The 144,179-nt window shown below is 38.1% G+C and overlaps 3 protein-coding genes and 2 non-coding genes across 8 annotated transcripts in view; 2 read left to right on the forward strand and 3 right to left on the reverse strand.

Moving 5' to 3' along the window:
* Positions 1–9,266, reverse strand: part of LOC134796723 (probable methylmalonate-semialdehyde/malonate-semialdehyde dehydrogenase [acylating], mitochondrial) — an 11,466-nt gene extending 2,200 nt beyond the window's left edge. The window contains exons 1-8 of one of the 2 annotated variants that reach the window (XM_063768916.1): positions 9,178–9,266; positions 7,378–7,514; positions 5,713–5,823; positions 4,760–4,866; positions 4,506–4,619; positions 2,919–3,085; positions 2,121–2,241; positions 1,460–1,609 (exon numbers count right to left, since the gene is read on the reverse strand). In XM_063768916.1, coding sequence (XP_063624986.1) covers positions 1,460–1,609; positions 2,121–2,241; positions 2,919–3,085; positions 4,506–4,619; positions 4,760–4,866; positions 5,713–5,738 — 685 coding nt within the window. In that variant the 5' untranslated portion in view covers positions 5,739–5,823; positions 7,378–7,514; positions 9,178–9,266. Of the gene's footprint in view, positions 1–1,459; positions 1,610–2,120; positions 2,242–2,918; positions 3,086–4,505; positions 4,620–4,759; positions 4,867–5,712; positions 5,824–7,377; positions 7,515–9,040 lie in introns of both variants that reach the window. The other variant, XM_063768915.1, reaches the window with a different exon arrangement.
* Positions 9,267–18,182: 8,916 nt separating this feature from the next.
* Positions 18,183–22,862, forward strand: LOC134796953 (uncharacterized). The gene is made up of 4 exons (XM_063769147.1): positions 18,183–18,518; positions 18,820–19,695; positions 19,788–19,975; positions 21,775–22,862. Exons 1-4 carry the CDS (start codon positions 18,428–18,430, stop codon positions 22,789–22,791), a joined length of 2,172 nt encoding a protein of 723 aa, XP_063625217.1. The 5' UTR covers positions 18,183–18,427; the 3' UTR covers positions 22,792–22,862.
* A 30,750-nt stretch (positions 22,863–53,612) lies between these two features.
* Positions 53,613–97,524, reverse strand: LOC134796763 (protein TIS11). Of its 3 annotated transcripts, XM_063768978.1 has the most exons (4): positions 96,903–97,524; positions 79,118–79,153; positions 66,166–66,210; positions 53,613–55,871 (listed from the first exon to the last, which is right to left on the reverse strand). In XM_063768978.1, the coding sequence occupies exons 1-4, from the start codon at positions 96,960–96,962 to the stop codon at positions 55,167–55,169; spliced, it is 846 nt and encodes a 281-aa protein (XP_063625048.1). In that variant the 5' UTR covers positions 96,963–97,524; the 3' UTR covers positions 53,613–55,166. The 3 variants fall into 3 exon arrangements, with proteins under 3 accessions (XP_063625048.1, XP_063625049.1, XP_063625050.1); XM_063768979.1 differs by lacking the exon at positions 79,118–79,153; XM_063768980.1 differs by lacking the exons at positions 66,166–66,210; positions 79,118–79,153 and having other exon boundaries at positions 96,903–97,521.
* Positions 58,901–58,980, reverse strand: Trnal-uag (transfer RNA leucine (anticodon UAG)). Its single transcript has one exon. It is a non-coding gene; the product is annotated as a tRNA-Leu (tRNA).
* A 24,505-nt stretch (positions 97,525–122,029) lies between the features above and the next one.
* On the forward strand, positions 122,030–122,148 carry LOC134797187 (5S ribosomal RNA). Its single transcript, XR_010145047.1, has one exon. It is a non-coding gene; the product is annotated as a 5S ribosomal RNA (ribosomal RNA).
* The last annotated feature ends 22,031 nt before the right edge of the window (positions 122,149–144,179 follow it).

Consider the following 144,179-nt stretch of genomic DNA (forward strand, 5'->3'; position numbering starts at 1 on the left):
TGGGAGTCCGTTTAATTGAATCCGAAGCCAGCAAGTAGCCTTCCAGCCGAGTCATATATAGTGCTTTTCTCAAAAATGGTGCGAGAAATATACATATTTTAGAAATATTTTACAGAAGCAACGTTCTTACGTATATATTTTCACAGAAAAAAGTAGAAACAATTGAAAAAATTAGCTTTGCCGCCTTTTTATTTTTTTAATAAAAAAATAGAAGAGCCGAAAATACGCCAACCTATTTGAGACAGCTAAATAGTCGCGGTACTAATCATCTGTTTGGCTGTTTAATGGGCCTGTGCCTTCATTTGATATGGCCATTTCAACTTTTAAAAAGTTTGGAACTCGACAAATAATGGAATTTGTATGCAACATTGCAGTCCCAAAATCGAGACTGCAATGTTTTTAACTTTTTAATTTTTGACTGACCATAAACTACGCGCTTCGCGACCTATTTTTTAGACGTCAAAGTCGACTTTGCCGTCCATTTTTGAGAAAATAAATATAAAAGTCACAAATCATGTACTTAAACGAAAAATGTCAAGCAAGTATTACCACTGTATTACAAAGCTTAAAGTTACAATTTTACAGGTAATACAGCAATCTTGAGACACGTTCTTTGACCAATGACGTTAAGCCTATTGACCAGTGTTGCCTTCCGCTTGTAACTGTAACTATGTAGTAGCTTTATAGAATAGGGTTCCGTTTGTTGTGACTAAAACCAATGCGAATTGAATAAAATCTAAGAAAAAAACGTTCCCCTTATTTTGACAACCAAAACAGATGGCGCTGTACTGAGCTATATGTTTTGCGGTCACTGAATTGTCAAACGTCAACTTTTGTACAGCGCAATTTCGTTCAAATTCAAAGCACGAAATTGTCTTATATTTTACGAATCTTACTCAATCAATGTACATATCTTTGCTAAAACTAAACTTTTAAGATGGACATAGTTTAGTTTTAGTCACCTTAAAACAATTGACAATTTATTCCTCCTTTATTTTCTTCATAAAGGTCGAAAAGGGTCCATGCCTTAGGGTCCTCACCAGGGATGTTGTGGATGCAGATTTTTTGACATATGCGGATATTTAAAGCCTCACATCCGCGGATGCGGATGCGGATGTCAAGATTTGGTACTTAATAAACGTCAAATATTATATTTTTAGCATATTTTATTAAAAAAACGAAACGTTTAGTATTTGAGCAAGAATATAGGTGCGTTTTATTTAATAAACAGTAACTTGGCCGACTTTTCGGGATCTAGACGATTTCGTTATATATAATGACGAAATTACCTAGCACTTACGCCGCCGGCGCCGCCGCTAATACGTTCCTGTTACCAACTTGGTCGACATCCGCATCATGCGGATGCTCCGCATCGATTTTATGCGGATGCGGATGTTGAAAATAATGCGGATGTTCCGCGGATGCGGATGCGAATATTCGCAACATCCCTGGTACTCACCGACGAAGACGGCGGTGCTGAGCGCCATACAGCGCTGCCCGGCGGCGCCGAAGGCCGCGCCGGCGAGCTGGTTGAGCGTGTGCTCCTTGTTGGCGTCCGGCATGATCACGCCATGGTTCTTGGCTCCCATGTTGCTCTGCACTCGCTTGCCTGTAGACAAACATTTTACCATCATTTATATATAAAAAAAAGTTCGGACACTTTGTTTTTTTTTTTACTGTGAGTTGATAAACTCCTCCTTATATACATACACGGTGGCTAAAAAATAACTGCATTCCTGTTGCCAGAAAGGTGTTGGGATTATACTGAGCAACTTTTACTATGGGACCAACCCAGAAATCGCACAAAAAAAATTTTTAACCTCCCATAGAAAATGGAAATGTATGAAACAACCAAATTTTTTTTCGAGATTTCGGGGTTGGTCCCATAGTAAAAGTTGCTTAGTATAATCCCAAAACCTCCCTGGCAACGGGGATGCAGTTACTTTTAGCCACCCTGTATATATTTTGTGAAGATTATTTTTATTTGCCAAGCGGTCATAAAGTCCCACCTGTTACAAATGGGACGAAAACATTCCCACTTTTTCCACAATTGAAGTTTGCTTTTCGCCTGATAATGAGACAAATTATACAAATGAGCTAATAATAAGTGGGTAGCATACCGGCAGCAGAAGCCCTCGTATAGATGTGTTTGCCCGCGGCGTCTCCACCAACAAACGAGACAGCCTTGATGTCGGGGTGGTCGCAGAAGAAGTTCACAGTGTCGTGCGTGCCGTGGACAACCTGGAGACAAATAAAATAGGATTTTTAAAGGAGCAGATAGACGTGTCAGACTCTCCTGACCGATTAGCATGAGTTGCGTTTTCGTGCGGTGCGCGAGTCCATACTTGATGTCGCGCTAGATGTATGGATTCGCGTCCAGTCACCAGCAATAATATGTTACTCTTCGAAGGCCGCAAAAATATGTGACACGCTCTTATCGCTCTACAAATAAGATCGTGTCAGATATTTTTTCAGCCTTCGAAGAGTAACATATATTATTGCAGGTGACTGTCCAAAGGCTACGGTATCTGCAAACTATTAGGGGGGCTGAATGCTTGCTGTATTTGTACCTATACCATCTACGTGGCCACTAACAAACCAGGTACGTATAGTACAGGTATGTATTAGAAATAAAAAATAATTATTCTGTGACTATTAAACAAAATTCAAATTTCCCATCTTCATTATTGCATTGGGTAGGGTAGGATGATAATATTGAAAATCACTTACGTATTAGTATAAGTACTTATCACGCCTAAAAGTGAGTAAAACGTCATTTACACAAAATATTACAACAGGCACATGCACACCTATTTTCTCGTTATATTCAATAAAAAAAATTAAAAAATTTCAATTGTTTTCCAAACAAATTGATTCGACAGTATATTATTATTTCTTCTTAGTGGTATTCAACATACATTGACTACGCCAGGTGGTGCTCCAGCCTCAGTAAGCAGGTCCATCATAGCGAGGGTGGCTCCGGGGTCCTGCTCCGAAGGCTTGATCAGGCAGGTGTTGCCCGTCACCAGGGCAGCCGGGAACATCCACAGGGGGATCATTACGGGGAAGTTGAAGGCGGCCACTCCTGTCACCAAACAATATGGATATTACAAATATTGATAAAAAATATAATTGAGCTTTTTAAAGATTAAATGTGTCCTCGTACAAATGCGAATTTTATGAATATTTCGACTATTTATAGGAGTCAATGGTGAAATGTTTAGTGGAAGGTTTATTTCTGTCTAAACAGGTGCTTATGTGGAATTATGATGCTTTAGTTAGGCAGATAATTACTCTGTGACACATCACGTAAAAATACATGTGTTTACACATAAACACATAAACACATGTATTTTTACGTCAAAAATTTAAAGGAGGTTTTCATTCGATAAATGTGACAGTTAAAGGCCTAAGAAGGTGTCCTAGACAACAGATTATCCCCTTTCTATACTAGGTATCCTCCCACCCTTCCGTGAACAACACGTTCAATCCAACCCGCCATCTACTTTTCAGTCTGCTGCACCATCAAATACACTTAATACTACGGCCACACTATGCTGCTCGCGCTGCCGCGATGTTGCCCGCTCCGGACACACACTGCCCTACTCGCGCCATTAATCGCGACGCTCCATATCGCCGCTATACTTACTCAACCTCGTATCTGCAACACTCATTTGATGACAAAAACACCCGTATTCCGAATGAAAGAAAAGCGACATTTTCATCAAATGATTGTTGCAGATATGAGGTTGAGTAAGTATAGCGACAATATACTCACGCCAAAAAACGGACAAAATAGGGAGCGGTGGGCATTACAAGTAGCGCGGCCACACTACGTCTAGCCAACACGTCGTCTAGTGGGAAGTAGCGACTAGTACGGGAAGTAGTGTCATAAGGTGCAAATTTTGGTATCGGATGAATTCACTTAGCACAGATGTAATATACGTAAAGCTAAGCTAATTGAGCCCGGTAGACATCCGCCACCCAAATGTGCAAATTTCAACTTTCTAGCATTTGTAGTTTCGGCTGATAGTGATAATAGTAATAGTTGAATAAAAAAAATAGCAAACCGATTTTGATTTGAGCGTCAATATTTTTTTTTTTATATTAAACTGTACATTAAATGACTCAAAAATGAATTCCTCATGCCCGATTTATCTGGAAATGATACCAAACTCGAGGTGGTAGGTTAAATAGAAGCTGATAGAAGGCGTGAAACTTTGGATGCCCCCCTGCCTACCCACCAGGGGGTGGCGGATGGCTACCGGGCTGGATTGGCTTAGCTGTACGTATACTACATCTGTGCCAAGTGAATTCATCCGATACCAAAATTTGCACGTCCCATACACTGGGTGACACTACTTCCCTCACTAAACTTCCCATGCCACTTGTCGAGTATGTGGCTGGGGTATAAGAGAGTTAAGAGCAATGTGTATACGAAATTTTCATCATAAATGACTCATTTTGCTCTACATGGTGTATTACATGTCTATAAAAAGCCTTACCAGCCACAACACCGAGCGGCACCTTGTAGCTGTGCGTGTCCATGTCCTTGGCGATGTTCTGGATGCAATCGCCCAGCTGCAAGCTCGTGATGCTGCAGCAATGCTCCACCAGTTCTGAAAAATTATTAAGGTAATTGCAGATGTAGTGCATCATTGTTTTCCATCGTATTTTCACGGAAACGTAGTGAAACATGTGAAGTTACGAATTCCATGCCACAAATTATTTTTCGAGTTACCAAGTTATTTATACTTACGAATGCCGCGAAGTACGTCTCCTTCAGCGTCAGCCGTGGTCTTGCCTTGTTCCTCGGTGATCTTCGCGGCCAGCTTGCTCTGGTTCTCGCGGAGGAGGCGAGCGAATCTGTTCACAAATTCAACCAAATGGGTGGAGTTGGCTCGAAGCGGATTTCACTAGTCAAAGAAATTTGAACCTTATTTGTGTCATTAGTCTACAATCTCATTCATCTGGCTATACACATTCGCAAATTCCTAGGAGATTCCGCTAAGCAGTTTTGGCAAAAATGAGATGCTAATAAAGCTGAATTTCCTGACAATTTGCGAATATGTATGCCATATTATATTTAACTGGCAGTTTAAGTTTCGGGAAGTCCATTAAGTAGTAAGGTGCATTGGGATAAGTTCGAAACCGTGGTAATTTTGAAAACGGCGAATATCTAAATATACTGAAGAACTTTCTACTATAGCAACAGTAAGCAAGATGCCTTGGTAAGCGCTGCAGTAACATAAGTGCCGCTAAAGTATGAGGTGCTTTTGGTTTTATAGATTTTAGCCATTTTCAAAATTACCCCGAAATCATTTTTGTTTCTTTCTTTTATGAATAAAAATTAGAAAAGCTGTAAAACTGAAACTTCTTACTTAGACACAAGGTTGATTTAGAAGCGAATTATTTTATTCGTTGTAAGTATCCTTTTTAATAACAATGTTGTTTACATTTTAAGCCCCACTTTCCTATTGAAGAAAACTTACAAAAATATTCCAAACTATCTCCATAATAAATTCATTCGAAATAGCATTCGATAAGATCGGCCTGATTTAAGAATACCGTTAGTTATTCAGACGTCCGAGTTAGTCCGAAATTCCCAGAAATACATTGCAGAATTTGGCCTAATAAAATAATGTAGAATATTGTGGCATTTCGCACCCAATAGTCTAAGATATAAGGCGCATTTTCAAGAATAAGACATACTTGAACATAAGCTGCTGGCGAGTCATAATAGTGCTTTGGCTCCATGATTTATAGGCTTTCTTCGCTGCTTCCAATGCAGAGTTTAATTCCTCCTTTGTTGTCTCTGGAACTCTGAAATTAAATAATAAAAATATAAATAAGTACCAACATGAAAGAAATAAATTAAAAAATATTATCTTTAATAGAATCTATGGTTCGACATAAGGCATAAATGGAATTAGAAGGGTCCGTGGACTATGATACAAATAGCAAAGATTCATTTTTTATACCACGTCGGTGGCAAACAAGCATACGGTCCGCCTGATGGTAATCAATCACCGTAGCCTATGGACGCCTGCAACTCCAGAGGTGTAGGTACACTCCCTAAAAACCTGTACACTCCTTACTAACTCACTCTTTGATTGTAAGGTAAGGTGGGTTAAGACTATCACTTGTATGGAATCCTCATACTGTTTATCTTGTCCCGAGCAAAATAAACTATGTTAGTCTTACCTTTATACCTTATAATAAAATGAGTAAATTGTAAGAAAAAAGCGTCCCCCCGACCTGAGTTTGACAACTATTAAGAAGATGGCGCTGTACTGCGACATGTTTTGCGTCATCTACCCTCGTAAGACCCAAGCCAATTTTTGCGCTTTTGAATTTGGAACTTTCTTTGATTTCTATAAGAGTTCCTAACTCGAATTTAATTTGTACTTGCACACGTACGCAGGGGCTTTCGAGGCTTAAGTAGCTGTTAAATTCTAAACAAAAAAAAATCTTAGGCTACAATTAATGTGTCTTTGCAAATTGTAAGTGTCATTTCGCTATGGTACCTGCTTACCATCAGGTGGGCTATACGAGTATACGCTTGTATACCACCAACTTGGTATGTACCATAATCAGGGTAGTTAAATCTATCATGCAAATTAACAAGTTTTAAACCATGAAACTATCATCTCACATATAATATTAAACAACTCAAATCTTAAATAAACATGTTGTTAATGTTTCCTAGTAAATGATAAAAGTGTTATGCAAATTGAAGATAACAATCCACATGGTTATAAGATATGAAACTGAGTGATATTGTTGAACAGATTTGCCGAAACACTGATAACACACATTAAATGGCAAAGACTAAATTATTGTACCAGCCCCTTTTGAAACCCGTGATTAGAACTATATCTCTGGTAAACTTTATGATAATGATAACCTACATATGTTCTTATGTAACAATCATCTAATTAAATACATATTTAGGTACTATTATATCCATACAGAATTAAAAAATGTTGATATTGGACAGGTGGAACACCACCCTAAGCCACATGAGCATTGGTGCTCAAAACTAGTGAGAAACACCTTAACTTCTCATAAGTGGTCATATCCAGAGTATCAAATAATAAGTAGCAAGCACCCCATTTCCAATACGAAATGAACATGTTATGTGTTAATTCGATTTCTTACACACAGTTTAGAAAAAAACATACATATATATACCTAATTGGCAAACCCAAGAGGACAAAAAAAGTATTTCAAAAGCAGGTAAACTATTATCATTAAGTTTTTATTTTAAGTTCACATTTTCTTTTCAGTTTATGTTACAAATTCCACCAAAACTTGCTTTTTTAATATTGCATATTTTTCTCATAAATCTAGGAAGTGATATTAACTTCATATTACCTTCCAATAACTTCATTTGTGGCTGGGTTGGTTAGTTCAATCCAGTTGGTGGTCTTGGAGTCCACATACTGGCCATCAATGAACAGCTTAGTTGTGGGAGCGGAGCTACTATAGTTTCTTCGCAGCAGGACTTGAGACTGAAAATATTAGGAAAGTTTTCAATAATAAAATAGTGACGATGTGTTTCTTGATTTCTACAATCATTTGTATTATCTATATCTGTTTAATTATTGCCTACTGTTTCTACATAATCTACAGAAGTAAATAATATGAATAGATATATACATGGTAAACAAAATAGCACATAAAGATGTTCTAATAACGTCAGAAATGAACCTTTTCAATGCAAATTAAAACTGTATGCAAGGAGTTAGTTTAAATTAACATAGTAAATAGATAATTACTAATAAATACAGTGACTTTTACTTCCACAATGACTTTTATCTTTGAATAGATGCTATTACAACATATGGAAAATAAAGAAATGTTACGCTTCTTATCCTTACTTATGTATCTTCTATTTGTATTGAAAACTTGACAGGTTTTTCAACATAATTTATCATGTTTGATTTATCTTCATAGATAAGTACTGCAAAAATAATATATCCTAAGATAAAATATTCCTTGCCATAGATGATTATGCTTTTAGTCCTAGAATAGAATATTTTAAATTTAATCATATCTTAACATGGTGTAATTAATAAAAAGCGAGGCAGATTGGACATTTAAATTCTAAGATTGCCCCGTAATTTAAAGTATTTACCCACTGAATATTAAGTACACCATTTATACCATTTTTGGACACATTCATCAAAATGTGTTAGTATTTTGAGAAGAAACTCAATTCCACACTAACTGAAGTAAACATTGAACATTTCATTTCTGTTTTTTAAACTGTAGATAAATTATTTATATCACAACACCAAGCCACCTCTGTATAATACTGAATATAAAATCAGACTGTGATGAAACTCTGAGACAAATACTGAAATGAGCCGCAAACAACACCGCGGCCCAGTATGAATTATGTAGCGAGTTTAAATACCAAATCGCGTGAATGATGTATTAAGAACTCCTTTGTTTGTCCACAACCATGCTACTCTCGAGTGATGGAAGAGGGAAGAAATTGTTAAAAAATATGTATCATAAAGTGGCAAAAATATTTGTTACTTTCATGGCTTTGAAATGTAGAGAGAGTGAGGACATGAACCTAATCAATTTTATTAAAAACTATATTTCGATAGTGGTTATTTACCAAGCCACAGCTAAGTTTTGTGAAGCACCATTAATTTGATGAAAAGCTATTCCAATACATAATTATTAGCTCTACTAATTGAGACAAACATAGTATTGCATGGAAGCACTAACCACATGGCTTTATTTAAGTTCAATCCATCTAAGATAAGAAACAAAGAATAAGCATAATGGACGAAGATGTAATAATACACCAAGCTTTCTAGTTAATTAAATATAAATGAAGGCGTGGTTGGTGTTAATTTTACAGCTACTGCTTTCAAGGTAAAATATTTAGTAAAGTTCAAAGTCAAGGCTCACATTGAATTTGGTGATTCGAGTACTTTTAAAACAAATACGCAGTAGATTCACACTCCAGAGTTGCTCCAGAGAAACGATTCCAATAAAACATTACACAAACAAAACTCACTTCAGATTTTAACAGCTTCAGCATAGCAGAGGCCATGATTATTTGAATATATTTTTAAAATTATGACGACCACACTATCTATAATCAGAGCGGCTGTTGGGGGCCTACTGACTGATTAAAATACAAAATGTTCTGACCTTGAATTGATAAAGTTATTTATTCCAATTGTTGGCTTTCGTAGTCAGGCGAGGATACATTATTTTGAATTTGATTAAGAAAACGTTTCGTTCGCAAAACTGAAACTGTCAAAAACAATTATTCTAATATCTCGAAATTACTTTTATTTAAAAATAAATATTTGTCAGACATAATTTACGCAAAATTAGTAAATTTAATTATACCCATATAAAAAACACTTTTAATTGAATATAAGTAACATAGTAGCGTGCTATCTTGAAATGGAATTGATAACAAAATAAAACGGAACGTTATAAACTAAACTGACATTAAACTGACGTATATAATGGAGCTATTGGAAGTGACACTGACACTTTTTGAGGTGTTACCAGGATAAGTTGCGGAATCCCCATATTTTGAAGCAACTTTGTTAGGGGGTTATTAGATCTATCTAGTTGTTGGGTAGTTTATGATATTACAGAAAATGTAATAATAATTGCTAAATGCATGTTATGGCACTTATAGCTCTAAAAAAGCTTTAAGTAAAAAAAATTCAAAGTCTAGTTACTACCTATGTCAAGTAAGTTATTCTAAAACATTTTTTTTAACAAACATTGCCGAAATTAGTTTGTAATTGCCGCCTTTGCGTGTATAACAAGTGTATAGGGAACATCCGTAAACTATTGGGGGCAGCACAGGAGCCCCCCCGTTTATTGGCGCGAAGTGTAAATGTTCAAGCTTATAATGAAGCCCACAAGATGGCAGGATCTACAATGCAAATATACCTTATAGAAGGCAGCACAGCTTTGGCGTGAAGTGTGAATGTACAGTTCATGTTTCCAATTCAGGTCACAAGATGGCAGATCTGATCCTCCAACGCGCTCGGCCCCTATTTATTATTCTTGAAATTTCCCTAAAAAATACCTTCTTACACATAAAAAAAGTTGTAATCGGTTCACATGACAAAGAATCACTTATCCCTGAAAAATAAACAAAATATAACATAGGTACATATTTATACATTAGGTCGCGCAAATTATTAGTAACAAACAGTGTTGCAGTATTGTCGCTGCCTCAATACAAGCATCCGGCAGGGTTGGAAATGTTGCCAGTGACACCAACAAAGACCCTTTCAGTGGATAGATAAGCAACACTTGATCAAACAACGCACATACCTCCCTTAATCACACTTCAACATTGCTACTTTGTGATAGCTATGCTGGAATAAGCTTACGTCTCATGAAAACTTAGATAACTGCCTGCATTGAGATATCAAGGCTTATTTGTATGTACGATAAGCACGTGTGTTAAAGTACCTACCTACAATGAAGTTATTTCTTAAAACCATCACCCAGGGATCGGAACCGGTTTTTTGCAAAAACTTCGAAATAACCATAGTTTTCGAATTATTTTGTACTCGAAATGTAGGACTCGGTAGTTAACGACTTCGTATTATTAGATTGCCCAATTAGAAATGAAAATATTAACAATAAGAACGATAAAATACTGTTTTCGTTCCCATACAAAAAATATCGGTATCATACGCTCTGTGCATGACAGTGGCTGGCAGTTATGCGTGTCCATAGGCGACGGTTAACGCTTACCTCAGGCGATTCGTGTTCTCGTTTGCCTTCTATATTGTGACGTTTATACAATAAAAGTGCAATGCGAACTACCTGCAAGTCGACATTCTGTTGTCAACTGTCATGGCGTACAGGCGGGTCGCGGAGCACACCTGACTGACCAACTGAGTTTTATTTATCACCTTGTAATACAACAGAATCTAGACGTCACAATGGCGACGAGGATAAAGAACGTAAGAAAAAACAAAAAAATCGATGTAGTTGCTAAATAACCGACAAAAAGTTATCAGTTTGAAATTATTTTTTCAATAAAAGGGAGGGAGACGAATGACCCAAATAGCACAGGTATGATGGACCCATTGTGGACTTAATTTATAGCTCTGAGCACATAAACATCTTTATAAGGTACACTTCTGGTATTTAAACTATATTTTGATCGAGAAAAGAACTATTTTTACGCTAATAATATTACTATAGGGCACATTTCAACGTCTTATTCAGTTTAAATACCATTTAATGCTTTTACCTTTCCAAAAACGGGTCGGTGAACAGAAATTAAGCCAAATACAGTAAAATAAGTTATTATAAAATAGAAATAAAACTTTTATAGCGACTGTGTATTTAAGGAAGCGTGTAAAACTATAATTAAGTTATACGTATAATAAATAAACTGTCGCGCATATTGCTGTGTAGTGCTGAATATGTCTGTTCACCGGTAATTTACTACAGGTAACTAAGTATACCAACGTGGTGCTGTCTGCGTTAACGGTTGTTGAAACAATATCTGGGTGCGCTGTAGTTTATTATTAGCTCACAAATGTATCAAATTAACGACAAATGCTTAATAATAGTTCACATAATAGGGTTAACACTTTTAACCAGAAGTTATCTACCTAAATAAATAATAAGTGTACGCTTTATTTAGCGTCAGACTCAATAAAAATCAACAGATCATCTGCGATACAACATGGTGCTACTTAGCTTACGTGTGCTAGTTAGATATGCATTTAAATTATTTAACCAAATCAGCATAATATTATCTGGGTCTTGTTTCTATATTGCAAAAGGAAAAATAAGTAAACAAACTGATACTGTCGGTGAAATTTGTCGTAAAGCTTAAGCTTAATACGAGTATTCTCCAAAAATGGAATACTTTTATGGTTGTAAATGTTGTTGTGTTAATATTGCACTCACCCTCCTGGGGCCCAGCCATACAAGGAAAAGTCTGAAATTTGCTATTGAAATTTGAATCTATAGTGTAGGATTCAGGGTTGATTTTGTTTTGTTTAAAATGAAACGAAGCAAAACAGATGCAACTCTGCTTCAATTAAACATTAGGTGGTGTCGCTAAGGAGCAAAATGTCATGGTTACGGCGACGGCGAACATTGAATCCTGAACGAAGCGAGGTATTAAAATGGAATACTGAGCGTAGTGAGGGATTCAAGTGTTAACGCCCAAAGTGAAAATAATTTTGCTACCATGTGACCCATACTGCTTTTCACATCACATAATATATGTATAAGGAAATAAAAAATAAAAATAAGTTAGATCAAAGAACCTAAAGTCTTAAGAGTTTAAACCTAAAGAGTCTTAAGAGTTTAAAGAGTTAAAGAGTGAAAAGAGTCTGAAAAGTCTAAAGAGTTAAAAGAGTAGAGTCTAAAGAGTCTAAAGAGTCTAAAGAGTCTAAAGAGTCTAAAGAGTCTAAAGAGTCTAAAGAGTCTAAAGAGTCTAAAGAGTCTAAAGAGTCTAAAGAGTCTAAAGAGTCTAAAGAGTCTAAAGAGTCTAAAGAGTCTAAATAGTCTAAAGAGTCTAAAGCGTTTAAAGAGTCTAAATAGTCTAAAGAGTCTAAGGAGTAAATAGTCTGAAGAGCCTAAAGAGACTAAATAGTCTAAATAGTCTAGAGTCTAAAGAGGCTCTAGTACACCCGCAGCCAGCATCCGACCAGGTTTCTCCCAGCCTCGACCAGCCCGGCCGCACCGCTTCGCCGCCACGAAGCGTGCCACCACCCGGAGTCGCCCTCGAGAGCCTCGGGGCTCTTAAGAAATCGGTACGGGTGCTTAAACACATTCCAAGGGGGGCGAGGAACCTGGCAGCAGAAAAATTATGCACCGTTATAAGTAAGTGTATTGAGACCAACGATACCGCTGATTGGTATGCTTTACTTACATTCGCGTATTCGGCTCTAAAAGCACCAGAAGTGCAGGCCTGCGGCAACCTGACCACTAAGGTGAAATCCAACATAGTCGCGGCCGATTGTTGGTCTAGTACAGTTGAGCTAGGCAGTGTCGGAGAGCCCGCCCCTAGGTCGCCCTCTGTCTTAAAGACGATAGAGTCCAAAGTTTATGAGGGCGATTTGAGAGGGGCCGTTCGCGTGCTGATGTCAGATGACTCAATAGCACCTCCGAGCCCTGAGACGCTTGCTTCCTTGCAAACGAAGCACCCGCCCCCGTCCCGCACGTTAACTTTCCCTCGGGAGCCGGATCGGTCTTTTCAAGCCACGACAGTAAGCGTTGAAGACGTGGTCCGGGCACTAGGGACGTTCCATAGCGGGTCAGCCGCGGGCTTAGATGGAATTCGTCCAGCTCATCTAAAGGAGTTGACCTCGAGTTCTGCGGGTGACAGCGGGCAGCGGCTGCTCGGGTCTCTGGTCAAATTGTGCAATTTTTTACTTAGTGGGCAGTTAAACCGTGAAGTTTGTCCATATTTGTACGGAGCGTCCCTGTGCGCTTTGACAAAAAAAGAGGGGGGTATACGGCCTATTGCCGTGGGTAGCACGTTTCGCCGTTTGGTGGCCAAGCTGGGGTGCTATGAGGTGAAGGAGCGCATGGCAAAGTTTCTTCAGCCACATCAGTTGGGGTTTGGCACACAAAGGGGGTGTGAAGCCGCAATTCATGCGACACGCACTTTTGTCATGGATCCCGAGAATGCAAACTGCGTCGTTTTGAAATTAGACCTTAAGAACGCTTTCAATACTGTGGAGAGAGATGTTCTGTTGGGCGCAGTGGAAAAATATATTCCTACCTTGTACCCTTTCTTGCACCAGGTGTATCATTCTCCATCTAACCTGGTTTATGATGATTCCCTAATTCTTTCGCAGGTGGGTGCACAGCAGGGAGATCCACTTGGGCCGCTTGCCTTCAGTCTTGCTATCCATGAGGCGGTGTCGTCTCTGAAAGCTCCTCTTAATACTTGGTATTTGGATGACGGCACTTTAGGGGGGGAGCCTGAAGTTGTAGAGCAGGACCTAGCTTTTCTTATCCCCCGCCTTAGGGATATGGGTCTGGAGGTAAATGCGGGGAAGTGTGAGGTTTACTGCTGTGGACCAACCTCTTCTTCTTCTTTCTCTTCCTTGAGGTCTTTGCTTCCTGGTCTTAAAGAGCTTTCAGACGAAACGTTTACCCTTCTGGGTTCCCCTATATTCCCGGAAGCCATTTCTAACGCCATAGAGACCAGGAAGCGTCTTCTTTTACTCGCCCAAGAACGCCTTAAATATATTAATGCCCATGTCGCCCTGACTCTGCTGCGTATGTGTTTCGCGGTTCCCAAAATTACATACCTGTTGAGAACCGCTCCAACATGGTTGTGTCCGGGTGATGTGTCTTCATTTGACGGTGCGCTGAGGGTTACGGCAGAGACTATCTTAAATGTGTCTTTTTCAGACGAACAATGGACTCAAGCGTCTTTGCCGATACGTCATGGTGGCCTCGGTTTGCGGTGTGCGGGGGATGTGGGCTTGCCGGCCTTCCTAGCGTCGGCACATGGAGTTGGTGACCTTGTCTTTAAAATTTTACATTGTCAGGGAGAGAGGGTTACCATTCCGTTTGTCGAGGATGCGCTGACAAGGTGGACGGCTCGTTACCCAACGGCGTCGCTGCCCGAGGCTCCGCAAGTACAGCGACTTTGGGACGATGTAGGAGCTGGGGATGCACTTGCACGGCTTATGGGGATGGCCACGGGGGTAAATTTGGCTAGGTTGAAGTCGGTGTCAAGAGTAGAAGCGGGAGCGTGGTTGCAAGCTTTGCCGGCTCCTCATCTGGGAACACTCCTGGACAACGACTCATTGCGGGTGGCAGTAGCTCTCCGCCTGGGCTGCGATGTTTGTGTGCCTCATAAATGCATCTGCGGCTCAATGGTGGAGGCGAATGGCCATCACGGTTTGAGTTGTTGTCGTTGTTCAGGAAGGTTTCCGCGTCACCACGCTCTCAATGACATCGTGAGGAGGGCTTTAATATCCGCCAACATTCCCTGTGTCCTGGAGCCTCCGGGCCTCTGCCGCACCGATGGTAAAAGGCCAGACGGCTTGACTTTGGTGCCGTGGCAGAGGGGTAAATGCCTGCTATGGGACGCTACGTGCGTTAGCACTTTCGCGGCCTCACACCTCGGCCGAACTGTGCGGGCGGCTGGTGCCGCCGCGGATTTTGCCGCGGCCAAGAAGCTGGAGAAATATGCGAACCTGGCCGGAAATTATTATTTTGTGCCCCTTGCGTTTGAGACAACCGGGTGCTGGGGGTCGGAGGCTACTGCCTTTATTAGGGAAGTGGGACGTCGAATGAGGGAGAAGGGATCTGACGCCCGCGCGGGTTCGTACCTGGTGCAAAGGTTGTCCATCGCCATTCAACGCGGTAACGCGGCTAGTGTGATGGGTACCTTTGCGCCAGGGACAACTCGGGGGGGACTTTTTGACTAAAGCTAGTCTTAAGTTTTAGTTTTAGTTTTTTTTTTTATATATATATATTGTTGTATTGACGATTATTGTCTAAAGAGTCTAAAGAGTCTAAAGAGTCTAAAGAGTCTAAATAGTCTAAAGAGTCTAAAGCGTTTAAAGAGTCTAAATAGTCTAAAAAGTCTAAAGAGTCTCAAGAGATTAAAGAGTAAGGAGTCTAAATAGTCTTAATAGTCTAAATAGTCTAAAGAGTCTTAAGGAGACTACAGAATCTAAGTTAGAGTCTAAAGATTGTAAGAGTTTAAATAGTCTAAAGAAGTCTAAAGGGTCTAAGAGTCTTGAGAGTCTGAAGAATCTAGAGGCGTACATGTGTGCAGTAAACAGATTTTGTTGAAAATAATTATAATAAAAAAAAACATTTTCCGAATAAATGTAAAAAATTCTTCCACCGAACTTAGAAAGTTCCTACTACAGCTGGTAGGACCGTGGGCCTTGGGAAGGTATGGCTATGCTTAATAATTCTGCCGCGCCAGCAATGATTGCGCGGTGATCGATTACATTTGGAAACTCATGAAATGCTTACCTTGTCCTCCTTAAATAAGTTCTTTATTTAATTATTTAAACGAGTTTTCAAATGCAAGTACCGCGGTTATGGTGGTGGGGCGGGGTTGCTGATGCCGACTATGGTGTATTTAAAATAACTAACTAGACATTGACACAACCTTGCCTATAAATATGAAAACTAGAAAAGTCGAGTTTCATAGGCTGAAAAGACAATGGTATTAATGTATAGTTTATGCAAGATACGAGTTCCGTATAAATAAATACCTACAATTGGAGTGAAGACTCCGTGAGTGGAACCTAAGTCCGAATAAGGAAATACCATTGGAGTGAAAACTCCGCGAGTGCTGCATGGGATATCGGCCCATGTAGTGCAAATGATAAGTTCTTCAGAATTAAAAATAAATATAGCTCAGGAAAAATTCCATTAAATTTAAATTGTTAGTAATATGTGACTATAATTAACGTTAAGGAGTGAAACTCAGGTTATTGTCACAAAGACTCGTTGAACTTTAATGTATGTCTTGGGGTCCAATCCTATGTATATGTGTCTACCTGTTCTGTTTGTTACACGTTAGGTTACTTCGATAACTCCTTAAGTACAGAAACTCGGTAGTTAGAAGGTACTTACCTAACGCACATGTTCCGTGCTTACTTACGGATAGTATTACAATAATGTCTTAATTGTCCGCTTTAGAATGTGCCTGAGTGTCGTGTGCCTGCTATCTGCGAGCACTCTTCCAAGTACGCACGTTTCAGAAGCTAGCGTAATGGACATTTTTAAAGTTGCTGTCGACAAATTATAAGAATACTTTTCGCAAAAACAGAGTTTGTATGAACGATTCGTGTTTCGACTGATGCAACAAGAATTGTACTTTGGAAATTTCTAATCTAATCTATTCCTAATGATTCTAAATGTGATTTCAATGCGGAAAATTGAGCCTCCGCCGATCTAAAGGAAAATATTGAATCTAGGGGTTTCAGTTACAATAAACAAGTGATTATGGGAACAAATTTGATAAAATGTTAGGAGGCAACTGAAAGAGTTTTTGGGCAAACATAACAAACAGGTAGACAGGATTGCGATAATGGCGCCGCCTTCCCCCTAAAAGATAAAATGTGCCGGCATGTGATAAATGTGCCTACAAAGGCCAATTCAAAATGCAAAGCTGCACTAGGACTAAATGAGTACCGATAAAAGTCGACGGGCCGACTAAATTAAAGTCCAAAAATAAATAAATTACCTAAAGCCAATCAACTAATTTTAGTGCCAAAAGAACACAATAGTAATTCTATAAATTTACAATCAGGTCAAAGGTCAATTTAAGGTAAATAAATAGACGCTGGGTCCGTCACAATGCCACACATTGTGTAGGTATCTAAAGTAAATGCTGAAAAAAATACAAAGTACCAATCAGTGACGATGCGTGAAACCTTGCACTCCCACTGCGCTACTTTATATATGACTTGTTCCTAATAGTGAAAACATACACATACGAACATAGTAACCAAATCCGTAAAATGGACGGCCAAGCGATGGCGTCAATATCGGACAGTTACCCAGATAGAGATGAGTTTTAATTAAGTGTAATAAAAAGGCACGTTAGTGGGAAATTTATACTGTGTACGTATAAAAACGTAAGGACCAGACGTGATCTTGATTGCACCAAATTGCAGTTTGCCTAATTGAGGTTGAAACTAACAAAATCAAACAAACCTTGTAAATTGAGGTTGCAGATCGAGCCTCTATATTTGCAAGAGTACATATATATTATCAAAGAGTTATTTACTTAAGTCGTTGTTTAATTATCGTACAGGTACTAAGTACCAAGTATGAACTAAAACCCAAAATGGCGTAGGGTTTTATTAAAGCAACGGAATAATAATAAAGTAAATCTTCGAACAATGTAGTCGGTGAAACCGTGTTCATGGTAATGAAATTCCATTGGTTCCTTGTAAAATATACATAATTAGAGTTAAACAATATATGCCACCATCAAAATGAACATACCTAGGTGCTAGTTTTGCTCTATAATAAATCTGTAAGTAATTGAACCTAAGGGAAGCAAAATGTCTTTAAAAAAAATTATTAATGTGACTGTAACTGTAAAATTAAGGCTGTGTATATTGTAGTCAAGGGCTATTGTAGACTATAGTCAAGGCTAAAATCAACTTCCAATTGTAAGCAGGGATTAAAGTTGTTTTCATAACATAAATTTTACTTCAATATTGCATCCTCCAGATTTAATTACCATGTAGTCCGTTTTTCGACATACTGCATCGTCACATAGTTTTAGAAATTAAAAAAGAAGACATTATGACCATTCGGTTACTCATTCATTCACCGACCGGTCAGTCGCAACCAATCTTGTTCATTCGTTTTTCGTGTGCAGCATCGTCAACATCGTATCCTGTTATAGTTGATCGTGAATTATAATTACACATTAAAAACTGTACGAAACATGGGAAAACGTAAACACAAACATAATGACAAGGATATTCGTCGCAAAATTCGACGTTTGGAGGATAAATTGCGATACAATAGGCGCAAAGGTAAAACTACCCGTTATTTTAACAATTTTATTGATTTGTTGTTTTTGTTACTTTTCCTGTGAATACGCTTCGTAAATTAAGTAATGTCTTGAAGTGGTAACACGAGATGTTATCCTGACAGATAATTATTTGTTTCTTGACGTGGTAATACGAGATATTGCCCTGAAACAATAACTTTTGTGCTCCTTAATGTGGTAATACGAGATATTGCCCTGGGCCAATTATTGTATGTACCTACTTTCTTAAAGTGATGATACTGTGATATCGTCCTGAAAGTAACAATGTATTATTATTATTTTAGATTTGGATCGAAGATCTGACTCCTCGATGTCAGGTTCATCACAAAGCTCTTACTATGATAGACAATCACCAGATGTCGAAGATGTTGAAGGCAGAAATAGCGAGTATGGCGAAGACGAGATGCTTCGTGAAGAAGCTTTTATGGAAGATGAGATTCATGATAGTACTCGCCGCTTGGCATCTCAAGTGCAGCCAGTGATGAACAGCCGCATAGCGAGCCCCTTGCCTCAGATCGCAGTGGCGCCAGCGCCAGCTCCAGCGACAGCGCCATCTTTGCCGCTAATACCTACCGTACCGCCGGAACATGCCGCCTCGGTCCAAACTAACCCCGCTCAGTCTGTACTACCCACAGAAATAGATAAATCTACAACCGTACTCCCGCAAGAGATCTTATGTATACTGGGAGAGGCAAAAAAGCTAGATGAACCACTCGGTGAGTGTATTCCTGATGAGCTCTCTGAACGCTGGGGGAAAATATTAACGGACGGGCTGGTCAAGGAAGTGAAGCAGTCTCTCGTGGATAAAATACTGATGCCTAGTAATTTTTTACTAGCCCGAGCGCCTAAGTTAAATCCGGAGGTGGCAGCAGTCATTAATGAATCAGCAAAAAATCGTGACATGCGTTTAGAAAAAGCTCAAAATCAACTGGGCCGGGGCATCGCTGGACTTGCAAATTTAGCAAATGATCTTATAAAATCAGAGTTGGATAAACTTGATATCATCAAGAAAATTTCGGAAGTTACCCAAGTCCTGCTAGACCTTCATTATGAAGAATCAATCAACAGGAACAAACTCCTAGTTCCATTGTTAGATAAGAAGTTCTGGAACACAATAAAAGGGGTTAAAAGAGACGAATATCTCTTTGGTGAAAAACTGGGTGATAAAATCAAAAACTCCAAAGATATAGAAAAGTCGGATCAACAGATTAAAAAATCCTTCACATTCAACCCGGCGTTCCAGAATCGTAAGCAAGCAGCGCAGCCGGGAAACGCGAGAGCTCCTCCTCGTCAATACAAGCCGAAAGCAACGCCAGCACCGACGACGGGCAGATACTACGAGCCTCAGTCCTCGACGTCGGCGAGGAGGACGACTTCGAGCCAGCGTCGCGGGCGTCACTACTCGAACAACAGGGCGAACGAGCGGAGCCGGCGTTAGAGGTACCACATGCCGGTCGCATACAATATTATTATAATAATTGGTTATTAGTCACCGACGATCCGTCGGTATTATCTATTGTACAAGGATATAAAATTCCAATTGCCTTGCCGATTTCACAAAGGACCGAACCCAATAACCCTCCCTTTTCAAAAAGGGAAATGGATTCAGCAATAGCTAAATTAATTGAATTAGGAGCCATTACGAAATGTAATGAAAATACCCCTGGTCAATTCATTTCGCCTATATTTTTGACTCCAAAACCTAACGGTGATTTTAGGTTTATCTTGAATTTGAAAACATTAAACAAGTCTGTTTATTCTCACCATTTCAAAATGGAAGATATTCGCACAGCTATTAAGTTAGTATCAAAAGGCGCCTACATGGCTACAGTTGACCTAAAGGACGCCTACTTTCTGGTCCCAATACATCCATCGTATAGAAAAATTTTAAGGTTTAGATATGAGCACCTATATGAATTCAATTGTTTGCCAAATGGGTTGACTTCAGCGCGCCTTGTCTTCACTAAGCTATTGAAACCGCTTCTATCCTTACTGAGAAGTCGGGGACATATATTAGTAGCTTACCTTGACGATATCTTGTGTATAGGAAATACTCGAGAAGCTTGCAAAGACACGGTACATGTTTTAATAGAAAATTTGGAGAAACTTGGTTTTGTTATCAATTTCGAAAAAAGTATTTTTACTCCTGCTCAAAAGTGTAAATTTTTAGGTTTAATAATAAATTTACAAGCCATGCAATTACAATTGCCTGATGATAAAATATTAAAAGTCTCAGAAATGGCAAAAAATATGCAAGCTAAAACTTATACAAGTATACGTGACTTTGCAAAGTTCGTAGGTACACTCACGGCCGCTTGTCCTGCAGTGGCGTATGGTTGGGCGCATACTAAGCTTTTTGAACGCGAGAAATTTTTAGCCCTTCAAAAATCTCACGACAATTACGATTCACAAATGATTCTCAAATCGTGTTTACTGGATGATTTTAAATGGTGGTCTAATATTGCGTCTAAATCTCAAAATAAGATGCAAAAAGATACTTATCATTTTGAAATCTTTACTGACTCATCTCTCACCGGCTGGGGAGCAGCTTGTAACGGCGAAATTACTAGGGGGCATTGGTCGGCTGTCGAAGCTCAAAATCATATTAATTATCTCGAGCTTTTGGCAGCCTTCTTAGGCTTACAATCATTTTGTAAATATAGTCGTGATTTAAATGTGTTACTCAGAATCGATAACACCACTGCTATATCCTATATTAATAGAATGGGGGGTATACAGTACCCCCATCTAAACAAAATCACAAGAACGATATGGGAGTGGTGCGAACAGAGACGTATATTTATTTTTGCGTCTTACATTAAGTCACGTGACAATACCGATGCCGACCAAGCCTCTAGACATACCAATATTGACACAGAATGGGAACTTAATTATAAAAGTTTTCAAATCATTCGTAATCACTTGGGAGAACCTGACATAGATCTATTTGCATCTCGTCTAAATAACAAATGTCGAAGATATGTTTCTTGGAAACGGGATCCCGGTGCTTACGAAATCGATGCGTTTACCTTTTCATGGCGCAATTACTTTTTTTACGCCTTCCCTCCATTTGCGCTTGTTCTAAAATGTCTTCGAAAAATAGTCGAAGATGGAGCAAGGGGTATCCTGGTTGTCCCTCATTGGCCGGGACAACCATGGTTTCCGTTGTTCCTGTCCCTAGTCAAATCAGAAATTATCTATCTGACACCTAATAAAAATCTTTTACTGTCACCTTACAGAGAGTGTCACCCCCTTTGGCGCAGCCTTACCCTGGCGTGCGCAGTGTTATACGACAAGCCTACGTAAAACGCGCCATACCGGATGATTGTATTGAAATAATGTTACAATCTTTATCAAAGAATACTCTTACTCAATATAATGTAGGGTTAAAACAATGGTTCGAGTTTTGTCAGGTGAATAATATTGATTTGTATAATGGTTCTGTTGCTGACATCTTAAAATTTCTTACAGAAAAGTACCATGCAAACGCCAGCTATGGCACATTAAATTCCTTTCGATCCAGCTTATCCTTGATTATGGATAAAGACCGATGTAATAATGATTGTGTTTCGAGGTTCCTAAAAGGCGTTTTCAAAAGTAAACCGTCCTTTCCTAAATATAATTATATATGGGACCCTAATTTAGTCTTAGATTACCTGTCTGGTTTCTTTCCTAATGAGTCGCTAACGATAGAAAATTTGACAAAGAAATTGGTAACTCTTCTCGCGTTGTCAACGGGACAACGTGTGCAGACGTTATCTTTAATAAATGTTGCAGATATCCAGATACAAGAGTCCCGTATTGTTATTGTCATTAATGAGATTATTAAAACATCTGCGCCTAACAGACATAATCCAAGACTGACTCTACCCTTTTTTAAGGAAAAAGCCACTATTTGTCCAGCATCAGCATTATCCTGTTACATAGAAAGAACATGTAATTTTAGATCCACTATAAACTCGAACAAATTGATCTTGACAATCAAAAAACCTATTCACAATGCTAGTCCCCAAACTATCAGCCGCTGGATAAAGCAAACGCTAAGTAACAGCGGAGTGGACACCAAGACGTTCACCGCTCATAGCACCCGGCACGCCTCGACGTCCGCAGCTAGCCGATCTGGTATTTCCACTGATATAATTCAAAGAACAGCGGGGTGGTCGGGAAATTCTCTTTGTTTTGCCCGCTTTTACAATCAACCACTAATAAATACACAGGAAGATTGTGTTTTTGCTCGAGCGGTATTAAATAGTTGAACTAGGTTCATTATGATAATTGATTAGTTGAATAATCTGTGATTATTATTAATATCTTGAATAATATTAATACATTATTTCTGATTAACTTTGTATACCTACAATTGCATAATAATAATAAACTTAAAATTATTAATTATTATGTTGCCTTTCATTCTGCAACCAGCGCTAAACATCTACATGGTAATTAAATCTGGAGGATGCAATATTGAAGTAAAATTTATGGTTAAAAGAACTTACCTAAGTGAATTTCAACCAAAATTTTACGAAATATTGCATCCGAGAGATTTAATATCCCGCCAACCCCAAATAATAAAGAACCCCATGATGCAGAATAAAAGTCTGGGTTAATAATTATAGCTCTAAAACAAATGAACAAGATTGGTTGCGACTGACCGGTCGGTGAATGAATGAGTAACCGAATGGTCATAATGTCTTCTTTTTTAATTTCTAAAACTATGTGACGATGCAGTATGTCGAAAAACGGACTACATGGTAATTAAATCTCTCGGATGCAATATTTCGTAAAATTTTGGTTGAAATTCACTTAGGTAAGTTCTTTTAACCATAAATAATATCATTCATTGTATAAGTAACATTAAGTTGCTAGATTAACAGTACAGTCGATATACCATACTTGAATATAATTGAGGTCAATACTGTATTCAGCAAGTATTATAATTAAAAAACGGTAATAAAATAATGTATCCAATGCAATTTATAATAATAACGGTCAAATATGTAGGTACCTACATCATTTTACCCGAGTAATAGAAATCTATTTGTATAGATCATGGTTTGCGTAAATAACATACCAGTACACAAGTAAAACTAAATAGGTTGTGATATCTGGTATGACTTTTTACCTTACTTAACATTGGACCATTTACGTATATTATAAATTGCATTATATCTATATATTATACTATATTACCTATCAAACAGCCAAGTAAAACTGAGGAAATCAGTTGTTGCCAATAAATAATGTACATGTACGAGATGTTATTGGAAAGCGACCTGTTTGTTACAATTTTATTGGAAATTCACGAAATAGGTATTAATTGTGTGAAACGTGTATATAGCTTGAACGCTAATGAAAATACCTAGAAAAGTGTAAGCATCCAAAGAAAATATGTATCAATTAAGGTTAAACTGGTAAGATATATAAACCTCGAGTTATTATCAATTTGAATAAAAGAAAGCAGACTCGAAATTCAAAACTGAAAAAAGGAGAAGGAGAGAGACTGACATTGTAAAAGTAAAACCATAATTGTATTAAAACACTTTATTACGCTAAACAAGTACATAACAATAAGAGAATAGAATAAATGTGTACAAAGGCGAACTCATCCCTTTAAAGGATCTCTTCCAGCTGACCGCTAAGCAACTGAGAGAGATACTAGGAATAGTGTAAATATTCCAAGGTTATATTGTTAAAAAATGTTTATTGTTGAACTGTTGAGAAATGAATATATCCACACCTCGCCGAGTTTCTTCCGCCGGTTCTTCTCGGGTCTGAGGTTAACGCTGTTTTCCGAACCGGTGGTAGTATGTCGGAATTAGAATCTAAATTAACCTAGCAGTTATAAGATAAACAGATGTGAGATGACTGAACTATTGTTGCATGGCTAACGCATAAAATAAAATAAATAAATCATTATAAAAAGGAAGAGATGTGACGTTTATACAATAAAAGTGCAATGCGAACTACCTGCAAGTCGACATTCTGTTGTCAACTGTCATGGCGTACAGGCGGGTCGCGGAGCACACCTGACTGACCAACTGAGTTTTATTTATCACCTTGTAATACAACAGAATCTAGACGTCACATATATCATAAAAGAATGGAACAAATGTGTTACCTATTATGAAAATGTTGTGATCCCGTTATCGGTATTGGTATTTTTACCATGCCGTATGTTGTTGTCGCTTATAAGGTTTAAGGTGCATCCACACCGCAGTTAGTTAGGTACTTTTTACTTTTTGAAATCAACGTTTTCAAGTGCTACGTACTGCTACATTAGGCAACTATATGTAACTATAAAAGTTACCTTATGTTACCGTGTTGCTACATAAAAAGCGGACTTATAGCGTTACTAGCTTCTACCCGCGACTTCGCCTAAGTGGGATGATCATGCTGATAATGATAATGATTGAAACTATCCTATGTACTTCGGTAGGACTCAAACTATGTTCCTCTCTACTTACCTAAAAAAATTACCCTCCCATAGAAAATAGACCAGCCAAAATGTATGAAACAGACAAATTTTTTTTCGCGATTTCGGGGTTCGTTGGTCCCATACATGAGAATCACGCCCACATCACACCTTGTCATCACCACTACTGCTACTCATTCATCATCACTACTGGATGAGAAGTGTTACATGGCTCTCAGATATATCGTACCTACTTCGGGCTATTACAGTAACTTACACATATATAAAACCCAGCTTCTAATGACAAAGTTATAAGTAGCAATTCTGAAAACATAGCTGCCTTGTGCAACGCCCGTACCTGATGATAAGGGTTCAATGGCCCCACTATCGGTCATACAACATACGATTACACACTATTGTGTTGAAGAAAATTAACCCATAAACTTTAAAGGATTTTCAATTTAACTCGGTTGTACGGAAAACGGTACATGAACATAATTGCCTTTCTGCAAAATGGCGGAAGCGTGGCGCAAGTTTGAAATGATCGACGTGGAATAAAAATTCAGTTGTAGTTTTTCATTGTGTGTCAATCATATGTTCAAAAGAAATTAACAATGTTTTAAGCAAACGGGACTTTTTTGCGTATTTATACAGTGTGGTAATTCAAAATTACATGAAGTAAATTGACGTTTGTGGGCTTATTTATATACAGACAGTTAACTGGTGACATCTCTATGTTTCTTTTAACCTAAGTGGTCATATAATTATCGTGCCACAATTTGTCATTAATTGCACTTCAATTGTAAGAGCGAGAGGGCGCTGAAATCAGTGAAATCTACTGAAATTTACAGTAGGTAAGGATCGGACGATTTGGGCGCTAGCGGCTAGTCGCGTAAGGGCTTGACACTCTTGGGGATCTGGGCCATAAATAACCGCGAAAATCGAAATCATTCTCTTTTACTCCAATGAAGGCGTAATTATGAGTGACAGAGAAAAATGCCCGCAATTTTCGTGGCAAGCTATGGCTTATGCTGCGTCTTACGTAAGCGAACAACTCGCGAACGCGATGCGGCGCGGCGGACCAAGGCGTTCGCGTTCGCAACGAGATCGCCCATGTAGGACACTTCTATAGGTATCAAAGGATTGATTTACCCCGCGCCGCATCGCTTCGCTTCGCGTTCGCGTGTTGTTCGCCTACGTAGTACTTAGGTTGCGTTAGGTAGTATATTACATATTATTACACGACCGACGAAACGAAACTGAGGCCTAGGTAGGTAGTACTTTTACTGTGTAAGTGGGCAAAAATAGGCCCAGCGCTAACCAAATGCGGACTGTGGACTTGGAAACCAATCTACCTAAACTTACAACTATGAATGAAATTATAAACTAAAAAATGTATATATCATACATTTAATTTACGTAGGTACTAAAGATAAAGTGACTAGAGTTAGACCAAGAAAAGTCTACAGGGATTTAGATTGCCCACGCAGTGCAAGTGTTATTTATACGTAATAATTTCATAGAAGTTTGACGTTTAAAATACAATTTTTTTTAAAATCAACTGGGATATTATCACAGACAGACTATCAACAATGCAATTTACACAATGTTATCACCCATTTCTATCGGATGTGTTGCAAACGCAATGATCGCAATAATGACCACATAACTTGACTGCCAGTTGCATGATCGTCATTATTACATCTGCAAAGACAAGTCAATAATAATTATTGCACATGTAGGCAAGTGGCGTGGATTTGTATGTGTATAGTGAGGTCCTCGCTTAGACTGCTTTTAACTGAGGCGAAGATGAAAGGCGACCTGCAGGAACTGGGATATTATCACAGTCTCTGTCAACATCAACAATGCAATTTACACAATGTTATCACCTATTTCTATCGGATGTGTTGCAAGCGCAATGATCGCAATGATGACCACATGACATGACTGCCAGTTGCATGATCGAGTGCATGATTTGCAAAGACAAGTCAATAATAATTATTGCAAATGTAGACAAGTGGCGTGGATTTGTATGTCGGCTCGATTCGGAAAATGAATTAGATTTCTACTAGACTTCAACAAGTTACGATACGGATAATTTAAAGATATTTGTAAGATAGATATGTCAAATTTGACGTTTCCGCGATTCTGGAGGTCCTCTTGAACGATTTCGACAAGTTATGACTTAGATATGCAAGTCACATCTAGTCGATATCTAATGTAGATCTAGTTGATCTCTAAATCGTCTCAAGATCTTGTGATTATCTCGAAATCCAAATAGGCCTGTGGTTTAGTGCGGTCCTCGCTTAGACTGCTTCTCATTGAGACGGTGATGAAAGGCGACGTGCAGGAACCGCTGGATTACAAAGTATTATAACCAATGCTATTGTTTAATTCCCACACTAATAGGTAACATTGCCTGCTAACAGTTAACTTATTCGCATGTCGTTGAGATTGCAAAGAAACCGTGTGTTGTGAGATGACCAGTATGAACACTTCAAGTTAACGTTTACGGCTATTACATAACATGGTCAGTATATTATTGTATGATGATTTGCAATCTTAATAATTTACTCGTCTCTGATCTATAGTACCTAATTGTTACGTACTGTACATCTAATGGAATCACGTCACATCTTTCGATGGGCCGGGTCGTTTAGATAACGGCTTCGTCTGTTAGTTGTCTAATTATAGATTTCTTTGTTACCTACAGCTGTTACCACAAAGGGTCTGCTAGCCTCACAAACCTCTTGTTAAGTACATAGTTATATCTGCTAAGAAATATTTACCACGAATTTAAGTCAACCACATTGAAACCACAGATTTCGGACAGGAATTTGATATATGATTTTGGATGACAAATATTTAATAACATTCATTTGGATTTGTTTTTCTTTGATATCTTACAGTTAATATTTTCTTCCGGTTGGTGTGATGAAAAATTTTGTGTTTCACTCGGGGGCAAATTTTGTTTAACCCTCGTGCTTTGAAACCCTCGCAACGCTCAAGATTCCATTTTTCGAACCACTCGCTACGCTCGTGGTTCAATTTTGGAATCTTTCGCTTGCTCGGGTATCAATACAGCAACATTGCCCCGTTGTAAAACAAATAACTATTATCGTTCTTTAATAGCAAAACGGGTTCTGTTCTACCGTCTTTACCATAAGGGCACATGGGGCCCGTGCCCAGGGCCCCCATCCTCAGGGGGCCCCGAAGGACAGACAGTAACTGTATATTTTATTACCTAGGTACCCATAATAAATAGAAGATCATAGTATAGAATAGAATAGAAAGTTCTTTATTGTTTATCATTTTTGTTAAGGTCAATGTGGCGAAGTCCGGCATACTTTATTTTTTTTTGACTTTGGAGTGATCTAGTTCCGTTCATTATTCACCTATGTCACTGCTTGTAATCGCATACGATGAAGAATTTAATAATTAATAGTTTAGCCTTAGTGACAGATCATTTCAAGCACAAATTAAGCAAAAACAATGGCATTTTTTAAAATTCGGCGAGTAGACGGACTTCCCGTGCAGTTTAAGGGAAGTCCGTCTAGTTATGATATCAGCCAACATATGGGTGCGTATATGTTCGTAGTCAAATTCCTAAAAAGAACGGATCAAGACAATGAAAAGTGTATTTTAAACTTGTTAATATACGGTTCAGATTCGAAATAAACACCATTTTTCGAAAACAAAGGCAAGTCCGGCATATACTACCAAAATGGGGTAGTAAACCTTTTTTGCAAATAATTAAACATAATATTTTTTTTTATTTCCGAAATAAAAGATCAATAGTAATTTTAAAATGAATTTTAATCGTTTCTTTTAATATACTGAGATCAAAATTTAATAAAGTAACATCATGCGCACAGTCTGGAGGATTTTTTGATACCTTATCAAATCGTTATAATATTAAAATCGCAAAAACAGTTGGTAATCTCTGATTTAACGAAATTCCGGCATATGACGGACTTGCCTTGAACATATAATAGACGGACTTTCCAACTTAGTCAAATTTTAATATGATAAATTGTGGAACGTATAATTACAAAACTAAGCTAATTTCTAATATTTTAAAAATAGAATAAAGACAGCTGGTTCTTATGCTACCTATGTAGTAACTTTCTAATGCACAATCTTTTCAAAAACTATTTTTAACAATTTTTTTTCGAACGGCTGTCGCACTATGACTTCGAGTTCAAAACACGAAATGAGTTATTGAGGCGGATTGCTCTGAAGTTGGTTGTCACAGCGCCATCTGTTTTACAGAGACGGAACTAGCGCGAAAAACTGGTTAATCGACTGGACTCCAAAGTCGCATACGCCTTCAAATTCAAAAGTTATAACGTGTTGACGGACTTGCCTTGTAGACGGACTTACCCACAGCATAAAGTAGTCTGTGCCCACAGTGACCTTACATACAATTATGTCCGCCAAAGGGGTGTGTTCTCAATGTAATATGTCTTAAAGATCTATACATTTATTTTATGTCATGTAAGATCATAGTAGAAAACTGTTAGTTTAGTTCGCTTTCTTTCCAAAAGGGCCCCAAATTCTTATGTTGGGCACATGGATACATTGGGCCCCAGCATAGCTTAAAACGGCCCTGGTTCTGTTGGTACTTTGGTAGCAAATGGCAATTAGAATGGTCCTCATTGACAACCTATAAATTGGTCCGACTGCCACTTTTGCATTCATCATACTATGTAGATAATTGACTAAATTGACTCTATTGAAGAGACGTTCCCTCGCTCGTGATTCAACAGTGTTGAATGAAGTAGAAATTATTAAAAAATTGGCCAAGTGCGAGTCGGACTCGCACACGAAGGGTTCCGTACCATTATCTATAAAAACGGTCACCCATCCAAGTACTGACCCCGCCCGACGTTGCTTAACTTCGGTCAAAAATCACGTTTTTTGTATGGGAACCCCACTTAAGTCTTTATTTTATTCTGTTTTTAGTATTTGTTGTTATAGCGGCAACGGAAATACATCATCTGTGAAAATTTCAGCTGTCTAGCTATCACAGATCACGAGATACAGCCTGGTGACAGACGGACGGACGGACGGACGGACGGACGGACGGACAGCGGAGTCTTAGTAATAGGGTCCCGTTTTACCCTTTGGGTACGGAACCCTAATTAGTAATAGGGTCCCGTTTTACCCTTTGGGTACGGAACCCTAATATACGATATTTGATATCGGTATGTACAAAATAAACTGTTTATCTCATGAATCTAAGATATAACTGGATCTGGCATGAGTGGTGGGGGTAACTGACAGAACGGGATAGTCTTATGTATCTTTCAGTAGGAGTAGCAGCAAAAGAGCTATTATTGTTTGTCCTTGTCACAGTCTCACATTTTATTTGTTCCCCACCTTTTTTTTAGTATGGACATGGATAATGGTGGGCAACAAAATGAATTCGACCAATCACAGTGTCGCATTTGCGTATGTTTTGTCCCTCACGGAGGCACGCGTATACTACTTCTATACGATCCTACCTTCAATGATTTATCTGGATCTTGAATCAGAAAAACACAAATTCACTTTATGTAAGTACATAAGGTAAGTACCTAAAGGCTAATGTTTGGATGTCTAATATTTGATATGTACAACTTGTACAAGCTTTAAAAAAAAACAATACTCATTTTTAATAACTAATTTTTCGGAGGTAACAACACAATATATATTCATAAAATAATATATGGAGTACCTATTATAGTTCTTAGAGAGTTGGTTAAAAATGGTACCTCGGAATTAATCCTAGTTAGAGTCGGTCTATAAAAAGTCTGCAGCGGATTTGATAGCCCACGCAGTGCAAGTGTCTTTTATGCGCCATAATTTCATAGAAATTTGACGTTTAAAATAACACGTGCACTGCGTGGGCTATCAAATCCGCTGCAGACTTTTCATGGGCTGACTTTATAATAGAGTGTAACTTATTGTTCAAATCTTTTGTATTTTGCAACATAGGTACTTATACACCAAATCAGCTGTGTTTGTTTTACAAGATAGCGGTGAGTCCAACGACTCCTGAAATGAGTCTAATTTTGTTTATTAGTCTTTCTTATCATAATTAGGTACTTTCGCGAAAATTTTCAATAAACAAGTGACTTACGAAACAAAATGGCAGATAAGATGGTTGACTGATTATCAGGAGGTGGACGATATATCATTTTGTGTAACATTTTAATGATATCCTTTATCCTCGAGTGATAAATGTGTGTTTAGTCACCACTCCCTTTTCAAACTGTTTAGACGACAACGGTTTCACTCACTTGAATTTTTAGTCGCTATTGGCGACATGTTTCGGGCCCGTCGGGGGTCCTTTCTCAGGCTCGGGCGAGCACTGAGCGACTAAAAATTCAAGTGAGTAAAACCGTTGTCATCTAAACAGTTTATAATATGTCGTTTGTTGACGATACTGACCTACTGTAGCCTATCCTTGTCTAACGATCTCGCATTGTTATATGTTAGAGCAGTCAAGAACCTATTCTTGGCACTCAATTTTCCGTCAAGAGAGAACCTAAAAATGTCCCGCAGCGGGACAGTGGCAGATGAGCCGATATTTCTTCCTGGCAGCAGCGGGAGAACGGCAGATGTCCAGAAGGCCTACCGCGAATCACGTTCGACGTGTTGCCTCTCTGTCGCACTTGTAAATTCGTACGTAAGTGTGACAGGGAGGCAACACGTCAAACGTAGTTCGCGGTAGGCCCTCAGATATGTGCAAAATGGCGTCTGGCAGACGAAGGATTAGAATATGTGCAATTTCTAGGCAAACGCTAGCCGTTTCCTAATTAAAAACTCGTAGTAATTAGCGCTAATATCTCCCATTTATCCCGTGGCAATCTACTAATTGCTGGCAGGCCGTATCTACGCACAATCTCGCTATACCAGGCCGGTCAACGGCCCGCGTATCGCGCATAGCTATAAACAACGTTTATCGAACAATACTACAAAAGACAATAAAACCAACTATGTACATGTTTTGCTGTGCACAGAAGCCGAAAGGTAGTGTGGGTGAGGTCGAGCCAATCGATTCATAAAAACAAAGTCAAGAAGTAGGTAACATCTCATAGTAGCTAATTTAATTGTTCAAAATTATAAATTAATTTTAATTCGGTATTTGTTTCGTACTTAGTTATTTACTTATTTAAAGAAGTACCAGATAAGTTATCAGCATCTTTACAAGCCAAAGTTCAAAAAATTTCTCTAAGAGACTGACAATAAAGTCGTGTAAATACATTTTACTAACTGTTTTAACAATTAAAATTTGATTAGTATGAAGGTTTCGTTTTTTCCTTGCAAGTGTGTTGAAAAACGTCGTATAAAACACGTGTGCATTGATCATACCATACACACATCGGCTCTCTTATTGCGCGCTCGCTTTCAGCTCGCGCGCACAATATCGCCTCCTGTGTGATGACTAACATAGCAGACTTGTATCATTAGTACTATTTTGGAAAGATTTGGCTTGTAAAAAAGATGTCGTGAACTCGAACATACCTCCCTCAAATACCTACAGCAGATTATTAATTTTCCGTCGCATTTTTCACAATATGAGTAAATAACTGATTAAATTGCCTGAGTAAATTCATTAAGTTCGAGAAGGTGAGTACAATTGTGGCCATTGTGGGTTCAACTGTTATGAGAATGCAAAGTATTCATAGGTCTGTCATTTGTTCTTTTGTTATTACTAAAGTTACTCATTTTTTTATAATTTTTCCTCATAAATAAAAGACGAACGAAAACGCACGGATATCACGACGATTACCAAAGCGATGGGCGGTTATCATAATATCGACATGTTTGTGTACTTATTATTAACATTATTGTGTATGTTTGCATGTATGTTACGTGCGTAGTGCATGGCAGGAAGCCTAAAAGCTATGATCATCACGCTCATGGCTTCCTATCCCACGAACGAAAAGGCGAACTTTCGTGGGATCAATGTAAAACCTATTTGACATTTGTCAATTTTCAAAATATATATCAATCTAGAGTCTGTGCGGAAAGAGAATTAAGAGCCGTAGAATGTATGGGGCCCAATACATTCCAGGACTCTTCTCTTTCCGAACAGACTCTATATATCTAGGCATCAGGCAAATGCCCACACCAAAGCCAAAAGATAGGCCTCTCTAAATTGAAGCGGAGGTGATATAGTTATCTATATCACTGTGAAATAGTTACAGTTAACTATGAAAGACCAGCATAATCCCGAATAGTTAAGTTCAAATTGCTCCACTATGGAGTCCGGACTAAAGTCTATTTAAGTATCAATGGTTTAAAAATTGACATCATAGTGCAGGGGTATCCAAGCCGTTTCTGGCCCGCTAGCCAGACGAACTCCGTGTAATCTGCCCCTCATAGAGACACCAAAGCCCTGTCTGTTTCCCCAGGGTCAAAAATGTTGAGACAACTGGTTAGTGTAAGGAGTTTCTGGCAACATTATTCTACAGCCAGGGAGGGCACCAACACCGAGTCAATATGCATGTGGCCAAATAAATAATAAGCCACTTGAGTAAATATCCGTTCAGGCTAAGTGTTGGTATTTGTTGTGTGGATTAGTAATACCTACGTGAACCACATGTTTTTAATACTTCAATGATGGAAAATACCTACGCGCACAGCCATAATATGAATAGTATAGGCGCTTTAGGTTTTAAGCAATTAATTAATACGCTTAACTCAGGTGGTTGTTTGGAAGTACCTATACCTATACATATAATGAGTGAATATGTTGGTTAATGCCTGATGGCATGGCTAAGAATGAAAGTTCGGTAAGTAAAAAGCAAATAGGTATTAAGTACTTAAACTAGACTTATTAGAAAACTACCGAGCAGCCTTATAAATCAATGACCGGTTGTGCTGTACAATCAATATTTAATGCTGTAATTCATTTTCCAAAATTTTCAAAAACCTTGGTTCTGATACATAGTTGCTATGTGACACAGGTGTCAGGGGGTTTACACACGCCTTAACCCATTCATGGCCACGAACCGCCGAGCGTACACAATACGCCCGGCCACCATACAAACCGTTTTTAGCTAAAACGTATGACTCAGCTTATGGGTCTCGAGCCTGGCGCGAACGGTAAATAAATCGCCGCTTATGAAGCCGGCCAGTTGGACTGCATTATGCAACATTTTTACTAACCACCGATTTTCTGTGCCTATCAAAAAAGAAACGAATTATTGCAGTTTGTAGGAGTGAATATTTTTACTTTCTACAAGCTTTTAATGTCTGACCAAGCTAAGTTGGCAGCAATTTTTATAGCTCAGCCTGTGCAAGTGTTAAGTTAAACGTCATAATTTCATATAAGTTTGACATTTAAATTACACTTAGGTACTCAGCCTGTGCTATCAAAATCGCTGCCAACTTAGCTTGGTCTGATTCTATTTAACTTGCCGTGTTTTTTGTTGTTGTTTTTTGGGGCAAATCTTGGAAGTTAAATTAGACCCGTTTCCCGATATCCCGATCCAGTTCATAGCACAGTCGGTCAGGTTAGGCGGGTTCAAATTCCGGTAATCCATAGCCATGGTCACAAAATACGAAATCACTAAACAGCACAGGAGGAGTATAAAGTCGCCAACGAATAAATCGTGACTAAATAATATTTTCCATGTTACTCCAAAATACATCTCTAATGGGGGATGGGATGAATCACATCTTGAACTCTTGTGACAAATACCACATGAAAGATAATACCGCCGCCGCCGCTCGGATGCATTCCTTGTTTATTGTCCAAGTGTGTCCGATAAGCTTACACCTGGTCGGTCATGTATCTTTGTTTTGGTAAACGCCATTATATTAGTAACAATAGACAACTTAAAATGTATTATAGTACTTACTTTCTAATCTGCCGTAGAAACCACGATGTTTGAAAAAACTTGTAAATATTTGTCACAAACTATTTGTAATACAATACATATTAGTTAGTGGTGACTGTTTCAACCGCCTTGTTCTATATTGAAACGAAAAAAAATTAACCTTAACATCATTGTTAGTAGGTAATTGCCTAAGATACAATACAACGATCACCAAATATTATGACATAAAAGTACAGTGGGAGAAAATCCTCGTTGCCTTACCCCTCATACAAAACAAAATATTATTATACTACGGCTTGGTTCCTACAAATTGTTGCTTACCATCATCCAAACAGTAATCAGTTGTAAAATGGTACAATATCAAACAGCTTCAACATGAAATAAGCTTTAAAACCAGCCAATAAAGTTTATTTTAGCCTGCTACGGAAACATTAGTAGTTTTTACAAGTAGCTCCAGGCCACGGTGACCCATACCTTGAGCCATGTCAATAACTTCTGAAATATATATATTTTTTGTATTTTTTAAATATAGATCTTTCTGTTTTCTTGCATCGCATTATGTATCTAGAATTTCAGTATATTTACTATATTGCACTGATAGTAAATCAAACTTGAATATTCGAGACCCTGTCTTCATTTAAAAAAACGTGTTTATAATTTTTTATCCTAATATGCCTTATAGAAATGGTTGTTAGCTTATATGATACTTACGTTATTACATCAAATTACGTTTCGTTTAAGTTTAAATCAGAATTTATTCAGGACTCACATGTGAGTCACTGGCCCTGCGGAACTGTTTGAGCATGACCCATACGCTGAGTCGCTGGCCCTGAATGGGTTAAGGATGACTTGCGTTAGACCGGGCCGGAGCTTCCGACGCATCGTTTTCTATGAAAAGCATCACGTGATCACCTGTCATGTCATAGAAAAGTAAGCGCCGGAAGCTCCGACCCGGACACGGCCCGGTCTAACGTGAGTCGTCCTTTAATGTAGAAGAGAACAGCCGGAGATACGGATGCATATTCGCTTCCATGACTTCCATCGGTCAAAAAATCTAAAACTTCTATTGTAACTTTAGGGCATCTCTGTAAATTACATAACATCTACATTCTTGACATCAAGTCTACTATCAAGGCTCACGAAATTAAACAATGCACCGGAACGTATTCTTTCTGGAAACGCATAGTGGCTTCCATGATAAAGTTACACAGATGTTGCGGTGCAATGTTTAATTTGTGCATTCCTCGCGTCGACACTTGTTTGCTCATTAGAAAACATTCATGATCCCCGTGAATTGTCATATCTTGAGTTGCGTCGATTGCCCTAGAGGTTACATTCTTTGGCGATTGGCTACCTCCAGTTTGGCACTGACATAAACGCTATAGAGAACGTAACTTACTTTCATCTCGCTCGTACTCGCATATTAGTGCGAGCGAGATATATAGAAAGTAAATTACGTAGACGTTAGCGTATTGTCAGTTTTGACACTGTCACTGACTTATGGTACGGGGACTGTACGTCTACCATCAGTTTTGACATTGACATATACGCTCACGTCTACGTAACTTACTTTCTATGCATCTCGCTCGTACTCGCATATGCGAGCAATAGTGCAAGCGAGATGTACAGAAAGTAAATTACGTAGACGTGAGCGTTATGTCAATGTTAAAACTGATGGTAGAGGCTCTAGAGTGTTAACGCGGGACCGGGCGCTAGGGTGTTTCTATTTTCCGAATTTTCGATTTTCATCTGACTTTGCTCGAATTCTTGTTCTAACTGATAAAAAAATATTATACGTTAAAAAAAAATTAAAATCGGTCAACATTTAGAGGTTGCACAACATCAACAAAGATTTTTCAAATAACCAACGACTCTACATCGGAGGGTAGAAAATGGTTTAAGCGGCTACCATCAAAACGGAGAGTAGTGTGATACTGAACCTTCTACATATAAATAAATTTTAAAATTAGTAGTAAACTTGGATTTTGGTTACTAGATAAATGTTCTAATTAAGATTTTTCAGTTTTTCCACCTGTTTCCAAAGGAAAAGTGCTTTTATCGTGTTTTAGACGCAAAATTCAGTTTTCTCATTCGATTTTAGTATCAGTTCATTATATTTTGTCATTTTAGAACATAGTTCATTTTCACGCAATGTATGGGGTTCTCACTCTACCTTTTCAACTTGTGCAACCTCTAAACGTTATTCGATTCTTTTGAAAATTGAAATAGATAGTTTTTAGTGTGGGGAGACTCCATTGGTGAGCAAAGTCAGGAAAAATATTACAACTTTTTTTTCTCCATACAAAAGTGAATCACCCTACCGGGCGCGGGCGTAGATGTATACTAAAGGTGACAGTCCATTTCCAACGACAGCAGCACTACCACTCATTTTACTATGGAAATTGACAAACCGGCGCGTTTGTACTAGTAGTGCAGCTGCGGTCAGAAATGGAATGTTACCCTTAGGCCAAGCGCGCACCACGACTTTTTGTCGCGCGATAATTTAGTCGCAGAAATGTAACGTATGTGTTTATATGGCAGTGCGCGCATATGCGACAAAAAAATCGCAGCGATTTTAAAATTGTGATTTGTCACATTTTTCCGCGACTACTCGCGACGCGATTGTCGCAAAGTGAATTGCAGCATACGGAGTTGTATGGCCCCGCGCGCACTGCGATAATAAAATCGCACCCGGACCTCAGTCGGCATTTCGCTCTTCGAGCGTCAACATATCGGAATGAGAAAATGAGACGCTAGATGTTGACCATTTAATTATGGAAATAGACGGGGATCACCTTTGTGTTATAAATGCTCAAAGTCATACAGCGATCGCATATTAAAGACACGTTTCATGACAACCGACTGGTACGAAATCCATGTAGAGAATGAACGAATCGTCGACTTTTTCATCGCAGTGCGCGCAGTGAATTTTCTGCGATATATTACAGCGCGATTCTAAAATCGTGTCGCAAAAATTTAAATCGTGGTGCGTGCTTGGCCTTAGGGCAGGTTGCACCAAACACAGTTGACGGACTGACTAACGTCACCCAGCAGTGAACTATGACTACTATGAGACTTCCCATACAATAAAATTTAGCGAACTCTTTAACGGTGACAGACCGTTTGGTGCAACTGACCCTTAATTAGTGATTATTAATCACTGTCAATCTCCTTAGTAAAATGAGTGACCGATTGACCGTGTTCTAATCGGGTCATACACATTCTATTAACGCTCAACTCGTTCCCGTCTTTCCTGATGTACACATCGCAAAGTTAAGAGAATCTAAAACTATTTTTTTATCTGCACAGGCGAGATACATTTATTCAATAGGTACTCTTAAAAATAACTAGGTAAGATTAATGTTTGTTGCAATAAAACGGATACATTATTACCTATCTACGAAGTAAAAAAGTAATGAGTATGTTTCTCAATTAACAACCAGGTAGGTAGACTAAAAAACAAAGATTAAACAATAACGCTGATATATTGATTGCTTAGTTAATTTAATTTCATAACGTTAACGTTAGTTGGCGTAGGTAAGGTACCTAATGGCATTTCGCAATAACAATTAAAATGGCTATCATTATGAGAAAGTAATGCTGATAGTAATACTTAATTTATTACTTTATTGTTGACATCGTTGGCCATGTTTGTTGGTAATGACATCTAGGGTGTCTTTATACAACATACATATAGGTAATTCCGCTTACAACGTACATAATGGTGCTACTTTACCGTCCTAGGGCGGGATTAAGGATAATACGTGCCTATGTCAAGAATTTAAAGGGTCGTATGTAATTATGTACTGTAAAACGTTGTACAATACACGTGCGAAAAGGGAATTCGCAACTCGTGTAGATTTAAAACACTCCCTTCGGTCGTGTTTCAATTTATCGCCACTCGTTGCGAATTTCCTACATTACGCACTTGTATCGTAATGTACTATTAGTTAATTGGGAATTTGGCACTATTCTCCACTCTTTATTAAATGTATCCTGAAATCTCATCTTTATTGAATGTATCTGTAGGTAAGATGTAAGAGTAATCTAAATACTTTTGTCCTTGATTTTAAAAATATTTGAAGAGCGAACGCTGTGTCAGGATCACAGTTAAGAGGAAATCCTTTACCCATAGGAAGTCATTTACCCCTACCCCTCCGGTAAACAGGTCTATATATGTATGTATATATGTATTTCATTTAAATACATTTGTAACGCGAAACATCGCGTGTACAGCGCCAGACTGGCTGAACCCCTGCGGTCTGCGGCAGAGAACTGGTCTGAACACCCATTACTTTACCCCAAACCGTAACGTCATATGAGCCGTGGATTTACGCACGTTCATAGTACGTTGTGGATTGGAAACTGGGAAGTTCCTTTATTTTTACACTTACAACGGCTTTACGCGGACGATAGCTGTAAAAGAGCGTTTTTAATTATTTAAAGTTTTACGAGTAAGTAAAAGGTTTGTAATTTGAGTGATCGAGTGTAATTGACAGCAGAAGAAATATTCTGATTGAAATAACAGGTTATACATTTGATCTGGATTTGTTAATGATCAGTCAGTGTCATTTAATTTGCAACGACAATGGCAAGTTATGATGGCAAGTTGCAATTCATGAGTGAAATATCAATTTCTAAATTCCACATTGTATAAATATTTACCGCTATGCGGGTAGTACGAAAGTATTTTAGTTTTAATATTAATATTTATATACCTATGCAGATTTATTCATGCTATATTTTACATACCTACAATGTACAGTCAAGTGTAAAAATATACAACTTACTCAAAAATATGTGAATATGTATGTGTGTATGTGTGATGTGTGTGTGTATGTGTAGTATGTGTGTGTGTATGTGTGCGTAATATGTGTGTAGTAGTAAGTATTCACTAATATAAGAGCTTTGAGACATATAATTATTTATGAGTATGATGAGTGCATCCATATTTTTACACTTGACTATACTATACGTGTCTCCTCCCCTCCGATAGACCTTCAGTGATATATATTCCTCCTCTAGATCCTCAGAAGTTAACCAATTCTGAGGGGCTACCGCGAAAACCGAAATTCGCAAATTGCGGGGATCTTACTCTTTTACTCCAATGAAGGCGTAATTAGAGTGACAGAGAAAAATGCCCGCAATTGACGATTTTCGGTATTGGCGGTAGCCCTACTGAGACCAAGGACGTTACACAAAGCAATTTTCGTATCGCAGTTTAAAATCGGCATTCACTTAGCCGGTGTAAGGTAAGAAGTAAATTTTGACAGTTTATGAATTGACCCTTAGGTGGCATAGGTATATGACACTGCAGTGCTATTAGTTAAACGGTAGGTCTTAGCTTCGTAAATATACGGGTCAATTTATAAGTGTCAAAATCAAGCAAAACTGGGGGCTATTGCGTAGATTCGTACCATCTCCAAAATTCGAAGTTTCTGTATTCCTGAGGGGTTACACAAACAATGTTTGTTTGTGTAATCTATAGATATCATAATATACATTATAATTTATTTCATAATATTGAGTGTCCATTTTGTTCAGTGTGGTTCCACTGCTTCCACTGGTTCCAGTATGTCTACGCAGTGGGAACTCGAGTAGGTACACGTAGGTACACTCTACGAGTATATTCTAAAGAGCAATTAACTACGTCACTTATCGACTAATCCGTAAACGTGGCGTGAATGCGAAAGTAAATATTATTCGATCTGTGTGATAATACTTACATAAATATCTTTAGTACTTAGGTACCTATAGCTGGGAGTCGAGAGACTTTTGCGAGTCATAACTGTTACGCACTACCAAAAGTGAGTTCACGAGACTTATCAGTTTAACAGTTGGGCTAATTTTTCGCCGAAGCCCTTGCAACAGGCACGGATCCGAGGACACACTTTGACAACAGTGGCTGTGCCTGTAGACTATCAAAGAGTGTCGTTACAGTCAGTTCAATAAATAGGGATTGTTTCATTATCACTTCACATATGTTTTAGAAAATTTAGCAAAACATGTGCTAAATTGCGTCGCAGAAGGTACCCAACGAATGCAGATGAGGACAAGTAATTATAGACATTTGTGGCCCAAAACATCTGTTGCTCGCAATGTGGTTTCGTAAAAAATGAAGTCTTAATTCGCCGAAAGACTGCTGTAACCCTTGCTGTGACTTGAAGGGTAATTTTGTCCTTTTGTTAATATCGGCTAAATATTTTGCTGCCATGACAGTTGTTGAGCGACCCAAGGATTGCTCATTACTTCTTTGTACAGCAGGTACAGTAGAGTCAACCTAATTTGACATTGGGACACTTTGAACCCTTCATTGTTAAAAAATAGGTCGGAGTTAAATTCGATTGAGTACCTAAGTAAAATCTAAATACCTATTTATAAAGTTAGACCTAAAAAATTCTGCAGCGATTTTGATAGCTCACGCAGTGCAACTGTTATTTATACGTCATAATTTTTACAGAAGTTTGACGTTTAATATAACATTTGCACTGCGTGGGCTATCAAAATCGCTGCAGACTTTGGTCTAATTCTAATAACATATGTAGCGTCGTGAAATATATGGGAACCAATACATTCCACGACTCTTCTCTTTCCGCACAGACTGTACCCAAGGATACCTACCTCGTATTTGTCTGTAGGTTTGGATATTTTCATGAACTTATTATTTGATGAACAAACCTACCAACCTACTTACTTAAAAGGTAATCAAGTAAATGAACTGAACTGACTAGAAAGTTCTCACAGAGTTTATATGACTTGGTTGGCTAACTTATCGAACATGCAGAGGCAGTTATCAACATAAATAAATACGACTCTTTCCCCAGTAAAAGTGGATAACACTTTTACCTCAATTAGGTATGTTATGAAGTATCAATCATACGACATTATCTCCACCAATCGAATCGATGGCTCTTGTGATAACCGCCAGACGTACCTATTTAGTGTGTTGTTGTCCGATAGACAATGCCCTTTGTGCCCTCGGTTCTTCGCGCATGATAAATAAAGACCTACCTTTTAAAAGCGTACTTATTTCGGCTATAGTTTGGCACGAATCGCTTGTCAGTGGAGCATACTTGACTATGATTCTCTCTGCCTATACACAAGTAATACCTACTTGGTGAATATTTGTGCATAGGCAGGGAGAATCATACTGTATTTTTCTTATGCTAATATTACCTACATTACAACCCTAAAATGAGGGATGGATATAGGTTTTTTACTGACAAAATTGGCTTACCAGACTATAGTTAGTCAGTTGGACTGAACACAGTAGGTAATTATAGTTCACCTGACATCGCAATAATAACAACATCGCAAAATTTACACATGGAAAATTTGGGAAACTTCTCATAAGTATTGAATGAAAGGCGAAATCTTCAACTTATAAAACTAAATTTTCATTTCTTTCCTGTGATATTTTCCTGAAATTTCCGAGATATTTTACAACTTTATCGAAATTTTCCTCAATTTTCACATCTGTAGGTTGAACCTACTGTGGACCGATTCAAACGTTCTCACCATAATCACAGAATAAGTAATAATAATACAACACACACAGTTTACAGTAGTATAATAGGGTTGCCCTGCGCAGGTTTTATCACCCCATCTGACAGGTCCAAGTATTTTGGGATTTCAATATGAGACCACATCATGTACGAAAGCTACGGTGGACAAAGACACCAGCGGCGGAGGTAGTGATCCAAAAGACTCGAGCCCGGTGAGCCTTTTTTTTATGTTAGTTCTTGATGCCTAAAAGGCTAAAAGCCTTTTTTATTTCATTAGTAAAATAGGCTTTTAGCCTTTTAGGCGTCAAGAGATGAGGCGAGCCCTAAAAATAGAGCTAACAGGGCTCGAGTCTTTTGGATCACTAGGCGGCGGGCGGGGCGTCAAATATAAAATATAACCTCGTATAGGGCAGTCAGTCGAAATCGATTTTAATAACGCTTCGCCACTGCACTTTATTTTAAGCATTCATAAGACACAGAATAAATATAATAGTGGCGTAATTATTTAATCAGCTGCAAAAAACTGTTTTGCATTCTTTATCTTGTTCGGCGAAATTAAAAAAAAAAGTTTGTTTATTTCGGTTATCACAAACGAAAGATAGGTACTATTACTCATAAGTATCAGATAAGAACATGAAAACAAAGTTTGTACCAACTTAGTACCTATATTTGATTACACAAACGGGTCTACCGCGATATAATTTGATACCCCCGACCCGTGACCGGTGGGGGTAGACCCGTTTGTGTAATCAAATATGTGTACAAAACGCGAGAGTTTAAAGTGTTATAACTTAGTACCTACTCATTAACATTTCCTTAAAAATTATGTTTATTTGGTTAGCTAACTAGGGCCTTATCTCTTCAGTCTAACCTCTAAGTCACCTAATATGTGAAAACCGTGTAAAATGTCTGGAATTACAATGACCTGCAACTAAATTGAATATCAAATCCACATGATTTACCGTCACCTTTATTTTTAAATCACTAAAAGATGACTCATGTTAGACCGAGCCGTGTCCTAGAGCTTCCGGCGCTTACTTTTCTATGACTTGACACTGACAGGTGATCACGTGATGCTTTCCATAGAAAACGATGCGCCGGAAGCTCCGGCCCGGTCTAACGTGAGTCATCCTTAAAGCCTGTCTGTCAGTTTGTTCGTTTTGTTTTTCAACGGGTTGTAGCTGTACCTATTTCATGAACTTAGGTAAGTACCTACTTATTTCATAGTGTGTTTAACTATAACAAACGTCGTATACTACGTCGCTATAAGTAAAAATATAATGCAATAAATGATTAAAGATAACTTACGAAACGAGATTTTTCGAACTTTCTTCGTATTGGATGAAGATATCGGGTAGATCCTTTCAATTTGCTTGGTCCGACAATTCCGACATGCTCTTGACCGGGTTGACTTTACAAAAGTTCAGTCGAAGACTGCAAGCCTAAAGTAATAATTTACATAACCTATCAGCTATAGTGCAAGGATCTGGCGGCAGTAGCGCAGGAGTTGCGTAAAACGTTGCCGTCTTTACGAGCCTTTGTGTCGGTTGCCGCGATCCGGGGTACTGTGGTCGACACAATACCTACTGAAAATAATAGTAGGTAGAGGTAGTAAGTATTTGCAGTTATGCCTGGAGTAAGTACTTCTGTCTCAGGCGAAGCCGCTTGGCGCGATTGGTCCTTGCCTCTTGCCTCATACTAAGCCTAATGCCCTAACCACGTAATGATTACTCTTTGGCTCATCATCATCAACAATATTTAAGAGCTATACTCTTGTCGGTGGAGTAATCGCCACTCTTCATTTTGCTGGGCCAGCCTTATAACTCCCTCGTACGACATGACAGAAACTGTATCTTTTATTTGGCTGAGATATGTGAGCCTGGGCCTTCCTCTGCGTCTTTTCTGTCGTGCCGTATAAGGTGGCCAACCATCTTGCCCCTTCTGTTAGCTATTGTGTCTAACAGGCTTTTCTTCTCTCCTGCCATGCTCAGTACCTCTTCGTTCGTTTTCCTTTCTGTCCAGCTAATACTTAGCGTCCTCCGCCAACACCACAGCTTGGCTTAATACCCCCAAAAAAGGGACGGGGAAAAGACGGCATTAGATTAACTTTGTATGGTCCAAGGAACAATCGTGGCAAGCGCCATCGCCTGAGACAAAAGTGCATACCCACTTCCCCCACTAAAAGTCGTAGGTAGAGTTGAAGTTGGAGTTTGTCGTAGCTCCGATGCAATATGGGAGACAAATTTGTTGGAATGGGGACCGCCAAACTTGGCGCAGAAACGTTGGGTGACTACCTGCAAGATGGACAGAGGATTTGGTGCGAACGACTGACAAGGATTGGATGCTAGAAATCTAAGACCGCCAAACTGAAAAAAAAAAAGGATAAGACGAGGTCAATTACCTATTAAATATATCTCTAAATAGATCAATAATTTAGTTCAATTATAATAATGATTTTTCTTTATTTATCTTTCTTCTCTTAAGTAAGCCATTTCAATCCCTACTAAAATTATTGATGTAAAAGTAACTGTCTGTCTGTTAAGGTGAGTTCGGCAAAGTTTCGGACGTTTTTAGGCGGGTTGAGATGATGTTAGATTTTTTTTTCTCTGCTTGTGGATAAGGTACGGACATGATTCAATTACAGAATTGATAATAATGAAATGCTCTATATAATTGATTTTTATTATGTTTCTAGACGCTATAATGAGCGTGTAATGAGTGTTTAAATATAGGAAACAAAATAAATTGACAACATTATTTTTTGACCGTGGTGTAAGAACGGACGGGCCTATTAAGTTCGGCCCTATTGACGGTACCAAAGAGTTTACTATTGCAAAATAACCGGTTTTACCCACTGATTAATATATAGAAGAATTGGCCTAGCAGTAATTCGGGCTATCATATCCGACCAAATTTTTATTTTTTTGCATTTTTTCCGTCCGATCTTACACCATATGCGCTCAATATTCAAGAAATTATGGTTGTCAAACTTTAGATGTGGGGTCAATGAACCCATGTAGGGTCCCATAAGCGTGGTAGGTTGAAAAAAGGTGATAAAAGAGAATTTGTGAAATGTTGTTGAAAGTGGAGGAATGAATACGACCATTTTTAATCAGTCTGCGTTTTTATTATTTATAAACATATTTGATTAAGTATAAGAGATTATTTAAGTATGTGGCGTTACTTAGTTAAGTGTAGAGATCAATACAAGATGATTTGGGAGCTTTATAGTGATTTAATATCTATTAATCACATTTACCTAATACCTAATTTAATTAGAAAAGTGGTAATACGAATAAAGTTTGAGCATCCCTGAGAATTTAAGATCGGATAATTAGCATCCGATCTTTTACCACTTCGGGTTAGACCGGATCTCGGCCTACAGGCATCGTATCAAAATTCCAAATATACAGATTTGTCACAAATTTAATAAAAATAACATGCAATCTGTAAAAGAAACAAATAACGTTTCAACTTGCCAGTTATTCAAGAAAAACTGGCGGAGGGTATTTCCGGACACAAAATAAAAACTCACTTTTTGGACGTTTGCACATATCTCGAGACTTGTTAGTCGGAGCGACAAGTGGGGCCTGAAGGGGGGTGCAGAACAAAATAGCGCATTGCAACACCTTGCTAGCTTTAAAAAAAGCCCCGCAAAAGGCGGAAATTTGAATCATACGATCTTACCCGGTGTCCGATCTTAGTCGAACTCACCTTACCTCTTCACGCTAATCACGCTTAAACCGATGAACTTTTAGATAGATACCGATTGAAAATTTAGATGAAATTTGGTTTTTATCAGTCATCATCATCTCTCAAGTAAAATACAAAAAGACGCCACTAATAAACATAAGAATGATTTCATTATTAGGGTCATTTTTAATCCTCTCAAGGAGAAATCCTTGTTAGCTTGTAGGGTCGGCAACGTCCGGGTAACTCCACTGGAGCCTACGAGGGCTGCGGTGGCTGCTTAAAATCAGGCGGGCAGGCTTGTTTGCGCGTCGAGGTATAAAAAATCGATAGCTTCAGTAGTTCTCGAGATATAGCAATGTGACAGACGGACGGACGGACAGACGGACAGAGTCGCACCCGCTAATAATTTTGTACCTTTTTGGTACGGAACCCTAAAAACGTTTACTTCTATACGGTTTGTGGGTGAATGTACCAGCGCCAACGCAATAGTAAATAGGTACGAGTATAATATAGGCAGGTATACAACGTATCGCTTACCCGGTAGCGGCGCGAATCGACTGCCTACACAGACTTTATGACGGCTTACACGGCTTACACCTATTCTAAGTGATTTCAATTTCCTTTTCGATTCATTGTGTACACATTTTACTGCAAATTAATTCATTGATTGGTTGTGACTTGTGACTAGACTAGTTTCTATTTGCAGTCACTTACCCGAACAACCATGTTCTAATTGTCCTTTTATTCGTGAAACATAAAACAAGGATACATGACATGTTGCCTACCTAGAGTGCTCCTCAATGTTAGGCCCAGAAAAGTAAGTACTAATATCGTTGGTATCGTTACACAGTGACATGTCCAACGTTCGATGATAAGAAACAAGAAACTAGAGCAAACACGGAAAGAGAGAGCAAGGCAAATATTTTTTAATACATAATACCTACTTCCCTGAGTGTACCCTTGAGCTCGCGAATTTCTCTGGTAAGTACTATTGAAATAACGTGATAGAGGAAGAATAAATAAATTATTGTTTGTGGTCCCCACTTGACGTCACGTGCATCCAGCTAGAGTCTGTGTGGAAAGAGAAGAGCCGTGGAATGTATTGGCCCCATACAGTCCTTCTCGCTTGTCTCTTTCCGCACAGTCTCTACTAGAGTTGGACCAAGCTAACTCCGCACATTTGCAATGACAAAGTCTGACAATGTCATCATTCATGTCAAATTTCTATGAAGATATCACGTTTATAATGACACTCCCTCACTTTGTTCTGTTCAAATCGGTGCAAAGTTATTTATTATTTATTTATTGCCCCAATCTTTCCAACTGATCTGTCAATTCGATACAAGATCAGAATGTGCCTAAAATGTTTATATTTTCGATTTATCCACTTCGTTCGGTTACTCTATCATGCGGATCATGCCACAACTAGCCACAGTAGCCACGTCAGAAACTTTTGTCCGAAGTAATTATATTGCTATTCGTACAGATATTCGAGATCTGAGCAAAAATCTGAAAAAAGTACCCCTCCTACACCCTCAGCACACCCCCACCCCCGAGGACTTTAAGTATGTTCATCTATCTGGACACCACGAAGTATTGTACTGTACCAATTTACAAAACTACACGAATTATTTCTCAAATTTTCTTGAACTAAACTCACTTTATGGTGTGTTTTCGGCTTGCGATAGTCGCATCACTTTCCCCAATCAAACGAATGTGACGCACCGCAACGCAATAACAAACCATAGCATAAGTTATACATTATAATATAACTGCGCAAAACGCGCGTTTAGTTTACTTAGCTGTCAATTTTGCCCCTACCATCGACGAAAGTAACTTTTTCGTAACTATATAGATATTTATAGTATATTTCGTTATCTAATCACTGTTAGCTGTACAAATATTAGATAATGGCCGCCCTTATCACTACATCCAGCAGCAATTATTATTATCGCTGAGCCAACAGTCTCGTATTTACTCTTGCTTGATATGTGCCGTCAGATATCCCAAACTGTGATTATTGTTGTTACATAACTTTAAAGGTTGGGTTAGGCGACCGAAATAGGTAGCCTCTATGTCACGTTTTCTGGCAAGCAGTACGGATATGATGGTCGTACTTGTCTATACGTGACAGCGTGATAAAACGGTGTCCGTCACTTTCTATCCCACGGTGTTAAAAAGGGACAGTTGTTTTATCACGTGGATAAAGCCATCCATAATACGCTTGCAGGATACCACCTCGTCAGTAGCACAGACATTATAATATTTTTCACATAGCTTGCGTACGGTGACAGTTATCATCTTCATACAATTTATAACCACAAATGTGGCACTCAATGTTGAGTGCCGCGAGTCCGCTCGGCCGGTTCTCTGTTCGTAGTCGGTTTTTCCTCTACAAAACGGGAAAACGCTGGGATCGGCTACGAGCGTAGCGCTACGAAAACGTTGGGAGTGACAGCTATCACCGTACTCAAGCTATATGAAAAATACTACCTCCTAAGTCCCTGCGTACAATTTTTTGTACATATTCCAAAATTTATTTTGAACTTTTATCGTGTAGCTAACTAAGGGTTCCAATTTCAAAAACAAAACAATTGTTTCTCGGTCTCAGGAGGTTAAAGCGACTTTGTTAGGTCTCGGCATAAGGGCCACAAGGAATACTATTACCTTTTAGTATTCCGTGAATAATACTGATGGTTGTGTAAGGCATAGATCAGTAAGGCATAAGTACAGTCACCTGCAATAATATGTTACTATTCGAAGGCCGCAAAAATATGTGACACGCTCTTATGGCTCTACTAATAAGATCGTGTCAGATATTTTTGCGTCCTTCGTTGTGTAACATATTATTGCAGGTGACTGTACAGTCTAGTAGGTTGACATCAACATGTTATTGTTATTAAAATTCATAATGCGCAATCGGCGCTTGATCATTTTAATATTATTATACCTACCTAATATGCTAATTGCTTTGTTGTCTTTGTTCCTAATTTGAGAAAAAACCTCCTTTGCGGATATTATGATGGTTGTTCTTGTCTACGTGACAGCGCGATAAAACGGTGTCCCCAGGGCCGTCTTAAGCTATGCTGGGGCCCCTGGGCACATAATCATTTGGGGCCCTTTTGGAAAGTAAAGAAAGCGAACTATACTAACAGTTTTCTACTATGATATTCTATTTATTATGGGTAATAAAATATACAGTTACTGTCTGTCCTTCGGGGCCCCCCGAGGATGGGGGCCCTGGGCACGGGCCCCGTGTGCCCTTATGGTAAAGACGGTACTGAGTGTCCGTCACTTTATATCCCGCGGTGTTAAAAAGTGACAGTTATTTCATCACGTGGATAAAACCATTCAGTCGTTCGTCCTGTCAATAAAGTTCACATGCTAAGTAATACTGCTTTCCGCCTGTCATGATAATAATCTCCATTAAGATTCTAAGCACGCCGCTGTACACGTTTTGCAAACAGAACTAACGCGAAATCAAACAAGGCTCTCACGTGGAGACCGCGATGCAATCGCCTTCCACACGTTTCTTAGGAGTTAGACCAAGAAAAGTCTGCAGCGATTTTGATAGCCCACGCACACGCAGTGCAAGTGTTATTTTAAACGTCAAACATCTATGAAATTATGACTTATGAATATAAATAACACTTGCACTGCGTGGGTTATCAAAATCGCTGCAGACTTTTCTTAGTCTAACTTCAGGTTCAATTGGATTTTTTCCCAAATTTATTAGAACTCACGTGTCTTATAAAATCATACCACGTCAATTCTTGGGATCAGACGCCATCGCCAGTTCTCAAGATTAGGCACAGATTCTTATTTGTCAAAACCATTTCATGACCTCCTTTAAGATACAACTGGGAAAGCGTTAAGCCAAGAGAATAAATATTTGTTAGGTACAACGATTTTATTATCAGGTTTCACAGTATAGTAGGAACTACTACTCTACTTCTAGCCAAACCAACATTATATTGACCGATCAATTAAATTCTTAAAACAATAAACCAAAATATTCTTACATGTCATCCGTTACAGACATAATAATATTAGTTTTAACATCCGTCTCACTGAACCATACCATACCATGCCATAACTGCGACCACTTTATCTTTGCGGCACTGAAAAAACTGGCCATGCGATTTGGGACTCCATAGCTTTGTGATAGAGATGTACGATGACCGGTTCAAGTTTTTCGACGTGTTTTAATCGGTTGTGGAAATGAGATGCCTTTTCAAGGCCAGGCCAGGCGTTATCTGGGTATTGGTTTACCAAAGTGGCCGACTGGGCTAGGAACGTGATGGCTGATCAAATTATAGCCAAAGAAAACTGTGCAAATTTATTTTAAACTGGACGCAACGAATACACATACACTAGAGTCCGATCACGCTAAATTTTGATGCCTAAAGGATGACTCACGCTAGACCGGGCCGGGGCCGGGCCTGAGCCTCCGGCGCTTCGTTTTCTATGGAAAGCACCACGTGATCACCGATCAGCCGTCATAGAAAATGACATGTCGGACGCTTTGGCCCGGGCACGGCGCAGTATAGCGTGAGTCATTTGGTGCTGAGGCCACAATAAGTTCGTTCTAGTTGTCAAGCCATTATAATACCAATATAGACCGTTATAGCGTGTCATCCTAAATGCTACGAGGTAGGTACAATTTCAGTTGTATCTGCTACAAGTTTTACCTAGGTCCCTAAAATAATCAACTGTTACGGTAATCAACTTTATATTCTAACCCCCCTAATAACATAAGTATTAGGGCCGATTCAGACGGACTGCAAACCCGACTGCAATTTGTATGGGAACTGCACGCTGACTGCAACGTCGGCCAAGTTCCAGTCCGTCTGTATTGGCCCTTAGCAAACATTTGTTAAATTTTGTCTCTTTATAACAAACACATACCTACTTATGTCAAAATGACAAACGATTATCAGGGGGGCTAGTTAGAGTTGACACTTGACAGACGTTTATGAATAACGCCATATACCTCCTGTACATATATGGGGCATTATCTATGAAAAGGGACCTTATTGTCGATGGCGGTTACGCAGCACAGAGGTGCGCGGCATTGTACTTATATCGGAGCATCGTGGCGTAAGTATATATGTACCATCGACAATAAGGTACCCTTTTCATAGAAAACGTCACATATATTTACTTACGTCGTGAAAAAGGTTGCTCAAATTGAAAAGCAATGGTCGTTGGCAATGTTTTTGTAGGTATCATCTTGTTGTTTTAGGGCAGGTTTTGGCATTTAATTGGTATGTAAAAAATTGTCTTGATTCATAGTATGTACTATTTCTATACTTACTTTATGACATATACTTACTCATCCGCCTCAAGTTTCTTAATATTGCTTCTATTCCGTGTTTTCTGCTACCTCTGTGCTGATGTGACTCTTCCTAGCCTACAAGCTTACCCCTGTTTCACCACGGACGGTGACCATTGTCACCTCTAACGAGTAAATATTGACGTCGTTACTTATCAATCCAAAAATGGACAGGATATTTTCAACGTCAGGTCTCAATTGGCAGCGTGGTGAAATAGGCCCCAGTCTACATTCAAGTCGTTATAATGACCTCCCGATCTTCCCCATTTCTTCTTGCAGTAAAGTCAAAAAGTTTAGTGAGATGAACATATAACAAAATCGAGAATATTAAGTACAAGATGTCATTAAAACACACTGTATTAACACATTAAGGTCCGGTCGCACCAACCACAATCGTAACTGGGCATGTCGTTATTCATAACGCGCTACAAGCCCCAATTAACTATTAATCGTTTGCCTCTGTTATTTTGACTTGTGTTTGTAAGAACGCGATAATAAATTAACTAGTTGAGCCTTGTAACGTTTTATGAATAAGGGGGATAATTTCAGCGAACGTAAAAAAATATGATTATAAAAGATTTGGTGCAACTGTCCCATAAGTACTATTACTTATTAGACAGCCACGAATTAAAATCGTCTGTTATAAAGAAATAAATATTGGGGACATCTTAGAGTGATCTTAGTTACACAGATCGACCTAACCCCAAACCAAGCATAGCTTGTACCTATTATGGGTACTAGGCGACGATATAAAAATTCTAATAATAAATATAAAAACACCCATGACTCAGGAACAAATATCAGTGTTCATCACACAAATAAATGCCCGGGATTCGAACCCCATTGGCTTCATAGGCAGGGTCACTACCCACTAGGCCAGGGGGCCGATTTTTGAATTTCGACAGCTCGATTTTGTGTACCTATTTCGTTCAATAATATCTCCACTACTAGGCATTAAAATTCTACTGATAGTATTGAAAACGAGTGGTCAATACCACTCGATTCCAAATTTCTATCGCTCGTATTTCAAAAATTTGCATTTCTCCGTTTTCCACCGATTTTCGAGTGACGAAATCGAGCGATCGAAATTCAAAAAACGCCCCCCAGACTGATCGTCAATAATGAGGAAGTTATTAATTCTATTCGTGGTAGTTTTCGGAAACGTTTTTTATTTTCACTGACAGTGATTTAATATTGTTATAAGATATGTATATAAAACAATTTAATTTATTATATACCGTGTGTTGGTAATGTGTAATTCATACATTGGCGTTAATAGTCCTTTGCAGTACTAACGGTATAAACAGTTTTAAATTGTTTTATTTACCAATATTTAACAGAATGCTGGACACTACGCCAGACACAATAGGATTACGCCTATATAGGAGTCTAGTGTCCACCAAGGTGTTAATAAGAATTAAATGCTTGTTTTAAAGATTCTCTTGCAGTTTTTGTTTGTTATTTTTGGGAACACCCACTGGGAATGGTAAATATATTTTTATATACTAACTCCTAAAGGCTCCGTCACACAGGCGCGTTTTGCGGACGGCGCGTGAGCGGGGCGCGCCGCTTTTACATATAAAACGCTCACGCCCGCCCGGAAAACGCGGCTGTGTGACGGAGCCTTAAGATCAAAACGCATGCATGACACCTATATACTTATTATGCAAAAAAATAAAACGTATAGGTACCTACACCAAAGGAAAACAACAGGAATAAAGCAAAATAAAATACAGATTTGAACATATTTTTACTATAATTCAATAAAAATGCAGATGGAAATAAGGAAAACTTACAAGAAAAAAAATGTCATAAACAAGCTTTAGCCTTAAGTTTGTTGTCTAAAAGAGAATACGTAGTCAATTTTTGGATGGTTAAGATTAAACTTAAATACAATGGAATTAAATAAAAAAATTAAATACTTAATTACAACTGACATAGGTAGGTACTAGAGTTTAAACCTAATGCCTGTTTATATTAAATGACTCATGATATATTACTAACATTAAGTTATGTAAACTTAGTACATAAATGTCTGTTTAAATACAAAAGAAATTAAATAAATCAGCTTTAATGGTTTATAATTCGTAATGAACTGATAATAAATAATATTCGCGATCTTTATGAAAAACGCTTACAACTAACTTATGATTAGGTACAAAATTATTATCTTTACGTGGTCACCATGCAACGAATCGCTAAATACGGAGAAAAACTGAAACTAATAAACTATAGGAAAACAAAAATACCACCATCTCGGTCTATCATGAATATGATAATTAAACGCAAAACCAAGAACGGTCAACATGTTCGTTTATTGATCATACAAAATCGTAGATCTGACAAGTATAACAAAATATGTAGTATTCATAAGTGGCGAGAGTACAGTCTCTTGGTAAGATTCGAAAGCGTATCTGGCTGCTTCTATCAGAATTTCTCCTAATCACTTACTTGGTCCCTTAATTAAAACATTAAACTTTGTTATATAAATATTATAAAATATCACACTTTAAATTCAAAGAAAAAAAACTATGCTAAGTCGAAACTAATCATCTTAGTTCTGTCAAAAATACAAAAGTAATAACTGTGCCAATTTGAATATTTTATTCAAAAGGAGACAATAAATAAACAATCAATCTATCTCGATCAACTAAAAATTAAATATTATAATCGATTTAATTTGTTATTAAAGTAAAAGGCACTCTGTGGGTGCGCCGCCGCGCCGCCGGAGCAGCGGCGCCGGCCCGCGTACTATAGCTTGAACTGAGTTATCGATTGTAGTCACTTTACGCAGCTTTATTGGTACGCGAGTCCTCGGGAGTTCGGCGCGTCCTCTATTACTTTTTGCAGCGCGCCCGGACGCGATCAGTTCGACGTCGAGGCGAGAGGGACCGGAGAGTGAGGCACGAGGTCGAAAAAAAAACAATCACGAAAATCCCAAACAGGTTTCCGCTCGCAGCCGGTCCTCCTCGCACGACGCGAAACAAAAAACCCCGCGGCGGCGCGCGGCGGGATTCACCGACGGCTCTCAAACGGGCCACGGACGATTGGGATCGCTAGCGGTGGCGGTTAGCGACTACTGCTACTAGACCCTGTGGCCCGTATCAGAGCTTTCGATATGCGGATGGTAATTACGGACCAACGGATGTTGTGTTGTGGACGTGAGGCGCCGAGCTCCCGACGAGGTGACGACTGATTCCGGGTCTGCCGGGGATTGACTATGTTCACGATGGTATTTGAGGTTGAGAGGTAAGCAGTGCCGGGATCAGTCGACTAAGATTGATACAGCGAGACGCCTGGTGCGTCCGTGTGCGGTGTGGCATCGCAACTGCTAGTTACACAATAATTATTACAGTTAAAGAGACTCGAAATAAATAATAAATTATTATCTTAAATCCTTAAAAATAGATCACGAGCGCCTCCCCGCGGTACAGATCCGAGCGCGGTTAGGCAGTACGAAATAAATAAAATGTTCTATATCTAACTTTACAAAGAGACCACCGCTCGGCGGAGGATCGCTAAGGGAAGACTTCCGCGAGCTACGCAATAAATATCTAATAATATAAGGTGCCATTTACAAGTGCGTGCCGATAATAATAAAGATGTACTGTAGGTAAATCACTTAATTCACACCGCAAACTTTCGAGACGCCAGTGAAAACTTCGTTAACGTTATATATTACAGGTCGAAGTATTTAAAGAGCATAGGCAAACTGGAGATCATTCGTTGAGCGGGTGTGCGGGACGGCGCGGCGCTCGGGCGCGGCCTGGAAGACGTCGAGTTTAGGCACTACGGTGACGGACGATCCTTATTACGCTCAGTATAAGTTAACTTAGGACTAGGCGGGCGTCTAGGCGATGACGAGCTCGCCGAACGCGTTGGAGAGGCGGTTGAACACGGGCAGCCTGTCGTCCTCGGGGTCAGGCGACTGCGAGCCGCGGAAGGCAAACGCGGGCGGAGACATGGCCGGCGGCGAGTGCGGCGACTGAGGAGCCATCGGAGAGTGCGGAGAGTGCGGCGAGTGAGGCGAGCGCGGCGAGCGGGAGCCATCGCTCATGTACGAAGCCATCGAGCCACCAGACGACAGCGACGCCAGGGAGCCGCCGGGAGAAGTGGGCTCGCGGCGTCTGGCTTCCTCGGCATTGTGAACGAAGTGGCATCTAGGCCCGTATGGACAGAACCCTACAGAGTGGAAGGTGCGGCACAGTTCCGTCTTGTACTTGGGGTGGCGTTGGAGGTTGCGGAGTTCGCGCATGCCATGTGCGAATTGACACTTGTCGCCGTATTTGCAGACGCCCGCTTCTTCGAAGGGGCGGCACAGTTCGGTCTTGTAGCGGCTGGTGGCCGGCGGCGGGGGCGCCGGCTCGCTGGTGGTGCGTTCGAGGCGGCGATGGCCGAGTCTGTCGAGGAGCCCCACGATGGCGGCGCGGTGCGCCGGCACGGAGGCGGCGCGGGTCAGGACTGGGTGCTGCTCCCAGCCGACGCCGGCGGTGGCGCCGACAGGACCCGTAGCGGCAACTGTTGTGTTCATCGACTGCACTGGCCGAGATTGGTTCTGAAAAAGATAAGACAAAAGACAATATAGTCGAGCGTCATTACACACAAATCACACAATGAATAGTCCCGAGATCCGTTATCAAGTGCAAAAGAGGGTTTAGGGCCTTGCAGGCAGAGAAAAATAAACACAAAGATAGTGAACCTTTTTTTTACAATTTACTGCCTACGTTAAAGTAATAAGTCGAGATTTGGTAATTTTGGCCCTTATGGTGTAAGATTTACAAATCACGTCTGCTGGGTTTTACAATATTCGTTGTACTTTTTTTGGTTGATGAAAAAACGTACACAATCAGGCCAGAGGGTCGGGTACCTGCCAAAGTTAACAAAAAAGACACCCTAAAGTCGGTTTCGTCGTTTACCTGCTCGAGTTCACCTCGTTTTCACTAATGGTCTCCATATTGAAATGGTTTAATAATTCCAATTAACTGAGCCTTAAGTGGTGGAATACTTTTAGAGCCCCAGGGTGAGACGAATTTTAATGGTAAACGACTGTGGAGACGGGGCGTCCGGGCCAGTTTCCTATCATGAATTATTTATTTCTGTAAAAATCCTTTTTATAAATGGACCTCAGACAGTTCAGTAGTTTGTGAGTAGAAATGTAAATGGTGGATGGTTCATTTGTTTTCACGGAGCGTCGAACCTCGGTCGGTCGACGGTCGAAGCATCACCATAACAATGCTACAGCTCATACGAGAGGCAGTTGACACGCGGGCACAATCGCGATGATTGTGCACTATTGTTCAGTAAGCACGGCCCGTCGCCGTTGTGAGGAATAATTGTCACCGCGCCGGTGCCGGGCGCCGACGCCTCTCGCGAGCCGAGGGGCAACGGTCGCCGCATGCTGTACCGTCCTCTTACCTAACAGTAGGCATGCTGCTATTTGTAGTCTGTGCCCTAGCTAAACCCTATGAAGTTTCAATAAAACGAATTACCATGGCGGCGCGATGAAACCACAAGAATACGTTAGCGAATGGATTTTGTAAGACATTTAAGGTTTGGCGTGTACTGAGACGCGGAGACAATAAAGCGACCCACGCAAGGTACCAAGGTTTCGCAAGAGCACTTAAATACGAAGGCTTTACCAGATTTGTGAGCCTCGAGCTTGGTGAGGAGAGCGGCGTGAAGGTCGGGCCGATCTGAGCGACGCGGAACATGAGCTCTATACATAATTTATGATACGGCGCATCTTGTATGCGGCCTCAATCGATGTGAATGACATGTCATTGTATATTCTATGCGCCTCCGCCTCGTCCGGGGATCGTAAACACGCAAACACTTGTGTTTAGGAATACGGCGGACAAATTATACCTCGCTATTTTGTTAGGTGATTTACACAGCTGGTTTACTAGCATAGGTTATGAGAACATCTTTAAATCTTTATGACTGTAGTATTTATGATTACCTTTGGTGTTTGGAACAATCTGAGGAAGGATATGAAATTCGAGCAGCATAATGGTGAACTCAGTTTCGTAGTTATTAGCAATCGCTAGGCAGGCAATTACACGCGTAGCTTTTATTGGTGTACATATGAGCAATTGAGCACCTATTGTTCTCCGTGGGCAATAACCGCTAGTAGTAAAGGTTCCACAATTAAGTGATTGTCCTTCTATTCTTAACTCTACGCTTGCTCCGTACCAGAAGTCTATAGCAGCTAAGCATATGAGTTTAAAGCATCTACAGATATATTTTCTGAAATAAATATGTAGGTTGCTGCTAATGCACTGAATCAACAAAAGCTGGTTGAAATAATGTAGTCCAATACACAACTATTTTTTACGCAGATGCGTGATAAATTCGAGCAGGACAGAGGAAAACCTTTTAACATATTACGACAAAGAAACGTTACCGTTGCACTACTCTCAAAACGTCGAGTGAACGACCGGCGACGAACGGAATTGATAGTTTAGAATATATTTCTGTCCATTGAAACAATATAGCTAGGCCCGTCAAAGGCGAAAGTGTAGCAAACAAATGAGCATGCCAGAGCCGTGGCGGTGCAATCGCGGGTGAAATGTTGCAGTGAAAAGCGCAAGGGTTAAGTTGGTGTCCGCCAAGTGTCGAAGGAAAACGACGGCCAAGGCGTAATTAGAGAGTTATTAGAGCAGAACATTGGTTAAATGTTGCTTGCTTTCCATCGGACGTTGCGCCCGCGCAACCGTGCTCCAGGGAAAATTGTAATCACTGTCGATTTCAAATGGCCGCGGTAGTTGCGTTTCAAACTGAGGGCATTCAGCCGAGGCCGCTCGGCCCACGGCTCAGGTGTTTATTGTAATCAAATTAATGCTAGACATTAGCCTCATCGCCATACAATTTTCAGAGAATTACTTATTTAAACAACAATATGCCTGTGTGCGGAGGATAAATAATATTTGGCTGCAAAGCGGTTGGTGCTTGAAGTTTTGTAACCAAACTCCGATGAACGTTCGAGTAACGCTTTGCGTCACGAGTTCGTGTGAGCAGTTTTGGTTAGCGAGGCGTGTTGTCAACGAGATAAACACGCGGCTCGAGCCAAAGTATTGTTTGTACAGTTCGTTAGAAGTTAGCTAGCAACGGAGTGCATACGGAGAGCTGTAGTTTAGGTTGAAACGTAAGCGCACCTCGTGGTTATATTAGTCGAGCAGCAAAACGTTTACAGTACCGGTATTGGTTTTAAAGTGGACGCTTATGCGGATGACATACCTAAGCGTACAGAATTACAGTGACATTAAATTAAACGAGTATACTTTAGTGCTCTATTCACATGGATGAACTGAACAGAGGGCAACGACTTCAGCAAACGAAAACAAATGTGCCACGAGCTGAGCGCTGTGTATCTACAGAGGAGGTGCAAATACAGATGCACAATACGTTTATTGACAACACGCCTAATGTGAATAGCACAACCAAATAATTAATTGAAAAATACAACTATGTGTATGTTATACTTGACGTAAGAAATCAAAATGTCCTTCGTTTGACTCTATTACTCATGAACTTGAATGACTTTATGAAATTCTAATTTATAGTTGCTGATTTTACAAAAAGATTTGACAGCGGTGGGATTCGAACCCACGCCCTTTCGGACTGGTGCCTAAAACCAGCGCCTTAGACCACTCGGCCACGCTGCCTTGTTGCCACATGGGTGAATTTACAAGCAGCGTTCCATACATGGATTCAGACTACTATTAGGTTGCATATGCGTAAATTTATCAATAATAACCTGATAAACACTTGTGCTGGGTCAATGACCTTTCAAACACCTTCAAGTAGGTAGGTATGGCAGCTTGCATATTTACGTACGCAATCAATGACAATTTTCACCTTTAGTAAGGTTATGTGAACTCGGGATCCTGCTAAAAATCTTTTTTTGGCCGACCTCTTGAGATCATCGGCTTATTTAATGACAAAGAACACGAAACTGGGTTGCAGTTGTCAGTAGGTATGTACATATTAGCAATTTAGATAAGCAGAACAAAAATCTGTAGTGCCTAATCTTTCAGACAAGATTTGATGATATTGCGAATATGTATTTAGAGAAAGTAAGTATATATTAAGCACGTAGGTACTTAATGTTTGTAATTTATAGAAAAATGAATGGTTGATACGATTTATCAACTTTGCAGAATAAAAGCATTTCTAGAACGGTATTAGTCCAATATTATAAGTGTTTGCCATGGTAACCCATACGATTTGGGTTCGTGGACTAATGTTATGAGACTAACCACCGTTCGAGAAATGGGCCCTTGGGCCCAAAGTTATAAAGGGCCCTAAACGATTGAAACAAGCATGAAATCGAGCCGGCCGAGTTGCCGCCTCGCGACAATTGGACGAGATGTGCTGTATAACTCCCGAGAGAACTGCTTAATTGACCGTTAATTGCTTTTAATCAAATGCGTTCTATATTTAAATGAACTTTTAACGATTTTTAACGCTTGACAGTGACACGCACCGTAATTTCTATCGACGTAAGTGATACAATAAAGTTAACTAAGTTGTTCAAGTCTTCTTTTAGTAACAAGATTAGGGTACTTGTATTGTATCATGAGAACAATATTTTAGTTGCATAAGTGCTAAACTGGTAACCGTTAAAATAATCGCCGGTAGAAATTGGTCCATTTCTTTGAGGAGCCAGAGGGTCTTGTCGATTGGCCCATCAAGTTTATTGAATGATTGCGCGAAAATAACCAGTGTCGAGATGCTCGGCCCCTCTCAGAGTCTTACCAACAACCTCCCAATAATGGCTGTGTAGTCATTAACCTTTCAGTCTTTCGCCTCGCCCCTGTGTCTCGAACAATAACTTGTTTATTTCGATTAGCATTGAGGAAATCTCTTTTTAGCTTGTTGATATGAATAAAGAGTAACTTACATTTTGTCTAACAAATAGTCAATATTTGACGTAATAGTGTTCTAGAATATATTCGTGTACCTACTGCATAATATGCATCCTTTACCTCATCCATCAATGCATAAATAATTGCATATGATAGCGTACAGTTCACAAAATGAGATATATTTATGAGATTGCTGTTTTATCTCCGTGTTAGTCTGTATCAAACGTTTATCTATGTGACCGTTTCAGTGAGTATTGGTCCTTATAGAAATTAGGCGAAAAATTTTTATTTTTTTCATTTAACAAACGAAAGTTGCATGGGCTTAAATATTTAGAATTTTTACAGGAGTCATCTGCCTGTTAGTCTCAAAATATAAATATGACTTCGTAAAACATGCTAATAAATAAATCGGTGTTTCCCTGTGGATAAATAGTAATTATACTGTCTCCCTCAAATTAATGTAAACACGCCTGGCTTATTACAAACACGGAATCACAACAATGGCCATTATTGTGATTCACTCGGTGACAGTGCGCAGTTCGGCCTGCACTACAGCTATGATTAATTATGTGACGCATTTCACAACTCGGCCAGAAACAAATATACCTATCATTGTTTCATTATAAAACTACTATGTTGAGCTTGATCCATTTTGTAGTACACCTGTGGGGTTAGCCAGGATGACAAAACGTGACTATTTCCATTCATTATTTAAGTTTCGATTGGCGTTTTGTATCAACGATTGTCAGCGTGGCTAGGTCCCCTGGAATCTCTTAAGGTGACGTTCGGATGTCAACTGCAGCTGCATTACTAGGGCATGCTCCCGGGAATTCCCGGTTCTCAAATTCCCGGGAATTCCCGGGAATTTCATTGAATCGAAAGAACCGGTACTGAAGACCCGGTACCGGTACTTCCCGGTTCTCATCAGTATGCGTATTTATTCCCATTTTAATACTAGTACTTTAGCTCGGGACATTAAATCACATTTAATAATGTTGCTATGAAACGTAGCAAAGTAGGTATTCCAATAGATATTACGTTTTGGCTCGGGTGACTTAGGACGGTGACGGAAGCTATATTTTTTAACAACTTTTTAATCTTAAGTAAGTAGGATATTAGGTATATTCTAATATTCTTCTTTCTTTCTAGGAAGTTGGTTTTATATGAAAAAATTCCGTTGTCGGGTTGATTTTTTAATTTCTGTATGCCGTGCCGTCATAGTGCTGAGTGCATCGACTACGGGGCCTCCCGTGTAGCTCGTAAAGCCATGCCCATCAGGCGGAGGCAAACCAGCGATTCGCGGGGCTGGTGGCTCTAGCGGCTAGAGCCACCAGCTATAGGCTAGAGTCTAGCCTATAGCCAAGGTTTTGCGATGAAAGCGCGTGCAATAATATTTACTTGTAGTGATTATTGGGAATTCCAAAGGGGCGTAGCGGAAGATTTACAAAAATGTGAGCGAGCATAGGCAAAGTCTCAAAATGTAGAGGGCCGTGTGCCGGTTGGTTTCGTAAAATAGGTTGGAACCAGTGGCGGATTTGCCCTAAGGCCAAGTAGGCCCGGGCCTAGGGCGGCAAGATATTAGGGGCGGCGAATTGTGACAAAAAATTCGCTGATGATAACAAGAAATAACTCAAAATGTAGTCAATATGATGGGCGCTGAGAAAGGGGCAGTTACAGGGCCTGGGGCCTAGGGCGGCAAAGACTGCAAATCCGCCACTGGTTGGAACGCTAGATTTTTTGATAAAATAAGTCATTTATCAATACGTATGTAATAATTTATATGAAAATAAGTCATTCATAAAGATTGTACACTAACACAAACAATTTCTTAAGTATAATCTTAATATGCCTTAAGAACCGGGAAGAACCGGGAATCCCGGTTCCGGTCATGACCAGAACCGGGAAATTAAATTCTTGGTACCGGAACCGGTACTGCATGCCCTATGCATTACTGTTGCGGCGTCGGTGTTGCCGCCGCTCTACTTTAAATGTGTGTTCTCTATCTGCACTTTTCATTAAACGTATAGTAAGCAGATACTCTTAATATTTCTTAAGATGTCATCCTCGAAGTAAACGTAATTATAACCTTCTTTCCTGTTGGTGTATGAACTAAGGGTTGAATTTAATTTGGATTCGCGTGAGTTCAGGCAATTTTCTTGAAAAGCTAAATCGATAGAACAGTATAAAACGCAGCATGTAATGGACAGTTTAGTGTTGTGTAATTATTGCCAGTAGATTGAACTATAGCGCTCCTAGTTTTAATACAAGCCCTCCCGACGTAGTCATTAATAACGTAATGCTCGGCCTACAGGCTATTAAAATAGACGCATTGACAATTATAGCCGTATGCTCTCCCGCGGAGCTAAACTCGCCATGTGATTGTAATGAAGTGCAACAAATTTTATTATGTTACGAGATTAGTATGATCACATAAATTACTTCTATTCTAAACGCAGAATAACCTATTTCGCTGCTTGATTAAAAGTGCTATTTTTAACGCATTAAGTAATTCGTATAACTGCAATAATTTTACTTTAAGGGTCGTTGTTATCAGAAATATTGTGTAATTTTTTAGGGAAAGGTACCTATTGTACATACTTGTTTGCCTTTATTAACAATCAACAGAGTGGTGTATCTTTGCCTGACAAGATACCTATACATCTATACAAGCCGCCGAGCCGTATCACGGTTCCAAATGGCATATGTTTTAGTTACTAGATAATGTGAATGTTAACAAAGTACCTAAGCTTCATAGTCCATAGAGTATTTAAGATGAGTAAGCACTAAGCACTGCAAGCAGGACGCTGTTGCCGTAAATAAACATAATACACAATGATTCTAGTAAAAGTGTATGTATGTATAATAATAATAATAACGTCTATGTATAAATAAATAAATATTATAGGACATTTTGGGACAAGCCTCACGGTAAGCTTAAGAAGGCTTGTGTTGTGGGTACTCAGACAACGATATATATAATATATAAATACTTAAATACATAGAAAACAACCATGACTCAGGAACAAATATCTGTATCATCATACAAATAAATGCCCTTACCAGGATTCGAACCCGGGACCATCGACTTCATAGGCAGGGTCACTACCCACTAGGCCAGACCGGTCGTCAAATGTACCTATGTACCTACATAAAGTTTGAACATGTTTTTAAATGAGTATTAGTGATTGCGACAAATGCAACGCATTCGGGTACTTTTACGTTCTTCTTTGTTATGTTGCCTTCATATTACGAAAAAAAAGAAGGGGCACACACAATAGGGCTTTTATTTTAGTGCAGTTTCTTTTTAGGCTGAACATATTATAGACGCTAGCATATTTAGTTAGCAACTGTTAGATGAGTAAGACCGGACGCGGCCACCGCTCCGCGCGCCTCCGCGCATGCAGATAGGCAGGCATCGTGATTGTCATGCCAGATCGAGCCACCTATGGTATATAAATGCCATCACATGGTAGGTACCCGTTCGTATTTATTTGAATACCGCGATTGTCTTTATACATTAGACGAAACAATGGAAATGTATTGTAGATATTGAAGAGCAAGGAAATCACGTACGTCGTCAGCAAGGACGAGTTTCAAGAATTGAAGGTGTAAACGTTATGGCTATTGTTTTGAGAATTCACAGCATAAGTATGTAAGAAGCAGTAGCGTTTGTGTGGATCTAGCCGAGAGATATCGTATGCGAAAAGCGTCTAAAACAATAGATACAACGGTATTATATTAAATACATTATTTGACAATTTGCCTTTCTTGGAACTTATAAGTACATATTAGTATTAGTTGGCAACCAACGTGCTCAATGTTTTGGAAACGTAAACATAACTAATGATCCTACTGAAAAATAAACTAGCAAGGATTTCTTTACATCTGTACAAATTAAATAGGTAGAAATTGCAAACATATTTGTTTATTATAAAACTTAGATTTAGAGAGTTTGATTCACTCCTTAAAAGACTAGTGAGCCGACATGATGCGTCTGGTTGAAGTTACATGATTCGGGACCTTCACCTATAAACTGGTTTTGTTAGACAATATATCTCCTTTCGTACGATACTTTTCCGTAGTTAATACGAGATAAGCTTAGACGTAGGTCGCCGGCGCAGCTTGGCACGGTGTTTACTGCGTGTGCGCAATAAACCGGCGCGCCGAGGTGGTGCAGTCGGCGGCCGTAAAGCGAGTGTCAACAAAGGGCTCCGTTCTCGCTTGTTTACCCCTCGGCTCAAAGCGGAGGAAGCACGGCACGTCCCTGCCCAGGCCGCTTTTAGCACCTCCTTATTTATAGATGCAACGCTGCCCCGAGGTCGATTTGCAGAACCGAGCGGGTAAACAACGTTGCACTATTGGTGGTAACCCGCTTGCCGCTTTAAATATTATGGGAAGATCTAACATATCGTATCGATCAATACGAGTACTCAGCTCAAATAGGCCTATGGAGGTAGTACTAGGCTATAGAGACCATGACGGTGTAGAAATTCCCATCACAAAAATTTGAGTCCACCGTCAATTTCGTACCTATAAGTAGGTCTCCTAGTCAGCTTTGATACAGAGATTTAGTACGTGTTAAGTTTCACCACAGCAAAGTTGTCATATTACGATATATCCTAGTCTGACGAGCTAACGTATAGGAAATACGAGAGTAACTATTCGAGCTATGGTAGTTGGAATGTGGTTGTACGCTTAGAGCCATACGGGTCGAATGACTAAAGTTACTATAGCTACCCATGCGTGTACCTATAATATCTACGCAGGTCAATTATAGTGTGCACGGGACGACGCTGGAGGTGTTATAGGTATACCTACCAGGAACTTGTGCTGATTAAAAATCAAGTACCGTCAACCGGGGTGAATATTCACCCCGCCGCGCCATTGCTATTCACTCCGGTAGACGGTACGTTCCACAGTACACACTCTAGTTGGCCAGCACAAGCAAACTGTTCCGGTAAACCGTAACGTGTATGACCAGCTTAAATCAGTTTGCGAAGCCATGTTCTGAGCGTCTTTGTGCGGCGGCCATTAGTGGCGACTTAGACCCTTACGTCAGTAGTATCTGGTTGCAGTAATTCCTTTGTCCGTGCGATTTTTATTGTTGCGTCAGCACCAGCTCCACTTTCCCCGCAAATTGTGCGATGTGTGATTCACGTCGTAAAAACGGATAAACTGTGTTCTATGAAGAATGAATAAGACTTGGCACGAGGACTGCTAGATCTGGTTTTTGCGCTGAATTTCCCGATTATAGTTATTAAGAGACTAAACATGTTATACGAGTCGATTCTATGTTAGCTGTAGTAATGTTGCTTTCCATCAGAGAAGGGTCCTTAATGTGCTTCATGTGCATAAAACTTGCCATCAGAAAAAGGTCGTTATGCTCCATCTACATATGGACCCTTTTCTGATGGAATAGACCATATGCACATGAAGCATAAGCACCCTTATCTGATGGAAAGTCACATATGGTTTCAAATCCAAAGTTTTTTGATTACGTTGTAGCCAGAACAACACGGCATGAACCTCAGTTTCCAGATAGCAGTACTATTTTATTCAATTCCCGGAATTTTAAGGCGACCGTCTCAGAGTCCGAGATATCATGCTACTGTATATTAATCATTACAGTTGATATGTTTTATTGCCAGAAATTAAAGATAAACAGTATTTTTGATAATTTTTCACGATACTAATTATTTATTGGCAATGTCGTGGAAGATTAAGATTGTATGGACGGATATACATAAATATTGACAGAATTCGCTGTTTATTTTTTATGTGTAAACTAACAAAGTGATGTGTCTGTACAGACAGAAGGTCATTGCCATTGCGCCGTAATTGCAATAACAACTGCCTTCAATTAATTTAATTACGTATTCAGGCTGTTAAAAATTGGGGCTGTATTACAGAAACCTAGTTTCAATTTAATCGACTCTATAAGCCTTTTAAATTTATATGCAAACCGTTGATGAGTCAACTTACGAATGTCGTTATCATTAATCCATTGTCCGAGTAATCGGGGCTCACCTGCGAACAAAAGACAAGGAATGGTTAAAATCGTAGTTTGAAAAGTTGTAACTAGAAAATTGACTAAATTAACCGTTATATAGTACAGCCGCCCTCAGATATAACAAAATTAGATATAGGTACCTGACCAAGAAGCTCAGGTGTGTTAGTATTCAGATATTATTGACGACCGCGGCTGTAATGCAGCTAAATAGGTCAAAAGTTCAAGATGGATAGAATACAATGGTGTTTAAAAAAAAGTTGAAAATATTAATGATAATAAAGACCGTATTGTTAAGTATAGGGACAGATTGATCTGAGGGTATTTTTAAGCTATATCTGATTTAAGAAAGTTTGACATTTTTTTTTATTTTAGGGACTTTATGATGCTTTTAATACCGTATAGCAAATACAGTCCGGAGAAGCCTATCGAGCTGAATTTGACACTATTTCACTGATTCTTTGGTACGATTTAAAGTAACAACAGGTTAATAGGCTGCCAAAACATGTTATCTAAGTGTCCTCTTCATGACTGTTCAATTCAGCAGCTGCGGAATAAATGTGGTGAATTTTTATTTTTACATAAAAACGATTATTCACGTTTTGGAATCCCTTCAATTTCTGATGCAAGCGTAATGACGGAGACAGCTAGAAGAATAAGCTTAAAACCAAAGCCTAACGGACATTCATGTCGTTGATCCATCGCTAGAGCGGGTCGATAGAAACTCTCCATGATAGTTATATTAGATGTCAAAGTCATAGTTGTCGTAAGTAGCAAGCCATATTCTCTAAAAGGCCAGCATGCACAGATCCTAAACTTATTTTTTTTACGGAAAGAAATGCTTGGACTATGTCCAGATGTTTCGCTATACGAAACATGTGTAATTGCTGTTTACATAGTACGATTTTTTTTTGTGTGATATTGTCTTGTTCGCAAATTTTCTTGTAGTATTTGTCAGCAATCGTAATTGTTACTCCAGAGGATTGGTAAAATTTTGCCCAAACCATATGCTTTACGTCGAGGTCCCAGGACGAAATGTGTTCCTTATTAAAGCACCAATTAAACACATGTGTAATTTTGAAATAAAAATATAATACCAAAAAAACGGCTAAGTAAAGTTGTCCCTAGAATTAACGATACAGTCTTTACCTAGTGTCCAGACAAATAAGTATCATATGTAATTATTTAAAAAACTGTTTTCCTGTGTCAAAGGACTACCGACAGATTGCCCAAAATAGTATTACACTCTGAAATAGATTCGAGGTCATCCACGTCCTTCATATTAGCGATTACGTTAAAAGTTGCGTGTATTAAGTAGATGTAGCAATCTGTGCAAGTATAACGCTTGCTCCGTGGCCCGAATAGCTCGCGTACGCTCAACCGGTCTCCATCGAAAGTGACAGCACTTCCTACAAGAAAGTAAAACCGAGCGGAGCCGTTGGGAAAACTCGTAGTTACAGATAGATTTGTTATTAGAGATCCGTGATGTAAGGCTTCCGTAGTACCTAGGTAAGTTATCATGCCACAAGTTTCAGGATTTGCATCTACAAAACGTTTAAGGTCCTTAAAAGTTTAAAAATGACAAGTGATCTGTGGTCTGGTCACGAAGCAGATTATAACAACTTATAGGAAGCATAGCGTAACAGAGGTAGAACTGAAAAACGATTCGCATTTAGAAACAGTCAAGTTAAGATGCGCTTTACAAAAACACTGAAACAGTCTTGCTTGTCATTACGACAACATTTCTTAATTGATGTAGGTACCGCAAAACCTAATTTGTTGTGGGTCAATTCGGAGCAATACCGTTGCGTCACTTGTTTAATTCGGCTACCATGAACATTTTCCGCAGTAAGGCGGACCCGCGACCCGCACAATTAACTGCGTTAGTTGCACGTGGAAATTACTGACTACAATAAGTATTACACCACCGCGGTTAGACGTGCCGTGTCACGACCCGGTCGCATGTTTCAACTGCTTTACGAGTTGACAGTTTAGGCATGCTGGTGTAACTGTGACCTCAAGACTTGTAGAACAATCGCGTATAAATCGGAGAACGTTCTTATACTGGTTGGCCTTAGCTGAGCGTTGGACTCGTCTGCTATAGCAATACACGCAAAGACAATACACGACTCTTATAATAGGAGTGGTCGTTTCCAACGCAACCGGGTGATGGTTAATTGAACCCGGCAGTTCACGGAGCCGAATACTAATTGAACAGTCTCGTTATCGAAGGAGTGAGTTTTTGCAAACTTTAGAAGCGTATTTTGTGACTAGATTAGGCAAACGGACTAAACTAAGTATCAAAACTCGCCCAAAATTTTGTTTTTTGGTGTCTTTGTGTCAGTTTTGTTTCATTTGGAGTTTGCATCATTACACATTTTGAGCTTAAGGTATATAATTATTAAACAATGTCAGTCCTAGGGTTGGACATGTATAATTGTACATACCTACTTGCAATTTTAAAAACACCTAAATACCTAGTCAATTTAAGAAGCCCAAGCGCATCAGATGATGTGTCTCTACCAGACGGTCTGTGTTTCCATTCAGAGGGCAGCCCACATGACCTTTGACTACGTCTCATAGAGGATCATTATGATCGATCACGATCCTCAGTTATAAGGGAACTTCGATAAAGTTTTTCTATCGAAACAATTCAGCAACGTGCCTTGCGAACGTTCACAAACATCACAGTTGAGGAAAAATATTGTTTACAATGATGCAGACATCAGAAGATTAATTCAAACTAATCACGACAAAGTCGGGGAAGGAAGGCAAACTAACGATCATAATAATTTACTAGAAGCGTGAATGGAAAACACGAGTTGTTTTAATTTAAGTTGGTTTCACAGATCACTCTTCATGTAAAGACGAGACTAGACCTTAATTGTGTTCGACGACTCAAACTATTAGTCACACATTGGCGCTCCCTTATAAATAACTAATACCTCAAATATCTAGGTTATAATAGGGGTTAGACCTGTATGTGATTACTGCGAGTCTTCTTAAACCCTACAAAATACGAAATCTATGAACGTTCTCTAATAGTGAATGAAAAACACGAGTTTCGTTAAGTCGGTTCGAGCAACGTAGCAATCGGGGCCACTTGTGCTAATTAAACACTTCAATTGAATTGGGGACATTAATTCAGCGGGCGTATCGCGCGGCTGTTTCGTATTGAACATACATAAAAATCCATTTAACATATAGAAAACTTGTGGAAAATGACGACCCATTAACTAATATTTACCTTCATTTATTTAAAGATTCAATACGCATTCTACATGACCATGGACAAACATTTTATACAATTTGTAATGTCGCTAGTACCTACTGCTAGTAGCGTCTCACTCTTTGTCTGTAAGTAATGGATTAACAGACTTATGAAAAAGGTAGGGAAATGTTACAGAGGGTCGAGTTGTTTTGAATGGCATGACAAATTTTAAAGTGGTGGCTATATATATCTTTAATTAAGGACCTAATGAGCAGGGTTTTGAATTGCTTTCAGGAAATTTTTGTGAGCAACTCACGCATAGTGTATCAATTAATTTACATGCATGTAAAATAATACAAACAAGGAAAAAAATACTTTTAATTATTATATAAACGAACATTGTCCCCGTTTATGTCGAACAATTACAAAGATATAATATACACACAAATGACTATTAAGAAAGAAGAACAATGAACTTAACGAAGGAGGTCATTAGTTAATAATTGTATACTTTTTATCATAAGAAAACTTTCGTGACTCGACCTATACTTGCAAATTAGGGTTTTGTTTCGCAATTTGTGCTGAATTGTTTCAATGTTTAGTCTAATACGGAATAATGCTCTTTGTGTAAGTATGTGGTGTGCCTCATTACTATTTATGTCAAGACCGTATGAGGATTTGTATTATTAGTAAAATTCGTAACCTCCAACCGGCCTTATGTTCCTTTTTATAGCGAAGGACACATTATAGTCTCATTACACAATGCTTTATTCTATTTTAATCAGTGGCTCGTATTTTGTAATGGATATGACATTGTAAATGAAAACTTAAGTCGCTATCCGATGAACCTACTGTCGATGGGAGCGTTTTGCTCGCCAATCAATTACGTTTCTTCCAATTGGAGACCAATTCGATTTGCTTCAATGATGGCTTGTGAAATGGCTTCCATGGAGCCCCTTCTGTGTAGAAGCGACGACATCAACAGCGTGCTGTCATGCAGGTTTTACTATTCGACATAATTAACATTCACAGAAGTTCACCTGGACGTATGTATATCAAGTTTCATGCTACGCCGGTCATATCACAAAATTTACAAATATGGCGAGATGTCAATAAACAATGTGGAATCACGCCCCCTGTATTGCAACCTTGCCTTGTCAATTTACGACGTCGACAATATGTCGAAAGGTTCTATATAATCTAGATTTATGGCTAATTTATATGAATTGAATACTAATAAAAGTCAATTTCATAATTATTCTAGTTTATAGCGCCCTAAACAGGTTTTGCTGGATTGCGTTAGATTTATAGTTATAGGGCAGCGAGTTTGCCTTGTAATGACCGAATGCTTTATGGAAATTGCGTTACTTTACATTATAATTACTAACGAGTATTGTTACATAGCTGGTAATCGATAAGATCTTTGTACAATCGAGTAAAACTTACCGATACTGTGCAGATAGCCAACTAAAACATTAACAACAATGTTATCTTTCGTTTTATCTTGACGAAAAGTCCCTGTTTGTGTTCAAAACTACAGTTCACTCCCAGGTAAATCAGATGTTACTAAATAAAATTGAATAAACTAATGTCATTAGTTAATTTTGCAAGATTCGGCTCTACATTTTTGTCGTAATCGTAACTAGAAAAAAATCGGGCAAGTGCGAGTCGGACTCGCGCACGAAGGGTTCCGTACCATATAAAAAAAAAAACAAAAAAAAAGCAAAAAAAAAAAACGGTCACCCATCCAAGTACTGACCACTCCCGACGTTGCTTAACTTTGGTCAAAAATCACGTTCGTTGTATGGGAGCCCCATTAAAATCTTTATTTTATTCTGTTTTTAGTATTTGTTGTTATAGCGGCAACAGAAATACATCATCTGTGAAAATTTCAACTGTCTAGCTATCACGGTTCGTGAGATACAGCCTGGTGACAGACGGACGGACGGACGGACGGACGGACGGACGGACAGCGAAGTCTTAGTAATAGGGTCCCGTTTTACCCTTTGGGTACGGAACCCTAAAAAGAAGTGTCGGACTCGCCCACCGAGGGTTCCGTACTTTTTAGTATTTGTTGTTATATCGGCAACAGAAATACATCATCACTGAAAATTTCAACTGTCTAGGTTCATGAGATACAGCCTGGTGACAGACAGACGGACAGCGGAGTCTTAGTAATAGGGGCCCGTTTTTACCCTTTGGGTACGGAACCCTAAAAAACCGGGCAAGTGCGAGTCGGACTCGCGCACGAAGGGTTCCGTACCATAACGCAAAAAAAAACGAAAAAAAAAGCAAAAAAAAAAACGGTCAGCCATCCAAGTACTGACCACTCCCGACGTTGCTTAACTTTGGTCAAAAATCACGTTTGTTGTATGGGAGCCCCATTTAAATCTTTATTTTATTCTGTTTTTAGTATTTGTTGTTATAGCGGCAACAGAAATACATCATCTGTGAAAATTTCAACTGTCTAGCTATCACGGTTCGTGAGATACAGCCTGGTGACAGACAGACGGACGGACGGACGGACGGACGGACAGCGAAGTCTTAGTAATAGGGTCCCGTTTTACCCTTTGGGTACGGAACCCTAAAAAGGAGCCTTAGTGCGGTAAGTGTGGTCGGTGACGCCGAAAACGCCTATTTACAAAAATAAAAAAGCTATTTTGTACACTATCTCATATTTAGATACTTTCGGTTTATAATTTCTAATCACTTGTAACTAATAAAGAGGTTCATAAAAGAGATCATCGTCTAACTTCACGCCTATATCCGAGGTCGAAACCATTAATTTGTATCAAAAAAGAAGTCAAGATCGCCATTGGGCAACATGCAGCAGGTACAATTCTTAATGAGCAGAATTGATGAATAATGGGCATATTAATGATGAGCCTTCACCTCATGTCCGATTAAGCGGCTTGTTACTAAATGTGACAAACAAAGTTAGCTAGTCACTGCCAAATTTAACTTTGAATATACATATAGCAAGTAGTCAAATTTACATAAAGGTACATATTTAGGTACCATTTATGCAGTGAAAAACGTAGAGGGCATCCCACTGGAACGATGAACATTGGTGAGGATTGGGGGAATACACTGGCTGGACGAGCGGTGTATAATCGTCATCAGAAAAATATGGTGGTAACAAATACCAGAACACGCATCTATCTCTATTGCTGCTCCAAATTAGGGACATACGTTACGGGTCTATTACCGATAAGATGATGACTATTAACTTGAGTAATCGCTAATTATATCTTGTCCATGTTCATTTAAAACTGACTAGTGACTATTGATAAGCAACCTTTTGTTCTAACTTGAGTTCCATTGTCAATAACGATAAGTTGTAAGAAGCTTCTGTTTCTAGAACCGGTCCTGATAATCGACCCATCCAAATAAATGAGCCTATCTAATTATGTTTACTTCTAATCTTAATTCATTCAACTGAAGATAAAGTTAAATAATGGCTGTTCCTGGGCGCGCGCAAAAAAAATGGTTTTAGACAAGTCATTACAATTTAGTCGAAATTGGCAAAAAAGATTATTCATATGGATGAAGGAGCGTGACCTTGAAGCGGAGTTCGCCAGTCAAATATTAATTAAATATTTATAACTCGTTTGGTGAGTCCGGCGGCGCGGCGTCGGCGTGTTGTTGGCGCTGAGAGTCCGCGTCGAGACTCGCTAAAACGAACTGACCAAGCAAACGAGTTATGTTGTTTGAATTTAATGCGTACTGTGCCCGGTGAGAAAAAATAATAAGTGCCCTTTGTATAGGTATGTACTTGTTTATAACCTATATGGAATTTACTTTGATGTCAGTATATGGAACATCAACTTATTATTCATAACACGTAAGTTCTATGTCGACTGAAAGCGTCTTCTTTGAGCTACATTAAAAAAGATGGAAAGATAATTTGTATTTATCTCATTATTTATATTAAATAACCTGACCTAACCTGATACGTATTTTCGTTTAAAATTATGTCAGACGGGTGCTCAGGTAATTTACTCGTAAATCGAGAGAACTCAGGGATTTCAAATTGAAAGTTTAGCTTGAGTCATATTCTGTAAACACCGCACTGACTGGAACGCAGCCACGATAAGCGAGTTCTAATTACCTTACCAGCAAAAAATATTGCGTCCTAAACATTATCCTTAAAAAGCGCCACGGTGTTAGTAACTACCTACGGAATTAAGTAGGACGCGTAATTAAGTATCTACGTCAAAGTCCTATTTTTACTAACAACGTGTGAAAGTAAGAAAATAATAATACCTAAGTCATTAGCGAACTAATAATACGAATTATGTGACCGTAACCTTGATTATACTTTTGACATTGGAAATGTCTTTTCGTTCGCTCCAGTATAGGGTCCGATTTCACGAAAAAGTGCGATCCCCTTATATCTCAGAAAGTTGTGAAGATATGATATTAAAAAAAAGCTCAAAAGACGCTTAATCACGAGAGCTGTAAGGTGCAAAAATAATTTTCGAGAAAGTCAAAAACAAAAAAAGTTATGGTCGAAATAGTGAAAATAAAATTCAATATTTTCCGAATTTTTGATTTTGGTGTTCGATAATTTGGAATCGAAGAATGATATCAAAAATTTGAGAAAAACGGCTCTGGACAATTTAGTCAGCTAGAATTTGAGCCTAAAACAAAGACGATCGGGTTAAGGGTTTGCCCTGAAGCCTAACCTTAAAATAGTCAAAAAGTCAGAACGACATTTTTCACATGACATTTATGATTTCATGTTTCGCAGAGTTCGTTATCGGTGTTTGTTGTGAATTATCGGGATTATGACGGCAATAACACTTGCACTGCGTGGGCTATCAAAATCGCTGCAGATTTTTCTTGGTCTAACTCTATCTATCCTGTTTGAGACGGGCGTAGATAACGTGTTCACTATTCGACAATCTATGCATTCTTGTGGTGGTGGAAATAGAGATAGAGATAGAGGTAGAGTTAGAGTTAGAGTTAGAGTTAGAGTTAGAGTTAGAGTTAGAGTTAGAGTTAGAGGTAGAGGTAGAGGTAGAGGTAGAGGTAGAGGTAGAGGTAGAGGTAGAGGTAGAGGTAGAGGTAGAGGTAGAGGTAGAGGTAGAGGTAGAGGTAGAGGTAGAGGTAGAGGTAGAGGTAGAGGTAGAGGTAGAGGTAGAGGTAGAGGTAGAGGTAGAGGTAGAGGTAGAGGTAGAGGTAGAGGTAGAGGTAGAGGTAGAGGTAGAGGTAGAGGTAGAGGTAGAGGTAGAGGTAGAGGTAGAGGTAGAAATAGAAATATAAATAATTTTATTCGTGAGCACAAACACAAAATAAAAACTTATACAGAGAAACATAAAAAAGAGAAAGTGCCACGAAATGGTCTCACCTCAGCATGTTGCTGGCGGCTGCTAGCAGATAGCTGATGCTGAACCCTGGCAGTATCTAGTGGAGTTCGGGTTTAATACAACATAAGCACACGCTGTTTTGGTCATCGGACTCGTTTCGATGAGCACTTAGGAGAGTAGTACCCAAGATAGAGCTGATGCTGAACCCTGGCTGTACCTAAAGGAACTCAGGTTTGTTGCAACATAGGCACACGCTGTTTGGTCATCCGACTCGTCTTGATGAGCACTTAGGAGAGTAGTACCCAAGATAGAGCTGATGCTGAACCCTGGTTGTACCTAGCGGAACTCAGGTTTGGTGCAACATAGGCACGCGCTGTTTTGGACATCCGATTCGTCATGATGATCACATGGTAGAGCATTACCCAAGATAGCTGATGCTGAACCCTGGTAGTACCTATTGGAACTCAGGTTTGGTGCAACAACGCTGTTATGGTCATCTCTCGTCGCGTCAAACTGCTGTCAAGAAAATTTCATATCTTGCAGCAAATGGGCCGCTGCCGATCAAGACTCGAGTGACGATAACGGCGATGTGGCTACCACTTCTCGAGTTGACTACGGATTTGCCGTGTAATAATTTTCTTGTACTTTGAACATTAATATATCCTGCTTATTAATCGAAAAATTAAATATGTACCTATACTTATGCGCCACGGCGACAATTATTCAAACTTCGGTACGCGTGTGGAAATTTTGCAATTTGTTTGTTCACATGCGTTATGTCCAGGATACTTATGTTAATCTAAGAATAAAATAACTATCATTCAACGTTGTAGTTTTATTTTGTAACTTTTTCCTTATCCAGACTTTCTCGTCACTCAGCGATAATATTTTTTCGAATTCCGTAGATTCATTTCCAATGTGCTCGATAGTCGTGTGAGGCACGAAATCTGTGAATTTTTTCAATTCATTAGCAGAAAATGTTACTGTCGTTGCAAAAATAAAAGCAATTCTTCATTTTGTGTCAACAGAATCAATCAATGAATGAACGTATGTGTTTCATTGCGTGCGTAGTAAACATCGTTGCGTGATATTGTGCATCCGTGCATTTTGCGATTAGTAAATATGTTTTAGAGACATTATGACAGACGATACTCAGAATATAATGGCTCTAAGCGACATAGTAAAATACCTAGACAAAAGAAACCAAAGATATGGAAGAACGAGATGAGGAACACCAAATGAATGGAGCAAGGTTCATGCTGGTTTCTATAGGATTTTATCAAACTTTGGTGCTATGCAGGTAGAGTCTGTGCGGAAAGAGAAGAGTCGTGAAATGTATACGTTCTACGACTGTTCTCTTTCTGCACAGACTCTAGGCTGATGGTGCTAATGAAGCTCGCGATAGACAGAAGGAACCTAATGGAATACACGTACAACACAAACCCTATTGTGGTTGTTCATCGTCTCTTTGTGGAGTTTGTAAACTTTTTGACAGGTTTTTATTAACTGGTTGACGAGACAGCTCTTCCCGGCGGACGCTCTGCAATACACAAGAGACGCACGAAAGAAATTTGTTCGAGCCTCTAGTCTGATCAAATATCAAAAATGGTCGTTTATAACATTTTTATAATTTGAGTAGAGTAGCGGATCTACGGAGTGTGGAACGGTGGCCGCGTGACACACGCGACGGACTCGGATGGTGCAATCACACGTTCCGATTGTCACGAGGGACGCTGCCATTAATGACTCAAGTATTTATGCACATTTCGAAATTATATCAGAATCTTTTATTAACCTTGATTACTTAATTAGAGCTAGCAATGGGGCAACAAAGATTGTGTGAAGATGGTTAGTATGGGATTTCAGAACAATGGGGTTGGCAACTGTCAAAGGTTTGCCTAGATGGCGCCATCATAGCTTGCCCCTTTTTCTATGAGATTTGGCTTAAAGAGCTGGCATCCAGGGTATTAAAAAAACAAAAATTTGACACAATTCTAGGGATTGACGGGGCAAGCTATGATGGCGCCATCTGCTAAAAACTTCCACCGGCCAACCCCATTGATAACTTTAAATAAAACAATTTAAAGGGATGTGGATGTATTCGATTAGTATATTTAATCAGTTTTTTTTTCATTTAAATGAGTTTTAATCGCGGAAATCAAGTGCATGTGCAACGAACTCGATTAGTAAAAATGACCAAAAAATTACTCGATGTGTTTTGGTGCAACTCGTAATATTAAATAATATGCAGGAAAATAATTGGCAGTGTCTCCACTTCAGTTTCAATTGCCAGATTACAGACTACATATGATGAAATTGATATTGGCGTACTTCCTGGTCTGACGAAATACATATTCTGTAATGCCCACATATTTCAGGCCACAGATTTCAGATTGTGATTCAAATTATTATTTTTGACTTATTTAGACCTGCTTTTAGGATTCAATGTTTGGTAATTGAAGTAGCCGGTTATTAGCTTCCTACGTAGAGTGTGAACATAACGTTACATAAAGTAAAATTACTGCAAGTTTTCATTCCAATTACATTTTGACAGCAGTTAAGTTATTTAATCGTGTAACAAATTATAATAACAATATTAAGCTGGCGCCATTTACGCAACGCGATTAGGCGGTAAGGGCTTGCCTGTAGACAGGGGTGCCATTCCATTTGCAGTCGACAGCTCGAGGAACCAGTATAAAAGCGGTTTTCAATTACGCATAGTTGTTACGATTCTCGAGGTAACATTACACTGGTACCTCGAAAACTAAACTTGCTCGCGCTCGTGCAAAGAAAATATCTAACTAGGCTCCGAATTTCCTTTACTTTCCAATCATACATCAAGTTGGTATGCCGTCGGGCATTGCAATTGGAATAATCCAAAGGTGTTGTTATTATTGGTGAGATTTATTAGTATTTGGATGCCGGAAGTGTGGCGCTGAAGGTCGGAGAGCGCCGAGACGGCCTTGCCGCCGGCTGTGCTACTTTCTCCACGGCGCAAGCGACGGGGCCCACGCGTACGTTACGTTACACTTACGTACGAAACAATGCGTTCCATAAGCTCAATTACGGCAATGGAACAGCTGACATAAGCCCCCAAATTACACTTTTCCATATTATAGTTATTTGTAAACAATTACATTAGCCTGTCTTCTGGCATTGTGAATAACAAACAAAGCCTTGGTTTCGCAGTGTGCTGACGGCACATTCTCTTTCCATAGTTAAGTATTACTTGTTCTGTTTCGTAATAACTGTTACGACGGGACAGTAAACAAAATCATTAAATTCTGTTGTTAAGGGACCTAAATACTATTAACCCGGTTAAATTTCTTAAGGACCCGAATTAAGTAGGTACGTAAACAAGGATAGAACATCGTGAAAGAGTTTGGATGAAGGTAAAATTACTCTACAGCAGCATTTCCCAAACTAAGGGTCGCGACAGATATATGACCACAAGATGGTGCAAGCGCGAGTAGGCGTCCGTTCCATAGCGGTGCGCGGCAACTACTATTTGCTAGACACCAAAACTGGTGTGGCCGCATGTACTTGTAGCGACGCGACGAAATCGCGGAGTGAGCCACGCCTGCTGGCGTGCAATTAATCCATGCTTAATCGTAAGCTATTGCAGAGACGTCATCTTACGAGTATCAGTCGCCTAATGTGGCTAGCTCGATCCGAGATGAATAATAAACAGCCGATTTAAATGCGCTTCATACTAACCGTGCAACTTGGAATACTAATACTCTAAACACAGGCCTTATTGCATAACTCCTCATACCTGTCCGATCATTGGCTCTAACACCTACATCTAAGTAGGTCACATTGGATAGCCATGTGGCAACATTGTCAAATGAGTCCAGTAAATATTTGGTGAAGACGTAACTGAATTTAACAAATAAACCTAGAGCCTTAATAATGTGAATGCTAAAGGTTAAGAGGGCACTACAATCGAAGACGGCATATTGCGACAGACTATAAAGCTCTTACAATATAGGAATAAAATGTGTGTCTATGAGAGCCGCTACCGTAGACTTTAGATTAACAGTGTACCTATTTACTTAAACAATTATTCAAATTATTGATAAACAATTAGTTTCTTATTACGCTTTATTAATATTAATTTTGTTCTATCACAAAGTTGGATCATTTTTGATAAACGTTGCAATCAAGAAATCACTACTGCATAGGTTTGATTGAACGATCCTTCCTCCAATTAACTCTATTCAGCAGTTATCCAATAACTTCTGCATCGTATCGCAAATGTAACCGCAATTATAATCCGTGTTCACAATAAAGTTCACAGTCATTCAATACTGTTACCTCAGAGTTACTGAATCAAACTGATGGTGAATTTTACTTTCAGCTACTGTGCGACATCTGACCCCTTATAAAAGTAAAAGTACGTACTGTCGTTGAAGAGCAAGAAAGCGGCCCAAGTCTTACCTGGACGAAAGAAGATTTATAAATAAAACAATCATAAAATAAGCACTAAGACATGTGTTCATGTAATATACAAGATACAATAAGGAAGCATATTATAAAATCAGTTGACAAGCGAGTAAATAGACGTAATGCTGTTTAATCGTGATTAAGAGTTGGTAACCATAAAATGTGGTATACGTTAATGCTATTAGAGATTTTCTTCCCTTAATAATGTCACAATGTGCATGTGCAATGTCACGTAGCGGGACTATTCCGTTTCAATACTGACTTCAGTATTTTGTTGTTTATAGTTATTATGTCAATCCTCGTACACATTACATTACGTACAATTAACAATATTTTATGATATCGTAAAAAGCTCGTCAAAAACTTTAAAAGCATTTCTCAAAGAAAAGCCTATCGAAACTCGTTTTATCGCGTTTAATTTTATGATGGGCTACGGTGTTTCGTATGGGGTACGTAATGTGCGCGAGGTATGCGATGGGCAAATGGTAACCTTCGTAGATGCAATGGAGTGGATTATCTACACCTACAAGCCGAAGACGTAACTCAGTTCGTACCGTAATAAAGCGAAACTCTATGATATTATACTCGGATAATTTATTTGACGTGTAGATTAAAAACGAGTGCCGTATTCTTTTTTGTAATTGCTAGGTCTGGCTTAAAATGGTTTTAAAATATAACACTCGCCTCGAACTGTAGTTAGGTTTGCACTTAAAATGGAGATGATTGGCAGGGCAGAGGGCGGGGAAGTGGTCCAATGTGTGGGACACATTGTGCGAATATGGCCGTCTCTTCGTCTTCACTAATTGCCTGTTATTCTGACTTAACGCAACAGATGTGCAACATCCGTTCTTCATTTACGTTTTTTCCGACTAATTACTTTAAATTGAAATGTCGCTTAAAAGTTTTGTGACGCTACTTATTAATATTTAGATTAATATTTAGTACGTACATATTAGTTTACATATTATATGAGTGCGATGTATTAATATGTACTATGAGGAAAAATTATTCATCGTAGGATTACGTCGAAGGTTGTGGGTGTTAAATCATGAGGCTCTTGATATGCGGCGAGTCTTACCGCGGCGCGGGTTTAAATCATATTATTTATGGCAGCATCGTCGAGATCAATTCAAAATCTGATGAAGTTTCAACACTGACTGAGAAGACACGAAACTGTTGTAGGTATGTAAAACAAATTGCGTACTTAATGAAAATATTTGCATTTAAAACAAGTTAAATGCTGCTGATATTACTTCTTAAAAAGGTTACATTTATTATGCTTCTTCGTATTAAACCGAGAAAGGTAAGAAGCAAATGCGATTCTCATGTATTCCTTTTATTTTACAGGCTATAAAAAGCCAACAAAGGACGTCGCCGGCAAAGGTTGCAAGTCGATTATCAGATGCGGTGGGCACAGTGGCTAGTTCTATTACAAAAGTAGAGAACAGCCCGGCGATTACGACTAGTTTCACTTTCGTTGGCGCGATGCGGGTCAGTGCAGTGCACCGATACGGCCTCGGTGCAAGCGTAGGCGAATACATGCAATACTTCCACTATGGAATTTAAATGTAGCTCTTGATGTTTAAATATTCGCTAATATAATAGGGAAACTTGTTCAAATTGCATCTTCTTTGCATTGCAAAATAGATCATAAATAAAACGCAATTAAAGCAATGCGTTGAAATTGTCGTGTCAATGTTTAGCGTACCCATAAGACTAAGTGGATATGTACACGACTCGTTATAGCACTTCACAGAAAACGCCTCCGGATGCGGCAGTTAACGATTATTTTTAGCCATTTCTGGTTAAGATATTGTAAATAAGCCAGCGTTGACAAAATACAAGTTGAACAAACTGCTACAAAACAAGAACTCGGGTCGTTATTATCTCCAAGTTGCGGCGATAACATTTGAACCAACTGAACTAGTTTTGTAAAGTAAATTTAAGTTGTATTTGCCGCTAGTAGAACTGTCTACATGTGGGTGCTAGTATGTGCGGTTCGTTATCGCTTTCCACGGGGCCCGGCTCTAATGCACCGAAGCATGGCTTTCCGCGTCATGCCATAGACCACCCCGCTTGTCACGGTGGTGACTCCTCACCCACCTCGAGGGTCTCATGTTGTAATGCGTTACGAAACATTTCAAGCATTACGAGGCATATTGCACCGGCATCGAAGAAGTAAGTTAAGGACGTTATAAAAATAACGACTTATTTTAGTGCGCACATCTTAAATTATTTCAAAGCAATCGTAATCGAACTGTAACTTTATTTTTAACGCTTCCCGTAATTAAAGGTTCCATTTCGCATAATTAGATAAACAAACGCAAAGATCAAGATGGTTAAATTACAGTACACCAAGTTGGCAGATAGTAACAGAGACGGTACATTTCACGGACCCTTGAGCACGTAGGTAGAGCTGTGCGTTACGGCGGTGAGCACCGATTTGATGCAGCGAGGGCGAACTCTACCTGCTACCTGTTATGGAATTCACCTGTATCAAATTAACTGAATAAATAAATGTTTTTACGTTTGTTATATTACTGGCGTACTGTTATGGTGGTATCACGCTTGGATAAGTACGCAGTTCGTTTATTGTTTTGCTAGTACTTTCAATAATGGAAAAACAACACTAAAATTTGCATACTCATAGTTCGCTACGCGATTACGTTTGTAGAATTAAAAATATGGCATTCGTCGAGTCACGTTTTCCTCGGTTGTACTTGATTTTCTTTCAATCTGAATCTTTAAACGAGTCAGTTCTGGTTCAGTGGGCAAGTTACCCAAGATGATGTTTCGAAAACACGAGCGAGAGCAGCAAGAAGTTAATGTTCAATGGAACCAACGCTATGAAATTGTGTTTTATTTTTACTGCGGCGTTTTTGCCTGTTCGCTTAATGGCTGGGGCTCTGAAATATTGGTATTCGGTATGGTTGCGTGGCGATAGAATATTTCATATACCCAAGGTTACGACTCTTAAAAATACTCGACTCAAAAATTAAACTAGTAACTACTAGTAAGGTTGTTTAAATGTATTAGGTAGGTATTAGGAGAAAACATTTCGACTTGAACTTACGACGTATACGTAGGTATCTACTTTTAAACGAGGTATATGTATTTGAAAAAGCACCGGGTCCCTAAATTCCGCGCCCTATACACGACCCGCCTAAAAACACCCACTTAAGTATACGTAGTCTTAAGGCTTCGTCAGACAGGCGCGTTTTCCGGGCGGGGCGCGCCGCTTTTACATATAAAACGCTCACGCCCCGCCGGGAAAACGTGCCTGTGTGACGGAACCTTTAGTCTTCGGAGGTTTAAGAGGATACACACGAAGCAGGAAGCTGCGCGAGACCTTGCGCAGTTCAACGGCATTGATGACGTCGCCGTACCCACGCCTTCCTGCTCGCCATGTGCTTCCGCACTAGGAGAAAACTGACCTCTAATCTATGCCCCGTGCTCCTCACCTTTACTAAGGTTAGGTTAGGTTTGACTAGTGTGCCAGTTTGTGCATTATGCAATTATGTTGTAAAATGCATGATTAAGCACAAGTAGGGAAGTGCTAGAATGTCTGCAGGTAAAAATGTTTATGTATGATCCCTCACAAGGCCTGTGAATTATGTAAACTACTTGTTCGACCAATGAACAGATATAGCCTTAAGAGAAAAAACAATATAATTTTCAGAGATTTTTATCCAATTGTCTTTCATGCATCATCATAATTTATCAGCCTTAAGGCATGTACTGTTGGAAAAATATTCTCCCAGTCACCTCCCCTCATGTCCTGCCCATGAGTTCCCTGCATTTTTATCAGATCGTCAATTCATTCATCTTTGAGCCATAAGGTATATACTGGCCGAAACCGTAGACTATAAAGAATCTCGCCAAGAACTGCAGCGCAAACGCGGAGGTTACTCGGACGGAACGTGCTTTTGAGATTGAGTAAGGAGGACAATGTTCTCAAAAGGAGTCATGTCCGAAATCACGATGGATGGTATGACACTTGTTATGTAAGCGAGCGACACTGACCTACCGGCGCGGCCGGCCGTGCCACTTTCCTTTCATTATTGACACACATCTTGAAACGGACAACAACCTAACATCGAGATCGCTACGCAAAGAGCAGATGATGGTTGCCGTTTTACGAGTGATGCACCGATGCATGTCTTATCCACGGCAACAAATGATATACTACGACCGTAATAGGTCGAAACAAGGAATCGAGGCATAGTTGGATCGTTGTTGGGAGGAGGATATGACGTCAAGTACAATAAATACTTTGTTACATTTTAATCTGACCTGACCACTCGCAATACCTATTTTCATGAATGTAAACAAGTGTTATACGTATTGTCTTTGGTTATATCGTGCATATTTTGCAATAAATACCGACGTTTGAAGTCCACCTTTTTTTCAGTCAACGTTGTCACAGGGAAAACATATTTCCTCGAACTTATATTATGCAAACTAATGTTGAATGCATATTAACCTTTGACATCCATACCTCAAAACGTTGCGATTTTTAATTTGTTTGACATGTTACATAGACAATTTGATTTACATTCGTCGTCCATTATATGATTATATAATACAGTTTTATTGTCTAACGCGCAATAAGAAAGTCCTTCAGTTATCATCACGACACGATCCTTGTGGGTGGTTCAGTTGACGACTGTTGCAAAATAACATACAGCAATTATATATACGTGACGCAAAACGCAATAAGGACCGCGGCCGCTTTGATAAGCATCTTGCTAAGTATCTATTCATAATTCAAGTACCTACCCTTTGTAAGACTGAGTAGAATGATAATTGTTGATTTGATAAACAACTTGATATACTGTGGCCACGAGAAATTAATTGACATTTATCTACACGACAACGTCAGCATAACATACTTCATAGTTAGAAATAGCGGGCTAATGTTGGTTGCATTTTGCATTACTTGCATTGCTTGCATTTATATCGCGCGATAGAGACAAAACACAGCAAATGACTCATTACAGCTTTAGATAATACCGAACATAGTCAGAAACTGATGCTTTATTTCATTACAGCGCAACTACAAAACGCCTTCAGAAGACAAGATGCCAGAAACCATTCTACTGTACTCTTATGTATTCAAAAGGTAGAGATCCAAGAAACTGCCTTGGCTATAGTCGTAAACTGTACAGACATACTGTGTTTTGTAGAATTATGTATGCTATATGTGTGTATTACTGCTACCATTGAAATAGAAACAAGCATGCCACAATGGCGTCTTCATTAATTTAAATATTGCCTTCCGGAACCCAAGGCGTCGCATAAATTAATTAAATTCGTTTATGGCAATGACTAAACACACTAAAGACATGCTGTTTAAACCCGGATGCATGCATAAGTAAATGCTACAAATTCTACACAATGGACGGCTTGGCGACGACGCCGCGCTTCCTACGTTCGCGAGGTCAACAGATATAGGCGTTAGGCTGGGCTTATGCCGGAACCACAGCACTCTTGGTCGTGTGTGCCCAAATGTTCGAGGATCTCTTTGGTTGGTATGGAAACTGTAATCGCGAAAATATGACCGAATAATTTGCCGTCCGTTGTAAGTATACATTTATGCAGAGTCACAGCACAGAAATGCAAAATTTAGAGATGAATCAACTCAATTTGACAAAAAACTTCGTCCCCAAGTCTCATAAGTCTAAAGCCGGTCTTAGGCCAAAATTGCGCAGTTTAGAAAAGTGAATTTGCATTAATTGGGCGTGTATAAATATTACTAGAGACGTTAATGATAAAATTTATCAATACTTGATGTTACACCATTAAAATATCGTAAGACAATAAAGTAATTAAAGCTCATTTGTGATTGTGGCTCAAAACCGTTATAATATGGTCATTGCTTGTTTTATAGGCGTCTTTCCAGTTTTTTGTATTATCGGTTAATGTAAAAGAAACTTTGTCAAAGTAAAATTAGTTTCTAGCACGAATGACTCGAGTTGCCCCAATTAACCACTTACATAATTCCAATTGTTTCTAAGTGGAAATACTAAATACACACAATGGGTGTGCGCAATGCTGTTACATGGCGCGCCAGTTTACAAACAAAACCATTTTAATTAACCACTCCAGGGCGAGCTTAAAACGAGATTAATTCTTCGGGTGCGATGGAACGTGAAATAGGACGGTACTAAAAAGGGCAATAAAAAGTGAAAGAGTTCGAAAGTTCACTTCCTGTAGAGTGCATAAGATATCGCGGCACGCGCGGATTACAATCGCAATCGCGTCACGTTTGTGCAACAGCGTACACAGTGAGCGCATACGCAAGATGACCTTATTATGACGCTGTTTTCGTTGCGGGTGTCGGGAGGATTGACAGGTTGACGAGGTTTCCGTGCTTGTGAGCTGCGTCTCGAGTAGCATGACTTGTGTTGGCGTGCGCAATTCCATATGTTAAGCGTGACTTCAAGTATGGAGTCGCGCGCGACAACGCAAGTGATGCTAAGCTGTCTGTAAGCAGCGACTACCAGTTTAAGACGTTTAATAGTGATATCTCTTTAGGAGTGTCTTTTTGCTATAGCTTGGGTACGGTACGGAGAAAATTGTATTGAGATGGCAGCTATCACCGTATACCCAATACTATGTGAAAAATACTATTAAAAAAAAAACTAAAACAACGGCTTTTAGAGTCGTCGTCGTTGTATACGAATACACGGCAATGATGTACGCCATAGCTTGTGCGGGAAAATATTAATGGTGTTACTTCTTGCATCCTGATTTTGGTTCTTGAGATTAAGTCACTCGGTGGAGAGGATTTAAGTCTTGGTTGCTTAGACCAGAGTCGAATTTGTGTGGTAGATGTCCGGTGCATGCATAACGTAAATCGGTTATTAAAGCCTCGACCGGGTTGTGAAACCCAGCGTCGCCGGCGCCGACGGTGCAAGCGCAGCGACAGCTCCTCTCCGCTGGGCCGTATCATTACGAAACGAGAAAAGAAAGTTAAAACCGTTTCGACCGATAGAATGTCGCTCTGATCGCTTGTCAGTGCTGTAATACATCCGCGGCTCCGCAACTTCGTGACGTAATTGCGGCTTAGCTTCTGTTTGTTTACATAGTATTGAGCACAGCCTCGTTTTGAATCAAGAACGGAATCTCATTAATGTTAATTGACAATATTAGATGTTACGATGACATCAAATGCATATGTCCTTGAAAATAAGCATCTATGATGTCATGATCGTGTCACGCGATTGACCCTATTTTGAAAATTAACTTGTTTAGTTTGTGGTGTCTTCCTTGGCTCACTTAGCTTGGTAGCAATTAATATGCTTGGCCAATAGTGCAATACGTCTCAAACCTTAACTTTTGACATTTAAGCAGAGTTATTATGACGATATGAAACTATGGTTATATTTACAGTACCCACATCATGTAAATTCGCGTGTAAATCCAACGTTATCATGTTTTTTTATCGCATATAGGATAGGAATTACGATAGCCGTAGGTCAAAAGTTGGCATCCGTTGTTACGATAAGGTAGACATAATGAGGTAAATATTATATATTGTTTCATGATTATTAGCTCTAGGCATTTTACAAGTCACGTTCTTCAGAACAGCATACATATTTTTGTATTAATAAAATATATCATATAATTAGATTAATGTATTCAACCATTACCTAGAATTGTAGACTAGACCGGTGACCCTCTTTTGGTGAACTCAACCAGAATCTCGAGTTTGTTTTGCTATTGCGTAAGTTGATGTGTTTTACGAGCAATTATGTAAAGTGGTGGATCGCGAGGCGAGGCGAGCGAAGCGTGCGCAAGTAGGTGGGCAGGCAGTGCCGCGGCAACGTAAAAGTGTTACACGATTAACACGATGGGCCCGATTCCGAGCGTGTTGCTCTGTGACGCAATGCTGTAGCGAATGTGTGCCAAAACTGCATAGAGCCTACGGCCTTAGGAGGTTATGCTACGATCGTAATTTGAACCGTGAGATTACTTTAAATCTAAAGCAGTTTTAAAAACGGGTTAGTCGCTATCTCAAGTGAAAGAAGCTTATTAGCCTGACAGTAACGCGTTTTACAACGGGGCTTTACCATCACAATATGTACAGTTTAAATAAGAATTTTAAACCCGATTACAATAAATATCATATTCCTATAACATACTAATACTATCGCGGTAGACATTTATGAAAGTAATCGAAATACATTATGAAATTGATGAATCACTAAGTTCCGAATAATGCAAATACACAGGAAATTATTAAAATTATGAGTGTTCTGCACACTATTTAACAGTTCAGTCGAAACATCTTACACGTTTACGTTCAATCATAATAATCGTAACGATCCAGCGATGCGTGAACAAGATTTATGCATCTTACTCATAACACAATTAACAATGCAAAACCCACGAAGCGTTAATTTCAAAATAATTGTTGTTTTTTAAGCTCACTGAAGTTACGAGACAACACTAATAATGTTCCTAGTCGTTATCAGACGGGAGATAAGATACAGAGTACAGTACCCTGTGTTTATGCTGTGCACTCTAAGACCCCCGATAAAGCATTATCGTTGTGTACGGTAACTATTTGCTTACTCACTCGTTAAATGGTAACTAACGATAAACTGTCTATTCTTTGTCTACGTCAACGACGTCATTGGAATAAACCTTTCCTTTGTTACTTTATATAATGTAAACCGGAATTATATTACGGCATTTCCAAGTATAGCAACTATGGTCTCCGTTCCTTCGTTTGTTATATCACATAATTCACATATCACTATGTCGAATGAAGGGTTTCGTGTAACGCTTTTCGACGCCTTCAAATTACAGTCTCAATCAGTTTTAGTTAGAAAATTACTACCAATGCACTATATTTGGTTATCTCGGATCTGTAATTAATCAATGATACTTTACAATTCCATTCACTCATCCACATAATCAATTATAATCTTCTTAAATGTAATATTTTGTCTTTACAAATGAACACACATCTACTTTATTAGATACATGCCCACTAAACAATTTACACAAGAAGTTAAAGCAAAGCTAGTCGGACAAGTATACGCCAACAAAGCACGTGTATACGTATTTACTTCTGCTGGCCGTGGACTGGCAACCAAGTGGTTACGCGTGGAGACTGTTCCGCTTGGCGCTCAATTAAGATGAAATAACATCAATTTCCGTTGGCTGTAATACGGAATGACGAAGCAAGTTTTGACCAAGAATGAGGGATCTTGCAAAGGGTTTAAAAACTTTAAAATAAAATCAAAGGAGCGCGTTGAATTTTGTAAGGTAATTTTGGATTCGTAAATTCCGTCATTATGGTTAGGATATGTATAATAAATTAAGTTTGTATGTACACTCCAGTTCATAAATATGTATACCTACATTGCTTCACCTGGTGAAAAAAAAATACCCGAATGTACTAAACAAACTAACTACGCTGAATGTTATGCGATTCACAGAACAAGTAAAGTAACATAACAGTCGTTGTTATACTTTGTTGACGCTGCATGAAGTAAGATAATGTAGAATAGTATAAAGCAACCAATATATAAATAAATTAACCCACACAAGCGTCTGCGACGTATATTCGCGATCATTCCATATGTAGTGAAGTATGATACACAAGAGGAAAAAACTCGTTGGACAATGTCGCTTGTCCGGCAATGAACCCTCGCATTTGCTCTGCCGAAACAATTAGCGGACCGGCGCGAATGCTGAGACCATGTCTATTTATTTAATAAGTCCTATAACGGTCTATATTGGTATTATAATGGCTTGACAACTAGAACGAACTTATTGTGGCTTCAGCACCAAATGACTCCGGATAAAGGATGACTCACGCTAGTCCGCGCCGTGCCTGGGCCGAAGCGTCCGACATGTCATTTTCTATGACGGCTGATCGGTGCTCAGCACGTGGTGCTTTCCATAGAAAACGAAGTGCCGGAAGCTCCGGCCCGGCCCCGGCCCGGTCTAGCGTGAGTCATCCTTAACGCGAGTCGTAGAACAGTGTTCCGTCGATTTCTGGTAAGTTTTTCGCGCTGCGCACGCTTTTCTGAGAATTCACATAAGTACCTACACAATTCGATACACGCCATTATAAACCCGGTATATTTTGCAATAGACAAGTCTTAGTTCAAATTTCTTTGTTTTGAAGGAGTCAAACTCATAAGACAATTTGTTTTGTAAAACTAACAGAAATAAGAGTCAACAGAGATAAGCACTTCACCGATTCACTCGGAGTCATCTTATGCACAAGTTGTAGTCATACACAAGATCACATTGTACTCATAAAGTCAACGTAATATTATTATAATTTAAATACTTTTAATACCTCATAAGTGCTTTGAAGTGTCTGTATAAGGTAATTAAATGTTCGCCAGCCGGCACAGTAACCCAACATAATTCTAAGGTCAAAACTTAATGCTATAAATGAACATAATAACATCACCTGTTCACCTGGCGTAAACTTCCAAAATTCTGATTAAACATCATTAGGATGCACATAATTAAACATTACAGGGAGTTTTAACATTAAAATGTGAATATTCTTAATGTAATTCTACAATGTATAATACTTTAAAATAAATTGATGTGTACGTCCTATTTGGGTTAGGTATAATCAGCTGCTTTAACTTTTCCGTATTCAAACAATTAGTCATGACTTCATAGTTAGTTCACATCACCTATACAAATAGCCTACAGTTGTATTGTAATGCTGTGCTGTTAATAACGAAAAGTTTTTATTAGTTGCAAAAACGTTCAGGCAGAAATGCAAGACAGTAAGTTTGTATAAGTTAGCTCAGCCAGATTGCTTTTATAAGTAATCGTCTGAACGTGGGTAGTAAGCCATTGTCGCAATCCCCGCACAGGGCCACGCTGACTGTGAAACCTCCAACTTGCCTCAAATTAGCGTCTAGAGTATATTTATGCCTCGACGCATAATGCCATCTTCACATTGAGCAACCGAAGAGCTCAAGGTAGGCCACATATTAAAAAACTAAACAATATTAACGCATGTTTGGAAAGCGCACCTTGGTACGTAGGTATCTTCTCTGTGGTATTTTTATCTATCGGCAAGTTTCGCATGATTACACTGACTGCTTACAATAATGATTTGGATCGTGGCATGTAACTTTAAGATGAGTAAAAGGCTGTATAGTGCATTGAAATGAAGGGAACAAAGAATTGACTCATGTCCGGAGCGCTGTCGCAGAGAAAGGAGCTAAAAATAGTACAGTGACGAGCCCGGGGCCGTTGGACCTGGCCTACGCAACTTGACTTATTGGCCTTTCGGCCCTGACGTGAGGCTTACCCAACGCAGGACTCGTTGCGCCTCTTCCCTTTGCAAAGTGTGACCTCAGATTACCCCATATTCTCTTTACTTACAATGAAATACCGCGTAAACACGTTAGGGTTTTCCGTCACGGCAAACATCTGACGAAGCCAATAAATACGTAAACAACTAGACACTTTAGCACCTGGATTATGTGGGTTTTAGCTCGTAAATAACAAGTTTTTATTATTATTCGATACTTAGTATTTCTATTCAGTGCTATCTACGTCAAGACAAACTATGAGTGTTAATTTTTAAGTCAATGACAAATGTGAGAGTTGAATGAATTATATTTTTAATCCTTTATGTACCTACTTAATGCAAAGATAGATGTTTTAAATCTTTATTTATGTGTTTGTTTCATCGAAACTTTATTAAGATACTTAACAATTTTTTTTATTCCATGTAAATATGTACCATTGCAATATTGGTTTTAACTATAGTTCGTTTTTTTTAGCATTAGAAATAAGGTAAACAATCTTGATGTGTGTTTTAATTGAAAACCACATTTTAAAAATAAGTTACGGCAAATATGTAACACTTATGAATCTATGTAATACGTTCATTTATATTCTTCTGCTTTCTTAAGTAATAGTTATTGATTTTTAAAAAGCGTTTTTCAACTTTTTCAATTAAAAGACATGTCAAGATTGCTTACCCTCTTTCAAGTTCTTTCTAATGCTAAAAAAACGAACTTTAGATATGTCTTGGCAAGTTTGGGTAAGAAAACAGTGGCCGTGTCAGTTTCTTAACCTTTCTGATTTTAAATACAAAACTTGCGTGAGATTAACATCTTACATACCTATTGAAACATTCAGATGTAAAAGATGAATAATCAGATGTTTTAATTAAAAAAAAACAACGGGTTGCACCACAGGTTGCACTCCGGGAGTGCCGGCAGAAGTGAAAACTCAATGACATTGTAACAGTGTTTTGATCAGGTCACGTGTCCGTCTTACGAATTTTCAATCTGTCGAATCTGTCGGTCACGTGACCTGTCGCGAGTTTAACATTTTTTCCCCATTACAAAAAGTGCACAGCGCCGCTAAAGAAGTTTTCACTTTAAAAAAAAGTAGGCAAACTTAATATGCGTTAATAAGTACAGTATAGCACAGCACTGGCACAATACGTCAAACGAAAGCTTGCAACATTCGATCCCCGGCGATTCATCAGAAACATGCTTCTCGAATTGCAGTGCAACGCGACGCGATAACAAAATGGCGCCACGAATCCCACGCAGCATCGCATTTCGCCAATGGGGCATGAGAGGAAATACTCTAAAATGACTTATTGTACTAACGAATGCTGCGCTGGCACCAGCCGACTCCCACGACCGGCAATTGTTTACGTTGCACTCGAGGGTTTCTGCAACGTCTCGAGTGTTGGGAAACAACGACTCCCGAGCTAGGAACCGGCCGTTTGAGAAACCTTTCCAACGTTGATTGCGAAAAGTATGGAAAGCTTGTATTTACATATGCAGAATATGACAAGACAACAGCGTCTTTGACACGAGTGTAAACGAGAATTAATCAAATAGATAGGTATCTCGCTTCTGTCTTTAAGCTGGTTGCAGAAAAAATGTGGTTACGTTTAAACCTAGGTTGGCGTTATCAACTCACGTGGAGAGCTAATCGAGTCACGTGATAACCTTCAAAAAGGCTAAGTTCTTCTGTGTACGAAAACCAAAAAAAAATTTAGGCACCGAGGCCACTTATATTAAAACAAAAAGGTCTACTATCGCTTTTAATGGGAACCTTGCCCCTCTTCTGTGCCTCTTGACATAGCTATAAAAAAATATTAAATAGCGTTTTAACACGTAGACCGTTCATTTGTTAAGGCGTTGTTAATGGTACCGAAAATAGACGGTTGCACGGTCAAGTCTAACCGCATCAAAACTACCCAGCCTCTTTACAAGTTCATAAAAAATTACTTAAGCAAGACATGAACAATTAACATTAAACAACAAGTTTTGTTTATCAAGTTCTAGACCGGTTGGACAATCTATTAAAGCAATAAGAGTGCATTAAATATTTAACAGAAATTCTGAATACCTAAACATAAGCGCCGTATCTGGTCCGGGTTTATCGTCTTGGGCGAACTATCAATTCTATTATTATACCTATAGGTAGGTTTATCCAATTACTCAGAAGACTATAGCGACATGCCTTGTGATGATATCAGAGAAAAAAGGAAATGGATATTATTAACCTACTACACCTACTTTTTTTCGACAGCTTAAAGAGAATTTGTAGAACGTTTACACCTAGTTCCGAGTGTGTAGACACTGTAGACCGATTGAAGGCACCAACGTCAAACCCCCCAGAGTAATTCGCGAAGAGAGGTGTCACATTGTAAATCAGGCCCCTAATTTCTATGTGAAAAACCAAGACTACTATGAGAAGGTAAAATATTAGAGGATCGGGCGACAGAAGTAGCTTCGAACTTGCTAGCCTTACTGTCAGTTTCGGTGAAACAATGGCACTTCAAACACCCGCATCTTCACTATTTTAGGAGGAATGTATCGGTTTGGTGTAATGTATGGTAATGCGGGTATTGCGAGCGTGGCGCGATCGCACGCTCCGCCGCGCCACGTGATTACACGCCTTACTGACCAACTAACAACCATCGAATGCACTAGGCCGAAAATATACTATTTGCAATTTTAGCCAATACAAATGATACGTTACATGCTATTCGTACCAACAGTAACTCTCCGAGTTAAGTACTCTATAGATGTCTGGTTTACTGATCTAGATGGCAAGTACCTACTTTGAATCCTGAAAATCACCCGTACTTTTACTTCTAAGCGGACAAAAAGTGTGTACATTTTTTCCCTAGTTGAATCGTATACACATATAATACCTACATATATGGATTAACAGTCAAATATTTAACGGATGTAGGAAATTTTAATAACTACTACTTTGCTAAGTTACTTAGGTACTCCTAATTTAATACCTACGCTATAGTTCGTTTTTTTTGCATTAGAAATAAGGTAAACAATCTTGATGTGTCTTTTAATTGAAAACCACATTTTAAAAATAAGTTACGGCAAATATGTAACAATTATGAATCTAATACGATCATTTATATTCTTCTGCTTTCATAACTAATAGTTACCGATTCTTAAAAAGCGTTTTTCAATTAAAAGACATGTCAAGATCGCTTGCCTTCTTTCAAGTTCTTTCTAATGCTAAAAAAAACGAACTATAGGTTTAGGCTGAAATAATCCGATTTAGATTGAGTTTTCTACAACAATTTATCGATTTTATTGAAGACTATTTCTCCAGATTAGACTTGAAGCAATTTAACTATAAAATTAACAGGTAAGAGACAGATAGAGAAGAAAATATCAGTCCATGCAATTGTAGAGTCGTTAATATCAGTGTTCAGGTTGGAAGATCCCTAGCATTTTATCTGAGACCTACCATCAATAGTAAAAGGACAAAAGAGACTTTCACAAAGGACCCTTTGTGGTGCCCTACGAGGAGTGGTGCAAAAAATATACCCAACATAATGGAGAGCGGTGGTGTGTGTAAATAAATAAAAGACAGGTAGACGGTTGTAGGTGTATTTATAGAACTGAACGGTCCTGAGCTAATTTTTTTAAGAGTTCGAATCTATGGGCTTTGGTGAAAAAAAGATGCACCTTTCAAATTTCCCACTGGCAGTAAAGTTTGTAATCTATTGAAGTTTGGAAGAAAATACCATGCTTTTATTACGAGTACCTACACACCTTATTTTGTGAACAATTTGTACAATGCCTTAAATTTAAGGGGAAGTTTAGAGGGAAAAAGCTTAATGCTAATGTCTAACACTACATCAGCGTCGAAGTAAATAAGATGTAAGAGGGTCACAAAATGAAGTACGTATACCTACTACCTACCAAGTCTTGTTAAAGTTGAAGAATCGATTCGCCAAAAAATTATAGCCTAAACAGTAACAAAGCAACATCCAAAGTTAAGCACTCAACATCGGCAGTATTTTATTTATGATAAGATTACGCACAAAGGTTTCATTATAATTTGCGATTAAACTACCCAGACACGTAGTACAGTACTGGTATTCTGTGCTTCGTTAGGTACAGAAACCCGATTCTATCAAAACCACTCAGGTGCATAACATCGTTATAAATATGTATACTGCGTAAGCATGTGTGCGTGTCCAAATGTAAGCCAGCAACCCCAGCAACAAGTGTCTTCCACATGTAAAAACCACAAAAACCCTGAGCAGGTAACATATGCTAGGTGGATAGGAGCAAACGATTTATAACTATGTGAATTGGCTAATAGAACCGGTTTTCCCTCGTCACTGCAAACGGGTTTTTAAACACGTCTCGGAGACAAGCGATAATAAACTGTATTGGTACGACGCAGGATTCATTTGAGACTTGAAAACGACTTGTTTGTGACCCCTTAACCACGTCTGTTATATACCCTGTCGGGCGGAGATTACTCAACTCAAGGGTTCAAGCAGATACAAGATACGAAAGAGGTAAGGTAGGTAGTAGGTACCTAATTCTACTTACTTACTCCACGAGACAAGACAATAAAGCAAAAATGTTCGTGCGTGTTCGTGTTTCAGTCTATGAGTGAATTTTGTATAGGAAATTAAATTAGGACTTAAATATAATATAGCAATTATAAATTTATAACGCGTCTATTTTTGCGTAACATTTGCCTAAAATCTTGAAAAGGTGAATATATAGGTATGACATGATTTCATTAGGCTCGTTTACGCTACCTTAAGCTGGCCATACAACAACGGCCCACCCTGGCCATGTCAGGTAGATAAATAGATATCGATTTTGGCAAATGTGGTACAGTCAGCATGAAAACTAGCGTATCAGACTATCCGTCAAAACAAAAGTATCTAACATTCTCTGATAGCTTAAAAAAAAAATGTTTCTATATAGGAATAAAACCATTAAACTAGTGCAGAGATACTTTGAACGCGAACTGTCGAGATATATATATATATATATATATCTCTATTTGGAACAGTATTACATATGTTACCTACCATAGATGCTAACTGTACCTATCTTTAGAGAGCAGTTTAAAATGTAGTAAAGTAGGTGAGGTATCGCGAAAAACGAAAATGGAAATTTCGCGGTAGGGTCTCCGATCTGGGTACCTCGCTTGGTACCTAACCCGGGCGAGCTGATATCGAGTCAGGTCCGAATATACGATTTTTCTTTCAGCCTACGCCTATACCTAGGTAGTCTGGCAACCTGTAGCTAATAGATGCCTACACTACCCAGCCATCTACCCAGGAACACGCATTTCTGTGCAACTGGTTTTATAAACTTGAACTGTGTGGGTACCTATCTACTAAGAAGAATTGTATGAATAATTAGTAGGTGTAGCTATTTTATAATTTTGCAAGTAGCAATGATGTACCTTAATTAAATGAAGGTTTCTAAGGGCTAAATATAAAACAGAAATTTAAGTAGGTTCTTGTCTAAATTGATGAATGAAGTTAGGGTAAGTGTGCTATTTTTTATGTTGATTTTGGGAATTTAGGACATTGTAAGATACCTATGACATGATTTAAATAAATAAATCATAATTTTGTAGTAGGTAGGTAGATGTTTTCATTTAGTACCTACGTGTACCTACTTGTATTCCTACCTCCGTATTTAAACTGATTGATACCTAACTGTCATATTTATGTCAGTCAATTTCCAGTTTACAAAACTAAGAAACTAAAGAAAGTACCTAAAGAAGGTACCTACAAAGCAAACAGTGTCTGTTACTTATTTAATTGAGAAGAGGGTAACTATCAAACTCCATCCTATTTGAAAGGTTGGTGTTAGCGAAATCCTCTAAGTTCATTTTGCACATTTTGGCAGTAACAGACCTCATCGAAAGAGGCATGCACCTATTGCACGGAGTTTATGTGCACGATCATGTTCCATTCGAATCAAAGCTAACCGACGAACACGTGTTGGATATCGAGGTTTCAAATTCAATACAAAGTTGATGCCTTATTTACTTGTTAATTATATTGGCAGCAGGTAGAAACGTGTTGATTATTATTGTCTTCGAACTAAAAAAATACCCTGCATAGCATAGCAAGTCACTGTATTCAAATAAAACACACTGTTTACGAACGCTTTCAAGCAGGTAATTTTGACAGCTGATAACTTACCTATTGTTTTGAAAGAAAATTAAAATGTATTTTTTAATACTTTATGACTGATATTTGACTACCCGTGGTTATTCTTGTAAATGGATTAGTAATATTGGCACATTAGAAAGGTCGTTTTTTTGGATACAAATGTACAAAAAAGGTTTTGAAAAGTTCGTTTTATGATGTCATGGTTATAGAGGGTTGTTGCTAAGTCTATGAAATATGACGATAAAAATAATATCACGCATTGGCATGCAAAGATTGAAAAAAATATCAACATACCTTCAAGAACATATCACCAAAGTCGTACAGCGCAGACTGATGCATTATGGCAGTAGACATTATTATAAACCAACTCGTCACTTATTCCAGATAATCTTGGTTTATAAAACTGTTTCACTGTAGATTTGTTAGGTCGACGAACTCACTGTAATTTTAGGTTAGTATTCTGAAAGTTCACGATAGGTTTGACGAGAAATTTAAGGGAACTAGTAGATGCAGTAAATTCGTTGCTGTTTTGTTTGATTGTTCGATGACCACAGATTAACTAGTTGGCCGCGGTTTTAACTTTTTTTCTTTCCACGATTGAGCCAGATAAATTTTTTGAACACAATTTCGCAAACGTAGCGAAAATGTACAAAACTGTCCTTTGTTTTCGAAGTCTTTCTTCACTTTTTTTCGCGTCTATACGGAAATACACAAATTTGGTCGAATAACTGCGCGAACTGCATCGAAGTTAACTTAGTGTTATAAACTTTTTTCTGTTTCCGACTTTATACTCCAAAAACTTAGTTCTGGCTGGTATAATTCGTAAAATAAAAAAAAAATATTCGCAGAGTCAACGCTCGCGCAAAACGCACCACACGTTCATTCCGTATCACGCTCGCTCGCGTACTGAGCCAGCTTCGAGCGGGTAAATTTTGTTTTCAAATCAAACAGCGCGATCACAGCGTTTCGGTTTCTGAGCGAGATTCGTTTTCCATTCGGGTGCGTTCGATTGCTATTCGGCAGTATTCGGCTGTCTGTTTTGTTTTTGCTTCTCCCGCCACAACAAAACTCCCTCACCATGCATGCCGAGTTATCATAATGTATAATATACTTGTTAGTTACCTAAATGCTTTATTTCAATATTTAATAAATAACGATACGGCCAACGCGGAATATGAAATTGTTACACTACGTAAAATTTTGACGTAAAGTGTCCTTCAATTTTAGAGTATGTTGCCTGTTTTTTCATTTCGTGAAATAGTGTTGCGCTATAATCGATATTTACCGCAAAACGCGTTTTTTTTCTTCCAGTCAGTTTAAAGGGTTATTGCAATTATTATTATCAGATTTGCGACGAGGTGGTTTTGTGGAGATGTAGTATGTTAAGTAGGTAGGTACTTAAATGTAAATACATATAACAAGATTTTCAACTTTTATACTTACATACCTACTTACTGCAGAAATTTGAAGCACTTATTGCTGGAAGCTATTTTATGGCACAGACAAAACATCCTCCAGACTGCGCATAGTCGCGCTACCCCCTCTGCCACGCATACGGTAATTTTACTCCATGTTAGAGTCGAAAGTGTCTTTGTGTGATGTCCGTGAACTCGTTCGTCGTTTGAACGGACCAATCACGCTCACCTCGTCCCGCGCACCCCCGCATTTTTGGCATCATCGGTTGCATGAAATAATTGCTCTAAACTCGGTCTAGAGGATTCCTAGTCTATGTTTTATGGGCACTCGCACCCCTTCAAAAGGGTGTCGAAGGATAACACAGTCAGTCAGCCGATAGTACATATGTATTCCACAATCTTTCAATTTTAGATTTTAAACTAAAGGATCCAAACTCAAAAATATATCAACTTCTGGGTCTCAAGAGGTTAATCCGCTAGGGGCATTTCGATGTTTTTCTACAAATTTTGTACAAACAAGCTCATGGCCTGCCTATAACAACGAAAGTTTAAAACTTCTGAAATGTCAAAGCGCGTTTCTAATCCTTTCGAAACGTTATTTTGGGTACACTGCGAGTGTCGTGTACCTGACTAAAATGGATTTTGCCGATAATAAAATTGTGTACAAGTGTAGAGAGGTATCACAGTTACAAAATTAAACGCGTAGAACTTTTTTTAGTTTTATCTCTGAGGAATGCCCTAGCCTTGTCCTAGCCTCTCTGAGGAATGTCACTGTCCTAGCCTTATTTATAAACAAAAACTTATGGCTACTTATACCCCTGTATATATGGAAGCGGGTTAAGCCAGTATCTACCTATAATAAATTTCGCCAACTGAATACCGAATACTAAAACTTGCTATCGAAGAAATAACTCGAACCGCCGGTTAAGGTTACGGTTAAAGCTCCACAACTATCAATTTTGGAGTAAAACAAAAAGGCGGTTGTTTAAAAAAGTTCGCAATTTTAGAGCTGGTTCGACCAGCTCCATCGTAAACAAGTTTACAATTTGAAGCTCTACTGCTGTCGCATTCAGTCCCTTGTTAGTGCGACAAGGACAAGAAGAATGTGTTGGTTTTCGAACGTCGCCCCAGCGCCCAGCATCGGCCATTGGAGTTGAGGCGCACGACCAAGCGGACCAAGTCCCCTGGGCAACTTTTTATATAGCGTTCGTTCGTTGCAAACCCGTTTGACGGTTTAGTGTTATGTTATGCACAATATCATGCTACATATATTGTGGTATGGTCTAAGTAGGCACATAAGGATAGCGTCTCCAAAAGTATCTTTATATTTTAGTGGCCGTTATGTCCCAGTGATTTCACGTTGCAAAAGTTGGGTACTTATACCGCGCGAGGGAATAAAAAGTCAAGCGTAGTTTTGTTTTAGATATGCAGTATGTGTATTTTATTTTATCTTTCGAAAATTGTATCTTTTAATGATAATTAACCTATAGTGTAAACAACGTTATTTACGGTATTTGACACATTATGACTGACGTATATAGAGATGTAACTAACGCAAATCGATTGTCACAGCAAGCGATTACGATTGGATGGCACGTAGACTGAGGTATCGAATTGTGACGTATAATGAATTTTTATTTGAGATTTAAATAAAGCTAGAATTATATGGTTTTCCCGCAAGCTAAATGCATTTAATACACCGACCGAGTAGGTCGCACCCATTGTCAAAATTGAAACTAACTGGGGATCTATTTTAAAGTTTATTTATGTTATTTCTGTGTCAAATTTGTTGTCTGTTAAGTGACGATAAATATATCCATATTTACAGTTAATTATCCACCTTTTCCTTATTTTTATTAAAAGAAAAATGAATAATTCATATCGATTTACTTAGACGACTACCGATTCATAACGGTGGTGTCCGGCCAACCCTAAAATTAAAAAAAAAAAGACGTAGAACGTAAACGTTCGCAGTGCAGTTGTTTTCCTTTGTGATTTCAAAGTGCAAGACATTTTACGTAGTGTTGCTGTAGTGAGTGACAGACGTCAAATACCGTAAATAACGTTGTTTACACTATAATGAGTGAGGTTTAAAATTGTAAATTGCACACTGGACAACATAGGAGATTAGGAGACTTATAATGTCAAGTTTAGTATACATTACATCTAACTTTGAGGTAGGTGTAATCTACTAACGAACTAACTAAAACAAGTTTGATTTAAAAGGTTTTATTGGAATATCCTCTTATCAAAATTTCAGCCTCACTCTCCCTAAGAAGAGAGAAACTGCTAAAAACTTCAAAATTTTGCAGCTCAATGTATGGTATCTATGATGCTTAAATGCTGCCAATTTATAAAAACAAGTTTTTTGATATTATTTTCTATATGGTCTCATGCCTAATATAATGCCTAAACCTAATGCAATGTACCTACCTTATATAGGTAAAATTTAAGTATAGAATGGAATCTTCTCAACCTACCGGGAATTATCGAAGATTTTAAAACGCTATACGTGTTAATTTCAGTAAGTTTAGGATAGCCAGACTAAGGAAATTGCTTCATAAGATATTAGACCTTCAAAACCGTAACCTGCCTGTTTACTACTCTGCGTGTCATACCTGTACTGTCACAACAGCAAGGCTCAGGTTCTCAAAGCCGGGATATACTATTTCTCGCTTAAGCATTAATGTATTCTCATGGGAAACAAGTCGTAACGTGAGTGGCATTAGGACTGAAACGTAAGCGTTTGGCGGACCAGCGTCGAATGGCGTGCTTAGGGGTGCGGTTGAAATTGCTTGCCGAGTTTGAGCCGAACACTTAGGCAAACCAATATAGTACCGACGCATTAATCGTAACCGCTAACTAATAATCGTGTGATTTTGAAAAGTATTCTGAATTACATTCTAGCGAAAGTATCGACTTGCTAATCCTTAGTGTGGCATGGATATCCGAAAGGCAATGTGTATTCATAGATCAAGCTTAGGTTTACCGAGTCGCCTCAGGCTGCAGTCCATGTGCGAAGGCAATATCTTGAGCTTGATTCTCGAAATACAACACCCTAACGCGATAGCTACCCGAGTTGATACCTCAACAGTTTTGTGTGCGAATAGCGTTGAACAACTTGCTATAATTGCTACTAATAGTCTGTAGTATACGTATAAACAACTACATAAAAATCAAGCTTAATAATGACATATTATGTACAAGTCCACTGTTATTTACTTATTATTAGGTACATGGTACCAGTCACTGGGGCCCTATAGCATAGCGTCAACATTTCTATAAAGTGGGACAATAACTTTTCGAAAAATGACTTGTTGGATCTGTACAAGTTTGTTATACTTACCTAAACTTTTTTTTTTCAATTTATTCTACACCTATTTCATTATTGAACAGAAAAAATGTGACCACAACACACAAATAAATGCTCTTACCGGGATTCCAACCCGGGACCTCCTGTGGCCTATTTTATAAAGCTGCAAGCTACAATTTACAAGCGGAAGTCTCTTTCTAACCCTATGTGTTAGAACGAGACTTCCGCTTGTAAATTGTAACTTGTAGCTTTATAAAATAGGCCACTGCTTGGTTATACTAGCTAGGATGTCAAACAGATTTCAGAAATACGAAAATGTAATACCTACCTTAAGGTTCCGTCACACAGGCGCGTTTTCTGGGCGGGGCGTGAGCGCGGCGTGACTGGCGTGAGCGTTTTTTATGTGAATGCGGCGCGCCCCGCTCACGCGCCGCCCGCAAAACGCGCCTGTATGCCGGAGCCTTAAGGCAGGGACACACTTATCCCACGTACGCAACGTTATGCAATGCATTATGACATCTGAACCCTGAAATTTGTATGCTTAGAAACATACTTGTCATGCGTTGCGTTGCGTATGACAAGTATGTTTCTAGGCGTACAAATTTCAGGGTTCAGATGTCATAATGCATTGCATACGTTGCGTTCGTGGGATAAGTGTGTCCCTCGCCTTAAAGCGATGTCCAGAAACTGCGCTTGTTTTGAGGAATATTTTTTTTGTGCCAATAACTATATACAATTAATTACCTCGTAAAGACCCTTAAAATAATTGACAATTTGGACGCGTTTTCCGGTTTATACCGATTGTGGTACAGCACTATTTAATTTCAGAAGAGCAAAAACCAGGCAACACACGATTCACACGAAATGTCATTTTAGTCTAGGGATATTATGTCTATGGTAATTTCGTATACAGGCAGGATTTCCGATTGAAACATTGATCTTTAAATAAAATAGCGATTTCGTTTCATGAATATTTTTTTGTTTTTGCTCATAAAAAAGTATAATATTGATAGCGTAAGTATTATGCAGTGAACTAACGCGGAAGTGTGCAGCTAGACGAAATCATTCTAAATTTGATTGAAGCCATTTTTTTAGAGAAGAAGAAGTTCGTAACCAGGCAATAAATAAGTGTAAGTACCTAGAATAGTATGTGTGTAATTTAATTTATGTAATTTAAAATAATCAGTGTTTTAGATCATATTTACTATCATCACCATTACCAGGTTTTAACCGTCCCACTGCTGGGCATAGACCTCTCGTCTCTCTTTTCCTCTTGTACAAAAGGATTTTGATATTCAGACATGTCGGTGAAATGAGTCGCAGAAAACGATGGTCCCCAACAAGGTGGACTGGTGTTCTGGTCCATATTGTATGGAACTGTTGGATAAAGACATCGTTTGACCGATTGTTTTGTATATCATTCGGGGAAGACCTAGGCTGAGGACTGCTGATATTGCAAAGCAAGATAGAAGACTAATTTTGACGCGTAATCTCATACAGTTTTGTACTTAAAGGTTAAAAATGTATGAGATTATTAACAACGATTTCAAATATGACCATGTCACCCATTGATTGAACTGAAACATGGCAAAATGGTTCAATTGTCAGGTCATCTGTAATGCCGAGAATAACTCTTGACAATTTCGGAGCTAGTGAACGTGCCGATGGCCTGATTCAGATTCAAGACAGTTTCATGAGGTTAAATGACTGGCTGTGTAATTTCATTGAGTCTACGAGTTGTTTTCTCGGGCTGACCAGTTTTACGTGAGCTTGACTTAGGTATGTAAGGGTGATATAATGATATTTCACCTGTCCAATTTATTTGTCCAACGTCATTGCCTCTCACTCTCGCATTAAGCAAAATGTGAGACGCAAATACACATTGGACAAAGGTATTGGACAGATGGAATACCACTAAGACGGTCTTCAGATTCCACCATCGCACGCTCCTCAATAATTACCTATTATTTGTTTGTCATAGTTTCATCACTTTCATCAAAGTAATATGTTAATACAGATGTAGGTACTGCGTAATAAAAGGTGGTGACGTGGCCCTTTCGGCCACGACACCAATCTTTTCACAAAAAAAGCAGTCGCTGGTCACTATGTCGACCAAACTGTGTAATTACAAAAAAAAAGTGCATAATAAAATTATTTTCCATCGTTTCCTCACGGAAACGTACGAACGTAACGTGTCTTGCTATTTCAGTCAGTCTCGATATCAAAAGTAAGTACTTACTGAGGTTGAGTGAAGTAACATGACAAATACGAACGTTTCCGAGAAAATACGATGGAACTATACTGGATAGAACTATTATGCACTACATCTGTAAATACCTAAATCTTTAATTTATGTTCTAATTAAGTGATTTTTATTACATGAAAGATTTACAGACGGTTATCCGTCAACGGCCGGTTTTTGCCCGCCCGGATTAGCGAGGTCCTACTGTAGGTAGTCGTCATAAGTACTGGTTTGACGAACGACGAATTGACTCGCACTCGCCAAGCGCCTGGCGACACTCTTGCGCAGGTCAATTATTGCTTTGTCTCAACAAACTAGCCATATATATGCGTTCTGAACACAATGATTCAGGGGCACAAATCAATTTCATCACGAAATCACCAAAATTGCCATAGGTAGGAAGGTCTGCCGATGTTCTCACTATTTTTCACTCACTTTAAAAAATCATTTCATTAGCACGATATGAAAAGATAAGAAAAAGAAAACTAATATTGATATGCAAAATACGTAGAAATTGTGTTATAATCTATTTGTGAGGATAAACTAAGAGCAAAACAATATTATTGTCTCTGGGCCCGATTCGGATTTTGAAATAGACATCTATTAGACATCTTTTAGACATCACCAAGATACGATAACGATATGTTTAAGATCTAACCTGTCAAATTTGACATTTGCGCGATTCTGGAGATACTGTTGAACGATTTCCACAGGATATGACCAGCGCTCGAAAATTCGGATGCTTTTATACCTAAACTTAGCAAATTCCCGGAAACAGCTCAGCAAGTATGGAGTCGGCTTCTTAAAATATTATTTTCATTATTTAAACGCGTAAACGAATAGCGTCTCTGTTGTGTCGGGTGCGGGGCAGTCACAACAGTATACTTAAGGTCATAGCAGAGAGGGTGGATTGTACCTTCCTGAAATTTTGGGTTGACCTAATAATAATTAAATAGTTATTTAATGTAGTAGTAGTTAAGTAATTAACGTAGTCCTAGTCATAAGCCAAACTAACAATTCTATGGATAAAATTTATCTGAAATAAATAATAATAATAGGGCAGCTTGTGGCGAGCTGTTGGGGAGTAACGACCCCACGGACCCGAGTGCTCCCGAGAGTCGGTCAGGGTCTCCGTCTCCGGCGTGTCTTCGTCGGTCGGAGTGGACCCCAAGGGGACCCGCAGGACTCTCAGCTCTGGCTTGCCTTCATTGGCCGTCCAGAGAGGAGTCGCTAGAGCCATATGCTCCAGGGGTGGAAGTGTTAAAGGGCATAACGCCGCGAGTAACTTCGGAGAAAGCGCAGCACCACCTCTCTACACCCCTGAGCCGCTCATGCCGGTGTTGCGCCTGGCCGTCTTCACGATGGCGCATCAGGTGCCCATCTAACGAGTGGCGAGTCACCGCCTGCCTCGATAACACTGTTTAACACAATGTTATGGCAGGTGTCCGGAACTCTTAGCAATAGCCCAGATTTATTTTCCACCCAAATTTAAACCATAGACCAGGACTCTTTCCATTTTTCTATAATAGCTCGCAATGCCTGCTGAAACCGGTTTACGGGTATCTATTTATGTACCCGTGAATGGGTTCCAGCAGGCGTTCTACATGACATCAAAGCTCTCCAAACGGCCTCTACGTGTTGGATCTATATCCCCACGCACGCCTTATAAATGACCGGGCTTAAAAACCCGAGGGTTTGTAACGGAGATACAAATAATAATAATAAATCCGTTTATTTAAGACAACATAGGTCCAACACATCGCATTACAATTTACATAGGATTAACAATAAAATAATAAACACTAGAAATTTTGAAATATTTGAACATTCCTGACATTTATAAAAAGAAAACAACCAAATCACATTTAAAATATAAAACTGTTTAGATAAAAATAATAAGTTACTTAAATTAGAATAAAATCATTAAAATATTGTAAAATCGTTGTCAAATAAATTAAAATATAAAAATAAGTTAAAAATAATAAAAATGTCAACAAATAAAGAATTAATAATAATTATTATTATTTAATTTCCGGGATTGCGGTATCGTATAAAATATCAAGAAATAGTGTCAAAATATTTAGTTTATGACTATTTTCAGCGATTTTGTTAACATACCTACACGTTGGTAAACAGTTTTAACTACAAACAGGATGAAACAAAAAAATTGTGGTGAAGCATTTGAGAGCATTATTCATTTATGTTATTTAAATACTTTAATACGTATGTGTATATGTATCCTAATTGCCGGTATACCGGGAACTCCCGGTAAATTTATTAGCAAAATTAAATTGAGTCCGCCTCCATACTACTCAACAACAACGCGGTGTAGGTATTGAGGCCGAAGTTTAGGTATAAAAGCATCCGAATTTCCGATCCCTGGATATGACTTAGAGATCCAATTACATCTAATAGATATCTTACTCTATCTAACGTAAAAGTGACATTGGTTGCCCGAATTGCGCTGCAAAAGAGAACTAGTTGATATCTAAACTATAACGTATCTAGAATGGATCTAGTACGTGTCGTCTCTTGTGAATATCTTGAAGTTCGAATACGGCAGTCTGTAGATATAATCTTTAAATTATTTTGTAACCTTTAGACTGGAATATTTTATGGTATTTTTGAACTGTCTGAATAATACCTAAATAAAGACAATGCAATGCAGCAGATGTGAGTAGCAAAACAAATATGTAGGTAGATAATAATTTACTAAAGATATGTCCATCTGACAACGTAAAAAATAACACGGGATTTTTAGAAATAAAGACAATGGCTACAGTAAAACAATCTGTTTTCTTAATTACCTACGAAAGGTTGGGTAGGCGAGAGGTAGAAAATAAACAAAGAGTTTTTTTATTAAAGGAAACAATAGTAACTAAGGGATGTAAAACACCACGGGCTCATATTGTTTTAAAACGGAAATCTAAACATGTTTTATACAATGTACAATTAAGTGCGCTCTGTAGTTTTATAGGTTTGTAGAGAAAGTTCAACCCTTTACCAAATGTTTCAATATAACTTCGTAAACTTAATGTCAAATGGAACGATACCTACGTCGTTGTTCATCTGCGATTAGTTGGTCAGTATGGTATTTTGTACAGATAAACTTTAAACGGAAGTTGGCGAAATCCTATAGTTAGGGGGCCTAAACGTCGTACCCCTACCCGACTGCATTCATAATCATAAGTAATGCAATACATATTGTAACCAGTAAACATGTGCAAGGATCATGATCATGCACTTGCACCACACAACTTTTTCTGTTTAACCTAGTGCATGAACGGTATAGAGAAACCCCTAAGGAGCCTGAGGTGTCAAATCCACCATTTATACCTACTTTCCTGTATTTTCACGTATTCCCTGTCATTTCCGTCAATAAAATCCGTACGTTTTAATCCGTTATCCGACTTATCCGACAAACGAACATTAGTGAAAGACATGTTAGTTTTTTTCGCAAAATGCATACAAACAGAAGCCGTTAAACCGTTCAATGCATAGTAGACCATGTTTTATTAGAATAAAACATGCATGGTCTTCTCTTCCCAGAGTGACACAAGCCTACGTCACAATAACATTGCCACTTTGTATAGCGCTATTGCATATTATCATATAGCGCTGTCGCATGATGACGTAGGATTGTGTCAGTCACGTGGTCGGAAGAGAGTACCAGGGCCCTATTTCACCACGGTGACAGGTGCGACAGTTCGACAAATCTCACTGTTGCTGACGTCACAGGCATCCATGGGCTACGGTTACTGCTTATCATCGGGCGGGCCGTATTCCTATTTGTCACCATCATTGTATTATTTAAAAAAACTTTATTATATCGGCAAAAAACAGGTATTTCTCTTGCGATGTTTATGATGATAATGATGACAATTGTCACAAGATTTAAAAGAATTTTCGGTAATTCTTGACAGCAAATGTGTTCTGTGTCGGAATTTCGTGACAATTGTCGTGTTTCTTGTGACAATTGTCATTATAGCCTCGCAAAATAAGTACTTATTAACTGGCGATATAGTGGAGTTTTTTTTAATTAACATGTTGGTGGCAAACAAGCACACCGCCCGGCTGATGGTAAGCGGTTACCGTAGCCTATGGAACCGTCAGTAACAGTGATGTCGACAATTGTCGCACCTGTCACGGTGGTGAAATAGGGGCCAGGCGGAGTATATTATTATACCATGGTTCAATGATAACAAATCAACACGTTAACTGTAACAATTCCTTTAACATAATTTCTATTACGCCACCGCACAATGAAATCGTGATACAATGTACAATCAAGTGCCTTTTATGTACATGCGATAACAAAGGTGACATTGCCATTACCTGCTCAATCAACACGGCCTGTCTATTGACGGACTGGGTTAATGTCCACTCAATTATAGACCGACAAGAAATTGTAGAAATTAAAAAGTGGCAACATCGTAGTGCCGTCCCGTTTTCGTAGATTGATTTGAAAGGGACGACACTACGATGTTTCCACTTTTTAATTTCTGCAATTACTTGTCGGTCTACGAGTATAAGTTGTGTGTTTGTTCTTGGCTGTTTGCAAATTAATGTTAATATTATTTTGGCAAACACTTAGGATGCTTGAAGCACCTACTGTTTTGAGTTTGGCTACGCACCGTGGTTACTAGCTTTGCGGAACAATGCATTTTTATTTTTGTATAGAAAAGTATATAATTCTGTCAATGAACTTGACGTAGAATGTAGATGTGTGTGAACGTGTATTTACATATAGATAGTTGTAAAAAAACAATTTCAATTTCAGCAATTTCAATTGAATTTCAGGTTGCGCGGAAATACATACCTATTATACACATTAAGGAAGTTGTTGTTTATATATTTTATACCCTATATTTTTTGAGAAATCTAACACTATTTGAAAATTGTAGTTTCTCTAATACGGTTACCATTTTTTCTAATAAATGGCTCTTAGGAGTCTTAGGTAACTATTTCGATGTTTTTTAACATGTTCAACAAATTAATAATTTTATTACCCAGTATGTCCAAGTATCTACTCGTATTTATACGCCTTTGTTATTATCAGAACCACTAAATATTCTTATACTTCATTGGCTGTAGGTATAGCACTTCCATTCTTCCATTAATTTTCATCACTCCAATACTCCCAATGCAAGTCCCCATACTAAGTATCGTTGAATAAGGCATGGGCATGGGGCTAAGATCGTGCGCGCTGGCATCAATAATGTGTATGAGATCATTCAACCACTCAATCACACATACAGTCATACCAGTGTTGCCAGGTCTCGTTTGGAAAAATCTTTATCTGATGATGTGATGATAAAAACATTGCAGAATCTGTAAGTGCCCTTCCTAACAACTACAGTTTTACCTTTTTTTGGGGTATTCCAACTCGTTTATTTTATTCAAAGCTAAGTTTACTAAAAGTTATTTTTATCATTGTACACCTATTTTAAAACTACAGAACTAATTTGCAAAGACGAGACGTCAATCATTGTTAACAGTTGCATACTGAGACTTACTTATTGCAGAAAAAAATATATTCCATGGGTATGTTTTGTATGTAGAAGATTCCGAAACACTTTATTAGCCATCTTATTAAGATATTAGTGCAATGCCCAACCCAAAACCTAGATCCTCAGCATTTTATTAGAGCTGGCAGCTCTAAGCCATACTAAAACACGATCAAGTTGCCACGCCAGGCACCACCTTCCCTTTATGGTGGCGTTCGTTTAAAAGGGCACTTCGCAGATCACCTCGGCGCTGCCGGGTTCCAGCCAACATTCATAAGTGATTGCCTTTAATATTAACTCACAAAAGATGAAAGGCCATTGTAATATTTGTAATGCTATGCTGACATGCTTAATCAGGAAACGAATCTTGGTGTATAAATATTTTTTGAAAAGGTCGAATGTTTCTTTCGATTTAAAAATGGCCAGCTTCCGCGGATGACGGAATATTCGTCGTTTATAAACGGCCGAACTGAAGACGATGGTTTTAATTCAGCCTGGTCCAGAGGCTACAGAAATGTTTTATTTGTCAACCAATTAATTCTGGGCCACTGGAATATAAATATAATACTGGTCTAAATATTTTTCCATATTTAAGTACATATACATATGTCTTCAATATCTTGTACGTTGCGAACGGCTTCAAGCTTTACCTATTTAGTTAAAATTTAAATGCAACGTGATTATTGTGATAAAAAGCGGTTATAAAATTATAAATTTACGTTTTTACAATCTGCGATAAGACGCCGATGGCACCACGGCTTTTTACCCAAGCAAAGGAAGTGGAAATGTCCATATTAAAGTTGCATCCTTATCATATCATATTCTAATCAAACTGCAACACCTGCTCGTGTCATTACGTTGATTTTGTAATGGTTCAGCTTAGAATTACAACATACTTGTAACACGATGATCGGATACAAAATCGTGCAACAAGTACGCACGAATCGTTGCAAAAAATGCAAGTTTACGTGTTCTGTTCTGTTACAATTAAGTTTAAATACGCGAACATAATCGTTTCGTCATACATTAACTTAGACCAACATAGACTATTTGCATTTGAACAGCGATGTAAATACCTACTCTAAGTGATAAACAAAATCAATAATATCCGTAACTAACACGCCTGATATGGATATAGAATAGGAATGGCTATCCTTCGTAACCTTGAATTCCAGTTTTGAAATGCCATGGCGTATTTCTTATCTGCCAAATCCTGTTTAAGGATCGACCACACCGGCCCTCAAGAGGATAATGGACTGTTATTTATCTATGGGTACGAACATAGTCTCCTATATCCCTCCTGGATTTAGGAAGGCAAATGTGTGGTATTTAGCGGAGGTTACATTTAATCTCTACACAATATATAATTAGCCTTATAAGAATTAGGTCTAGGATTTACAAAAATTGTCAAAACAAAATGCCAGGAAAAGTAAAGGTAAAAGTGTGGATATTAAATTGAAGGAAAACCAAAAGGGGAGACAATTTTTTTCCCCTATGGACTTATGCATTAAATTATGGTGTGAGCAATCCTTTAGTTTCATTTAAAACTTATAGAATCATGATACAAGGCAGATAACTAGAAATACCAACTAGCTTGGGGTGCCTTTTGTTACAGCATGCATTTCACAACGCTTCACGCGTCATCAGTTGCACCGGATTAAAAGCCGGAACGGGTGTAACGGCGAAATATGTACATACATATGTACCACACTTACCTACTTCCGATTAATATTCCGATTGTTGCTAATCTTAGAAGGAATACATTAACTGCTAGAGTGTCGACATAGAAACAGCTAAATCCGACAGCAAGGTTCAACAAAAACTGTGTTTTTTTCGATTCGCCTCTTTATCGATCAGTTTCCCTGAACTAGGTGGAATAAAATTGAATTAAGCATTTTTACTTTTATCACTTGTATTAAATGCTAAAAATCGTGCCGGGGAGTAAAAAATCCTATCCCCCGTTTTACGTTATACGTTTCACACTTACTTCCGTTTAATATTCCGATTCCTGCTAATCTTAGAATAGGAATGACTGCTATAAAAGCCGTTCAAGTCCAATGTCGACGCTAAATTGTAGGTATAAACATCATTTTATCCGCATGATTTCCGGTCGGGCGCCATTAGCTTGATAGAAAATGTAACTTTGCTACAATTAACTTTGTCTTGGAGTCGCAGGTCGCAGATGAATAATTAGATCGACCATATATAGTTGTGGTAACTACATCTTTAGGTATTTAAATGAAAGTAAACAAAATGTACCCTCAAATGGCTCCTTAAGCCAGTTGAGGGTAGACGAAAACATTACACGATCAAATAATGTAGGTTAAAGTCAGGTCGTTCAGTGACTGATTCAGGCGGTTTTGTAATTGGTCGGTTAACCAATAAATGTCATAAGTGTCATAACTAAATACCCGAAAATTTACAAATTGTTTGTTTACTTTAATTTAAATACCTAAAGATAGAGACTACTTATATACAATTATACACACGCGCTTCCATCCTATGCGTACGAGAAGAATAGGTACTTACTAAATTACCTACCTCCCTATACTTCGTTATTTTTTAGCATTAGAAAGAAATTCGCAGAAGTAAACGTGAAGATTTTTAACGATTATCACTCATTAAGTGCCTGATTTAGAACATGCTTGCTTCTGCGAAGGTTTTTCTAATCTAACCCTAAACTGAGAACGTAACCGTTAAAATTTCAGCTGCTCAGTACTCATGTAAGTACCAAAACTAATTCTAAAAGTAGGTAAACATGCGCCATATTAATATAAATATGGTAAGAGTAACGCAGTTGATATGTGTTGTGTTTTATTATTAATAAGTAAAATAGCGCCTATCCTATATACGCGTCGTAATAAACTCCATCTATGAGCGGTCCATGCCTCCAGTAAACAGTATAAAATCGTCACAAAGAACCGGACTGGTCGGGGCGGTTTGAGATGACACACCTGGCAAATTATTATAAGGCCCAATAAAACAATACTGTAACTGTTCGCAATTACCAGTTCCTTCGGCGTACGCGACCAAACTGTTTACGGCGGTACCCTAATATATGAAGAGTATTGTACCTATTTATAAATTGCTATTTTATAAATCCAATTGAGTTGAGATTTACTGATTGACTTTTTTACATTGTCATAAACCTAGCTTATTCTTTCCGATATGATAGCAGCTCACTGTACCTAACAAATGTTTAATTATGCACTTTTTAAGATATATATATATATATATATATATATAACTGACTTTTTCCGTATGAGTATAGCTACCTAGATAGCTAGGTAATAAGATATATAACTGACTAGAGGCAGTTATATATCTTATTACCTAGCTAGCTGCTGTCTATCTATTGAATCATCAATCATAAATTCATCATCAATAGTAGATTGCCAATTAAAATTTATAAAGCATATTTTATTTTTAACTGAATTTATTTGAAAGTTTGAACTTACGAATGTGTCTCCATTGAAATTTAGCTATTTCAATAATACTAATCTAACTAGGTATACATTTTTAATTTAGCAGTTATCTCAAACTGCGGTTTTGCTGGAAGATTGTACAGTGATTATCAGTAGTATTGTAACTCCTTTGACTAGTCTACAAGAACACAAACTAAAACAAGTTTTCTTGCCAAGATAGGAAACCGCGTAAAATGGCAAAATATCCTTCGTAAAGTAGAAAGGCTTTAAACTTCTAGATTGTTACTGCCTTCTTCCATGGGTGCCTTATTTAGCCTTGTATCATTGTGCATATATTTACTATTTATTTTACTTACATCCGCCTACACTGAATAAATTAAACATGGCATATCCATTATAATGCAAATTGTGGATTTCAACTTAAATGTTAATAATATGTTGTGGAGTGTTTATCGACTATTTAGAATATTCCGAAATTAAGATTTTGCATTAACATACAGGTATATATTGTATCTTCTTATTTGTATATATTTAAGCGCTACAGGCTTAGGTACAAATAAATATTAGGGATCGAACAAATGATACTTTTAATACAATTTGACGACCAGTCTGGCCTAGTGGGTAGTGACCCTGCCTGTGAAGCCGATGGTCCTGGGTTCGAATCCCAATAAGGGCATTTATTTGTGTGATGACACAGATATTTGTTCCTGAGTCATGGTTGTTTTCTATGTATTTAAGTATTTATATATTATATATATCGTTGTCTGAGTACCCACAACACAAGCCTTCTTGAGCTTACTGTGGGGCTTAGTCAATATGTGTAAGAATGTCCTATAATATTATTTTTTTATTATAATAGCCTGGATTATAATGACTTAATCTTATACCTTTAAACGAGCAATTCTTGTATACAAATCGATCTAGCTAGGTCTTACCTCTGGGAAAACGCACATTTTAGAGTTTTTATATGTTTTCCGAGCAAAGCTCGGTCTCCCAGATATTGATCTTAAATTAAGTAAAGCGATCCCGTCGATACGGCTTATTGAAAATCTTTGAATCCTTATTTTTATATTTATCGCTAAATTGACCCCCTGTCTCTTAAAGTAACCCAGAACTTTGTGCCTACATATTTTATTATTAATATCTATCGATTGAGTTTCCTTATAATAGCAGGTCAACGATAGCATGATTTTTATGAATAAACAAGAATACATTTGTATTTGTGTTTATCTGGGTGCAAATTAATTCAACTCTGAAGCATAATAATTTTGCGGATATCCGCCATTGATTATGATTATTTATTGGGGCGAAATACTAGGAAATAAAATAAAATAATAAATTAATTAATATAATTATTACTAGTTACTAATATCACAACACACACATAGATGTTGGTAAACCTTTTTCGCGTGCACAGTATACGATCTACACAATACATACTTAATTACATAGTTACACCGGTAGGTAGTTATATATTTCTTGTTATGTGCTGAGCATCGTATTTTTCCTTGTAAACTGATTAAATAGAGCAACAATTAAATATCTAACCTATAATAAACGATCGACATTACTAGAACTGATATTTCTTTGTATTGCGATTTTGTCATGAACATACAGTGTCAAGCCAAACCCTGTAGGTATTCGTGTAGACATTCATTAAAAATAACATTATTTGGATAAATATTGTACTAGAAAGGGACAGGGTACTCCAGAACGTGATAAAAGGAATAACTGGACAGAGGAGGGATGAAAGAAACGTTATCATCATTCATCACCATCAGTATTCAGTATCACTTCCAAATAAGAACTCTTTAGGCTAGCTACGCTAATAACAGCAAAAAAGGTTCGATATGATGAGTTGTGCCAATAAAGAGTATTCTATCCATCTATATAACACGAACTAAATTCGTGATGGGTTCTTGAGTTGAGCTGAAAACAGAGCAGTGGATATTTTTATTTTTTCATATGCATACGGGATGCTTGATTCAAATAGATCAGTGAGGAAAATCCTGTCAGGAAATCATTTAGTGACAGAAATATCCGTATTGTAGGTTTCTTTATATGTATCTGTAATCAGCCTCGTGGTTCTTTAGAACAAATTTATAAATCTAGGTATTAGTTTTTGGTCTTTCCTCACTGCCTTATTTGGATTATACACCCGGTATAACATCACCTTAGAAAACCATGCATACCAAGTAGCGGGTAAAAATGACAGTAATTTATAAATTACTACTAACAGCAACGCTTAATTGACCTTCAGTGGGGTCTTATGTCTTTGGAATAAGGATTATGAGTTGCCAGTAAAAATCAGTGTGGACGATGGTAAAATACATTGTAAGTAAGGGGTATCTCGTTCGACAAGATAATTAGCCATGACGAAGAAAATCTCCGCTAAATTTGAATGGCGTCACAGCTTCCCAGTTTACGTCCAAAACGCACTCGCTTTTTAAGAAACTTTTGTACACTTACTGCTTTCTGGTTGTAGGGCACTGCCAGTACCGTACCAATGAGTGGCAACCATGTACGAAACTCGTACATACATACTGTCTTTTGGTTTTAGAGTAGTAGTGCCGCACAGACCACATACTTTTAGATGAAGCTTGTAACACGACTCGAGTTTATCACACTCATGTGAACGTGTGACGTGTGTGTTGTGCTTATAGCAGTTACCCACCAGCCGTTCAATTTCGTTTGTAACGTTACTTAAAACAGGCCGTTATTGATCATGGATGCAACTAAACTAAACGGCTTATGGCATTTATCAATTTAATCATAAATTAGATGCGAATCCACAGGGTGCTCAGGTATGCGAGCGCAATATGGACACATCAGGACAAGCACTGTCTCGCTAACATACCGCAGCGGCTTGCGGATCCGTATCAGTATTACCACCGCGTATGATCACATGCCTTTGTCTCATCAGTGACTGGTTTCTGTGATTTTTTATTGATATATTTCAAATCCATGTTGTTGCGTGCTCGCGCGGGAGGTAATCTACTCGTACCAATAACGCTGATCACGAGGAAGTCGGGAACCGGTTCTTCTGTCCGCCGCGGTGTCGCCAACGTTCACATGCCATTTATTATAATCCCTTCTACTTTAACACTAGGAAGTACCTGTACCAGTGATAGATAAAAATAAAGACTAATCTTTGTTGTGGATGACGTGACATAGTGAGGTCTCAGCTTCCGTAAAACCATCCGCTATAGTCCAAATGCTCCCAACGATTGTCCAAAATTAACTTTATCTTTGTTCAGGTGTGACTCTGACTGATCTGAATACCATGACGAGAAACACGAATTTGTATGAAAGTAGTTTGATGAAACTGGGAACTTTATAAGCGTAGTGAGTAGTGGACTTTAAATTTCGACAAGTAAGTTAGAGTTATTAGGTTCTCACCAACAGTGGAAAGTTGGCAACTGATGGAGAGGTCTCTATAATTTACCTGTCTATGCCACGAGGAAGTACCTATACCTTCAGGTACTCGTATGACGTGGTTGTTGTATTCATAACGGATTATAATCGCTGATTGCTGGTGGAAAATTTTATAGGGAAGATGCTTAGCTTTGGCGAAATAGTCGTGACATTGTTATTTCATCGTGCATATCAAACGCGAAATTGAATCCTATTTATGAGGGTTAAGTTTCAAATTAAAAGTATTATGGTCGAGATTATGCAATACTTACCTCTTATGATTTAGTAAAATTAAATTCCATGGGAATACCATAAAAAAAAATTAAAAAGACAATTAGACACTACAAAGTCTACTAAAGTGAAAATCGGTTACTAAGTTCGCAGTAACTTTAAACTTCAAAAAATATTTATCCAAGTAGGCTTAAAATAAGCACTTTTGACTTTTGCAAGTTTGAGACAATTTCAGAATGATGTTGTTATCATCAAAATCAATATCATTTAAAGTTCGAGTACCTATCGTCAAATAACTATGAAAGGGTTTTATACTGACGGAATTAAAAATTAAAAGCTTACCGTACGAAGTCATTAGTCAATGGTTGCAAAAATAAAAAATAATCGGGAATTCTTTCTACATATTTCAGAAAAATATACCAATGTAAAACCTTGCGGCTACAACGAACACTGATATTCATAAATCTAATATCGTTAAATCGTTATATATTTTTCCCTATATTCGCCTCTATAATGCAAGAGCGATAGACATGTAGATGGACAATCTTCGAATAACAATATTCGCGATATATCTCCCTCCTTCTCAAGACTAATCACTGAATTGGACTGCGATTAGGTATATGTGAGAGCCACGAATTACTCATCATAATAAACTTGCTGGATATTCTGGCCAAAAGTATAGGGCATAGGACCAATTGCTTCTGGTATACCAGCACCAGCACGCACTAATTTAAATAATGAACAATGTTGCCTGACGACCGGTTTGATCGAGGATCACACGAACAAGCCTGAGTAGATATTCACAAATCATCTTACCTCGAACGTGAGTGGTACTAACGTAGCTTGACTCCAAGATTTGCAACAACTATTCGCTATTGGAGATCAGTTTTACTTGTTAGATTGTAATGAACTAATGAGTAAGCATAGTGTTGTGAATCAGTCCTGCGTGGAAGTGATGGACTGCTTGTAGTCCGTCGAATATTCAAAGAAAACATTTTCGCAACTTCGCACGTCAAGATAATTAATGCTGTACCTAGATTATAAACCTTGTTCAAGCTTCTTTAAAGCTCTATTTGGAAATTTATAATAAATTGTCATCCTGGCACTATACACTTTTCCTTTATTCGTCTGGTTGCTCAGTGAGAAAACTAAAGGGTTAGTTGCGTGGTAGAGGGAAAGCGTAAGTAATAAATACCCCTTAGTATACTTTTCAATATTTCTGTATACGTTTATTATTTTATCATGGTTCTGTTATTTTTGAATCGAACAGCATTTAAGTGGTTTATTTTAGTGTCTAGGGCCTTCGGTGTTCGTTCAGAGTTAAAAAAGAAAAGAAACAGAGTTAGGTTTAATCAATCAATGGCCACCGATACAATGCACCCATGTGTACAATTGTACATGTCTGTGAAGCACGTGCCATTTTGATACTTTAGTGCAGCGGTCGGCAACAGGCGGCTCGCGAACCTCTCGCTTGCGGCCTCCCTGGCTATTTTGTATGTAATATTGACAAACGACAATGTCTGCTAAAGTCACAAATACTACCAAAGTGCGGCCCGCGTCAACTTCTTTAACTACTATGTGGCCCTTGGCTGCTAAAAGGTTGCCGACCGCTGCTTTAGTGTTCGGTGCACAACATAACAATTGGTGTGAAACGTTCCTTTAAATATCTTGAAACTTTATGTCTTCTATTAATGGCCGAGCACAAATTGAAACGCGCCTTTTATACGAATACTGACCGAGAACGACAATGGACTTTAACTCTTTATACTCGGAACTATATAATGTGTTGTCTTGCTCTCACCAAGAGGGAAAGCAGGGGATGGAGCATTGTGTCTTGAAAAACAGTTAATTTGAAGGGCAGTCAAACCACAGGACAGTGTCCTGAGCTGCACTGTTATAACCAAGTACTCGCCACAAGCCTCAAAATAACCAATTTAATTGTGAGCTTCGATAAAAATTTAACCAATATGCCAAAATTATTTCTGCCAAACGATATTTCTACCAAGTACCTGGTCTACCTAACATTATGCAATACAAAATTCTAATAAACAACTTTCTGCAACACATTCGTAAACCGTTTTTAACATATCGTTTTTTTTAGAACTAGGTGTGAAGGCTGATATATGTCCTATAAAATTCAGAGTAATTACCTATAAAATTCCAGAACCATAACAAACTTTTAAGAGAAACTACAAGACAAGCAAAAAGAGTTTCTTCATTACATATTTATTTCCATCTTTATGGTACTTAAACCCTGACCTAACCGGTCTTCTTGGAGAACTTAGGTACCTACCATTGACATATATCTAAGGATGGGCCTTACGGGCACTAAGAATGGTGCTAGTTCAGCGGTGTTACTGACGAATTCGAGCCAATCATGCAGTCTAACGCAACTAGTTGCGACCAATCGCGCGCGTGATGTGAACTCATCAACCAATCGCGTTGTGGCGTTAGACTGTATGATTATTGCCCGGAAGGCCAGTCCTTAGATATATGTAAATGGTATCTACACTTATTTCAGTGTTATGCGAATGTGAAATCGAAAAGATCTATAAAACTTACTCAGTACGTATGAAAACTTTCAACCAGGAGGTTTCAAACTGGATTTTAATTTGTACTTTTACAAGTACGCGGGGACTCTATAAAAAAGAAAAAAAAAACAAACATAATAATAAGTACCTACAAAGAGTCTCGACCAACACCTAGAGAGACTCTCGCTGGGTGGTTGGATCAAGGGTCAGATGCAGAAGGCGGTAATATTGGACACGGCGCGTATCAGTACGTCGTCGGTTCCTCACTCTGCGGCCCTGACCACCGGCAGCTTGGGCCAAGCCCCGCTGCCGGCGGCAACCTAGGTTAGGTTTTTTATAATGTGTTTATATGTATTTTTTATTGTTTTGTAAGTGTTTTTATATTTTACTTTTATATTCATATTATAAATAACCTAACTTAAGAGGAGAAATAAATAAGGAGAATAAAAGTACCTACAACATATAGAAATACATAGCTTTTGATATAATATTAAAAACACTGTTAAAAACAGACCAAAACTACTTATCAGAATCGGAATTTTCTTTTTATGCGCTCTCTAAAAATTCGAAGTTACATCATTTAAGAACAAAGGCCTTAAACCTCGCCCGCAGAGCCAAACAAAGCTCGCCAAGTTATGTTTTTATAAGTTCCTCAGAAGTAGGCCTGGCTATTTAAAACGTCACATAAATCGCGCCCGCGAAACGAAACAATAAGGGCAGCCATCTTTGTTTTTGTTTTTTCTCTGGGGCAATCAGTGGCTGAATAGCGGTATGTTATATAATGGCCGGTCAGATGTATGTTGGTCACCATATTGCTTTTTGTTGGACGGTTTCGTGTTCAAATGAGACGAATGCAGGTTAGTTAAAGGAATCATCTAACAAACCGACCGTCTTAATTAATGGATGTTTATTCTCATACCTACATAAAGGGGCCCACAGATTACCAGTTCGCCGGACGATATCAGCCTGTCAGTTGTTCGGAACTGTCACCTTTTGCGTTTAACTGACATGCTGATATCGTCCGGCAAACTGGTAATCTGTGGGCCCCTTTAGAGATTTTGTCAGTGTTTCTATTTGAGTTTTAGTTATAACAGGACAAAGGCCTCCCCAAGCCTTTTCGTGTTCTTTCGGTATATCGAATTATCGACACGAAACCACTAATAGAGAACCTGTAGGTACGACCCACAGGCTCTCAATCCCACAAACGAATGGGCGAAATGGGCCCATGTACAATTGTACGGTTAGTATCAAAAGTAATGGATCAGACTACGCGTCAAATGACATTCTCTAATAGCATGACAAAGAGATACCTATGTCTCTTATATGTAAAATAATTATTAATTAAACTGTGACAGATACATTGAATGTAACCTGTAGAAAATTAATGATATTCTATACCTTTATTTGGTAAATAAATCCAGGGTGGTAGATACTTTTGGAGCGTTGCTTCATCCGCTATTATTGATGCTGTCTGTACCTAAATACTAAAAACTGAGTGGAGTTCTGGCAACTCTGCGAGTTGTATCAACTACCTTGGCTCTCCTGACTATCTATTCTTTTCTTTTCTGATTCAGCTTTGCAAAAAACAGAAAAATTATAATATCTTGTCTTTTAAAATTCATAGTTCAAAAATGTATTCCGCAAGTAGGCCGCGGTTCTTTTACAAATAATTACAACGGTTACAGTGACATCATATATGTCGAAGTCTAGTCAAAGGTCCCACTTTGTCGCATACCGTAAGGACGAGATTTGCTTGTATCTTTATATGAATAACCTGTCAAAGCGTCCGTAATTCCTTATGGCAAGCGACAAAGACAAAGACATGAAAAATAGATAGCAACAGAAACGTAAACTCTCCATGGTTACAACTTCTTAATATCCCAAAATAACCTAGATATACGAGGTTAGACAAAGTCACCGGTTTGCACTCAATCATCTATTAAATATTTAATTTGATAAGATGTTTCAAACAAGATTTATAACGTCGCCTGCTGGCTCTGCTGCGTCGAGCTATTAATGATACTTGATAACAACGTAGCGTCAGCAGATTATGGAAATAGAGTAGATAATTAATAATACAATATGGGATCGTAGGTTTAGTAGGTACTTACCACAACGTGGGCCGTCCCGTCCTTTTGTTTGCCATCACTACGGCTGTGTGGATGACAGTCCTGTCTTTCTGGCGGCTTTGTACCACGGAAGCTAACATTTTTACCATGGTGCCATCGCTTCTAGTTCTCCCATAAAGCACTTCGTTCGGCGCCAAAAAATAACATATTTAGAACAATATTAACATGCTGACTATACTGAACCCCTGCCATATACTGGTATCGTCATCACCACTAGAACGTACACTACGCCCGGTCCGGTGTATTGTGTATTAAATACATAATAATATTACAAATTACAATATCGACATTAGATACCATTTATTTGTTGTTGACATTTCATTTAGTTTTGGTATTAATTCGTTTATGTTTTGATATTATTTCGTTTAATAAATAAATATTAATTAATATTTATGTCGTAATTTAGCCATTTGGTATCTTTTCTGCTTATTTTTTTACTCGAATGTGAAAATTAATTTATTATGATTGAATAGATTAGTTAATTCTGTTAAAACATTAGCTCATCCATAAAACTGGAGATATTATAATTATGTATTATAGTTAGATTAATTCGGTATAGGTACAATTATACGGGTTTCGGAACCCGGATATATTAGACGTAGGCATTTTTTAGTGGATTGCTTATTGCCATAAAATTTACAATGAAAGAGATCAAAAAAGCAGTATTTTAATGTTCATAGTAAAAGTTACCTCTTATCCTAAGTTTATTAATCCTATGTAGAAACGATTGGCCGTTTCTTATTTATTGTGGTGTAATTACTTAAATATATTGTTCGCATTGTAGGTACCTACCTACCTACTTAATTACGTCATGTCCTGTTGTGCCGAGCACATTACTACTTAATCGTTAATTGGATTGTATTGTTTTTGTTTTACCATTAGGTATGTTATTGTACCTAATTATTGTTTAGTGGTAAATTATAAACAACTGAAAAATTATGAGTTGCTATTTGTTAATTAATAATTGAATTGTTCATCGACCTTTAACATTATACTACATAAAACCCCATATTATGTTTCAGATTTATTAAATGAGCATAATCTAGTCTACCTTCTACTAAACCTTTAGGTTTAGTAAGGTAGTCCGCTACCGTAGCGCACGCCTGGCGGCTGTGACTGCTGGAGCTGTGAGATACACTTGGTCACGACATGCGTAACATTAGCATGTTTCTTAAGAACCACACAGTGTATTAGTTTATTTCGTATGTGCATTCGCCAACGTCCATACCACATTGAATACACCGGTTCTCGTCCGATCACCGAAATTAAGCAACGTCGGGCGTGGTCAGTACTTGGATGGGTGACCGCCTGGGAACACCACGTGTCGTTGGCTTATTTGCATTTTTTAATTTTTTCATCTCTTTATTGGAAATAGTAAAACAATCCTTCATATATAGTAAATATGTTTTTCACTTCTCATGCTCAAAAAGTGCACCTTTATGTCGTGCGTAGACGACATAAAATCTCATTTTATGTTCTAGACCTAGAGCATAAAAGTAAAATTTTCTTCTAAGACTAAGGTAATCGGTCTCAACAGCCAAACAGTTAAAACATATTGCACAATTTTACTGAGCATTAAAATTGTGTAGATGACAAAACTTGTTATATTATTTTATTTTTGCTACAATTTATTAAAAATCCGTATATTCTGTAATTAAATTTAGTAAATCACATAAATACGAGTTGATTATCGTTCAAAAATGCTCCGAAATGTTTGACTTGGCAGAAAACCAAGCGTCTGAAAATCTGATCACATGTTGGAAATTAAAAAAAAAAATTAAAAAGTTAGTTGGCGGGAATTGGTTATGTATTATGTTCTTTCGCTTTACCACAATTTCGTGGTGTAAATTGCCGTGAAAAATATAATTATTTTCCTCGCAATCGAAGTGAAAAGCAGAGTGTACAACAAGGGCATAAATGTCCATTTTTACCCTCGTCTACTATTTTGGTCTTCGCTTCGCCTCGCAAAAAATTGCCTCGGGTAAAAATGGGTCACTTTATGCCCTTGTTGTACAATCTACTATTTTTTAGGTGTATGAAATTATTATGTATGACGATTTATAAGAATGTATTTTTAATATAGACCTTGTTGTCTGATTCAAATTTTATAATAAAATAAAGGCTTATTATTAACCGGGCAACTAAATTATTAAACAGGAACTTACACTGGGCATACAATAATATAATTTGGCTGTGCATTAATATTTTAGCAGCAATAAATTTATATTGGCATCAAATTTAAGCATCATATTATTAAAAAACTGGCAGCAAAAATCAAGCCACCCAAAAAAATTATAGGGAACTTGAATTGATAGGTTGGCGTCTAAAATAATAAGTTGGCAACTAATATTGTAAAGTGATCAAAAACTTTGGTTGTTTGTACATAAACAGAATACCTAAGATAACTATATACATAAGCTTTAAATACTCAATTTTTTAATAATTTAAATTTATACATATGCATACCTAAATAGTACTTTAAATTGACAAGTTTCCTTATCCACAAAACACCACAAATTTATTTACGTATAATACCCTACTATACTTACTAATACTTATAGTCGAAATTCCTAATCATGAAACACCTAATGGCCATTATACCATTAGGTCTTTAAATTTTAATTACTAATTTCAATAGTTACCACTGTGTTCTGCCAGAGTCAAAAGATAGGTGCGACGACGAGCGAAGCGAGGAGGAGCGTGTTAGGTTGACCGTGTAGCAGTTTAAATTAATAGATAGCCGTTTTCTTTTTAAAATGTACTTCATAAATAGTCTCCAATATAATAATTCAGTTGCCAAATAAATATTTGGTACCTGCTTTAAAATAAACAAAAGTTGTAACGGCATTAAAATACAACTCATAGTTATTGATATATTTTAAGGCTCCGTTTTAGTTGCCAAACTATTAATTTTAGTACCCATATCTATTATTTTAAACAACCCAAATTCGATTAATTACTGGACCGGTTAAATACGTGCCTAAAATAAATATGTATATTTTATTATTAGATGACCAATATTGACGCAAGCGAACATGTAAATCAATTTGACCGTTGATATTGTTGATAACCAGGTTTCTTCCCGGAAACCAGTATCTTACTATAAACAAACACAATCTCATACCGAAAAGAAGCGTATTGTTTTCGCTTTCATTCAGATAAGTGATCCATTAACATTTATCGTTGCTAATAATACGCTATTGCTGTTCCCATTCGAACCAGCGTAAAATGATCTCTGATTATGTCTTATTGAATTCGGTAAGAGATCGCAGTTTGTACTAATTTGTGGCAGTAGTTTGGTAAGGTGTGAGAATGTAGTTCTTTATCGTAGTAAAACTGGGTCGAGCGCTGATAGCAAACGTACCTATTTCCGCGATTGTGCTAACCTCACCACGGATAATAATCGTGACGTTGTAAAATCATTTTGATTTAGGAATTTATGGCGCGAGAATACGCAACGCGGTCACTTGATAGAAACGTATAAAATAATCACAGTCCAGTCACTACAATGTACCCGAAATAAGCGATATTTTCACTCGGAACATGAATGGAAGACTGAGAGGACACTTTGAAACTGAAACTGGCGTAGAGGAATAGCAACCCCAGACGACACTTCCTGTCCTGTCTAACCGCGTAGTGCAAGTGTGGTTCAGCTTGCCCGAATCAGTGATCAGCAGTGCACCCTCAGTGAACTCTTTTAAAAATATCCGACAATCGTTTTTGAAATAAATAGACAAAACACAAATGGACATTGGCAGTCCACATACCTATCAGCCTTAACAGTAAATCAAATATGTGAAAACTTTTTCGAATGACTTTTCAAAATAAGAAGCTTTAGAGTGCCAGGCCCCAATTTCACCACGGTTACAATTGTCAGTGACATATGTCGAGCGACAATTGTCAAGCGACAGGTGACATATTAAAATTTTATAAAATATTTTCTATAGAAATACTTACAAACATGACAGGCATTTTGCTACAATTATATGTAGTATTACAATTATGTTGTGAAACAAGAATTATTTTTTCTAGTCGACATATTTGTAGAATTGTCGGTGAATCTTGACAGGAAATGAGTTATATGTCGGAATTGCTATTTCTCTTGCTAAGTTTATGACAATTGTCACAAGAAACACGACAATTGTCATAAACTTAGCAAGAGAAATATCTGTTTTTTTCCGATATAATAAAGTTTTTTTTAATAATACAATGATGGTGGCAAACAGGAATACGGCCCGCCCGATGGTAAGCGGTAACCGTAGCCCATGGATGGATGCCTGTGACGTCAGCAACAGTGATGTTTTACAATTGTCGCACCTGTCACCGTGGTGAAATTGGGGCCAGGTCACAAGGGAGGAAAATTGTATATTTATGGCGAGGGCGTACATTGTATGCTGAACGAGATGAAGGGCTTTTTATTTCGTGTATGTTGGAAAAATTCAAAGAATTGATTTTAAATACAGGCATTACGCAACATTCCGCTTAGGTTAGGTATGCATACGGAAGTCTTCTGGCAAGCCATATTTCTGCCAAAAGTCACAAGTTGAACCACCTTAACCACCTACGATGATTACCTAGCTTTGCTCAAAGGTCACCTGTTGCCTCGAGCCATTTCGTCCACTTTTTGTATTTCAAAGTAGTAGCAATAAATAAAGAAGTGGTTAATAATTAAATATAGATTTATTAAGATCGCGCGATGGCCATGATCGATAGAGTCTATTGATTCCTTTTCTATAAGAACTTACAACAATTCAATTCAATTCAATTTCTTTAATGTTAAAATAACACATGTCAAACAAAATCACAATATAATTACAAAATATACAACTAACACTAAACACTAAACTAAAAAAACCCTAACACTAAATTAAAAATACATAACCAGATCAAGGAAAGAAGAATAAAATAGCAATAATAAATACAAATGACAAAAAAAAAACAATCATTAAAACTTATACATCACAAATGTCATTATTTACGAAATAGGCATGGTATAATAATATACTCCGCCTGGTACTCTATTCCGAGATTCGCGTATGACCTAACTGACACGGGCCTACGTCATCATGCTGTTTACAGGTTCTCAAACTTTAAAATGTGGGAGAATTTTAACCAACGGTGAAAATTATTTTAACGGCATTAATTTTAAGTTATTCATGTAGAAACATAGTAAAATAAAACAAATCTAATGTATTAAATTAAACTTTATTTATCTATACAAGACAAACGTTTAAAAAACTAATTCACAGTTACACATTAATTACCAAGCTTACGACGTGAAAAGTTTGGAAAACACTGCGACTGCTGACACTGAGCGAGAAGGAAATAACAATTAACACGCGTTCGACAAGGATGACGGTCAGGGCATGAAGTTATCTAGATCCGAATTGTCAAATGTGACAGCGCTATCCTGTGTTGTCAGTAATGTAAACAGAATTACCCGAACGTCTGAAATTTCTTTCGTGAATCGGAAGATATTGCTAACGAATAATTAAAAATGACGTGTTATTGTAAAATTTAAGATAAAATACATTATAAATGAAAATTATAAAATTATAAAGAAATATTTTAACTTATTAACCATAGCTATAATGTACCCATGTAACATGTTATGTTGAAATAAAGTGGCAATGTTATTGTGACGTAGGCCCGTGTCACTCTGGGAATAGAAGACCATGTTTTATTAGACCATGGAAATAGGCTGCATTCCTACTAGTCAAATCAGCTTCTTTTTTAGAACTGTCAAAACGATTTTTTAGTATGGAATTTATATGAAAACAAATATAGTGACGTCACGGTAAACTCACCTACTTTTTATATTTCAATCCGATTTATTAAATACAAATTGTGTATAAAATAGCTGATATCTATGTTTTTCTAATAATTAACTGGTTTATTTCGTGCACGGTTTGAAATAATTTATTTTAAGTACATGAAACATCCCTATTATTTAATGTCAAATTTACTGTAGAATTCCCTAACCGTAAAGAATGCCTTATCAATTAAATAGGCTTTCAACTTTTCAACAAACAGGTCATAAGAAGCCGCCTCTTTAATCTCACGGCTCAGGATGTTAAAGATTTTAATTCCAACTACCCCCGACGAGTTGGATGTTTTCGCAAGCCAGACAAAGACAGACTTAATGTCCCTTTTTATTTTGTTCAGGTTGACGCATCACATATTCACTTTTGTGTTTATACATGTACTTCGCCACTTCAAGAATATATAAAGAAGGCACCGTTAGAATTTTTAATTCGCGGAAATACTCTTTAGTCGGAGTAAATGGCGGCACCCCAGACAACATTCTAACAGTCCTCTTTTGTAGCAAGAATACTCTGTCCCTATCGGCTGCCAGCCCCCAAAGGTCAATACCGTACGCTAAGATTGAGTTCACATACGCATAATATGCCATACGGAGATTCTTACATGATAGTGCAGGAGCGAGCCGAGACAGTGCAAACCTAAAGACCTTTTAGTGCAACCTAAAAGATGGCGACTAAAATTTGCAGCTCGCTGTACTGTAGGTTGTTGTTGTTGTTGTTGTTGTTGTCTGTCCTAGGGCACCCCGGAGGTGCATAGGGCCTCCACAAGATCCTTCCACGCCTTCCTGTCTTGAGCAACCGTCTTGGCCTCGTTCCAGCTCAGTCCTACGGCTGTCAGCTCGTTCTCTACGCTGCGCCTCCAGGTGTGTACTGTAGGTACCTACTTTTTAATAAGCACTAACGTAATCGCTAATTGTAGAGTTGCTAATATGCCGCATATCCTATCCATAGGAGGTGGTTATGTCTCCATTTACTTTAGAGTCGCAATGAAGCTCAGTCTCATAATTTAGTTAAAAAGGTTTAGGTATGTAGCTAAGGAAGTCATGTTAGAAAATATGGGAGACAAAACATAAAATATTGGATCGGATGAGCTTGGAATCTATTAAAAACATTGGTCTTGCAAAATTACTTAATTTATAAGCACACAATAACGGAGATTTCTCACCAAACTAGAGCTCCATGAACCGTTGTAGCCCCCCGCGATAGCCTGCCAGTCGATAGCCATGTTATCACCGTGACCCCTCTCGGCCCTGTGATAACATACCCTAATTCCAGCGAAACTGCAGCGGAACGAGACGAACGAATACAATATTCCCTTCTTAAACTATGTTGCTGACACGAATTTAGGCATACCTACAGCAATATTAAAGGCAAACATGTAGGCCTAGCACATGATTGGCGCGACAGTATCTCGCGGCGAGATAGACTACCCGTATTTTTCTAATTATGTTAATAAAAGAGGGACGGATAATATTGGTGTAATATTTTATCGAACCGAAAGTATGATGTGTCACCAGAATGACTTGTTTGTGTTTTCAATCGGACAAACTGTGGATATAGATTTGGCCTAACTAACCTAACCTAAGGAAGAAAATGAATAAAGAGTACAATAGGTACTTACTTTGTAGTTTACATTCAAATGCTTAGGTACTCGAGTTACCGAGTGTTATCACTGACACACTTTCTTAAGCCATTAACCTGAAGTAGCATGTTTCAAGCAAGATTGCTCATTTCATGGATTTGCTGTTAAATTCGTGAAGGTAATACGAGTACGAATTGCAGAGATTTACAATATAATGGGCAACGTTCGATAATAATTATTGATGGTATAAGATGTGTATAAAAAAACTGTGCATGAAAAACTGTGCCTCCAAGTTTGACAGTTGAAAAAGATGGTGCTGTTAGGCGTGTGGTGTGATATGTTTTATTTTGTCTAAATAAAAGTAAGTAAATAGAGATACCTATATACCAATATTAGAATTATTATCGGCTGCTATTTAACTGATCACCAGATTTAGTAAAATTTAATACCAAAAAAATCTATTTTACCACCCTAAAATAATAAATGATCACCAAAATTATAACACCATTTTAATGTGAAATGATTACCAATTTTATTACATTTTACTATCCTATTAAAGGAAATGACACCAAACTAATCATTATTAACCCAAAAATAGTAAATGATTACCAAAATTCAAACCTCTTTTTAATGTGAAATGATAACCAAATTATTACATCTTGCTATCCTATTAAAGAAAATGACACCAAAATAATCACTGTAAACCCAAAAATAGTAAATGACCACCAAAATTAGAACTCCATTTTAATGTAAAATTATAACCAAATTTTTAAATCTTGCTATCCTATTAAAGCAAATTACTCCAAAATAATCATTGTAAACCCAAAAATAGTAAACGACCACCAAAATTGTAACCAAATTTTAATTAAAAATGTGCAAATATTTAATATATTATCGTTATCCTATTAAACTAATTAATCCACTTCGTCACCTTTTTCTAGTAGCATTTTATTTCTGTAACAGTCGCAGTTCTAACCTAACCTAACCCACTTTTCTAGTAGCATTTCGTTTCTGTAAGGGTCACAGTTCAAACCTAACCTAACCCACTTTTCTATTAGCATTTCTTTTCTGCAAGGGTCGCAGTTCAAACATAACCTAATCCACTTTTCTAGTAGCATTTCGTTTCTGTATGGGTCGCAGTTAAAACCTAACCTAACCCACTTTTCTAGTAGCATTTCTTTTCTGTAAGGGTCGCAGTTCAAACCTAACCTAACCCACTTTTCAAGTAGCATTTCGTTTCTGAAAGGGTTGCAGTTCAAACCTAACCTAACCCACTTTTTTAGCAGCATTTCGTTTATGTAAGGGTCGCAGTTCTAACCTAACCTAACCCACTTTTCTAGTAGCATTTCGTTTCTATAAGGGTCGCAGTTCAAACCTAACCTAACCCACTTTTCTAGTAGCATTTCGTTTCTGTAAGGGTCGCAGTTCAAACCTAACCTAACCCACTTTTCTAGTAGCACTTCGTTTCTGTAAGGGTCGCAGTTCAAACCTAACCTAACCCACTTTTCTAGTAGCATTTAGTTTATATAAGGGTCGCAGTTCCAACCTAACCTAACCCACTTTTCTAGTAGCATTTCGTTTCTGTATGGGTCGCAGTTCAAACCTAACCTAACCCACTTTTTTAGCAGCATTTAGTTTCTGTAAGGGTCGCAGTTCAAACCTAACCTACTTTTCTAGTAGCATTTTGTTTCTGTATGGATCGCAGTTCAAATCTAACCTAACCCACTTTTTTAGTAGCATTTCGTTTCTGTATGGGTCGCAGTTGAAACCTAACCTAACCCACTTTTCTAATAGCATTTCGGTTCTGTGAGGATCGCAGTTGTAACCTAACCTAACCCACTTTTATAGTAGCATTTCGTTTCTGTAAAGGTCGCAGTTCAAACCTAACCTAACCTACTTTTCTAGTACCATTCCGTTTCTGTAAGGGTCGCAGTGCTAACCTAACCTAACCCACTTAACTGATAGCAGTTTAACCTACTTTTCTAGTAGCATAACGAAATGCTACTAAAAAAGTAGGTTAGGTTAGGTAGGTATGCGGTGCGGGGTACGGGGGGTTGAGCGGGAGGGGCTAGTAATTTTGGCATCAATTTACTTTATTTGGTAATATGTATACATTTTTTGGTAATCATAGTGGTTTATTTAGGTGAAAATATCGCATTAATTTGGTCTTCAAGATTTGGTGATCATTAATGATTTTTGGTGATCATTCAATATATTTGGTATTTGAATACAATTTGAAGTGCAGTCGTAATTAAACCGGTGGTACTTTTGTATTTATAGGCCTTATTTTTTTGGTGTTCAGTAATTTTTTTTGGTAAGCATGATTTTTTTATTTAGGGTACCAAAGTATTTTTTGGTGGTCATTATATTTGTAGCCATTATTATCCCCAATTTATGTTCTCTGTGTGTTAGACTTCGATTATACATCATTGGTTAATATAGTGCGTCAAGCAAATCGTGTCAGTAGCAATGTAAAGCAAACTAAAGTAGGGCAACACTCAAAGAGTAGTATTGCGCTAATTAAAGCAGCAATGGACAATGTACATCGAACCAAAACTTTTTTTCCGCTGAGCGCGCCCTATCCTATTACGTACGTCAATTCAACTTGTCACTCGCGGATTCTCTATTGAAAATGTTTGAAATTGTTATTACTTAATAGGTATGGACCGACAATTTAAAAGCGGTGTGTGATGTTGTTAAAAATGATTAACTAATTTGAAGATCTCAAAATAAAATTAGAAGTGGACTATGCCGTTAAACAAGAATGTATTAATAAAATCATTGCTTCAGATAGATGTCCTACTGGATTTTAATATTTTATTAGATTTCTCAGTTGGCACTGTAGGCATTGTAGGCACCTTAGCTTTGATTAAGCACAAACTTATCTAATATATTGGTATAATGGTGACACAGCAGAAATATCTCTTGAAATAGAATCGATTCAGAATGTAAACAAACAAGATGATGGCTGTCATTCACGATTCACATTCCACAGATAAAACACAGATGACACGCGCTTTTCGAATTATTCGAACACAGTGTTGCTAACCCGCGATTTTTCAAATTTGCCGCCGTTTGCTACTGACGAGATTTGCTTGACCCAGTATATGTACATATTACCATCGCCCAAACTGTTAACTGACAGTTCGTAAACCTTATTACAAAAGGCATAAGGTCCACCGATGGATAGTTAAGAGTGTTGCGGTTTGTACATATAGGCTGACATGTAGCAATTAAAAATTATCTCAATGCTCATAGTTCTTCCACGCTCCACCACGTTGTATATTATTATCTTATCTTTAGCTCCATTGTAAACCACTTCCGACTTTGCAATATGCAAAAATAACACACATTTAATACAAATGGCGGATTACTTATCACGTTATACACCGCGATTGCCTACTTATAGCTTATTATACGACCGACCGACAGAGATGTTTGTAAATTTTAATTTTAATCCCTTTATTTTTTACTTTACGTAAAATGAAATAAAGTCTTGATTTGGAAATCCCGGTCCAAAACTAGATACATATATCAAATGCTTGTAATGTAAACTTTATGTAAATTGCTCTAAGGCAGAAAGTCACATGTATTAGACATATTAAGCGTCATTAGCGCTGAATTGTCCTAATGTGATTAGGATTTAGGAATAAATGCAAAAGAGGTACATATAAAAGTTACATTATTCTGAAAAACGTAACTTTCAGTTAATTATGTACCCAACTACGTAGAAGTAATTGCGGTGTAGTTATATCCATAAATATTTAAACTACACATACTATAATATTTGTTTACAGACTGGTCTGGTCTGAGCAAAAATATTTGTGTTTCGCAAAACAAATTAGTTGCATTAGTGCCTAATTTGTTTAAAAATAAATTCACTTACCTTCGCATGTTTTTATAAATATTCTTCGGCCAGGTTGTTATTGATATTATTAGGTATCCTTTCGTATGCCTTGTCCCGTATTCGTACCACACAATTTGGACTGTAATAAACAATTTCAAGGTTTATTAATTCAGTAGCAAATTTTTGGCAAAGGCATACGAAGAGTTGATAATATTGATATGGTAGTACGAATATAGTAGCTAATGCACAAATGATGTATATTTTTTACCCATTGGTCTATAAAGATATGTAGTCCTAGCAACAAATACCTACTAGATTATTAGAGCATACCGATTAGATACGTTTATCTAAGTCTATTTATTATATCAGTGACTTACCAAACTAAATATATCATTGAGATTTGATAACTTTGTTACTAAGGGGTTCCACCTATCCAATTTCTTTGTCCAATGTGTATTGCGTCTCACATTTTGCTTAATTAAAGAGTGAAACGCACTAACATTGGACAAAGGAATTGGACATTGTTGCATTTTTATATCTGCTCATTATTGAGTCAAAGTTGACTGCGCAGCTAATATTGATATTTATGGTAATATGGTCTTTCCTAAGCCTATCTTTATAGCATTTAAAAGTTTCTGCCACGCTTAATTGTTTTTAATATAGTCACGTATCTCTTCACACGTCACAGGGAGCGCGCTTTTTGCATATGTGCCTTTTTACGCGCTGCGCGAGAAAAAAAAGTTGAAAGTTTTAGAATAGAATAGAATAGAATAGAATAGAATAGAATAGAAAAAATAAAGGGATTAAAATTTTAGGGATACAATAGGTATATACTTAGCAGGTTCATTAGAAACATTTGAATCTCACGGGAAGTAGAATAGATTGACATCTTCCAAATAATATATGCGTGTAGCTAATTGATACTGTCTGTAGGTACCATAGTTTTTAAAACTTGCGCGTTTTGAACACATAATATTAACTCACATTTATAGACGAAGCTCTGTTTTGACATTTTACTGGGACATCAGTTAGCCGCGACCACAACCAGTGAAACCTGTGTCGAAACGTCGGTAAATAAAGGTAGTAAAATAAATTCGCGATAGACCCGTCTATAAATGTGAGTTAATATGTACTGTAGTTGTGAAACAGAGAAACTGTAGAGCACGCTCACTTCAGCCGTACGAGTGGCGCCTTCAATCTGAACAGAGTGAGGTCAATTGACAAGTAATTGTGGAGTCGTCGACTGCTCAGCTCTGGACGCGTGTTCCTATTCCTATTGCTATACTAGTGTACACGAGTCCGTCATTCTGAGTATCTAACCACAGACACAGAGTCCACACACGAAGTCATAATATACAAGGTGGCTAAAAAATAACTGCATTCCCGTTGCCTGGGAGGTTTTAGGATTATGAGCAACTTTTACTATGGGACCAACCCCGAAATCGCGAAAATAAAATTTGGCTGGTCCATTTTCTATGGGAGGGTAATTTTTTTTTCGCGATTTCGGGGTTAGTCCCAAAGTAAAAGCTGCTGAGTATAATCCCAAAACCTCCCTGGCAACGGGAATGCAGTTATTTTTTGGCCACCGTGTATATTTTGTTATATTACGATATCTTATAGCAAGGCATCTTAAGGTGAGATTGACGCCACAGATCTTCAACAGACAAACAGAATGTATAAAATAAGTAAATTGATAATTGACCGTGAAGTATCGGAAATATTACTTTTTGAACATGACGACACAAACCTATTTGAGAGTATAATGTTCTTCTCAGGTTTCATTCGCCTCGGCTCGGTAAGTTACTCGAACAATATCCTTACTATCAATTTACTATCATTCACGTGCCGGTGTCCTTTTTCGACACACTAAAATTATAACTAGTGCGAGCAAGATGGATGCTCTGAACGGCGAGGAAGCTTTATTGTGCGGAATAGGAACCTGTGCCGATCCTATTTATTTACGAACATGGTTGTTTAAGAAGTTCAATTGCTACAGGGTACTGTAGAGTCGTTTTTGAATAAAGTTCAGAACGATCTGCGTTTGGCGTATATATCTATTAGATTCGTCAATGAATAAGGTTATACTATTTACTTAGAAATAGGAGAGGGATGATGGTAGGAGACCTTATACGGCGTGACAACTTTTTCCTAAACATCCTGGAAGGCAGGATTGAAAAGACAAGAGAAGAAGGGAAACCTGAAATTACTTATCTCATCTCAGCCAAATAAAAAATAATGCGTCGTATGAGGAAATTAAAAGATTGGCACATGAAAGAAATTATTGGCGATTACTCCATCGACAAGAGCAAAACTCTTAAGATAAGATGATGATGATCTCCTTATTGAAACAAACATAAATTAGAGACAAAGCATGGGTACTATCTCCCAAATTCGATTCAAGAAAATATCGTAAAAGCGGAATTTTAGGATGCAACCGGCAGAGCGCTAAGATAAGAAGGAGAAATACGGGTTTTACCTAAAATTACCTCTGACCCACTTAAGAAATATTCTTTTAGTTGTAGTGTTTATCCGTGGCAAACTATTAGATAAAAACAACAGTTTTTTTTATTTGTTGCGTAATATCGTAGTAAAAGATAGAGTAAAAGGTAGGTAAGCACTAGTGTGCCAATCTTTTAATTTCCTCATACGACGCATTATTTTTTATTTGGCTGAGATGAGATAAGTAATTTCAGGTTTCCCTTCTTCTCTTGTCTTTTCAATCCTGCCTTCCAGGATGTTTAGGAAAAAGTTGTCACGCCGTATAAGGTCTCCTACCATCATCCCTCTCCTATTTCTAAGTAAATAGTATAACCTTATTCATTGACGAATCTAATAGATATATACGCCAAACGCAGATCGTTCTGAACTTTATTCAAAAACGACTCTACAGTACCCTGTAGCAATTGAACTTCTTAAACAACCATGTTCGTAAATAAATAGGATCGGCACAGGTTCCTATTCCGCACAATAAAGCTTCCTCGCCGTTCAGAGCATCCATCTTGCTCGCACTAGTTATAATTTTAGTGTGTCGAAAAAGGACACCGGCACGTGAATGATAGTAAATTGATAGTAAGGATATTGTTCGAGTAACTTACCGAGCCGAGGCGAATTGAAACCTGAGAAGAACATTATACTCTCAAATAGGTTTGTGTCGTCATGTTCAAAAAGTAATATTTCCGATACTTCACGGTCAATTATCAATTTACTTATTTTATACATTCTGTTTGTCTGTTGAAGATCTGTGGCGTCAATCTCACCTTAAGATGCCTTGCTATAAGATATCGTAATATAACAAAATATACACGGTGGCCAAAAAATAACTGCATTCCCGTTGCCAGGGAGGTTTTGGGATTATACTCAGCAGCTTTTACTTTGGGACTAACCCCGAAATCGCGAAAAAAAAATTACCCTCCCATAGAAAATGGACCAGCCAAATTTTATTTTCGCGATTTCGGGGTTGGTCCCATAGTAAAAGTTGCTCATAATCCTAAAACCTCCCAGGCAACGGGAATGCAGTTATTTTTTAGCCACCTTGTATATTATGACTTCGTGTGTGGACTCTGTGTCTGTGGTTAGATACTCAGAATGACGGACTCGTGTACACTAGTATAGCAATAGGAATAGGAACACGCGTCCAGAGCTGAGCAGTCGACGACTCCACAATTACTTGTCAATTGACCTCACTCTGTTCAGATTGAAGGCGCCACTCGTACGGCTGAAGTGAGCGTGCTCTACAGTTTCTCTGTTTCACAACTACAGTACATATTAACTCACATTTATAGACGGGTCTATCGCGAATTTATTTTACTACCTTTATTTACCGACGTTTCGACACAGGTTTCACTGGTTGTGGTCGCGGCTAACTGATGTCCCAGTAAAATGTCAAAACAGAGCTTCGTCTATAAATGTGAGTTAATATTATGTGTTCAATATGCGTTAAAAGATTGGCACATGAAAGAAATTATTGGCGATTACTCCATCGACAAGAGCAAAACTCTTAAGATAAGATGATGATGATCTCCTTATTGAAACAAACATAAATTAGAGACAAAGCATGGGTACTATCTCCCAAATTCGATTCAAGAAAATATCGTAAAAGCGGAATTTTAGGATGCAACCGGCAGAGCGCTAAGATAAGAAGGAGAAATACGGGTTTTACCTAAAATTACCTCTGACCCACTTAAGAAATATTCTTTTAGTTGTAGTGTTTATCCATGGCAAACTATTAGATAAAAACAACAGTTTTTTTTATTTGTTGCGTAATATCGTAGTAAAAGATAGAGTAAAAGGTAGGTAAGCACTAGTGCTTACCTAGATGTAGATGATGTAGATCTAGATGTAGGTACCTATGAAAATTCGCGAAACAATTGAATTATTTGAACTATTGATTCACGCTTGAACAAGTTTTTCAGCTTAGTAACCGGACGACAAGTGTTATAATTTGGGTAAATGTTTGCTCTGCCCTTGAATTTATTAAACTTTTTGCCTATTCATGCTTCGGACAAGAAATAAGAATTGGTTCTCTGCGCACTATGTAGGTACCTAACAACAGTCGGTCAAAGTAAAAACTGAATACATTTCAACATAAAAAATATATTTAAGTTGCTTAACTACGCTATATTTTTTTTGCAAGTGCTAATTTAGGTGGTATAGTCATTAGTCAGCCAAGAAAGTGGTTTACCACTTTTCGACTCTATCATCTGATTGATAGAGTCGAAAAGTGGTAAACCACTTTCTTGGCTGACCGTACCATGGCTCTGTACCAAATTTCATTGCTGGCGCTTAAGGTGGGATGGGTCTGATTGTGTGGCAATTACTACATGGCGTGGCCCGTTTTCATTGTTCCTTGCGATTGTATGCTTAGTTGTGTATTCTTAAATTACTTACTACGTTGTTCTTACCTACCTTTTTATTTTATTAATATTGTGTATAATGAACCTCCAGGTCTGTTTGTATCACCTCTCAGTTTCTGTACATTGTGTACAACATATGTAATATGTTTATTATGACTGTTTGTGTTCTAAATAAATAAAAAAGAAATAAACTCTTAACTTAACAGCTCTATTATACATAACATATTACTTACTTACATGTAGATACCTATTATGGTCCCATTTTTATACGAAGCGGATTTTGTGTGAAAATCAAATGCTTTATGTTCTAGCTTTATTATATTTCCTCCAACTTGTATTAAATAATTTTATAGCAAGAATCGCAACCGAGCGTAATATCCTATAGTCCAATTACAGCTCTACTTTAACTTTAATTTGTCGTAAGTGTCATTATAGTGTTTAATCCTTACGTCATTTTACACGAGTAGGGCAGTAAGGAAAAAACTGGTCGACATTATAACGAGTAAACAACGTAATCTATTAAACAAGCTCGCTATCGAGCTTGACACAAAAAATAATGAACTCAATACGAATTCAACAGTGTGGTAGCCATGTGCGGAAGTGCCAGACGCACGATAAGTTATTGTACCAGTATAATAACTTAAACTTTGTTGTGTTAGGATTAGTAATTCAGCGTGAAGTTCTGAATCAGGCTCTTTATGCGGTAAAGTTTTAAATACACTGTGATAAATAATCAAGGTAACTGAGATTATTTCACCACTAATCATTATTTACATTACATAACATGAGTACTTACCCGATAAATATTATCATGCTTTCTTCTGCGGAGTTCTTTAAATGCCAAAAAAAGAACGATAAGCTCCATACTACGATGTTACTCTAAGGGAGAAAAAGGGGCATTATTAAAATGTGTTCCTTTATTATAAACATCGATTTTGTTAGACAGTGCGACATAAAATAGTAGAAAATAAATGAGGGCGCTACTTCCTACGTAAATGTCACATTTTTGACGTAAAATGCCATGGCAAGAATTTAGTATGGAATTTTTTCAGTTCTATTTTATTTAATTTCTACTATTTTATGTCGCACTGTTTATTCAAAACTTAGGAGAGGGGTGAGCGTTGATGCAGAGTATTTTACTAACGTTCTGACCTTACTAACAACGTGGGTTATGTACACTAGTATTAAGATGGAGGTACAGTCAAAGTACTGTGCATGTCATCGTTATTGTATCAACTGGTCTGGTTGGCGAATAACAACACTGTAACCTACAATATAGCGCTGATTTATTCGCTAAGGACCGGTATCCATTTCCTAGCTCCATATCTTTTCAATTAGTTCAGCGCTAATAAAGTGCATGAAATTGATTTATTAAGAGCTACTGTTTGAAAATAGGATTAGGTAATTGGTAAGTGTAAGGAGTTGCCTTAACTGACGCGATGTATGTGACAAGTTGACAACCGATCGCGATAGCAACAGAGGGCCTACCACGAACCACATTCGACGTGTTGCCTCTCTGTCGAACTTGTAAATTCGTACGTAAGTGTGACAGGGAGGCAACACGTCGAACGTGGTTCGCGGTAGACCCTCAATTTTAAAAAGTGCTGTCACTGTCGCGTTATGTAATTTAATTGTCAAAATTACAGGTTTCGGACGGCTACAGGTGAAACATATACGTACATTACGTACTACTTATTATTAGATGAAGGAAAATAGAACGTCAAAAACAAATTACAAAAATATAAAAAGTAAAAAGTACCAAAACATTATTATAAAAAGATGTGTCGCTCACAGTGCTTTGTTGCTTCTGCTATTATCTAGTAGAACAACACGACATGGCGTCATATATAAAGAAACAGTTAAGTTTTTTGAGTGTTCCTAGCAATATCAACTATTAGGTAAATAAATTTCACTACGGCTCTGAATTCTGTATTGAATAGAAGTATACATAATTAATATAATTATATATTCTGTAACAATTAAGTTAATATACTAGATATTGACTGGCTGGTGTAAATCTGAAACTATCACATTTCTTGTAAATATGAAACGGCAACGATCACGTTGTCTTTACACGAGCGTTGCCTAAGCGTCCTATTACGTAGAGCACCGTCACCGTCACTCTTCCTATTGTCATGTAACACTTAATCGACCCAGAGTCTAGTTTGACAAAATAAGGTAATTATAACTCGGCGTTCTGCCCAGTTCCAAAATGAAGTATTGTAAGCGAAAATTTGTGTCGTTTCGTTGTGTACATATGAAAAATTGTAGCGAGATTGGCACTTACGATATAAAGCGTCGCTAACGGTGATATGTCGTAAACGCCAACCGCTTGGTCCCTTTTGTATGGAGCGACACAAGTATAACACGTTTTACTTCTGACGCATTTTACAGTGCTATGCAAAAAAGTCGTATTTCCATAAGAGGCTGAATGACATACAGCTTTTTAAAACGTTACCTCCTACTCCTTGGAATGGCAAAACTCGTTCATTGCGACACAAAGCGTCGTGGCATTCATTTCCTTGTCAACTCTAATAGAACCCGCATGTTGTACAATATCTGGTTTATTAATTTGTTGCGATATTTAACTTTATCACTGACAGAACATAAATCGGCAGAGTGATTTGAATGAGATTGTAAATTTTATCCGACACTTTACTGGTGCTTAACTAGGCTTAAATAACTTAGAATAGGAAGTATAGGAACAGGAACAAGTCATAACCATAAAGTATGTAAGCATATAAAAGTGCTTCCACGCTCCGCTTCTTCTTTCTTCCTCTTAAGATAAGTCGTCGACTAAAAACAGGTAATCAGAAAGACGTCACAAGTATTACGAAATGTGGGATTATATTTTTATGTTATAGCTTCAAATCTTCAAATATTTATATTACACGTTTCAAATCGTCGGAACACGTGTTATATACTGACGAATGTTTAAGCTATATGGATTGATAGCTTAGCGTAATTTTAAAATAAGGCTCATTTATATTATCCTAAATGATTTCCTTATTAAAAAAGCCGTATTTAAAAAAGACCTGTCACAAAATAGCTCCTTTGTACATACTTTTCACGTACAAAATACCTACCTTTTGTGGAAGAAAGAACGAGTTTTGAAATCGTAGTATATGGGAGCACGACTAAGCAGGAACACAAAATGTTCGCGTTGCGCATTAATTAAACAAACTTAGGGACCATAATGACAATGACAGAACCCTGTCTTGGTAGAACGTTAGGTTAGGTCGTTGCAAGTGCAGTCCTTTCACTGAAGCGAGCGGCGCGGAAGCGTGAGCGGTGACATAACAGCGGCACCGCAGTGGGCCATCGGCTGACCGACATGCCCGACACACTTACCGCGACCCACGAAAACATTGCGTCAAGACAAGACCTCTCATTAGTTGCGCGAGCGATAGCGAGTTGAGGGATACCAATGTATCATGATCTTGATATCTACTTATAAGTTGGTTGAGCGTTCCTTCTGAGATCCGGAGTTTGATTCTGAGGTATTCGGGCACGTAGGTACCTATATAAATATATTTAATGCGCTGAAGTGATCAAATCTGCACCGCACATCCACACAACATTAAAGTTGCCGAAGCGGTTGATGCTGTTGATAGCTAGAGAAGATAGAGAAACATTGTACCTACTAGGTGCCTTGATGAGTCATGGGTTGCAGGAGGAGCAGAAGCGCCCCTTAATACAATTTACTTTATTTATTTCCTGCTGCTTTAGTTTCATAAATTCGCATTTTCAAAAACAAGGATTGGAATTTCCATCTTTATTTTGTGGATAAGGAATCAAACATGAGTGATCGGAAAACGTCACTTGTTTTTCGATACAATGTATCTTTGAGGAACGAGTGGCTGCTCCTACGTTTCCGCTGCTGCAGATCGTTGTCCCATTATTGTAGGATAGGACTTGTACTACTCATAAGTACCGTCATTTTGGGGATAGCAATTAGATAATCGAAAAGCGCTTTTGTAGGAGTTAGTGGTCTTGGTCAAGCATAGCTATCGACTCGAATAACCAGCCATTAAATTGGAATAACCAGCCATTAAATTACGCAATATTTTCGTTTTTTTTTTCTATAATGACGTGTTACGTGTAACTGCAATTTTTCGGTAGCTTAGAGCGTTAATAAAAATGCCAATTTAACGTTTATGATGCCGTGAAGGCTATCTCTACTACCGCAGATGTAATCATTAACTCCAAGTCAAGTCTTCTCGGAATTTTGATAGCTTATCTGAATTGATTATTAACAGTTTAGACAATATTGAGACATCTTTTTGACGTAATATTCGTGATATTAATTTCCATGCAAAAAGATTGTGTGATACTATGTTTAAATTATAATCATTGCTCCGTCATATCCTTCAAATTAGTACACACAAAATCCCAGGTTTTCAAAATTAAAAACCGACAAAGTGGCTGTTTAATTATTACCACAGGAATTTGATACGCTGTAAAAAGAAAATACAACTATACTTACTGTAAAAATAAATACATTTGTAAATTATTACCACAGGAATGTGATATGCTGTAAAAAGAAAATACTACTATACTTACTGTAAAAATAAATACATTTGTAAAATATATTGTAAGACATTTTAAACGCGAAACGAAAAATTATATGTACCTAATTACAACGTTCTTTGGCCTGGATAATGGAAACACCACACAGGATAGACACGAAAATGGGATAATCAATAAGTTCTTACTCGGTTCCGGTTCAATAGCTTTACTTATTTGTAAGTGACCGACATAAATTCACAAACTATGAAGGGCTGACAAAGCAGCTCCAAAACTTTTGAATATCCAAAGGCCGAGGCTTCTAACTCGTAAATATAAGATGTTACTGAATCTGGCAGGTCAAAGTCAATCAATATAAACGTAAGTGCGTTACCATCAATCATACATTAGATGTTTCTGAGCTAAGCGTTGTTAGGGTTGCCATACGTCAGGTTTTTTTTTCCTTTGTCAAGGTTTTTTTACAAACCTCAACTATTTACTAGAAGCTAGCTAAAATTTGGAGTTGGATAGAGGAAAGGGAACTCGCTGCGTATTGTGATGATTTAAGGAGGCACAAAGTTTTTGAACGAAGGGATTTAATAGGCGGATTTTTGAAGAAATTACCAGGAATTGTCAGGCTTTTAGGGCGATGTCGGAAGTTTTGTCGAAATATCCATTTTTCTATATGTCAGCCCTAAGCGGTGTAGCGTTGAGTCACTCCTCAGATAGTCCCGATGACTCGCCGACTCTTCGCGCAGTGGAGCGCGCACGGTGCGGCACGGTTCGGTGAGCGCGCTTACTCTACTACTGGGTAGGAACAGCGGACACTACAAAGGTAGATTTGGTTAAGTAGGTATTTCAAGTTAACATGACATGTTAGAAATATTTAATTAGTTAAATTAGTCAAAGACCAACTACATACTTGTACTTCTTAAGCCGCTCGGCCTTTTATTCGGATTCCGTAGTTTTTCAGTTCTACTAGTTCAACTATGAAATGAACCTTTATAGTTTCGCCATGTCCGTCTGTCTGTTCGTCCTTAGCTTAGCTCACTGATTTTTAGTGCTAGAAAACTACATTTCGTGGTGGGTATTTAAGTCATTTTTTTGCTTCAATCCTATTCTTGATGAGGGGTGTCGTTGGATAGATCCTTAAAACCAACAATGTTTCCACTTGAGACTGACTAATTGTTAAAAGGTGAATATTCTCTTAATAATCTATTGTTAATTGGCTCGCCGGTTTGAGTGACTAGAACTTTTGTAATTCAAACAAAATTGTATAGTTAACAAAATATTATTACACAGCACTAATTCGCCATACAATGCAATTGTTTACGAGATTGGTGTAAATTAAATGTCGTGAAAAGAACATTTGAGATATGTATTTAAATAAATTTAGCCCTCAAAAGTATTTTCCAGTGGACGACGACCTCAACTCTTTTTGCTGGTGTTTAGAGAAGTTAATCTTGGGCACCATGATCGGACTTTAGTCTGAAGCTCCAATAACAATCTAGGTATTTATAATAAAGTTAAATAAAGATAAGTTTAAGTGAGTACGTACTCTGAGGTTAAAACTTCCTCAACACATATTACCTATCTCTTAAATGTTGTCAGCAAAATCGTTAGTGTGTTTTCTAGATCTGGCTGTAGATTACCGGATGGAACTGAATTATATAGGCCATATCATGTCATATGGTATCATTTTTAAAACAAAACTATTGTTTCATTTTATATCGCAAATTCAGAGTTGACCCTATTTATAATAAAATTAATAAATTATTCACTCCCGCTAGAGTGTATAGTTCTTAAATAAAGTATGTATGCCTAATACCATGTAAAAACACCCTGAGTCGTGACTTGTAGATTAGTGTCAGATTTTCATACCTCAATACAGAAAGAAACTTCGTTTCTGTAAATGTGTAGGGGTTTCCTTTGTACCTACATATTTAGCGATACTTGAAACTCTTGACATTTGAGGCGTTACGTTATGTAACCTTAGTATGTTCAAAACATGCATGATTTGCACATGCGCTTGTTTTGTATGCTAATATTCTTTTACGTCAGCATCGGCGGCATCTTGGCATTGTATCCGGGTCGTCAATCAGAACGAAGTCCTTATTTATTTTCCTTATTATAAAATGAGGTTAGGACTGAAGTACTGAATAACCGGATAAATTTAGTTTGAATATGTCAGATGCCACCCTCAGCAGGAGCTACATATTTGGGGCGACAACGAGCAGAGGTTCTATCAAAGCGTTACAGAGGCTTCTGAACTTCTGGTGAGCAGAGGGCTGGCCAATATTTCGCTCAGCGGATCAGCATTGCTAATATTGCTATTCAGTGGGGCAATGTGGCCAACCTTCTGAGGATCCTACAGAGCGACCACGATTAAGTTTTTAATTTAAGCGTTTTTATTACTTATATTTTACCTTCTTGTATTCCGTTGTATAAATAAATGAATTGTGTACAATTTCGAACTAATAATATACGTAGCAAGGTACACCGCATCCAACAACTCGATCTGTTTGGTTGACGAGAGTTGATAGATCGTGGGTTACTTCTGGATTAACCTAGCTTCTAGAATAGAATGCGCGGCGTGCAATGATCATTGGCTTTTGAATATAGGGTTTCGGACACTTACATCAATCAATGCGCGCCATGCTCAAAATGCATTATCAATTTATCATGCTTTAAGATGCTGATACGACACACCTCCTCTCATGTGACGTAAACTGTGCTGTTTACGTCAGATGCTGA

The sequence above is a fragment of the Cydia splendana genome, chromosome 14, assembly GCF_910591565.1.
Source record: "Cydia splendana chromosome 14, ilCydSple1.2, whole genome shotgun sequence".
NCBI lineage: Eukaryota > Metazoa > Arthropoda > Insecta > Lepidoptera > Tortricidae > Cydia > Cydia splendana.

What these genes read in the sequence shown, in the direction of transcription:
- LOC134796763 (XM_063768978.1), bottom strand. Translation starts at nt 96,962, where the DNA reads ATGTCTACTGCCATAATGCATCAGTCTGCGCTGTACGACTTTGGTGAT. An exon ending in TTGGTGATATGTTCTTGAAG is followed by an intron (nt 79,154 to 96,902) that starts GTATGTTGATAT and finishes TCTTTCGTCCAG; the next exon opens with GTAAGACTTGGGCCGCTTTC. An exon ending in GATTAATGATAACGACATTC is followed by an intron (nt 55,872 to 66,165) that starts GTAAGTTGACTC and finishes TATCTTTTTCAG; the next exon opens with AACCAATCTCGGCCAGTGCA.
- LOC134796953 (XM_063769147.1), top strand. Translation starts at nt 18,428, where the DNA reads ATGGGAAAACGTAAACACAAACATAATGACAAGGATATTCGTCGCAAA. An exon ending in GCGATACAATAGGCGCAAAG is followed by an intron (nt 18,519 to 18,819) that starts GTAAAACTACCC and finishes TTATTATTTTAG; the next exon opens with ATTTGGATCGAAGATCTGAC. An exon ending in TCTCTTTGGTGAAAAACTGG is followed by an intron (nt 19,696 to 19,787) that starts GTGATAAAATCA and finishes CAGAATCGTAAG; the next exon opens with CAAGCAGCGCAGCCGGGAAA.